General features: G+C 44.9%; 6 protein-coding genes across 8 annotated transcripts; 5 read left to right on the top strand and 1 right to left on the bottom strand.

Annotated features, from left to right (window-relative positions):
• Window positions 1–13,104: 13,104 nt before the first annotated feature.
• On the top strand, window positions 13,105–16,307 carry NXT1 (nuclear transport factor 2 like export factor 1). Its single transcript, XM_079783804.1, has 2 exons — window positions 13,105–13,397; window positions 15,569–16,307. Exon 2 carries the CDS (start codon window positions 15,629–15,631, stop codon window positions 16,049–16,051), a length of 423 nt encoding a protein of 140 aa, XP_079639930.1. The 5' UTR covers window positions 13,105–13,397; window positions 15,569–15,628; the 3' UTR covers window positions 16,052–16,307.
• A 13,085-nt stretch (window positions 16,308–29,392) lies between these two features.
• Window positions 29,393–42,427, top strand: GZF1 (GDNF inducible zinc finger protein 1; the record flags this gene model as incomplete). Its single annotated transcript, XM_079784698.1, has 7 exons — window positions 29,393–29,720; window positions 29,949–30,048; window positions 32,401–33,786; window positions 35,184–35,278; window positions 36,674–36,841; window positions 38,297–38,454; window positions 38,856–42,427. The coding sequence occupies 7 exons, from the start codon at window positions 29,393–29,395 to the stop codon at window positions 39,210–39,212; spliced, it is 2,592 nt and encodes an 863-aa protein (XP_079640824.1). The 3' UTR covers window positions 39,213–42,427.
• A 2,951-nt stretch (window positions 42,428–45,378) lies between these two features.
• Window positions 45,379–85,888, bottom strand: NAPB (NSF attachment protein beta). 3 transcript variants are annotated; one of them, XM_079784028.1, is made up of 11 exons: window positions 85,740–85,888; window positions 72,852–72,931; window positions 69,110–69,226; window positions 66,567–66,613; window positions 66,345–66,422; window positions 58,334–58,389; window positions 58,076–58,160; window positions 49,872–49,976; window positions 49,143–49,211; window positions 48,725–48,775; window positions 45,379–47,187 (listed from the first exon to the last, which is right to left on the bottom strand). In XM_079784028.1, the coding sequence occupies exons 1-11, from the start codon at window positions 85,835–85,837 to the stop codon at window positions 47,077–47,079; spliced, it is 897 nt and encodes a 298-aa protein (XP_079640154.1). In that variant the 5' UTR covers window positions 85,838–85,888; the 3' UTR covers window positions 45,379–47,076. The 3 variants fall into 3 exon arrangements, with proteins under 3 accessions (XP_079640154.1, XP_079640153.1, XP_079640152.1); XM_079784027.1 differs by lacking the exon at window positions 66,567–66,613 and having other exon boundaries at window positions 85,740–85,775; XM_079784026.1 differs by lacking the exons at window positions 45,379–47,187; window positions 48,725–48,775; window positions 66,567–66,613 and having other exon boundaries at window positions 48,819–49,211; window positions 85,740–85,787.
• Window positions 85,889–91,194: 5,306 nt separating this feature from the next.
• CSTL1 (cystatin like 1) lies at window positions 91,195–100,014 on the top strand (the record flags this gene model as incomplete). The annotated part of the gene is made up of 3 exons (XM_079784678.1): window positions 91,195–91,413; window positions 99,125–99,238; window positions 99,928–100,014. 3 exons carry the CDS (start codon window positions 91,195–91,197, stop codon window positions 100,012–100,014), a joined length of 420 nt encoding a protein of 139 aa, XP_079640804.1.
• Window positions 100,015–116,136: 16,122 nt separating this feature from the next.
• LOC307107395 (putative cystatin-15) lies at window positions 116,137–120,554 on the top strand (the record flags this gene model as incomplete). The annotated part of the gene is made up of 3 exons (XM_079784677.1): window positions 116,137–116,331; window positions 119,359–119,469; window positions 120,474–120,554. The coding sequence occupies 3 exons, from the start codon at window positions 116,137–116,139 to the stop codon at window positions 120,552–120,554; spliced, it is 387 nt and encodes a 128-aa protein (XP_079640803.1).
• A 13,393-nt stretch (window positions 120,555–133,947) lies between these two features.
• On the top strand, window positions 133,948–142,839 carry LOC307107394 (cystatin-8-like; the record flags this gene model as incomplete). Its single annotated transcript, XM_079784676.1, has 3 exons — window positions 133,948–134,178; window positions 138,836–138,949; window positions 142,756–142,839. The coding sequence occupies 3 exons, from the start codon at window positions 133,948–133,950 to the stop codon at window positions 142,837–142,839; spliced, it is 429 nt and encodes a 142-aa protein (XP_079640802.1).
• Window positions 142,840–144,179: the final 1,340 nt, after the last annotated feature.

The raw sequence follows: 144,179 nt of genomic DNA, 5'->3' as shown, positions 1-144,179 counted from the left end.
TTTTATTATATAGGATGAGTGGCATCCCCTTAACCCTAAATATGCAGGGCTACTGTGTGTAGTCAGATTCATGCATAGTAGCAGAACCCCGAGTTCTAGGGGAGGAGGGGGTCAATAAAAAAATCAGACCTTCACGGGATTAGAAAGGATTGGACCCTGGGGATGAGGTGTCAGAAAGCAGTGTGAGGGCTCTCCCTTCCTCCCTGGAGCAGGCCCTTGCCTTTCATTCCCCTGCCCCTGAACCTTCCCCTCCCCCAGGCACCTTACCATTAGCTTCCTCACTCCCAAGCTCCAAGGGCCATTCCTTTACCTCCATAACTTGTTTCCTAAGCTCATTTCTTCTAGGAATTACTTTTTCTACCTCTGTGATTTACCTAATAAATGTTCTCTTACAAAAAAAAAAAAAGCAGTGTGAGAAGACCAGCAGAAACACCCACCTGCCCCTTCACTTGTCCGTGGCTGAGGGAGGCCATGGGGAGGCTGTAGGGAGGTCACAGGGTTCTAGACCGGTCATATGGGTGAATATGTGGGGGCACATGAAGGGGACCAGGGAGGGAGATGTGGTCTCAGTAGATCTCCCCTGGGTGGCACTTCGCCCACACCTGGATGGCTGTTGGTCAGCAGGTGGGCATCAGGAAGATGCACTGATACAAAGCAGAGGAGGCCAGACCAGGCTGGGGCAGTGGACCCCTCTGCACCTGTCCTTCACCACCTCCCATGATAACCACCTTGGAGAGGACACATTGCCTCGCTTCCACCTTGAGGATCCCAGGCACGTTCCTCCTTTAGGGCTGACCTGGAACTGTGCAGTGAAGGGTCTGGGAAGCAGCTTCAGCTTTGCCAGGTTGACACACACCATCTAGGCCAGCAGAGACGTGAGATGCCTTTCAATTGGAGTCCTACTCCCACAAAGCTAGATGCTGTGCCAAGGTGCATGATATGTGCTGAATCGTGTCCCCTCAAAATCCTGACCCCAAGAATCTTGGAATGGGGCCTTATTTGGAGACAGGGTTTCTAAGAGTCATTAAGTTAACATGAGGGCATTAGGATAGGCCTTATTCCAATCTGACTGATGTTCTAAGAAGAGGAAATTAGGGGCAGTTGGTGGTGTCACTAAATAGTGACATAGGAGGCCCCAGCCTCTGCACTCCCTCCACAAAGATAAACAATTAGACAGTTATCCATGAACACAAACAGCTCTGAGAGAGCTCCAGAGTCCACTTAACAAACTTCAGCCCAGCCGGTGTGGCTCAGTGGTTGAACATCGACCTAGGAACCAAGATGTCCCCTGTTCAATTCCCAATCAGGGCACATCCCTGGGTTGTAAGTTTGATCTCCAGTAAGGGACGTGTAGGAGGCAGCCAATTGATGTTTCTCTCTCATCGATGTTTCCATCTCTCTATCCCTCTCCCTTCCTCTCTCTTTAAAAAAAAAAATCAATAAAAACATATTTTTTAAAGAAAGAAACTTCAGCAACACATCAGAACAGAGAACATGAGAATAACCACACAAGAAGAAAAGGACAGCAGCTACATTTTGCCTGCATTATCCCATCCCCAGGCTAGCATGCCCAGCACTGATAGGGCACTCCCAACTAGAAAGAGCCTCTCCTCAGGAAAGGAAGAGGGGCCAGTGTCCCATATCAGCTTCACCTTACCCAGACCAGCAAAGATGAAGTGCATAGAAAAACCTTGGGGGGAGGAGGGGGGGAGGGTGTAGAGGGCTGCCTGGAAAGGCACATGGGCATTTCTTTTAATTATCGTCTGCTGAACTCAGGGCAATAGGCAGAGCCACGCCCTGGGAACACATTTCCCCAAGATGGCAGACAGTGTAATCAGCTTGGCCTTCATATCAGCCCAGGTGTCAGCAGGGGCGGGTCTAGATATGTAAATCCAGTCAACCTCCAGGAATGCTAGGGCCTACTTAAGAATGCAAATAAGCTCCTTTGATCCTATAAAAATAAATGCGATGTGTGAGTCGTCGTCCTGCCTCTCCATCAGAGAGAATGGCATCCCACCCAGCTCCCACTTTTAAATCTATCTCTGCGTCTTGCTTGCTTTCTTTCTATTATTTCTCAATCCCTGGCCGCCTCCACTTAGAACCGGTTCGTTCATCTCTCTTTCCGTGCTGGACACGGAAAAGGGTGATCCCTGCCATGTCTGGCCCCCGCCACATCAGGCCCCCACAGGAGGGGATACATGCATCAGCCCACAGTGGGAGCAATTGTGATTCACAGTGATCTGCTCTGCAAACAAACCCAGCAGATTTTACCACGGAAGATACTAGCAGCGGGCACACCCTTTGCAGATTTCACCGGCTTTTGCCTCACAGGTTGTCAAGTTTGCTGACACCATCCACCTGAGTCCCCTATCGCTCTACTCTCCCACCCTGCCAGAGCCCAGGAACCATGCCAGCAGCCAGCCCACACGCTGTGTGGTTCTGTCGTGATCAACACTTACATAATAATGTAAACTCTGCTGATTGGTTTTCAACATTTAGGTTCAGACTAGGCAAAGGATAAGAGAAGGTAAATGTAGTCAGACTTGACTGTGAAAATACTTCGATATTCCTGACTATATTAGTTAGAATTTGGATTTGATAGCACCTAACAAATAAACTCAAAAATGGCAAAATAGAATTATATTTCTCAGTCACGTAAAAGCCATCTGTGTAAACAATCCAGAGCTCTTGTGGCAGCTTCATGAAATCACTATGGAGCCAAGTCCTTCTACCGGCACTTCACCATCCCTAGGATATAGCCCACATCTGCCTGATCCCAAAGGGCAGCCAAAGCACCAACCATCACATCTGCATTTCCAGCCATAGAATGGAGAAAGGGGGGAAGATGGCCCAGCTTCCTAAAGGAAGTCCCAACTCTGCAAATTACATCTTATCAACCAGAAAAGTCATATGTCACAGCTGGATGTGAGAGAAAAGAGGAAGCATGGTCTTCAGACTGGGTGGTCATGTGTGACATTATACGTACAGACTACTGTAGACTGTGTCCAAAGGCAGGACTTAGGAAGAGAGTTGAAAGAACTTGCTATTCTCATCCAAGACAACAGAAAGAGATGATATTCTCTATCATTGATAGAATGGAAAGCAGAGGAGTAAGTACTTATTTAAAGTTATAAAGGTAACCATTGGAACTAAACACAATGAAATTGACTAAGAATCTATTTTGTAAGTGAGCTTTCTTGTAACGGAGTCATTGGGGACTATCTAAAGTTGATGAATCAAGCAATTGAATAACAAGTTTAGTATTCAAAATTATAGATGTAACAGTCAAACAAAAAATATAAACAGTAGCATGGATTAGCAGGGGGATGGGAGGGCAGGACAAGAGGCAGTAGCTTTTCTTTATAAATTCTTTAATAGTATTTGTTAAGTATACCATGGACCAGAACTTGGACTTACTGTAACATTATAAAATTTTTTAAATTTATTTTTAGAAAGAGAAAGGGAGAAGAAAGGAGAGAGAAACATCCATGTGTGAGCACGAAGCATCTATCAGCTGCCTTCTCCATGCCACCTACTGGGGATCGAGCCTGTGACCCAGGCATGTGCCTCAACCGGGAATCAAACCAATAGCCTTTGGGTGCATGGGATGATGTCCAATCTACTGAGCCACACCGGCCAGGGATAATGTACAATCTACTGAGCCACACCGGCCAGGGCTGAACTTAACATTTTAAGTTAAAGGCAGCCCCTGCTTTCTCTTAGGGTGGAGGACAGAAGAGTTACTGGAAAGTAGGCAGAATCCCCTGAACATTCACTGACATCCCCCTTCTTCACTCCTAAAAGCCCGGCCCTCCAAAGATTACAAAGAATGAGGCTAGGAGGCTGGGGACCCCATTGTCATGCTGAGCTGCTCCTTCTACCCACTCATCGGTTTGTCACTTTTCCCCATTCTATACTATTCATCCATTGCCTTGAAACCACTCCTGGGCCAAAGTTCAAAATGCCAAACATTTTACGAAAACACTAACAAAAGCAACATTTTGAGATAGCAGCTCAGAGATTCCAAATAGCACCCGAAGTGTAAGTCCCACTGCTTTGGGAAGGCAGAGAACATTTACTTTCCGAAGCTTCTAAGACTTCCTCCCAGTGAAATAAAACACAAAAAAAAAGCCCCTCAGCACACCCACCTGTCAAGACACAAGAGATATTCTTAGACTTTGCAACATTTTCAAATGTTTGATCTAGAAACGGAACACTTTCCTTTCACGATGGGAAAAGCCCAACCAGCTGCAGGAAACAGCTCTTTCCAAAGCCTAGCCCACACTCATGTGGCAGTTGCTTCGAATAGCAACTCAGAAGCTAAGAGCAGGAGAAGTCCGGACAACTTCCAACAGGAGAAAACTACGCTCGGTGGTTAGTTCTGAACTAGTCATCAGAGAAGTGGAAAGGAATGTTTGGTTTAATACTTTAAAATCACGAGAGACGTAAGAGGTCCAGATTCCAGGTGTAGATTTGGAGGCATTTTATTATTGTTGTTAATGCTCCAGAGAAGGGCAGTTTTGCACCTTATTTTCAATGAAAAGAGAAGACATAAGTGGGTTACACGATATCCATTGGTGATAAATTAGGGAGGAGGGACAAAGCAAAGCAGGGAATCCTCTGGGATTGGATAAAACGAAAAATGATAGACACATACAACTTTTACATAGGTGGGTGCAGGGTAGTTAAAAGTCAACAATTAACTCAATAACAATAACAATGAGGGGATTTGTGGTCTCTGCTCTGGCATGGTTGTTGTGCCCAGATGGGTCCAGAAAAAGGGAAGTTACCTTGACATTCCAAAAGTATGTTATCCTAGATGCAAAAAAATGATAGGCTCAATTAAGGTAAAAATTGACCTTTGTCTGGAAAGATTCTAGCCTAGGCCATGACCACCTGCCATAAACTGCTTTCAGTGAAAAGGTTTCAATTTCAGGCCATCCTTTGTGGTTACTTTAGGTCCCTGAGTTTGTAAGGCCACCACACAGGCCTCCCCTGAGCTTGTAAGGTTTAGTATGTGGCTCCTTTGCATCCACACAGGAAATTCCTTTTCTTGTGACATCACAAGAACTCCACTTCCACTGTAACAGATGGGGACACAGAGGGCACCCCACCAATAACAAAATGACCCCCTTCGTGCCCTCAACCCTCAGGAATTGGTGTGTGAATGTTCCGGCTCCCCCATCCCCTTTCCAGCCCTCCAGGTGGACCCTGAGGTGCTGCTGCTCTGTGCTGAGTTCTGCAGCATCCTTGGGCTCCGGTAGCCCACAGTGGAGCTGGCTGAGTAATCTGATAATATTCTATTCCAACACCATTTCAGTTGGTTGGCTTTTGCCCCACACCAAGCAATTTCCAGACACCAGCTGGGTTTCCCACAATTCCACTCAAATCTGGCACTATCTACCTGGAGAAAGCATCAGTCAGATCCCAGAAGTTAAAATATCTGTCCCACGAGACTGTCTCCACTTCAAATGACAATCACAAGTCCTGTGCTTCTGACTGACTGGCTATAAATTAGGTTCTCATGATCCTCTCCTTGCATTTGATTCATCTGCTATGACAGTTTAGAACTCACAGAAACATTTTACTTATTAGATTAATGGTGAAGACTTGTCAACATAAGAAATGTTCAAACCTATGGAGAACTTGTATGAGTTTATTTGAGCCTGTTAATGTAAGAAACATTCAAACGTATAGAGGATTTTTGTAAGTTTATTTGATCCAGACTGTCGACAATTGCTGGGAAGCAAAATCTCAACAGATTGAGATAATGCTCCAGAGAATGACAGTTTTGCACTTCATTTTATACATTGCAATCAAAAGAGGAGACAAATGTGGGTTACATGAAATCCATTAATGGTAGATTTGGGAGGTGGGAGAAAGCAAAGCAGGAAAAACTCTGGGATTGGAAAAAAAGTAAAATGGTAGACTCAAACATCTTTTATATACGGGGGTGCAGGGTAGTTATTAACTCAATAACAATGAGGGGATCTGTGGTCTCCGCAGAGCAGTGCCTGTGCTTCAAGAGGTCTGGAAAAAGGAAAATTACTTCAATATTCCAAGGATATGTTATCCTAGATGCAAAAAGACAATAGATAAGCTCAGTTAAGGTAAAGATTGACTTTTGTCTGAGAATCTGGGAAGATTCTAGCCTAGGACATGACTACTCACCATAAACTGTCCTTAGTTAAAAACTTTTAATTTCAGATGAGCCTATGTGGTTACTTTAGGTCTCTGAGTTTGTAAGGCCGCCACACAGGCCTCCCCTGAGCTTGTCAGGTTTAGTATGTGGCCCCTCTGCATCCACACACTCAAGAGCAGCCTGAAGGAAGAGACACATAGGGCAAGCGCACCACTCTCCTCGAACCTCCGTGTGTTCACCAACCTAGAAGCCCTCCAAATCCTGTCTTGTTGGTTTTATGGAGGCTTCATAACTTAGGCATGATTGGTTAAATCATTGGTCATTGGTATTGAACTCAACCTCCAGCTCCCCACCCCTCCTGGGAGGTACAGGGGCAGAACTCAAAGTTCCAGCTCTTTCATCACTTGGTTGAGCCTCCTGGCAGCTACCCCTGTCTTTAGGTGCTTCTCAAAGCCACCTCATTAACATAACAGAAGATACCATGATCCCTCTCAGCCCTTAGGAAATTCCTAGTGTTTTAGCAGTTCTATGCTAGGAAGAGGATAAAGACCAAATCAGTATTTCTTATGATAAATTACAGTAGACATCCACTCTCCTTATCTCAATTCCCCACTCCTAGACCTGTGCTCCTGCACTTACCAAAATCAACAATTTGCATTGAATCCCTGCTCTAGATGCCCTTATTGGAGAATCCCAAATAAGTCTACCACACACGGGGTACTTCATACACGTTAATTCATGGAACCTGCTTAGGTTCCTTTTGTAGCAAGTAGCAAAGAAATAGGATGGTCCTCTGAAATTTAAAGGTCAGCGAGACATTGATTGGCACAGACATATACAATGTCATCTTTAAGAGGAAAGGAAACTCACACCTGCCTGGCTATGTCAATGAAGGGATTAAGATCTTAGCAGAGTGCAGAAACGCACAAAAAAGGGAGTGGTGAAATTCACAGGAGCAAAAATGAGTGGTATTGGTGGAGGGCATTGTGCTCACAGCACTCAGTATGTGCCCTAGTGCCACTTTCTTTTCTGGAACATAGATCTTCAGGCCTGTCAGCTCCATGCCATTTACTTCTGGAATCATGCACCCACCATCTCTCCTTGTTCTGCTCTGTGACCTGGAGCCACCTCCCTGGGCTGCTGTGGCTCTCACCTCATCTGCTGACACAGGGAGAATATGCTTGTCTTGCAAAGGGGGTGTTCTAGTCCCCTGGGAGCTGGCTCTGACTGTAGATAAACAAATTGACCCACCACCACCACTACCCCATACACACACAAACACATCAGAAGCACAGTCTTGTAATTCATTTTCAGAAATCAGTAGGGAGTCAGCCTCAGGAATGTACTGAGTTCTTTGAGGTGGTGTCATCTTCTAAGGCCTTGGGAGTGGGAGGCTGTCTTCAGGGATCCTTTCGTAGCAAGTAGCAAACCCAGTTCATAGAGTTCATACGGTTCAAAGGGGGGTATTATTGGCTGGAGGCTCTCTCCTGGAACCTCAAGGGGACTCCAAGGCTGATAATGGAAACAATTCTAGCTGGCTTGCTGCATAACAGACCACCGTGAACCTTAGGGGCTTAACAGGGCAACCGTCACTTGCTTCACCGACCAATCTGCACTTTGGGTAGGGTTTGGCAGGGGAGGTTCATTTCTGCTCTATGCCCCAGCAGTCCAAGCAGCCCAAGCCAGAACTGCAGCATCCACTTTTCCAAGGCAGCCCATTCCCACAACTCTGGCTTCCAGGAGAGCTCAGCTGGTTCTCCACACGGGCCTATCCATGTAGCCTGGGCTGTGCACAGCATGTAGCATGACTGGGTCCCAAGGACATGAGTACAGAGAGAGCCCAGCAGAGGCTGTGTCTCAGAAGTTACACAGCATTGTTTCTTCTGAACTCTGTCTGTAAAGGGCCTCACATGGTCCCATAAGCCTTCCTGAGCCATTGGAGGGGGCTTTACACCATCTCCTGATGAGCAAGGTTCTGGATAAGCATACGGGACTGCAATATTTTTGTGGCCATTTTTGGAAAATATAACCCACCACACTAAGAAATGAGAAACCAATAGGAATAAGGCAGCCACTCTCCATAGCTCACAAGTGTGTGTGCGTGTGTGTGCGTGTGTGTGCGTGTGTGTGTGTGTGTGTGTGTGTGTGTGTGTGTGTTTTACTCTAGCTCTTCCTCTCCTTCCCTCTCTCTCTCTAGTCACAAGGCTTTTCTCCTCTACTTCATTAGCTCCTCTCTGTGCTCACAGCCACACCTCACCTCCTAAGATTAGGGCCTCAGTTCCTCCTGCCTTCCCAGAATCGCCCCAAAAGGCAGGTCCTCAAGTGACCTCCCAGAAATGTAGTCCCAGCTCACTCTGATCCAGCTGTAGCTCATAATCCTTTTATCAGGAAGATAAAAACAACACACATTTAGTTTTGTTGGTGATGCATTAGAGGTACAACTGCCCAATCATCGCTATGGATTGCCTGGTTCCAACCTCTCCTGGCAAACAAATATTAGATCCTGTACCAGAAAACTATGTTGAAAATGAGGAAAAGCTCAGTCCTATGTTTACAGACTTAAAGATCCAAAAGTCGTCTATCTTCAGAGCTGCCAGAGGCTCAGTGTGACCAGATGTGGCCTTCTTCCTTGGATGGACTCCACACAGCAAATGGGACCACTTGCTCCACTGCTGAAGCCAGGCTCATCTTCCAGAAGGTGATCATGTGACTTGGTGACAAATCCTAGCAATTTGTCAGTACACTTGTCCCAAGTTTAAAAGCCAGTTGTTGGAGGAATTGTTGGCAAATAAGGAAGTTGCTATCAATGCAAAATGTCAAAGCATATTAACATTTTCTAAATGCTTACTTTGTGCTCGGTCCTGTGCTAAAACTTAGCACATGTTGTTTGATTAGCTCCTCACGTCAACCCAAGAAGATGGCTATTATTACTGTCCCCACTCTACAATGAGGCAGCCGAGCTTTCAGGAGGTTAACTCACTTGCCACAATCACTCCGCTAGTACACTAAGTCATAGTAGTTAACTTACAAAAGTACCTTTATATTTATGCCCAATCCTACATAATAAAATGGTAATATGTAAATTACCATCACTCCGCTACGCCCACGATTGGGCCAGCAGGAGGCGCAGGGGGCGGGACTCAGGGTAGCTGGGGTAGCTGATTGGGCCAGCAGGACGCTGAGCTCGCGGCGCCACTGGCGCCGCGAGCTCAGCATCTGTGCCATGGCTGCCCCGGAGGCTTTCGGAAGGCCTGGGGCACCGGCGGACAGCCGGCCAGGTCCCCCGCGATCAAAGGCCAAAGTGGGGGACCTGGCCGGCTGTCTGCTCCGGCGCAAGGCCTTTCGAAAGCCTCCGCAGCGCCGGAGGCTTTCGGAAGGCCTGGGGCACCGGAGGACAGCCAGCCCGCTGGTGCACCAGGTGCATGATTAAATCATGCACTGGGCCTCTAGTTTTAAATAGTACTTTAACGAGTAATTAACTGGCTATTAAAACGAAGAGGCCCAAACTTCAGGGCTGATTTCTTTCCCGATATAGTCATCAAAAGTTTGATTTCTCCTTATCTCTCCTGTCTGCCTCATCCTAAGGGGCTCCCCCCTCAGGAGATAAGATGGCTGCAGTAGCACCATCCACATATCACATGTCCAGAAGGAGAAACGGGAAAAGATCTTTCCCAAAATCTCCTATGAAATCCTTCTCCAGACTCAATGGTCCAAACTAGGCCCCCCACTACTTCACACCTCAGGACAGAGCCTTAGAGCCAGGAGTGTCTCTAACCTCCCCAAATCAAGGACTAAAGGGGAGGTAAATGGCCGGCTTGCTTCTAAGAGTAGGGAAGTGACAGTTAGAAGGAAATCATCACCATTAGAATGTTGTGGAGCAATGATTTGAACCCAGACCTGTCTGTCTATTCACACAGTATTTATTGAGTCCTTGCTATGGGTCAGGCACAATTTTAGATGATGGAGGCACAAACCAGTCCTCTCACCCTCCTGCTATTGGCTCTGCTGGCTCTCAGGGCTAAAGCCTTGTTTTCACGAGACCTTCAAGCTGGACAAATGTCCTCCTAACCAGCTTTTCTAGGTTTGAAGCAGCTGTGTGGCTCCAGGCTGACCATTTAATTTGTCTCTCAGCTCCTCATCTGTAAAACTGGGAGTAATGACACCTCCACCAAAGTTATAAGAATGAATCCATGGACTCTGAGAAGAAATATACCTATCAGGACGGGCTCCTCCTGGCTACTTGGACTCAAATTCATAACCAGAACCTGGCAGCCATTGCTGACCCAGGCCTCTCATGCACAATGCATCTTTGGGAGGCACAACAGGTCAGGCTGCCAAGACTTCTTGCCATTGGAGCCAACCCTTGTAAAGAAGTTTCTGGAATCATATTTCTACTGAGATATGCCCTGTTCATTTGGAACTGTGTGCTACATCCTCCTTTGCATCTTTACCAACCAATCAAAGAAAGCATCTCCATAACGACCAAGTGGATGCATGATTCTAACCAATTAGGACAATGCTAAGTGGACCAATTAAAATGTGTAAATTTGGACTCAGCATTTGCATAGAAATAGACCAATCAGGGCACCAGGGCAGGGACTTTATAAAGCGGGCCTCCCCTTTGGGGAGCCAGTGGGAGAGCACACCCTCTGTTTTCACCCAAGCTGTGTTTCTCTGGTTCAAAAACAGTCTCTCCTTTTAACCACCCCAGATTGTCGACTCCTGTTGGCATTGGATTGGTGGCAGGGACCATTTGTTAACAAAATAAAAATGGCTTTGGTGGGAAACATGAGGAAACTTAAAGCAGTAGACATCCAACCTAGTGGACGTGTAGTACCAGTAAGTCAACTCATTTTCATCCCATTGATGCTATGATTTGGATTTCTGTACATTACATCCTAATTTTATTGTCTCAGGCTTTATAAAGACATTTTAATGTGAATACTGCTCCATAGATGCTAGTTCACCCTCTCTACTCAGTCTACAACTTAACTTTTTATAATCCAAACTAGAGGCCTGATGCATGAAGATTCGCGCAAGAATAGGCCTTCCTTCCCCTGACTGCCGGCACTGGCTTCCCTCCAGCACCCGGGACCCGGGCCTTTGCTCCGGCCAAAGCCACCTTCTGCCTTCGCTCCAGCTGGAGTCACCTTCCACCTTCTCTCTGGCCCTGCCATCCTTCTGTAGCTCCCTTCACCCCCCAACCCCCCTCATAGCAGGCATCCTGCCCTGGTCACTCCACACCTGCATGTGTACACTGCCCAGAGGTCCAGAGTGGCCAGGGTGGGGTGGAATGCCTGTGTCATCACCATGGCGACAACACAAGCATCCAGGCCCAGCCGCTGCCATCTTTGTTGCATCAATTTGCATATTCCCTTTTTATTGGCTGTGGGCACCGACATTTTGTTGCAGAGTGATGGTCAATTTGCATATTTCATCTTTATTAGCTAGTATTTTTCACCTCCTGTATTAAGTAGGTGGGGGAGGGGGGATACCTACATTAGAGCCCACCAGTTTCTATATTTGTCCTGAAATCTGAGCAAGGATTCTCTTAGGAATTCAAGCAAAGGTACACGATAGTGTAGGTAGCTAACAAGGTATGAGCTGAATATATGCACATTCTAAAGATAGGGCAAGTCAGTAAACCTCACACTCCCAGAGGGCCCCACAGATTTATTTGCAAGGAATTATTCAGTCCCTCAGAGCAGTGGATGGACCTGAGAATCTTCTGTCTGAAGAAACCAAATTTTTAAATTTATGCTATAAACTCTAAATTTCCCAAAGCCCATGCTAACTGGTTCCATTCTTTAAAACACACACACACACACACACACACACACACACACACACACACATATGTTTTTATTGATTTATTTTGTAGAGCAATAGGGAGAGGAGTAAATAGAAACATCAATGAGAGAGAAACATCAATCGGCTGCCTCTTGTATGCCCCCTACTGGGGATTCAGCCTGCAACCCAGGCATGTGTCCTGACGGGAAATTGAACTGGGACCTCTTGGTTCATGGGTCCACACTCAACCATTGAGCCACACCGGCGGGGCTAACTGGTTACATTCTACTGAGCCTGTTGTTTTAAACAAAAATTCAGTTAAAAAAAAAATCAGCTTAGGTTCCAGATTAGCTGAAATGCAGCTAGTTTCAAGGCTGGAGAACAGAAAGAATCAAAATATCAACCAAGCTCCAGACAGAGCTGGAGCCAGGCGGTTTTCCTGGCCCCTCAATTCACAGGACACAAGAAGGTAAGTTTCCCTATTTGGCATCCTTTTGTCCCTTCAAGCCTGACCCACACCCTCAACTCTTGCCTCACTTTTAATTCCCCGCTTAACATAAATTGGTTTTCGTCTATGTATTCTTTAGGACCAGCTCAGGTACTTGATCAGGTGGAGCTCAGCAGAGGTTCTGCGGGCTTCACTCACAATCTCGGCGGGGTTTTCCTGGCGCCCTCGCGGTGCTGCCTGACTCCCCCTCTCCCGGCCCACCCCCGCCCCCCACATACTCTCTCTGATTGAAAGCCTTCAGTTGGGTCACTGTCACTGCATCCAACAGCGAAGCTTCATCAGCCTTAACTGGAATCACCCCAGTTGCTGGCAAATGGGGACCTGGGGAGGGAGTCGCAGCACGCCCCGCACACCTTGCCCATCCTCTTACTAAAGGACCTCCTCTTGCCGGAGAGCCCACCCACTCCCGCGTCCCAGGACGGAACCTGGAGATTTTATCCAATCAGAGGTCCCACTAGCCCCTTGGGCGGGAGTCTATGATCCGGTTGGACCAATGAGAACTTCGGCGTAGATTGGCCGCCGTCTTCGGGGAAAGCGCCTCTCCCGGAAGTCGCCCTCTCTTTTGCGCCACACGTAGGCGGAGCTAGCCTGCGAGCTCGCCGTGCCACTGGCTGGCACAACTGCCTTTCACGGCAGGTGGGCGGGCGCTGCCGGGGCGCTCCTGTAGGCTCGCCGCACCGCGGGCCGCGCGGGGGCCGGTTCAGGTCTCCGGCTCCGAGGTCCTGGCGCCCGGGCGGGGCCTCTCGGGAGCAAGAGGAGGGGCGGAGGGCGGCTCTTCCCGCCTCCTCCTTGGCGAGCAGCGGAGGGGCGCGGAGCCTCCGCAGGCCCGCCCCGCGACCTCCGGGGGCCGGTTCTCCGAGGAGCTGTGGTCTGCGCGGGGGGCGCCCGAGCAGGGCCGCCGCCGCCCTCGTTACCCGGGCTGACCGAGGTCGCCGACCCCGGCCTTCGCCGGCGCAGGTAGGTGATCCCCGGGCGGGCAGTCGGAGGGACTCACGAGACCTCTCCCACGTGGGTCCCCCACGCCCTCCCCCCATTGTCAGGGTTAAGCCGGGTTTTGTCGCTGCCGGGGTGGCAGCGTTGCGGTTCTCGATCAGGCTTCGGCCTGTGCGAAAAGCTGGGCAGTAAATTCGCTTGACGATGAAGTGTTCGTGCACTGGAGCAGGTTTGGGTCCAGGAAGAGCGTGCTTTACTGGTTTGGTTGAAAGCCACTCGCCACCAGAAACGAGGCCTGTTTCATCTCAGGTCCAGCCTCAAAGACCGAGAGGGCGGGGACCTTAGGAAGCGGCGAGCTTCAGACCTCTCCGGTCCTACTTCTTTTCAGTCTCATTTCCCCCGATTCGATGGAGACGGGCCTTCAGCTGCAGTGGTCGTTTTGTTGAGCATTGGGGCGGGCACGTTGTTACCTGTGTTTGGAAAGACCACTTGCGGAACCCCAAAGGAGCTGGGAGCTGGGGTGGGGAGAAGAGGGGGGTATCAGATCCCTGAGATGGTAGAGGGACTGAGGTGTGTCCAGGGGATGAATGTGGACCCTGCGAGGTTCAGAATTCCAGCAAGACAGAAACTTGGGCGCCTGAAAGGAATTTTCAAACTAGCATCCGGGAATTGTGCTCTTATAGGATTGATTTCAAAATGCAAGAACTTTAAAAAAAAAAAAAAAAGCAAGTAAAAGGTCAGCATAATCTTGACAACATTTTTAAGGGCTACACACGTTCTTATACATGATAAATTAGGAGTGTGCTTACTTTCAAGACCTTGACTAAACCTGTTTCATTTTTCTTATTAAGTATAATGGTTGTTTAGTGTTACTCATACCCTCTCACCCATTTGCGGCGACCATTAAATGAGGTAATGCGTGCAAAGCATTTAGCAAATACCAGCTGAGAGTGTTGTGGAGGCTTGACGTTAGGTTCCTGGCGGGAGTGGAAAGACCAAGGTCTGCATCCGGCCGCGGAACTGCTCATTCCTAGGACCATGCTACCTCCCAGCTCCTTCCAGTTCTTTACAGGAGGCAGCGGCCTCCACTTCTCTCAGCCCTGACTTCTTCCAGGTCCTCTGTGCAATCTTTTATGTATTACACAGAGGACCTGGAATTTTATGTATTTCATGCATTTCATTTAAAAAGTTAAGGTCTGAGAAATTTTTAAAAAAGGTTTAATATTTAATTTTGTAAATGTAAGCATAGCCACTATTTCAGTAATGTTGGATTCTATTTTAGTGTTGGATTCTTTTTTTAATCATGCAAAAAAGAACAGGGAACTATAACAGTTGTACCATACCCTGAAAAAAACAAACACACACAAATAATACTATTTCTTTATGCTTTTGGACTTTTTTTTTTTTTTTGGATGAATGAAATGTAGCATCTCAGCTACAATTGAAATTATTTTTGCCACTCTCATACCCCTCACCACCCCCCATAGAATTTCTTTGATTCTATCTTGTCTTGCCATTGTGGCTTATAGGACTTACCTGGTGGTGGGTATTTGTGCTCACAGATGCTAGGTGTTCTCCATTCTCATTCCCAGCCAGCTGCCAGGTTTGCGTTTTATAGCTTATCTTGAGAATTATGGCCATCATTTTGGCTCTGTCCTTGTGGCATTTGTTCTCTTACCCTCTTAAGAAACTTGACTTTTTTTTTTAAACCCTTTTCGTCTCTGGAGTGAACTCAAGAAGACTGTCTGACACCAACTGATGAGCATATGCCATCTGATTGGCCTCTATTGGGCCACTGTTCCCTTCAACAAGGTCCACTGTCTTTACCCAGGATAAATTTTCCTCACTTTCCACACTTCCAGGAAAAACTGGCCTTCCATAGTCATTATACTGTTTTATAAAATGAGATTTTTTAAATTCATAATAATGGCTACTATTTTCTGAGAGGTAGGTATCAGGCTTTTCTAACTAAGCACTTTCTCACATTACAACTATGCCTCAGGTGGTAATATTTCCATTTTAAGATAAGCGAACAGGTTTATTAAGATTAAGTGTCAGCAGCCATTTGAGACTAGCGTCATCTCTCTATAGTATGTAATTGTTTTCCCACCAATAGAAAAGGAGGATTGTTCTTTGTCAGGATAGAGCGAAGTTTGGCATTCACCTGGATTCTCTTCAACCTTCCTGCCCCACAGCCCCGGCTCCCTCAGGTGCAGGAAGCACCTGGGTGGAGGCCTCCTTCAGGAGAGCCAGAGATGGCATCAGTAGACTTCAAGACCTACGTGGATCAAGCCTGCAGGGCCGCGGAGGAGTTTGTCAACGTCTACTACACCACCATGGATAAGCGGAGGCGTCTGCTGTCCCGCCTCTACATGGGCACAGCCACCCTGGTGTGGAATGGAAACGCCGTTTCAGGACAAGAGTCCTTGAGTGAGTTTTTTGAAATGTTGCCTTCCAGTGAGTTCCAAATCAATGTGGTTGACTGCCAGCCTGTCCATGATGAAGCCACCCCAAGCCAGACCACAGTCCTCGTTGTGATCTGTGGAACAGTGAAGTTTGAAGGCAACAAACAACGGGACTTCAACCAGAACTTCCTTCTGACTGCCCAGGCCTCACCTAGCAACACAGTGTGGAAGATAGCAAGTGATTGCTTCCGGTTCCAGGACTGGGCCAGCTAGTAGAGCAGGCGTCAGCCCCAGCTCTGCAGGGAAACACAGATCTCAGAATGTGGGGACACAGTTCCTTTCTCTTGTGGGCTACACTGCCCAGGTGAACTCTGCATTTGCTCGAGTCCAAGGAGCCCCTTTACGAGTATACTTATTTGTCATAGTTGCCTTTTCGTAGTACAGTTTTCTATTTTTCTACTTGTCCAGTAGAGACCCTGGTTCTGGAAATCCTGACAAATAAATAATATTACATGTTGTTTCTTTTCTCTTGCCTAATGTGTTTGACAGGTTTTTAGAAGGTAGGTTAAAGGCAGCAAGCTTACTAGAAGGCACCTGCAGAGGTGTGAGGCACAGGTGTGCACACAGGTGTACTGGAGCTGGGCTTCACAGCCATCTCCACACTGGAATTCCTTGCGACACTTTGAAATTACCTTTGCTCAGGCTACACATCCCAGACTAACCGTGTCCTAATGTCTGAGGTAGTGCTGGGCATTGGCATTTTGCAAAAGCACCTTGGTGTCTCAGCGTGTAGTTTACTCTAGAAAACATCATACTAATGAAGGTAGTAGCTGGGTCCTACCTTAGAACCTTAGCTGAGAGTTAAATGAATGAGTACAGGTGAAATACTAAAGAACTACTAATTGCTTGTAAATGAAGCAACTATATTAACTACTCTTATAAACAGAAGATAACTGCTTTTATGAGGAAGAAGTACTGAGGTTGGGGTGGGGGAGACATTAGAATTAGAAGCTAGTTTTATTGGCCCTGGAGACCAACTCTTAATTGCATTTCTCCAATGTAAACAAATAAATAGAAACAGAAAGTTCCATCATCCTTGAACCAATAGAGATCTCGTGGCCAAGTGGCTTCCCCAGTTAAATTTTCTTTGATAAGTGTGCTAGTTTGAGGGTAGAGTAGGTAGGATTTCCCTTTGAGAAGGAAAATACGGATGTGTATGGTGGCACAGATGACAGTTTCCTCCTAATACCCTTCCCCTTCTCTAGTTACTGAAGCCCAATGTTGAGCAAAACAAGGAACCCACCTAAAAGAGGACTTCCCACTCGATTTATAGCTAGGTTTGACATGACCAAGCCCCAGCTAATGTAGAAGTAGGAGGGTTGGGCTTGTAGGGGAATATTGCTTCAAAAGACTTTCTTCCTGTGCCCTGCTGCCTGGAAGGCAGCTTTGATGGCTGGACCTCTGGCTCTGGCTCAGGAGGACAACTTGGCTATACTCTAGAGCAGGGGTGGGGAACCTTTTTTCTGCCAAGGGCCATTTGGATATAACATCACTCTTGGGCCATACAAAATTATCAACTTGAAAATTAGCCTGCTATATTTGATCAAACATTTAATTAACCCTAATGCCTTGGCAGGACCAAACAATGATTTTGCAGGCTGGGCTGTCCCCACCCCTGCTCTAGAGGTAGGTTTATGTTGAGCTGGAAGGAGCATGGGTCCCTGGTGACCATGTGAGACCACCAAAATGGCCTCAGTTTGCCTACCCCCAGACTTAGAAGTAAATCCTATCTTTAAGCCATGATTGCTTCAGGGCCTGTGTCAGGTACTGTACAAAACCTATTCCCAGGCGAGAGAAAAGGGTTGGAACAGGCACTCCAGAGACCTAGAGCAATGCTTCTCTGGACCATCGCCTGGGCATGTGCTAAGGATTGGGGTTCTCGGGCCCCACCACTGACCAAACAAGCTGTCCTGGTGCTCAGTGAGGCTGGAGGACCACTGAATGTTTGGAATATCCACTCTTTTCTCTCGCTGGGAGACTGATCTGTCACAGAAGTGTGAAGGTTAAAAAATGGGCATTACGGGGACACGAACTGGGGTCAAATTTCATCTGCTGCTCAGCATCTGCAAGCTTCAGTTTCCTTATCTGCACAGTGGGGTAGTATTTTACATGGCATAAATGTGCGCAGTGTTCTTAGGACAGAGCCTGCTACATGGATCACGGTTACAAAGGTGAGCAGGATGGTGGGGACCTATGGAACTTGGAACTGACCACATTTAGATGCTTCCTGATTTCTGGCATTTCCTGAATATCTACTCTGAGTTTCAATGGTCCACTAGCACCCCCTCAGCTTTGCTCACTGTCCATTTCACCTCCCAGCCCCCATTTCACTTCCAGAGGTTCCAAGCACTCTGCCCTTCACCACCTCCCCTCCCCAGGCCAGCTCCTGCCCCTCCCACCTCTGTTCAGTTAGGGCCTCACCACTTCTCCCTCAGACCACCCAAGACTTCCCTCTGCTCACTGCCCACCTTTCTGCTCTACCACTGTGGCCTTCATAGAATTAAAACCAATTTGAAACAAACCTGCTTTGTCACAGCCTCCCAGCTGCAGTGTTGCCCCAGAGCTGACCTGCCTCAGGGACATGGAAGTAGCCATCATCAGGAGAGAATGAAACAGAAAGCGAGCCCCTCCCTCCCCTTCTCCACGCAGAAAGGTTTGTGGATTTGGGCCAGAATAAAATCCCACACAGGGATTAACATCACTCCTCAGCACAATTAATTTTTAAATAATCCTTAGTATTAAAATAAAATGTATAAAAAATTGCAAAAATAAGTAGTGACTACTTCATCTAGATTTGCCTTACAATTAATTTTCTATACCAGATTTAGAAATTTGTGTCCATTTTCATCCGTTTTCACAGGCCGAAAATATAAATGGATCCACAGCTTTTGTTTCAAGGTCCCTTTGCTGGGATGAAGGGAATGGATCGGGAAGGATGAGAAAACATTAAAATTCAGACTTTCATCCCCAACTTTGTGAAAACCTTTGCCTGAATGTCTTGTAATCTCAGGAATGATGGAGGTGGGGGCCGAGGTGGGCCACGGAACTGGGTTCCTTTCCCATCCTGCCTGCCCTGCTCCAGCTCAGGGTCCCCTCCCTGGCTCCCACCAGCTTCCTCCAACCCCCACCTGGTGGGGCGGGGCTTCTGTCCAGGCAAGGCTGAGAGGCCAAAGGCCCTGGTAGGTCCAGCCTGGGGCAGAGCGCTGAGTGGATGGGAGACACGAAGGCTTCCTCCAGGTGGGCATTCCTGCCTAAACTCAGAGCAGATATTCAGGAAATGCCAGAAATCAGGAAGCATCTACATGGTCAGTGCCAAGCTCAGCAGGTACATACCATCTGAGGCTGTAAGGTGCTCTATCTGGGTGTGCCCAGGAGGAGTGGGCCCCGCGCACAAGTCCATCCAGGCTTCAGGGCGTCAAGGGCGGGGCCAGGGCTGAGCCTACCAAGGAACCCTGCCTGCCTTCTGCACACGGGGCCAGGCGGGGAGCAGGGATCCTTGGGCTTGGGGTCTGACCCAGACTCTGAGGCTGGCAGGAGTGGGGCTGGTTGCCTGGCCTTCTCGCCCTCCCCACACCTGTTTCCTTTGCCAGGAGCTCATCCCCAAGGTGTCCCCCCAGGCCGATCCTGCAACCCCTGGAGTTTTTGCCTCAAACTCACCTCCTCAGAGCGGCTCCCAGAGCTCACCTGCTTCTAGGTTCTTCCCAGGGTGTAAATCCCACCCAACTGTGGGGTAGGGGTGGGGAGGCAAGAGGGGCCGGAGAGGTGTTCTTGGGGATTCTGAGGTGTCCCAGAGGCCTGCATATATAAATCAGGGTTTTGGTCTTTAACTTGTTCCCATCATTCCTGAGATTAAGGACAACCAGGCAAAGTATTAATTATTTACGCTCACAATTAAGGGTAAACAATGTTTTCAGCAGCATAGCAGTATTTTAAAACATCTTTTGTCTTTGGTCAGGTAAAATACAGGTTACAGCAGAATAAAGGTTTGTGAATTTGGCTGATATGATGATGTCCATGCATTGTGCTAGTATTTGAAAATATACATGTCTATAAAGCAAGATTTGTATGCTAGTAGTTTATTGTCTGAAATGGGGGATCAACATGTAAATATAGAGTAAAGAGAATAGCATAGTTTCTGCAGGGTTCTGAGTGAGTTAACTATGAACCCAATAACGCTGGGTAACAAATATTCCCCCAAACCTCAGCAGAATATAGCAGAAGCTTTTATTTCGTTTAGGTGACATTTGAAATTGTAGGTTGACTGAATGCTCTTCTAGCCTGGGCTGAGTGGGTTCATTTAAAAAGCCTGGCCTTTTAAGGCCGAGGCTTGGAACTGGCACACTGTCACTTTGGTACATTCCATTGACCCAATCAAGTCACATGGCCGAGGTCAAGGTTAATGGATATGAAAATAGATGCCTTTTCTAATAGGAGAAGCTGAAACTCATGGGAAAGAGGGTGGACACGTGGGTGAAGAATGGTGACCATCAGTCATCAATACAATCTATCCAACTCTTAGAGCATCAAGTAAAAAATGGGATGGGCTTTCTTTAGGAATCTGACCTTGCAACTGACACCAGAGAATCAGGACCAGTGAATCCTAAACTCTCCAAAATCACGTGAAGATGAACTTATTCTTAGATTAGGAAGAAGAGCCTGGTAGAAGCTGCTTTTAGAGCACATAGCCCTGGTGTCTTTGGGGACGACCAGAGATTAGATGCTGCTTTGGTTGACCTATTTTCAACCGCATTTTACAGATGAGGAAATGATTTGTGTTTTAAAAAAGGAAAAGGGTGAGATTCTGTTAGGGGCAGAAATAGAATATTGGGGACCAGCTATAATTATAAGAAATATTGCCGAAACCGGTTTGGCTCAGTGGATAGAGCGTCGGTCTGCGGACTGAAAGGTCCCAGGTTCGATTCCGGTCAAGGGAATGTACATTGGTTGTGGGCACGTTCCCAGTGGGGGATGTGCACGAGGCAGCTGGTCGATGTTTCTAGCTTTCTATCCCTCTCCCTTCCTCTCTATAAAAAATCAATAAAATATATTTAAAAAAAAAGAAATATTAATCATGCTCTGTTAACCATGATTATTTTGTTTTGAGTAAAGAAAGCACTTTCTAACCTGGCTGGGAGTTGCACGCAGGGCCTGGGAGCTCACCTGGAAATTCAGCCCATCTTTCATATCCAAGAACTGCCTATAAGATTAACAACCTCGTTGCAGAAATCAGAGACACCAGCCCTTTGCAAACCCCCAGCCCGCATTGCCTGTAAACTGCCCATTTTGCATACCCATTCTTATCCCTTTTGCCTACTTCCCCATGTAATCTTTGTCCTTCTACCCCAATATCAGCAGCTGGCTTATGAGGGAGGGAGGTGGAGAGCAGATTTTTGTGGGTGACCTGCTGTTCTCCCATACTGCAGGCATTATTGGAATAAACGCTCATATATGATTCAACCCTGTCTCTGCTTAATTGGCTGAAGTAGTGACAGGCAGCCCAGACCCATTGATTGTCTGGTTTCACTATCAGATGGGCTTGCTCTTTCCGAAAAAAAAAAAAAAAATTGGCAAAACTTAATGATAGCTGTCCTTAGGGATTGGATTCTGGGTTTTAATGTGGGGACAAGGCATTTGGTGCAACAAAGAGCTGATTAGTGTGCAAAATGTAAGGAGGTGCTGCTCTCAGGACCACACAGGTACAAGGTCAGCACCTGAACATACCTGAAAGTGAGCCCTTCCTTTCACTGTGTGCCTCAGTGCCCAACTCCCCTCACCTACTCTCAGCCCAGTTTAGAAAACCAGTGGAAACGATCTTGTGACCAACTTTTCTACTGCCATTTCCACGTGGTGGTTAGGTGTGGGGTGGGGGGTAGAAGTGGTAGTGGAGGTAAACTTGTGAAGAAAGAGATGTTCATGCCATCCTGAAGGATGCCAGTGAATGGGGGGAAATATCTGTTACATAAGACCAAGATAATTTTAACATTTAATGAGTTTCTATAAATCAGTAAGGCTTAGCAAAACGGAAACCTTGGAAAAGGACTAATGCATGCAGATCACAAAAATACAGATGGTCTATTAATACTGAACAAGGTGCTTAGTCAGCCTAATTTTTTAAATGCACATTATAAAGGAGGACTATAGTGGATGTTGTGGCAATTTTGAAATCCTACTTTGTAACTTATTTTCAGGGAATTGAACCCCTGCTTACCTTTGAGTAGACCTCCTACTGGGTCTCAGGAAGAGGAATCCTATTGTCCTTGCAAGAATGGCAGGTTCAGGGACCTGGGCCCAGCAAACAGGATGGAAGAGCAGAAGGGAAAAGGAAGCTTTGGTCCACTATGTGACTAAACCAACCCCAAAGCCCATGTACTCCACCTCCAGGTCTCCTGGGAGTCAGTACATCCCTTTTAACAGGTAAGACAGTTTGATGGGCCTTTCTGCAACTTGCAAAGTTGTCCAACAGATATGAATCACCACTTTTCATTTATCATAGTGATAATGGACCACAACATTTTGCTGTACTCCCTGTTGGCCAGGGTCCAGGAAAAGGAGCATTCCTGCTCTGTTTTTTGGGGGGTTGATTGGTGCAAGTTCTTCAGAGGGAAAGTGGCATTTAAAACTCATCTCCCTTATTCCTGAAGTTCCATTCCTATATGTATTTTGCAAGTGCAATTGCCCATATGCAAGATAATTCATCATGGCAGACTTTCTAATAATAGTAAAAGCACCTAGGAGTCCACCAATAAGCGATTAAACAGGTTACACTGTTTCCACAGATGGATTATTGTGTAGCCTTGAAAACAAGAGGCAGACCTGTCCATGATATGCATATGAAACAACTAGATGCCCGGTGCACAAAATTCGTGCATGGGTAGGATCCCTAGGCCTGGGGGGTGATCAGAGCCAATCAGAGCCTTTCAGCTGCCAGCTGGGGCCTTCCTTCGCTCCGCGCCACCTCCTGGTGGTCAGCGCATGTCACAGCAATCGGTCGAACTCCCGAGGGGACACTTTGCATATTAGCCTTTTATATATATAGATCTTTGAGATTCATTGATAGTCAGAAAGGCAAAGTTCAAACTCTTTTTAGAATATTAACAATAGTTGTTACAGGCAGTAAGAATATCTCAAGAACTGTTTACAGATGAGGAAATGGATTTGTGTTTTAAAGAAGAAGAGGGGTGAGATTCCATATAGTATAGGCTTACTATGTAGGCACGGATTTTCTGGAGAAATTGGCAAAAACTTAATGATGGCTGTCCTTAGGGATTGGATTTAGGGTTTTAGTATGGGAACAAGGCATTTGCTGCTATATATCCTCTTAGACCAGCAATTTTTAACCAGTGATTTTTTAAAACATGCAACACCTGACTACTTAGTCAGGGGCACTGACCTCTTTTTCCCTTAAATTGTAAAATAATAAAATGACAACAGCCAACACAACAATAGCCCTCCTGGTGTGAATTCCCTGTCTTGAACCATAAATATATAGGTAACATAGTAGAGCTGCATCTCCTATTGGTCACATATATAACAGAGTTGCATCTTATTGGTCACATCGTATAATAAGGTGGCATCTGATTGGTTAATTCTTGGTACCAGATATCCTTATATACACGTATAGGCACCTAATTTTTTAGGTTTATTTGAAAAATTGATTTGAGAGGGAGAGAGAGAGAAGCATCAATTTGTTGTTCTGTGGATTTATGCATTCATTGGTTGATTCTTGTTGTGCCCTGACAGGGATGTAACCTGCAACACTGTTGTATTAGGATGAAGCTCTAACCAACTGAGCTACCCTGACAGGGATGTAACCTGCAACATTGTTGTATCAGGATGAAGCTCTAACCAACTGAGCTACCTGGCCAGCACTAGGCACCTGATTTTTAAAAAAGTCACTTTGGAGTACAAAGGTAATTACTATTATTGTTGTTATTGATAAATCAATAAAATTATACCTATTTTTTGTTAGATCACCAAAAATACATATGTGTGCCACTGAATTTTATGTGTGCCATGAGATGAAAAAAGTTGAAAATCTCTGTCTTAGACTTCATTTTTTTATATAGCGTGCACATCTTGCTTTTTAATGTATTTATGAATTAGAAGTGTTGTCGCCAGAAGTAAAGGGCAGAAGTTATTGGGAAATGCGGGAAGTGGTCTCACTTCTCCCCACAGAATAGCCCAACCTGAGATTGACCTGAGCAATGAAGTCTCCAAAGAAGTTTCATTGAAATATGCTGGGGGTGGGGTCTCTCAAAAATACAGTAAACCCTCGATTTTTCGGACCTCAGTTTAACAAACCATGGGCTTAATGGACAAAATTTCCAGTCCGTATGTCATATGTGAAAAGTAACACCCTGTTAATTTTAAAATGCTTTTAAGCAAGATTTGCTTATTGTTAAATTAACAGGTTATTGTTTTGTTATTAATTCATTGTTACTTTTAACAAATTTAGCAAATAGGCCATAGGTTGGAAAAAACACTATAGTAATTTCTCTGACATAAATATTACATATCTATAACTATAGTCTACATATTTAAATCCAAGAGTTACCACTCCTAAACAATGTTTGGTGAATGATTAGCACGTGATCATACTGCATTTCGAGTAGTAATTGGTTCTGTTGTTGAGTGGCGTGACTTTCTGCCGCAGTCTTAACAAGTGCTGGCCGATTTTTCAGAAGTGCGCTAAGGCCATGCCCCAGCCGTGTGTATTTGTTTACTCCCAGTGATTAGTGAATGCACGCATTTACTAGACCTAGTCAGTGTAAGTTTAAAATTAAGTATAAATTTAAAATTATGTATGTACAGTAAAGCACATCGTTGTAACCCTAACCTTAAAATATGGACAAATGAAAAAGTTAATTTAATGCTAAATCAAAAATTGTAAGCCATACAAACATTGAAGTCGCAAGTGTCTGTGTCTCATATATGTGATCAATATGGCATAAAAAAGCAAACTGTACCAGACATTAAAAAAAACAAAGATAATATAAAAACATTGCATTAATATGTTATGTAGGTGCAAACACTAATTCCAGAAATCATGAATTGGCACGTGAAACTTCAGTCAAAGAAGCACTGTTGAAATGGTACATCGTTCTTGTGGGGTTCCTATTCGGACAGTTGAGTTGAAATCCGCAGCAATTAAATTAGCAAATCATATGAACACATTCAAAGAAGTGATGGATGGCTTTGGCTCTTTCTCAAAGGCACGGAATTATGAACAAAGGAATTTGTTCATAGTGCTCCAACAGAAGATACCGAACCATTTAGGCCAAAATTAATAGAATGTATAAATAACAAAATGCTATTACAATCTCAGATTTACAGTGTGACAAACTGGTTTGTTCTGGCATTCTGTGCCTGAAAACACACAAGTTTCCAAACATGAAAAATCGACATCTGGAAGAAAAATCAGCAAGGACAGGATCTAGGCACTGCTTTGCGCCAATACAGATGGATTGCATAAACTGACACCTGCCTGGCCAATGTGGCTCAGTGGTTGAGCATTGACCTATGAACCAGGAGGTCAGGGTTCGATTCCCAGTCAGGGCACATGCCCGGTTGCAGGCTCAATCTCCAGTAGGGGGCATACAGGAGACAGCCAATCAGTGATTCTCTTTCATCATTGATATTTCTATCTCTCCTGTTCCCTTCCTCTCTGAAATCAATAAAAATATATTTAAAAATAAAAATAAATAAACTGACACCTGTAATTGTTGGCAAATCTTGTAAACCTAGAATTTTAAAAAAGGTGATGAATCATCTGCCCATTTTGTATTATAACTCTTAAAAACTCATGGTTCAACTCAGATGTTACCAAGTCTGTTTTTTTAAAGAATTTATTTGTACCTGGAGTCAGGGAATTTCAAGGCAAAGAGCGTGGAATATCAACAGAAGATGCAAAATGTTTATTGCTTTTAGACAACGCTCCTGCTCATCCGTCGGAAAATATTTCATGTTCAGAAGATGCCAAATTTAGATGTATGTTTTTGCCAAAAAATACAGCACTTATCCAGCCCATGGATCAGGGGATAATTCTGGCAACCAAACAAATACACCGCAAAAAGTTTTTAGAGGAAGTAATGGCTGTATTGCAGGAGGAAGATCATGAAGAAGATACAAGAGGACAGTGTAACTTACAAAACTTAAAGAGTTACAGTTTAAAATCGGCAATTTTAAATTTTGTTGCAGCATGGAAAGGAGTGAAAGTGCAAACACTGGAAAATGGTTGGAAGAATTTGCTTGACGATGAAGATGCAGACTTGGATTTAGAAGGGCTAGAGGTGACTGACACTGTAGGACAATACAGAATATTGGTGGAGAAGTAGTTGAGGAAGATGTACAGTGGTTAGAAGATGAAGGTGACCCTGGGTATCACATCGTGACAAAGTGAAATAGATGAGGTGATGACCTTGGAAGATGAGGATGGGAGTGAAGATAATGATGAAAAATAAATAACACACCCAAAAATAACATTATCAGAGATTGCACCTCAACATTCTAATAACATTTATTAACAATTCATCAGATAACAAAATTCAGCTTTGTTATACCCATTTTCATAATTTTTGGGAGTTAATTATAAAAAAACACCAGACTTCAAAAGTTCAAACAAAACTTGATAGTTTTTTCAAAGCAAGATTGCCTAAAGCAAGTGCCTCAATATTGAACAATTCATGGCACAGTAGGAGTGTCTGGATATATCATCATCTGGAGACGATTAATAAAAAATTTTTTGTGTTTTTATAAAATTTTGTTTTGTTTTTAACGAAATAGTTTATTTGTTTAGTCAAATACTAGAGGCCCGATGCACGGATTCGTGCACATTAAAAGGAATTAATTAGAAGGTGGCTGGCGGGGCGGGACTGGGCGAGAGGAGCTGTACATGCCCTGGAGCCAACCTCTCCCAGTCCCTCCCTGGCCAGCTGCACCTGGGGCGGCGCCAGGGCTTGAAAGGCACCTGTGGAGTGAGCGGGGGTCCCTCCAGCAGGTGGGGTCCCTTGGCCTGGCCTGCGGGGATGGGGCCAAAACTGGCAGTCTGCCATCCCCTGGGGGGGGGGGGGGGTCCCAGAGTGCAAGAGGGAACTCTGCAAAGTTGCTGTCACTCGGCAGCTCCTGCGTTGAGCATCTGCCCCCTGGTGGTCATTGCACATCATAGCTACCGGTCAGACTGTCAAATGGTCCGACAGTCACTTAGGCTTATATATATACTAGAGGCCCAGCGTGCACGTGGGGGGTTAGGGTCCCTAGGCCTAGCCCGGCCTCTGTCGCATGGCCTCTGCTGCCCTGCAACACTACGTGAAGCTCCCCACCCTGGGATGCTCTTCAATGCTTGCAGCCCCTCGACTGCTTCATGAGGCTCCCCCTGCCCCTCGACTGCTCCGTGAAGCTTGCTGCCGCCTTGTGAAGCTCGCTGCCGCCTTGTGAAGCTCGCTGCTGGATGCTCCGTGAAATTCACCTGCCCAGCGACTGCTTCTCAAAACTCACTGCGCCTGGGTGACTGCTCCGTTAAGCTCACAGCACCCCATGAAGCAGCCCGCCACCGCCGCTCAACAGTCCCCAGTCCTGCCCCACCACCAGCCCCCTCTCATGGTGAGCGGCTCTGGGGCTGGAGGAGAGGGGAGACAGAGAGGTGCTCCATGCACTTCATGGTGACGGGTCGCCTGTTCGGTCGTGACACCACCTAGCGCGCGCTCTCTCTCTCAATACATATATATATTGCTTATTACAGTCTCAAAATTATGGTGAGTACATAAGCACTAACACACATAGAACACTTTTCTGTGAAATTAAACTTTTCGTATATACTTAATTTAATTGCACAAACATGTCTACATAAGTAAAAACAGATAAACCAATTTGTCATTTTTATAACATATGCATTTGGAAAATTTACTTTATTATATAATGGACTTTGGCTTTAACGGATACCTCCTTGCCCAAATTAGTCAGTTATATAGAGATTTTACTGTATATACATTCTAAATATTTAAAAATGACAAGTAACCTTGTGTGAAATAACTTAGTTCTACTAATTTGCCCAAATTAAACGCACGTGCAGAAGTTCAAATAAGGTCTTGATTAATCTCAAACTTCCCTAAATATGCTTAATTTGATCTACTGCAATATAACCTAATTTGTAGCACTATAGAGCCTTGGAATCCACGTATTAAGAAAACCGCCCACTAGGGGGAGACATCATTCCTCTACTAGAGCCCACTCTGTGCCCGGGCTGCAGGTAGCCTGGCCTTGGTCCCCGGCGGCTGCTCTCCCCTCCCGGGGTCTCGGAGGTTACCCACCCGGACACCAGCCCGCAGCAATGGCCTTCTGGACTCACAGCGCCCTGCTGATTGCTCCCAGCGCCTCTGCGGGCCTGAGGGCAGGGGAGAGGGGTGGACCAGAACACCAGACCCCTGGGAGGCCGAAGCTTCCGCCCACGTACGCTGGCTTAGCAGTACATCAAATATCCGGGATGGAGGCTTATTTCATCACCCCTGCAGCCCACCCTCTTCCCTCGGGCTTGAGCTGCCCATCTAGGCCCTGCTCCGCCGCAGCGCTCTGGCCAGCCCTTGAAGGGCGTGGCCCGACCCGCCCCTCCGACCCTCCAACCCGGGCAGCTCAGGAGGCGTGGTGTGGTGGGGCGGGTCGTGCCGGGCGGGGCTGGCGCAGGTAGGATGGGCCTTGGAGTGCGCAAATTTCCTGTGCGCTCACCCTCAGGGCAGTTCAGAATTTGTTATAGTTATTTCCAGTCTAGTTTATTGATGTTTTTAACTTAGATCATTCCCTATGTAAAAGAATGTAGCCTTCTTGACCTGGTCAGGAGGGTCAGTTGGTTGGAGCCTCGTTCAATACACGGAAAGGTGGTGGGTTCGATCCCAGGTCAGGGTGAGTATGGGAGGCAACTGATGGCTGTTTCATATCAATGTTTCTCTCTCCCTTCTCCCCCTCTCTAATCAACAAACATATCCTCAGATGAGATACAAATAAAATAATGTAGCCTTCTTTACTCATTATATGGTAAGCATTTCCCCGTCATTAAAATTTTTCCAGCTTTACTTAAGTATAGCTGACAAATAAAATAGTATTTTTAAAAATGTGCAACATACTTGGTATGCATTTACATTGTGAAATAATTACAAGTTCCACTGAACGTTTTTAAACGTTATTTTAATGACTACATAATAAATCAGTGCATGGCTGTATCATACATTAGTCAGTGGTTTCCTGGTGGGTGAACAGGTTGTTCCCATAGTACACGAAGACACCAGAGCAAAGCTTTATTTAGCAGTTGCTAGGAGCAGGACCTAAGGTCAGAATTAACTCGAAGTTTGATTCCAGCCGAGTTTTGCAAAACGGGGTTTTTATTATAATTGCAAACAAATGGGTGGAAGCAACAAGGTTTGGAGCTGAAGGATTCAAAGATTACTAGGGCATAGATTGTTTTCCACTGAGAAGCTGATGGGTCTTTGGGGGAAGTTCCATAATGACCAATCAAGCCAGGTGCTTGGCTGGGGGCTCCCGGAACAATCACGCAATCCAAGTAAAAGGATGTCCGCAACCAAGCAGGCGCCCGCCCAAGCGAGGAGGCGCTTTGTTCGCTGTCCGCCGGCCCGCCGACTCCCGCAGGGCGCCTGCCCCTTCCCAGTACCTTGTTGGAGGAGCGTGGCCCTCATTGCTGATCCCTCTCTAAGACAGGCATGGGCCACGAACGTCACGCACGCTGCTGGCACCGCGGGCTGGCAGCTGGGACAGACCCAAATAGAACAACGCGCCCCCGCCTCTCACGTGACCTTCTGGGCTGCCAGCACCGCCTTCCCCGAGTCAGCCGCTTTGCCGCCGTTGCTGCCTTTTGCGCAGGCGCAGACCTTGGCCTCCGGCTAGTGACGCAATGTCGCCTGGCTCGCAGGATGCGGGACCCCAGTATACGTCGGACTACGTAACTGGCTGAACGGCCTTCGCAGGCGTACGTGCGTGCGTAAGTCCTGCCGCAGCCCCGCGAGGGGGCGGGACAGGGAGGGGAAGGGGCGGGACAGGGAGGGGAAGGGGCGGGACCGGAGTCGGCCAATCGGCGACGCCCGAGCCGGTATCGTGCCCCGCCCAGTAGGCGGGCCTGCCCCGCGGGCCTGGAACAGCGGACGCGCGGCGGTGGCGGTGGCGGTGGCGGCGGCGGTGGCGGCGGCGGCGGCGGCGGCGGCGGCTGGGAGGTGAGTACTCGGCCCACCGGCCTGCCCAGTCTCCTTCCAGCCGCTGTCTCTCGGTTGTCCGCGCGGGCCCATCCCGGAGGAGCGGCGGGCCGCAGGGTTGCAGGAGCCAGGGGCAGGCGCGGCCAGGCGGCAGGAACAGGCCCGATCGCGCGGGCCGTGGGTGCGTGCGGCGTTGCAGGCACCCGGGTCCGCCCGCCGCTGGGGCCGTGTGTCCTTGGGAATTGTGAGGGCTGGAGGGGCCGAGGGGCAGCCGTGCGCCGGCAGCGAGCTCGCTGCGGAGGGCCCGGGGCGGGCGCTGCGGGGTGCGGTGCCCACTCAGGCTCGGCCAGGCTGGAAAGCCGCGGGCTCCCTACTGTGGAAGGGCGGACCTCAGAGAGCGGCCGAAGTAGGGCGATGCCCTGCGGCAGAGGTGCTGCCAGGGTGCCAGCCAATTACAGTGGGAGATGCCGCTGCCCCCCAAGCAGAAATATTTGTGTTGCGTGATCACTGCTTCCCATTCCCTGCTCGGGCAAAATGGGAAATCGTGCTCAGAAACCACTTTGACTTCGAAGTCACCATCAGGCCGCCCTGTAAGTGCGCACATCTGCTCAAGGGTCCGGTCCACACAAGTTTGGGGAAGTGGAGGGCTACTGGTGAGTATGGGCAGGAGGCCACGAGAGCCACCCTCTGCCATTTCTCCCAGCCTTGGGGCAGACAGTCCATGTGTTAGTGTTCCGCCCCCCACACACCCCTCGTACAGCCTTGACAGGTTTGATCAGTATTCTCAGTTTCCTGTGGAGTCTCCTTCCGGTGACTGCTCAGGTCCTGTAGATGTCCTTTTTACAGTTAAATCTCAGGCAGCCGTTTTTCATGGTGGTGGGGGGGGGCTGATGGAGTAGAAGGGAGCCAGTCGTAGCCTCAGGTATCATTGATGGGACTGGAGAAGTGGGAGAGGTGAGACTGGTTTTCAGGGAAGATGAAGAAAGTTCTGCTGTAGACATGAGGGGCCTGAGGGGGCATCTAAGATCTGGCTGAAGAAAGTTAGAAGGAAGGCGGGCACTTTGGATGGGTGGGTGGAGATTTAGGAACCAAAGTGAACTTGGAAGAGGAGGGAGATTCAAGAGTAGAAGGTTGGGGGTGAACCCTAAGGAGAAAACACATATTCAGGGAGTCTTAGGTGAGAGGAGGACCAGCCAAGCAGAAAAAAACGACCCAAGATGGTGTGGGGTACCAAGGAAAGCAAGGAGAGGAGACCTCGGGATGGGGTGGGGGTGAACTCTACAATGCCCACGCTGTGGACAGATACAGGGAGCGAAAGCAGCTTTTTGCATTTGACAAGGCTGAGGTGAGGGGTGTGCTGAGCAGATTCAGTGTCCAGAGTCTCACCAGGCTCAGGCTGAACCCTTTGCACTCGCTTTTTTCTCGATTCCTTTATTCTACTCGGGATTTAATTTTTTAAATACCCCAGATTTTACAAAGCGCAGCAGTAGAATAAAAAACTGGAGTTTCTTTTCATACAAACTTATTTATTTGGATTTTTTTATATTTCAAATTATTGATACATTCAAAGAGTAATTTTAATCTCGACATCCGAGTGCAAAAGGTTAGTCCCAGCCCAACCACTTCCCGTTACCTTGTTAGTTCCTTCCTCATCTGTGAAATAGGGATAGCCTGGTGCATGGGAAGCAGATAACTAGCTAACAAGTCTCCGGTGTGGCTGTAAACATTTGACATGTTTGTACTCACCGAAGCCTCGAAACAGCCTGCCAGCCTTCTACAAAGGAGCAAAACTAAGGTTCAGAGAAGTTACTTGTTCAATAAAAGCTATGGAACTTGCATTACTTCAGTAGAATAATGGTAATTCAAATAGTCTGGGTGTTGGAAATGGTCATGGATTGTGGACTGCATTTCCATGAAGTTTTCCCCATGAAAGTAGTTATTTTTTTATTATTCGGTTGTTTACAAAGGCAGACATGATTCTCTTCTCAGGTTTGTTCCCAGATAGTGAGGGCATGTGTTTTGTTTGGTTTGGTTTCCTGATCAAAGAACTGGACATCGTTGTTGCCATAAATTGTTACAGTTTCGGGTCTATGTCTATACGCAAATTAGAAAATGAACTAGAAAATTTACTGCTTTAATGTATTTTATTAATCATAGTTTTAATCATTCATGTTTATCCTTGGGGAATAGCAATATGCTATTTTTTTCATGCAAATATCTTATGAAGGTACACCAGGACTTCGGAGAAAAGTTAGGTTTAGGTTGTGAATAAGTTTATGTCATCTAAAGAACGGAAATAATCCTCATTAATTTTTAATCCTTTTACCTCAGTAATTGCTTATGCATGAAATAATTCTTGTTTTTGTTTTCAAGGATGTTTTTGGAAAGAAAAAACATGGAAAGTGGTGCAGTTCTGCTGGAATCCAAATCCTCACCGGCTAACCTTCTGCATGAAATGCATCAACTACGCCTTCTGGGTCACCTGTGTGACGTGACCGTGAGCGTGGAGTACCAGGGTGTCCGCGAAGAATTCATGGCCCATAAGGCGGTGCTGGCAGCCACCAGCAAATTTTTTAAGGAAATGTTCCTTAATGAGAAGACTATGGATGGTACTAGGACTAATGTCTACTTACATGAAGTGCAAGTTGTTGACTTTGCTTCATTTCTTGAGTTTGTCTACACCGCAAAGGTACAGGTGGAAGAAGATCGGGTGCAGCGCATGCTGGAAATGGCTGAAAAGCTAAAATGTTTGGACTTATCAGAAACTTGCTTTCAATTAAAGAAACAGATGCTAGAGTCGGTACTTTTGGAGTTGCAGAATTTCTCTGAGTCTCAGGAGGTGGAAGGGAGCAGTGGCTCCCACGGCAGTGCTACTTCTGACGCTGGGGCAAGTGTGGCTGTGGACAGTCCTTTCACCAATGGCCTTGTGGACTCCTTAGCGCCTCCAGTGCAGAGAATCAGCAACGGTACGTTGCCAGATCTGTCCCCAAGGAAGTCCAAAGAAAAAGCAGACAAGAAGAAAGATGGAGTTAAGCCTTCCTACCCCAAAGTCAGAAGAGCTAGTGGACGGCTGGCTGGCAGAAAGGTGTTTGTGGAAATTCCTAAAAAGAAATACACAAGAAGACTCCGAGAGCAGCAGAAAAGTGCTGAGGATGATGCGGGGGACTACAGGTGTACCCAACACCCCGGCCCAGACACTGTGGGGACAGAGGATGAGCCAGTGACAAAAAGTGAGGATTTCAGTGCTGGAGTGGAGGTCGGGGAGGCGCTGCAGAAGGCAGGGCAGGTGGGGGAGGAAGAGGAAGAAGGGGAGGAGGGGGAGGAGGAGAAGAGGAAGAGCAACTTTAAGTGTACCATCTGCGAAAAGTCCTTTCTGTATGAGAAGAGCTTCCTGAAGCACATCAGGCACCATCACGGTGTGGCCACGGAGGTGATTCACCGCTGTGACACCTGTGGCCAGACCTTCGCCAATCGCTGCAACCTGAAGAGCCACCAGCGCCACGTGCACAGCAGTGAGCGCCACTTCCCGTGTGAGCTCTGCGGGAAGAAATTCAAGAGGAAGAAGGACGTCAAGCGGCACGTGGTGCAGGTTCACGAGGGGGGTGGCGAGCGGCACCAGTGCCAGCAGTGCGGCAAGGGCCTGAGCTCCAAGACGGCCCTGCGGCTCCACGAGCGGACCCACACCGGCCACAAGCCCTACGGCTGCACCGAGTGTGAGGCCAAGTTCTCCCAGCCCTCGGCACTGAAGACCCACATGAGGTACGTGTATCTGGCTCCAGCTGCCTGGTGTGGGGAAGAACAGAACCCTCTCAAAATGTTTTTTCCAGAACGTGGCTTAATTTTCTTGAAATGCGTGTCAGAAATTGAGGTAGTTCTAGGATTTGGAGCAGTGTGGCTACATTTCATTTCATAACTTGTTCCCTCTAAAAGTTTGGGGGCTGTTCTGAGATATCATTGAATTCTTTCTGGGTTGAGATGTTATGAGGTGGTCTTGTTCTACACTACAGAAATCCCGTAGTGTTCCTATAGGCCTTGGGCTGATGAGACCTCCCAGCTCCTCCTGTCTGTGGTCACAGTGCAGAAGACTGGACACAGAACCGGGGTGGCCGACGGCTGCTGAACATGCCAGGTCCTGCAGATCTTGGCTGGCATGTACTGTAGGCCAGGACTCTCCCACACCCAGAGGAGCTGCTGGTGCGCACACTTCCCACCACACCTGAGGCTAAGAACCTGTATTTTTCTTTTCCTGACTTGATTTAGAATTTGGGCTTGTGACCATCTGGGTCCCACAGTCTCAGTAATGACCTCAGTGAGATGACATTTTTAGGGCTTTAGGACGCTTCTCTGATCATGTTTGATCTCCGGGCTTGGAAACTGCCATTGGTTAAACTCCAGAATTAGGATGGACAGTGTTTTCTGCTTAACTTTTGTACTGTAGGTGAGTGATACTGTTTTTAAATAAATTTCCTTATGGTGCTCAGTATTTATGCTTCCAATCCAGATAAGCAGTTTTCTACCCTATTCTAGATCTGCCCTCAAACTTGGGCTAGTCTTTGGGGCAGTCGCATGGTGTTCATCTTTTTACTGTATATAACAAGTTTAAAAACTTGGCTTATTAGGAAGTGCTCAGTAAATCGTGGTTGATAGCTACTTCATACCAGTTGTGAAATTAAAATGAATATGCATTTTTGGAAACAGGTTTCTTGAGCATTTTGAGAACAGTTCTTTCTAGACCGGTTATGTTACACATACTAGGCAATGCTAGTTCATTTTTTGGCTATGTGGTTCTTCATAGCAATAGTTCCTCGGGTGTTTGTAGTTGATTATTTTGAATAAGGAAACTTTTAGAGATATCACACAATGCTCTTTAGTGTTTTTAAAAATATGTCAAGGCACGGTCTCTAAATGGGCTGTACTACATAAACCCTAAGACAGGTGTGGGTGGACATTCAGTGTCTTACTGGGAAACGCATCTTAGTTAGTTGGCCTTGTGTGGACGTAGATTTGAGGATGAAGATTATGGGTCTCTTCACCTTTCACTCCAATCATTCTCATTAGGTCTTGAACAAACTATCTTTCAGGTTAGAGTGGAAATTGTATTGCAAAGTGAGGTTTGAGATACATCCTAAGTTACCATCTGAATGTTGTACTTTCAGAATTCATACAGGGGAAAAACCTTTTGTCTGTGATGAATGTGAGGCAAGATTCACTCAGAACCACATGCTGATTTATCATAAAAGGTGTCACACAGGTAAATACTCCTGCTGTTGTGATTGAATGTCTTTCCTAGCTGTAGAAGGAAACTGCAGTTTATTAATTTAGAAGTTGGCATCTACCAAACTAGTGCAGGTTAAAGCCATGATCTAGCTTTCCCATTTAAAAAGTGAGCAAAAATGAATAAATAAAATATGCTTTGGTGATGGCCTTTTGCATACTTGGCAGTACGAACTGGCATGTGAGTCTTAGGTATCAAAAAGGTATGAAATAGTTTCTACTGCCTTAGCTCAACATTCCATTTTCAGGAATCTGTCCTAAAGAGATTGTTCAGAATATGGGAAAAGCTCTATTTTCCTTCTTCTTGCTATTTCTAATAAAAAAGCATTAGAAACAACCTGATTGTCCAATCACAGTAGTTTAGTAAATTGAAAAATCTACCCTCCCCTGGCTCACCCACTGGCCATTTGGGCTGAGGGCTCTGAATATTATGAAAAACACCTGTACTTGGATATTGACTTGAAAAGTACACAGTGAATCCCAACTAGATTGAACTCCTTCCTGTACAGAAGACTAGAAAATAGCTATATGATGTATTAAGGTGGTGGAATTATCTTACTTCCAGTTTCTAAAAATTTTGTGATAGGATTTTATTATGTGAGGGACAAAATTTAAGTTGGCTTTATTCTGATTCAGCATAGTAACCCTGAGATTCAGAAAACTCTACCGTTTATGACACAGAGTATACAGAATCTGCTCTATACCGTAGTTATCATGCTCAGTTCCTTATTTGCTTGTATTTTTAAATTTTTACTTCCAAACTCTGTCATATGATCCTTAAGTTCAAATGCAAGTGAGACAGACATGAGTCATTTAATGATATGAATGACTAGATTGTAAAATGTAAGCAGTAGAATTGGTGTTGAATGGATGCATAGGAGAGTAGAGATGAAGTCAGGTTACATTGAAGGATTTAGAATCAATCATTTGATGAACATATTAATATATTCAGATTTTATTAAACCCAGTATTTTTGATGTTTGTGAAATCAGGGATACACCTAATCAGATGAGTCTGATTTGTAGAATTAAAGGATTCAAACTACACAATAAACAAGGGACTTTTATTCTGTAAAAGATCAATAGCAGTGCTTCTTTGAGAAAAAAAAAAAATCCAACAATTTCTCTAAACAAGTTGTACAAATTTCCAAAATGTGAGCTGGCTGGCCTACCTCTTATTTCTTCTTTGGGATTTCCAAGTATATTTTACACCAACTTTCAGCAGATAGTAAGCATCTTACATGGTTAGACATTTTATGACAGCAGACTGCCTGCGCTTTTGGAATTCATATGGATTTTAGAGATTGGACCCACTCTTCCTGTGTGTTTCTGTGTCTGTTATTTCTAACTTTTTGTTTCATCTTTTCATGTAGGTGAAAGACCTTTTATGTGTGAAACATGTGGCAAGAGTTTTGCTTCTAAGGAGTATTTAAAACATCACAATAGAATCCATACTGGATCCAAACCTTTTAAATGTGAAGTTTGTTTCAGGACTTTTGCCCAGCGGAATTCACTTTACCAGCATATTAAAGTCCACACAGGTATGGCTGGAATGTCACCAGAGAAGGGAGTTCAGTGTGCCAAGAAAAAATATCCCAAAGGTTTTTGACTTACTGGAGAACTTGGAATTTAGCTTTAGGACAAACTGTGTGTCATAATAGCATTTTTAAATTTTTAGTTTCTGGCTCTGAGGAACTGAAAAGGTATGGATATGTGAACATTTTGCCACTTTCAGATTAAAATCAGGGATAATCTATACATATCAGTGTATATATACACATGCATACAAATTCAGTTGTGGGACTTGGGAATTTTATATTCCACTAGAAGCCCGATGCACGAAATTTATGCAAGAGTAGGCCTTCCTTCCCCTGGCTGCCAGCACCAGCTTTCCTCCGGCCGCTGGCAGGCACCCGGACCCGGGCTTCCCTCACAGCCTGGCTTTTATCTGGAAGGTCGTCAGGTCTAATTAGCATATTACACTTTTATTATTATAGACTAGAGGCCCAGTGCACGAAATTCGTGTACGGGGTGTGTGTGCGTGTCCGTGTGTCCCTCAGCCCAGCCTTCACCCTCTCCAATCTGGGACCTCTCTCACAATCCAGGACTGCTGGCTCCCAACCACTTGCCTGCCTGCCTGATTGCCCCTAATTGCTTCTGCCTGCCAGCCTGATCACCCCCTAACCACTTCCCTGCCAGCCTGATCGACGCCTAACTGCTCCCCTGCCGGCCTGATTGCCCCTACCTGCCCTCCTCTGCTGGCCTAGTCACCCCTAACTGCCCTCCCCTGCTGGCCTAGTCGCCCCTAACTGCCCTCCCCTGCTGGCCTAGTCACCCCTAACTGCCCTCCCCTGCTGGCCTAGTCGCCCCTAACTGCCCTCCCCTGCTGGCCCGGTCACCCCTAACTTCCCTCCCTTGCCAGCCCGGTCGTCCCTAACTGCCCTCCCCTGAAGGCCTGATCACCCCCAACTGCCCTCTCCTGCTGGCCATCTTGTGTGTTGGAGTGACGGGCAATTTTCATATTACCTCTTTATTATATAGGATTACTATGGAAATAGGTAAAATTTCTATAGATGTAATATGAGCTACAAGTATGGATTTTGGCTCTTTTTTAGTGTACAGGCAATAACTCTTGGTATTACAAGTATTCCTCCCTTTCAAAAGTTCACATTAGGCCACTTTGTTTTCACAAGAGACCTACATTAATTCCTGTATTCACTAATTGGAAAAAGTGTGACATGAACTTTCAGAATGTGGGGGATACTCTTCATTTTATACCATTGTGGCTTACAAAAGGTTTCATGGGAACACTACTTTGGATCATGGAAACCTGTGTAGAGGTGGTTTGAACCTGTCAGTTGACCCTCCACTGATCATCCTTATGGTGGAATACTGACACTTCCCAGTGGTATACAAACAGCATTATTCCACATTTTATTCAAAATTATATACACCAGGATAAGAGATCAACCAGTTTTCCTCTCTTCCTGTCTCAGGGGAACGTCCCTATTGTTGTGACCAGTGTGGTAAGCAGTTCACCCAGCTCAATGCTCTCCAGCGTCACCATCGGATCCACACGGGAGAGAAGCCGTTCATGTGTAACGCATGTGGAAGGACATTTACTGACAAGTCCACTCTCCGGAGGCACACCTCAGTAAGCAACAGTATGGCTTAAGAATGACAAATTGCTGGTCCCTAGGTATGCAAAACCCTAGACAGTAAGAAATGCCTGGTATTCCATAAGCTGGTTATAGAAGACAAACAACAGGTATTTTCTTCCTGAAGTTTTGTCTGCAGTGAGCACATTCATAGTGTGAATGAAGTAAAGAACCAAATCTTGAGGTCCAGGAAGGCACAATCCATGATAAACACTTTCCAACAGTGACAGCAGTGGTAGAAAGATACTTGGCAATTAGTAAAAGGCATTGCGGCAGTAGAAACTTAAATTGAAGAGAGACTATTGTTTTAAAAGATGTATTTAATAAGTAACTAGAATTGGAAGATTTACAGATATCTGTTCAGACACATTTGGTGACTTTTGTGTTTGATTTGTAGGTTCATGACAAGAATACGCCATGGAAGTCCTTCCTTGTTATTGTAGATGGCTCACCCAAGAATGATGAAGGGCATAAGACTGAACAGCCTGATGAAGAATATGCATCATCCAAACTTTCAGATAAATTGCTGTCTTTTGCTGAAAATAACCATTTTCACAACCTGGCCACAGTCCCAGGCAGCGTATCTACTGTGCATGAGAATAGTTCTGCCAACACAGCCTGCAAGTCGGACAATTCTGTGGTGTCCCAGGACGCTCTGCTGGCCACCACCATCAGTGAGCTTAGTGAGCTGACACCACAGACAGACTTGATGCCCACACAACTTCACTCACTGACCAGTATGGAATATGCTTGAAGTGACCTGCTAAGCAGGCCCCATCCTGCATCTCGTGTGATAGTGTGTGCAAGGTAATGCATCAGGAGCCAAGAAAAAGAACCGTCTGTAGGCAAAGAAGTGGGCATTCAAGAACGGCTTCTGATTTTCCACAATTTCTGATAACTTGCACGCTTTTAACAAAGCATTTTTGAAGCTTTTCCTTAAAAATCCTGATCTGCACGACCTCAGCTACACTTTATCAACACATAAGGCAATTAACATAACCTCACTTAATTCTGGTGTAGGCTGATATATGCGTTAATCATTCTAATGCTTGATTGTCTTGATGTTTATGAAGCTTAACTATTTACCTAATAGAGTACACAGCACTGATCCAGCTCATGAACTTGCCTTCAATGGTCTCCCTAGTCTCTCAGCCTGCCTTATACTTCCAGGTGGGTGTATTTCTCTGATACTTTTAAGATAGTTTTCTACCAAGGTGAAATAAAACTGGGGCCATGTATTTTTAATTGTTTCTTTCCTGCCGAATTGAAGCAAATCAGATTTGCTCTAAGCACCCTTGAATGAAACTGAAGAAATGAATTACTGCATTCACCCCTTCCCCACACTAAATAAAGGAATGGCAAATTGAACACCTACAAAATAGTTTAGTATAGCCCCTACTCACAGCATATGTGTGGCTAGGAAATTTGTCATAAAATAGCTTTTGAAATGAAATGAGGCTGTTCATTTTCCTTCCTAAAAATCTGATAAGGTAAAAGTTGTCCTACCAAAGATTTTAGTAGTAAACTAGTATTTTCTTTTTCTTTTTGCAAAGAGGTACGAAAAATTAAGCAAGAGGCTTTAGAACACTTGAAACTTACGTAGTTATTTTACTGACGAGTAGCAATGAGGTGATTGTGGCTAACCTTAGAGCACAGAGTGTTAGTATTTCTGCCTGTTTTTTCTGATTTATTTTTCGTGATTTTCAGAAAATCAGAACTTTCTCATGGCCAAATCAAGAGCTAGAAACAGGCATGTAAAGGTCACACATTTGCTTCCTTGGGAGTATGCGAGAATAGAGCAGAAGGGACCAAAAGCCTTGGCACACATCCTTGGTTATGCCTTAAAAGTAGATTGTGAAGAACCAATACTTGTCTTAAATGCGCCTTTGGTGTCTCATGCTGGACTTTACAATGAAGAGATCATTCTGCTGTATTTGCGAAGCTTAATTCTTGGTTCCAGTGGCTTTTGTATGTAGTCGTGACTCATATGTAACCCTAAACATATTAATTTAACCACAACCTTAAAGTCTTTTGTTTACCAGTTTTTCTACATTTTAATTTATTGACTTGCTGTGAAACACTTTAATTTTTGAGAAAAGTTCTGAGAGAAAGAACTTATTCATAAGTTCCAGGATGAAGACATAGCTGCACCATGCCAGAAACTAATGAGAGAAGACTTTCTTCCTATGTGCTTCTTTTCTAGTTTGTGACATGTTAGATACTAAAGCCACTATACGGTGTTTTAGGTGCTGACATGTTTCACACCTGCTCTTAAAGACAGCAGTACTTAACTACTTCAAATACAGTTATGACAACATATCCTAGTTGTGTTTACAGAACAACAGTAACAAAAAACAGTGACTGTCACACAACCCTTTTATTCTTGGTAAGAGAATGAATTGGCCAACTGATGTACTGTTTCATGGAGTAAAGTCATTTTAATGAGAAGGAATTTAAATAATAGATTATTTTGCTACCTACTAGAAGAATTTTTGTCTTGAATTCGTTTCTTTAGAAATTATACAAAAAAATCGTTTACTGTTAATAAACGTTTGCTTTGTAAAACAGTTTTGCAAGTCTTAAGTTTTTCCTCCTATTATTAAAATGTAGGCTCTGTAAATAGTAGAAACAAGTATAATTTCCTTAATTTCATGGATACTGAAGTTTAAAATCAAGGTTATAGTCTTAGGTGTAATCTCTTCAGTTATAACCATGTGGACTGCACATTAATGCTCTAGGAATAAAAGGGCTGGTGGTAAGTAACACTACCCTCTGCTTATGTAGAAGTACCCTGTGCAGCTGGCGCTGTGGAGTGTAAATGGACTGGTTTCTTCAATGTCATGTTTAAGTTTGCATCATAGAGACTTCAATATATCTACTTCTTTGTCTGCTTCCCAGGAGGGTAAAGCTGCCTCTAAGAACAGAACTCTGAAAACTGGAAGACTCATCATTGAGGGATCTGTGGGATATCTGCCCCTATTTCTCTTAATCCAAGTACAGCCTCCCGGAGTGAAAGCAAGCTACTGCCTCACCATGTGAGTCCTAATGCCATGGTCAGGAAAGTGCCCTTGGTGCTGTCTCTGCTTCTCCTAGAGCAGCAGGCAGGCAATTACGAGGTGATTTAGTGCCTTCCAACCATGTTGTGGGAAATAGTCTCTGCCTGAACTCCAAAGACCTCTACAGCCTTTGGTTTTACCCAAACTTCTGTGTTACAATTTGGAAAAAAATGGGTCGTGGTGGGAGAAGACCTTTATTAAAGGTAACTTTAAGAGAAATGTGGTTTTGCTATCGACGATAATCCAAACCAACAAATTTGAGTATGAATTATAATTTAATCCTAACCTGTTAAATTTTATACCTTGTCACCCAGGGGCATTTTTTGAGACAAAATGAGTGATTATCCCTTTAATTAAACTTGACAGTGTGAAACTTGAAGTAACCATATTATTTCAGTGGCGGGAGGACACTTGTGTGAAGGACCATTTGTTCACATGTACTAGTGTCTAGATGGGGGCAGTATGAGCAAGCTTCAAAGACAGGTCAGAGGACCAAACGGCATGTCACCTAGCCAAGCCCCAGAAACCACCCACTTACCTTTGCCAGTTTTACAGGGACTCTTACCAAGGCTGGCAAAACCAGGTTTTTAAGCCATCATCGTGGCTTCTTTCTGTTAGGAAATAATGTTTGTGAGATAAACTAACCTTGAATGATCAACAACTTCTCAGGATTCCTAGGTTGGGATGGCCTGTTAATACCATTCTTTTTTCAAAATTTAGTTTGAATTATCTTTAAGTCTCTTTGATGGGATGAGCTGATGATCCACAGTACCCCACATGGCACCCTCTTCCTCCATAGAACTTGGGGCCTGAGTGGCCAGGGGGTTCAACCTTCCCCAGGGGCATGTGCTGACCCTGTACAGATATCTGCAAAGGTAAGTAAATGCCCACACTGCCAACAGAGTTGAGTGGCTTCATGGTTCCTTCATCCCTCCCCGCCCGCCCCCCCCCCCCCCCGCCCCCCTCCCCCGCCCCCTGCCAGCAGTTTTCTGTGAACCAATCCTTAACTTGGCAAGTGACTGTAGCCCAACATTCCTTAAGGGGGCAGCTGAAAGGGATGAGAACGGGAGGCTTACAGTCACTGCAAACTTTGCAGATTGTATGAACAGACTAAAACCAGGGCTTCTTTTGTAAATCCTCAGCTTCCAAAACCACTACAGTGCCCTGAATTTAGAGATTTTAACATAGTCAAACTTATATTTCAATGGATATATAAAGAGCCTAGAGAATATTAATGTTCACTGTCTTCAACTTAATAGGAACAAGTTCAAGAAAAGGAAGCTACTTGTGATTTGTGTAGATTTAGGTAGGAAAGACCTGTCAAAAATATTACTCATAATTTCCACTTTATTTACTGTACAAGTTCACATAAAACATACATACACTTTTCTGCTACGGTAGATTTATGGTTAGTTTCCATAATACAATCCTCCACCGGAGAATACCAGTGACCGACTCAGAACTTCCCAGGCAGGACCCTGCACGCACGCCACTAGTGGTGGGTCACGGGCAGCATGCTGTGCTGCCAAACCCTCCAAAGGAAGCCACAGAGGTTTGCATTTGAATATTTTAAATGCACAGCATCAGAGGAAACAATAAATGCACACACTGTGGTTATAGTGACATCGCACACAGTCACAACTGCAAAAATACTGTTTTCAAATCATTAATTAAAAAAGGAACTCGCACAAGCTATAAAAACGTTGCCACCGCTGATTTTGGCTATAAACTAACCCCAGATTTGCTAAAATACGAGAACTATAACATAACAGTCATTACATTTTGTTCATAAATAACATTCTCTAGATCCTGAGAACATACCTTGGGCCTCTGTGTCACAGCACTACCCTACATTCAACAATGGAACATTTCAAGGAAGGAAGTTTGGATACTGTTGATGGGGTTTTCTCCCTCTCCTTTTCCTTTCACCTACTAGTAAGTCTGTTCTAGTCATCACAGTTATTTTTACTCTTTCATGTGAAATATTGAAAAATTCTTAACTCAGGCACTGATACCATTGTTTATTTCAAAAGAGCAAGTCTCTGACATCACAAAATGTTACCAATATTATTTTCTAAAAACCATACCTCTTTTTCAGGTGGGTATGGTTTTTAAAAAATAAAGCTAAATGGAACTGCCTTAAAACAAAGCATTTAGTTTTTACTTTTAAGTGGTCAGACCAGAAGGCTCTTTTAAAGAGTAGAAACACACTTTCTAAACTAGTGATGGAAGAAGCATGTTGATTGGCTGGGATTTACATGCTCTCCAGATGGGCAGACCTATGGCCAGAGGACACGGGCTGCAAAAGCACTCCCCACGCCTCACTTTCACAAAGTGCATCTGGAAAAAAGCTTGTTACAAAAGCACAGTTGGATGGTTGTGGAATATATTAGATAAAGCAACAAAACCCCTATAATATTTTCTATAATATTTTCATAAGAGAGTCCAACAGGAAATCAAGTACCAAACAAGCTACGTTCCAAATCTATACTGTGATAGCCAGCTTTCTTTTAAGAATCCCTGACTTTCGAAGGAAAAAATAAATCCTTATCAGATTCCGGGGCCCATCGCCAGAGTGCCCGTGTCTTCTGGTCCATTCCCTCTGCCTTCAGAGGATAGTACGACACCTTTCTCTCCATCAGCCCACCTTGCACACATCACTCTCAAGTACAGCCAGGAATCCTCACAGCCACCTGAGAAACAGCCTCCACAGCTGGGCCTCAGCTGCCCTTTTCTTTTTCTGCTACTTTCTCCTTCACCCCAGATTAACCCGTTCATCATCCCCAAACCTTCTTCCTCACTGAGCTCTTTGTCTGGGCACACTCTACTTCTATCCAACAAAGCCTATTAATTCCAGTTGTGGGCCACCCCAAAATGAAAACATTTAAATACTAGTTACTATCTAACATAACATGGGAAATTTCATTACCTGACATTAATGAGAGCAGCACAAGTTAGAAAAAAACACAGGCTATATATGGCAACAAATGCACATCAAACGTAAATCATTTAAGCCTAAAAATAGGCACAGAGGAGCTCTGGCCAGTTTCACCCAGTGGTTAGAGCGCACCAAAGAGTCACGGGTTCGATTCCTGGTCTAGAGCACATACCTGGATAGCAGGTTTGATCCCGGGCTCTGGTTGGATCACGTGTAGGAAGCAACCAATTGATGTGTCTTTCTCACATTGATGTTTCTCTCCTCCCACCCCTCCCATTCACTCTCTCTAAAAAAAAAAATCAATGGAAAAAAATATCCTTGGGTGAGGATTAACAAGAAAAAAATATGTACAGAGGAGATTCAAAAAACAAGACCACGTCTAACATACAATGTCAGCATGTAACATAATGGGTAGGGGTCAAGTTCATAAATTAACCCTTTGCACTCGCTTGCTTTTTTCTCGATTCCTGCTACCGATGCTAACCATGTCGAGTCACACTCGACATCTGAGTGCAAAAGGTTAATAGAGCACTTATCATGTAACACAAAAGGATAGAATTCAAAGTTCAAATACAAAAGCTAAAACAATCCCATCAGCTAAGAAGAAAATACAGTCTCCTGAGAAGCTAGTTGGAGGCATATAGTAAACCTCTGTACAATATATATACCCTACCTAACCCATCATGGTCAATAAATGAATAAAGTTACTGAAACCCTTTCTCAAGCTTTGACTTCTAATCTCTGGGCCCTAATGAGGATGTGCATGACTGTGGCATCAAGGCAGGCATCTCAATATGGGAAAGAATATGACCATGAAAGTAAAGAGAAGGGGTGTGCCAGTTACAACACCTTTACCCTATCTAATAAAAGAGCAATATGCAAATTAACCATCACTCCACTACACCACAAGCCACGCCCACCAGCCAATCAGGTGAGTATGCAAATTAACCCAACCAAGATGGCTGCAGCCACAGAGTGAGCAGGAGGCTTGGATTTCCCTGGTAATGGAGGAAGCCAAGCTTTCCGCACACCCTGGCCAGCCTAGGCCTCCACTCAAGGCTACAAAGTTTCAATTATAGAAGATAAATAAATCCCAGATACCAGGGCCTCCACTTGGGTTGCCAGGGGGTGTGGCCGCCTGCACACCACCACAGGCCCCTTGCCCAGGCTGCCCCACGCCCCAACGGAACCCCCATCCTGATCCAGGACACCCTTCAGGGCAAACCAGCGGGCCCCCACCCATGCACCAGGCCTCTATCCTATCTAATAAAAGAGTAATTGCAAATGACCATCACTCCAACACACAAGATGGCTGCCCCCATGTGCTCAAAAATGGCTTCCCCCATGTGGACACAAGATGGCCGCCACAAGATGGCCAGCAGGGGAGGGCAGTTGCGAGGGACCAGGCCTGAAAGGGAGGGCAGTTGGGGGCGATCAAGCCTGCAGGGGAGGGCAGTTAGGGGTGACCAGGCCAGCAGAGGAGGGAAGTTGGGGGCAACCAGGCCTGCAGGGAAGGGCAGTTAGGGGTGACCAGGCCTGCAGGGGAGGGCAGTTAGGGGTGACCAGGCCTGCAGGGGAGCAGTTAGGCATCAATCAGGCTGGCAGCAGAGTGGTTAGGGGGTGATCAGGCTGGCAGTCAGAAGCGGTTAGGGGCAATCAGGAAGGCAGGCAGGCGAGCAGTTGGGAGCCAGCAGTCCTGGATTGTGAGAGGGATGTCCGACTGCCCGTTTAGGCCCGTTCAACGGGCAGTCGGACATCTCTCTCGGGGCCCCATAATGCAGAGGGTGCAGGCTAGGCTAAGGAACACCCCCGCCCTGTGCACGAATTTCGTGTACCGGGCCTCTAGTGTGAATATAAAGAAAAGGATTTCCCCGCCAACTAAAAGTGGAAACCAGGTCTAGGAAAAGGAAAATTTCCATTTCTCACAGATCTTATATATTTGTGTGTGTGTTTGTGTGTGTGTGTGTGTGTGTGTGTGTGTGTGTGTGTGTGTGTAAATACAAAGCAGTCAAACCCACCTTGACATTCATCCACACACATAAGCAAGTGTAAGAGATGCAGGCAGACCTGGGTTCTGAATTTTCACATGCATGTTAGCATAGGGAACAATATCAAAAGCAGAAACTGGTCATTAGTATCATCAAAAATCACAAGATAACAACAACAAACTTATAATAAAGAAAGTCATCAACTGATTCCTAACAACCACCCTAAACTAAATACATACATTTAGAGAATACATCCAGATGCAAATTTACAGAGAGTATGCAAAGCATCGATTAGAGCAAATTGGGTTAGATACTCAAGTCCAAGAAAAAGGACAGAATATGTGGCAAAATTAAACATGACTCTGCAAATATCAAACAAGAATAAAATTCTGAAGTAGTACTCAGAAAACTCTGGGGACTCTGGCAAGCATGAAAAAGCCACTCACACCCACAATATGCACAGAAGATTCTTTTATCCATTTGCTTAACAGTGATATAAACACGGCAAACACACACGCATCGTTTAGTTCATGTGCAACAAAACTAAGCCATTAAATGGGCATCCCATAAAGATCACTTGGCCCTAAGAGGAACTAAAAAGGAGTTAGCTGCATGCCACAAAGACATATAAATGTTTCACTTTAGGTCTCCGTCTCCTTCTCCATCCCCTTGGATGGACTTTTTGATACGAAGCAACATGGTAGTAAGCCACTGATCCAAGCGAGATATTGAGTCAAATTCCTTCACCTAGTTTAAGGTTAGAGGAACAGGAATTAGTCTATGGAAATGCAATTGAAATAAAGCAGCTGTTTAAATTTAAATAGTGATAATCAACCAACTTTCTTCATTTAAAATTATTCATTCCAGTTCATAACAGTCATTAAAAATTGTTTATTTTTTCATTATTCTCTGCCTATTTTGATGGAGTTATTAACAAGTTTCTGTGCCTTTTATATTGGTCTGTATATAACATGTGATGACAAAAATCCCTAACAGCCTTTATAATTGGGAAAAAAAAGCACAATTAATATGACAAAGGAAATTAGACCGTTGTATAAGACTTAGAAGGGAACATGGAAAATTAACAGTGCTCCAATACTCACTGAACAAGAAAAAAGGTATTTGTAGAGACAAGATGTATGGAAGCAAGTTTCCTTTAACTCATTGCAACACATTAATAAAGAATAAGACGTCAATAGGATGTAAATGGTTTTGCAGCAAAAGCCATGATAAATATATTAATAGCAGATACTGAGAAACTTGTTTGACTCTAAACATAAGATGGCAAAAGATGGGAAAACAGAAGATAAATATAAAGAAAAAATCTTCCATTTATGTTATGCCAGGAATATAGGAAACTCTGACTGCTTTGTTTTTATATTTTAAATTGTACTGAACTGATTTTACTTTACACTTATTTATGGAGCATATTATTTTCAAAAGAAAACATTCAAACAGCAAATTATAACAGTATATGATTTTTTTTTTCTTGAATTTGCCTTATAGTTAAATTTACCATGGCTAATGAAACAATATAATTGTATAGGTTTGCGGGATATAAAAAAACATGACCATTGGAAAATACAATTAGGTATACTGGAATAATCCTACCTAATAATAGACAAATATGCAAATTGACCGTACCTTTGCTACACCCAAGCCATGCCCACCAGCCAAGCCACACCCACCAGCCAATCAGGGCGAGTATGCAAATTATCCCACCAAGATGGCGGTTAATTTGCATATCAAGACAGCGTAGAAAGAAGCCAAGAGCTGCAGAAGGGAGCAAAGCTGCGGAGAAGCAAGCAAGCGGGGTGGAGGAGAAGGGAGGAGTGCAGGCAGGGCCGGGGGAGAAGGAAGGAGAGCAGGCAGGGCTGGTGGAGAAGGAAGGAGCGCAGGTGGGTTGGCAGAGAAGGCGGGGCTGGCGGAGAAGGAAGGAGCGCAGGCAGGGTGGGGGGAGAAGGAAGGAGAGCAGGCGGGGCTGGGGGAGAAGGAAGGAGAGCAGGCGGGGCTGGTGGAGAAGGAAGGAGCGCAGGCGGGGCTGGGGGAGAAGGAAGGAGAGCAGGCGGGGCAGAGGAGAAGGAAGGAGAGCAGGCGGGCTAGTGGAGAAGGGAGGAAAGCAGGAGGGGCGGGATAGAGTGCAGCAGGAAGCCCTATTGCAGGAATCTTCCTGCAACGGGAACGCTAGTGTTCAAATAAATGTTCACATTACAAAATGAAAAGAAGAAAAAGTTTCTGTAATAAACCTTCGAAGTATGTATTATATTTCAAAGACATAACTTACTGCTTCAGTGTAAGCTTCACTGTTCTGTTCTTCATGAGCTTCTAGAAGTTTCTAGTAACATAAATATGGAAAAATGAGTTTGGTAGGCTAAGAAAGTTCCATCTGTGAATAGAGATACTTTAAACACAGAAGTAGCCTTAGTATCACATTAATTGATGTTGCAAATACTTTATAAAATTGGAGAAATATTCAAGTACAAATAAAGAATTACCCCAAGCCCTGGGTCCAGTGTTTGTGCTAACATATCTGAATTGCCTGCAGAACACAACGCTGTGTCCCTGACTCTCAGTGGCATTTGAAACCTAATATGCAAAAGTAGGAAAGGCTCTTCCGCAGACTGCGCAGATTTATCCTTCACTTCACACCCAGTTCCACCTGACAGCAAAGGCTTTTTCTTCAAAGTCCTAATATTACTTACTTTCAATAATTTACATTCTCTTGAATCAGTAAATGCTGGAAACATTTCCTCATATTTCTCAAGAGCAAGCTGAGAGAGAAAAAACACTGGTTAATGTCTGACTCACTAAACCAGGAAACAAAGCTTTGAACATTCTTTTTAAAAATGTTTTTATTTTTTAAATATATTTTTATTGATTTCAGAGAGGAAGGGAGAGAGAGAGCTAGAAACATCAATAATGACAGAGAATCATTGATTGGCTGCCTCCTGCACGCCCCCTACTGGGGATAGAGCCTGCAAACCCAGGCACGTGCCCTTGACCAGAATTAAATCTAGGACCCTTTGGTCCGCAGGCCGACGCTCTATCCACTGAGCCAAACCACCTAGGGCTGAACATTCTATTAGCTTCAATAAGATTCATCTATATCCTATTTAACTGTATAAGTATGTGTTAAATTCATCAAAATCACAGGAATCCTATCTATTTTGATTTTCAATTTCAGTTAAGAATCTATTTCTAAACCAATTTTCCAGAATTAGGTTGCTGTAGAGATGTTGTAAACCAAATCTAATTCTTAAAACACATAAACAGGTGTCTTATATATATATATTTAAGGTACCCAGTTTAGTCTTGCAACTAACGAATATCACCCAAACCAAGTGATATCAAGAACAACAAGAGTACCGGAGTAAGGCCCGCTCTCATGGGTCGTGTGCATCAGAACACGAGTACTGAAGGACTGACCATACCTTGGCATTCAACTCATCGACTATGAAGTGGCAGAGGGCTGCTTTAAAGAAGTAATCCTTTGCACTGTACTTCAACAGAGGATTATCCATGGTGTTTGCCCCAACCTAGGCACAGAAAGCAGTTAGATGTAGAAGGTTTGGTTTTTTTGCTTTTTAAAAAAATTGAATTTATTGGGGTAACATTGGTTAATAAAACCATACAGGTTTCAAGTGAACAGCTCAATAAAACATCATCTGCATAGCGCATGATGCGCTCACCACCCGAAGTCAAGTCTCTTTCCGCCCAGTTTATCCCCCTTTGTCTACTTTCTCCTCCCCACACCCCCCTTTCTATCTGGCTATCACTACATTGTTGTCCATGTCTATGTGTCATACATAATATATTATTTTTTTAAAAGTCAGGTTTCTTACATTAGGCAAACTATCATCTATTGCCTTTAGAAATAATTCTGTATCTTATGTTAGTTTAGCTATGAAATACATTCTTTTAATCCAATATTATAACTAGAAAATTTTACTAGAAGAAATAACATTTAACACATAAAATGCTAACCACTTAAAAATGAACTCAGAAGACTGTGACCTGTAGGAAGATGGAACAGACATCCTTTCCTCTATTCTTCCTAAGTATGACTAAAGCCCCCGTCATTTTATATGAAACAAATGTAAAACTGAAAGGCGAAGAGAAAACTGAAGACTGATAGGGACCTTGAGACACAATGGAAAACATGACAATGAATCCCCTGGGTTTTCTTTTTCTTTCATATATTCCTGACTTTTTACAGAAAAAGCTGGCATTAAAGTCATTGGATACAGAAAAAAAAAAAAAAAAAAGACTAGACAAAAGTTTCCTGTCTCTAGCCAAAGGACTAGGGAAGAGGCAGGTTAGCATACTAAGACAGAAAATATCTAGACAATAACTGCTCTATTCTAGCCAAATACCACAAGAAAACTGTGGCCTTAACCTCACTCACATCATCAAAGGCCAAAGAGGAAATCAAGATGTCCATCCTTTCGAGACTGCAAAGAGGAGCCCAACATTCCTGCCAAGGTGACTTGAGAGAAGGCCAAGAAGGGAGCAGCCTTCATCCCCGCCAGCTAGTAATGAGCCCACCCTCTCCCCTGCAGCTGAGGCAGTGCAGCCCACACAGGCAGCCTGGATTCCATCTGCCCAGCAGAACCTGGTATTCTCATCTCCCAGCAGGCATGGTTTCAGAAGAGGCCTAGTGGAGGGTTACGACTTTCACCATCACCTGGCAATAACAAAGACAACCCCACCATAGAGGTGGTGGACAGCAAGCAGGAGCTGGAATGAAACGAGGGCCTACCCCCAGATGTCAATGGAGGCCAGTGGGAACCCTCCACCTGGCAGTAATGAGGCAACACACCCTTCCCCAGCCAGAGCAATGCCACAGAAAGCCAGCTGACAGAGAAGGTTTAAGTAATAGGGTTAGGGTTAGGGTAAAAATGCTCAGTTTTCAATGGAAACTTACTCGCCATACAAAAAAAGAGAAAGATCTTAAGCTGAATGAAAAAAGATAACCAACAGATGACAGCTCTTAGATGGCAGAAATGTTAGTATTATATAACAAAGGTTTTGAAAGAGCCCTCATAAAAATGCTTCAAAATAGTAACACAAAAACACTTGAAAGTAAAACAAAACAAAACAAAAAACAGAAAGCAAAATCAACATCAACAAAAAAGAAATTCACAACAAAAAATCCCAGAAGACATAAAGAAGAACCAAAAGGAAATCTCGGAACCGAAAAACACAAAACCACATAAAAAGTAGATTGGCTCAACAGCAGAATAAATGGGAGAGATGAAAGAATCAACAAACTGATGAAAGAACATTAGAAATTAGTCTCAACAACAGAGAGAAGACAAACGGAAAAACAAAAAACAAACAACAAAAAACAATGAACAAACCATCAGGGACCTACGTGACCATGAAATGAGGTCTAACGTTAGGATCCTCTGAGACCTGGAAGGGGAGGAGAAAAAGAGAGCAGCTAAAAATATATTATAAGAAATAATGGCTAAAATTTCCCCAAATTTGGCAAGAAGCAAGAGCCTACAGATTCAAGAAGTTTAGTAAAACCCAAACAGGATAAAAACAAAGCTATCTATGCCACACCACATTAACTTCTGAAAACTAAAAGTTAAAGAAAAAAAATTGAAAGCAGCCTGAGAAAAATAACCTCTTATTTACAGAGGAAATCAATGTGAATAACAGCCAACTTTTTACCAGAAACCACAGTGGCCATAAGTGGCACTTTTTCAAGTACCAAAACAAAACAAAACATCAACCCAGAACTGTATACCCAAGGAAAATATGCTTCAGGAAGGAAAAGAAAATCAAACATTCCCAGATAAAGGAAAACAAAAATGTATGTTGCCAACAGACTTACCCTAAAAGAATGGTAAAAGGATATTCTTTAAGCAGAAAGGAAACAATAAAAGACTGAATCTCAAAACATCAGGAAGGAAGCAAGAACACAGCAAACAAAATGTGGTGAATACAATGAGCTTTTCTTCTCTTGAGTTGTCTAAATTATGTTTGATGGTTGAAGCAAAACAGTGGTTATAAAAGTATGTAAAGAAAACATTTAAGACAGTTATATATTGAACAGAGAGTAAAAAGAAAGGTAAAATTTCTATATTTCACTGGAAGTAACAAAATGAAGTCCCCATTAGACTATGATAAGTTATACAAATGTAACTGCTAGATGTAATCACTAAAAAAGCCATACTCAATAACACTACAGATAAGTCACCCACTGGAAGGCAGGAAAATAGAAAACAGAGAAATGTAAAATAACATAAATAGAAAACAAATATAAAATGGTAAACGTAAGCCCTAATATAACAATAATTATAATAAATGTTGTCTAAATATGCTAATTAGCAAAGTGAATTAAAAAGCATGACCTAACAATAAACTGTCCGTAAGAAACTCACTTCAATTATAATGATACAAGAGGCCTGGTGCACGAAATTCATGCATGGGAAGGCGGGGGGGGGGGTGTCCCTCAGCCCAGCCTGCACCCTCTCCAATCTGGGACATCCCTCTCACAATTCAGGACTGCTGGCTCCTAACTGCTCACCTGCCTGCCTTCCTGATTGCCCCTAACCACTCTGCCTGCCAGCCTGATAGTCCCCTAACCACTCCCCTGCGGGCCTGATTGATGCCTAACTGCTCCCCTGCCGGCATGATTGTCCCCAACTGCCCTCCCCTGCCGGCCCCATCGCCTCCAACTGCCCTCCCCTGCCAGCCCAATCACCCCCAACTGCCTTCCCCTGTTGGGCTGAGGGAACTCCGGCTGGATGAGGCGGGGCTGAGGGGACTGGATGCCACCATCTTGTGGCTGTGGGTGCTGCCATCTTGTGAGGGCTTGGCAGTCAATTAGCATATCCCCTCTTTATTGGCTTGGATGCCACCATCTTGTGAGGGGATGATGGTCATTAGCATATTCCCTCTTTATTAAATAGGATAGGCAGGTCAAAAGAAAAAGGATGCAAAAAGACATATATAAACATTAATCAAAAGAAAGCAGGAAAGGCTGTATTAATATCAAACAAAGTAGACTCCAGAGCAAAGACAATTATACTATACAGGAAGGGGCAAAAGTAGATATACAGTTGTTCGTATGGAAAATAATACAATAATTAATAAAGAGTATTACAAGAATAAATTCTGTGTTTTGCATACTCACAACTATAAACCTACTTTTGCCTCACTCTGTATAATGATAAAAGTGTCAACCCACCAAGAAGACAGCAATCCTAAACATGTATGCAGCAAGCAACAGAGCAGACCGACAGAAATGAAAGGAGAGATACAGAAACCCACAATAATAGTTGCAGACTTCAACACTCCAAGCTCATCAATGGATAGCTCTAGAAAGGAAAATTAGCAAGTATATAGAACTCAACACCATCAACCAAGGAAATCTAATTAACATTCATAGAACATGCCACCCAGGAACAGCAGAACTACAGAACATATGCCAAGAAAGACCATATTCTGGGCTATAAAACCAACCCTGACAAAGTTATAAAAATTGAAACCAGAGAGTGTTTTCCAACAACAGTGAAATCAAACTAGAATTCAACAACAAAAAGATAACAGAAAAATCTCCAAACACTTAAACTTCCCAACTTATTCTATGAGGCCAGTATTACTTTGCTACCAAAACCAGACAAACACATCACAAGAAAAAAAAAAAAATTAAAGATCAGTATCCCTTATGAATACAAATGCAAAATCCTCAACAAAATATTAGCAAAATAATTTTGGCAACTTACAAAAAGGATTACATGACTATACAGTTAAGGATTAATTTGTCTAAAGTGAGGTCTGGCTTTTGTCCATGACTCCTGGGTGGTAATTTCTAAACCCTTGGAATGTCCTGCCTGATAAAGAGTCAACCACATCTACATGACTGAGCCCCAGTAAAATCTTCAGACACTACATTCAGTGAGCTTCCGTTCTTGTCAATACTCTACGCATATTTTCACATATTGTTAAGTGAAGTAAGTGCTGTCTATACAACTCTACAGGGGGAGGACAACAGAAAGTTACAGACTTGGAACTCTGGACCCTACCGTATGGCATGCACCTCTTACTTTAGCTGAGTTTAATGTGTATCCTTTTTATAATAAAACATAACTGTGAGTATAACACCTTTCATTGAGTTCTATGAATCCTAGAGAATTATTAAACCTGAAGATGTTCTTGGAGTCCCCTAAACGTTGCAATGACCAAGTAAGATTTGTCCCAGGAATATAAGGTTGGTTCAGAATATAAAAATCAATGAAATATACTATCTTAGTGGACTTAAAGGACAAAAAACACCTGATCCTTTCAATAGATGCAGAAAAAGCACTTGACAAAAGCCAATACCCTTTGATGATAAAAACAGTTAAAGTAGGAAGAAAAGAGAACTTCCTCAAACTAATAAAGGACATCTATTAAGAAACCCACAGCTATCAATATACTTAATGGTGAAAAGCCGAAAGCTTTCTTCGTAAGATGGGAACAAGGTGAGGATGTCTGCCCTTGCTACTTCTATTTAACATTGTACTGGAACTTCTAACCAGGACAAATGACAAGAAAACGAAATAAAGGGCATTCAGATTGGAGAAGTTATGAAACTATCGCTATTGCAGATGACATGATTTTGTATATAAAAAAATCCACAAAACAAAAATTAGAGCTAATAAGTTCAGCAAGGTTGCAGTACATAAAACTAACATTTAATAATCTGAAAAGGAAATTAAGAAAATAATTCCATTTATAATAGTGTCAAAAAGAATAAAATACTTAGGAGTATGTTTAACCAAAGAAGTGCAAGACTTGCACACTGAAAACTATAAAACACTGAACAAAATTAAAGATCTAAATAAATGGAAAGGCACCTTGTGTTCACAGACTATAAGACTTGATGACAACATTTTCCAAATTGGTCTATAGATTCAATGCAATCCCCATCAAAATTCTAGTTGACTTCTTAGCAGAGATTGACAAGCTGATCCTAAAACTCATATGGAAATGCAAGAACTCCAAACAGTCAAAGCAATTTTTACAGAAGAAGTTGGCCCTGCCTGGTGTGGCTCAGTGCTTAGAGGGTTGTCCTGCACACCGAAGAAAGGTTGCGGGTTCGATTTCCAGTCAAGGGCACATACCTGGGTTGCAGGTTCTTTCCCTGCCCTGGCTGGGTGCACATGCAGAGGGCAACTAATCAATGTATCTTTCACATCAATATTTCTCTCTCTCTTCCCCTTTCCCTCCCTTCTACTATCTCTAAAAAAATCAATGGAAAAATAATCCTTGGGTAAGGATAAACAAACAAACAAAGTTCCTTGGCAGACTCTCACATTTCCAGACTTCAAAATTTACTTCAAAGCTACAGTAATCTAACAGTGTGATATTGGCATAAAGACAGACATAAAATCAATGGATTAGAACAGAGAGCCCAGAAATAAACCTTTGTATATTGGTCAATTTTCAACAAGGTACCAAGACCATTCAATGGCAAAAGGATGGTGTATTAAACAAGTAGTGGTAGGAACACTGAAAATCTACAGGTAAAAAAGAATGCAGTTGAATCCTTAACTAAGACCATATACAAAACATTAACTTAAAATAGATTGAAGAACTAAAACTATAAAACTCTTAGAATAAAACATAGGGGGAAAGCTTCATGACCTTGGGTTTGGCAATTTCTTGGATATGACATGAAAAACACAGGCAAAAAAAATTTGACTCAAGAAAAATTTAAAACTTAGTGTATCAAAGGACACTAACAACTGAGTAAAAGGGCAACCCACAGAATAGGAGAAAAATATTTGTAATCACTTATCTAATAAGGGATTAATATCCAGAATATATAAAGAACATCTAAAACTCAATACCAAGAAACAAGTAACCTGTTTCAAAAATGGACAAAGGAACTGAATAGACATTTCTCCAAGGAAGATATATGAATGACCAATAAGCACACAAAAAGATACTCAACATCACTAATCATTAGGGAAATGAAAATCAAAGAAACATTGAGGGACTGCTTCACACTCATTAGGATGGTTCTCAAACAAGCAAACAGAAAACAACAAGGATTGGTGAGGATGTGAAAAACTGGAACCACTGTACATTGCTGATAGGATGGTGAAATAGTGTGGCAACTGTAGAAAACAATTTGGCAGTTCCTCAAAAAGTTGACACATGTTCCAACAATCACAATATTAGGTATATAGCCAAAAGAACTGCAAACATACCTTCAACAAAAACTTGAACACAAATGTTCATAGCAACATTATTCATAACTAGAGGCCCAGTGCACGAAATTTGTACACGGGGGGAGGGGGTATCCCTCAGCCCAGCCTGCACTCGCTCCAATCTGGGACCCCTCGAGGAATGTCTGACTGCCCGTTTAGGCCCGATCCCACCGCTGCTGGCTCCCAACCGCTCGCCCGCCCGCTTGATTGCCCCTAACTGCTTCTGCCTGCCAGCCTGATCACCCCCTAACCACTACCCTGCCAGCCTGATCAACCCCTAACTTCCCTCCCCTGCCAGACTGGTTGCCCCCAACTGCCCTCCCCTGCCATCCTGGTCGTCCCTAACTGCCCTCCCCTGCAGGTCTGGTTGTCCCTAATTGTCCTCCCCTGCAGGCCTGGTCACCCCCAACTGTCTTTCCCTGTAGGCCTGGTCACCCCTATCTGCTCTCCCCTGCAGGCCTGGTCCCCCCCGCTGCAACTGCCCTCCCCTGCAGGCCTGGTTGCCCCCAATTTCCCTCCCCTGCAGGCCTGGTCCCCCCCCCAACTGCCCTCTCCTGCAGGCCTGGTTGCCCCCAATTTCCCTCTCCTGCAGGCCTGGTCCTCCCCCCCCAAATGCCCTCCCCTGCAGGTCTGGTTCCCCCACAACTGTCCTCCCCTGCAGGCCTGTTCCCCCCCAATTGCCCTCCCCTATAGGCCTGGTCCTCCCACCTGTCCTCCCCTGCAGGCCTGGTCACCCTCAACTGCCCTCCTCTGTCAGCCCAGTAACCCCTAACTGCCCTCCCCTACAGGCCTGGTTGCCCCCAACTGCCCTCCCCTGCCAGCCATCTTGTAGTGGCCATCTTGTGTCCACATGGGGGTGGCCATCTTTGACCACATGGGGGCAGCCATTTTGTGTGTTGGAGTGATGGTCAATTTGCATATTACTCTTTTATTAACTAGGATAGCCCCTAAATGAAAATAACCCAAATATCCATCAGTTGACAAATGGATAAACTGGAATATTACTCAGTTTTGAAAAGGAATGAAGTATTAATACATGTTATAACATAAGTGAACCTTGAAAATAAATTTTACTAAGTGAAAGAAGCCCGTCACAAAAGGCCACATACTGAATGATTCCATACATATTAAAGGCCTACAATCAGCAAATCCACTTAATCAGACAATAGATAGTATTTCCAGCGACTGGAGGAGAGAATGGGGCTTCTTTTAGGGATGATAAAAATGTTTTTGAATTAGGAAATGGTGATGATTACACATCCTTTGTGAATATACTAAACACCACAGACATGGTACTCCTTAAAAGAATGAATTATATAATGTGTGAATTAGATCTTAATAAAAAGGAAAATTAAGTTTAAAAGTAAAAAAAAAAGATTCAGAGTAAATTCTGCTGGAAGTTGAACAGACAGCAGTAACCTCACCTGCTCATAGATCTCGATGGCTTTCTGGTATTGCTCAAGCTGGGCAGCATATGCTGCCACCTTTAGCAGACACTTGTTAGCTGAACTGAAATCAAGAACCAGAGCAAAGTAAGCAACAAACAGAGAAATAAAAAGACACCCAGTATACTTTCATTTGGTACAGTACAATACACTTCGCTAACAGAGTACAGCAAAGATTTATCTTTTATCACACTTAACAAAAATCCATTTAATTATATTAAGAAAAGTAATACTTGCCTGTTGGATTCTTCTCCTTTATAATAATCAGCCGATTGTTCATAATGTGCAATAGCCTGAAAACACACACATATCTTATTCAAACTACTTATTTAAAGAGTTGCATTTAAAAAACTACACTTATATGGGTATTTTTTCTTATAAATAAACCTATCCCAACAGTAAACCTTTCACAACTTGGCCTACTTTATTCAGGGAACACAAAAATGCATGCACCTCTGGAAGCCTGGCAGCAGACTGCTCGCTGCCCATCAAAATCTCTTATCCCCCTCCTCCATGGCAAATACCCAGCTACACCACTTCCCCAGCCTGCACTGCAGTTAGAGCAGCCATGAGACCTATTCCTTCCATGGAATATAAACAAACATGCTGTAAACTACTCCCAGGCTTGGTCCATACATCTGACTCTGCATCCTTCTCCAGGCCTTTTCCCTTCTCATGAGCCACCATGGCAATAGCCAAGTCTAGCGTGACAATGGAAGCCACGAGCTAAAGGTGACAGAACTTTTGTCAGCCTGGTTCCTAACTAAATACAAAAGGCAGAATGGACCTCAAACCCCATGCCCCACCACTGCCAAACCCAGAACAGCTATGCTGGATTGTTATTTCTGAGATATGTGAAGCCTATTAAATTTAGATTTAAGGTTTGCTAAAGCAGCACACATTATCCTCACTAATAACCTAAGTGTCATCTAGATTAAAGGTCATGTTTTCACTCTAAAATGTGTGGTGCTGAATTAACAGTCAAGTGGAAAAGAAAGAGTGCAGGCCGGAAAGCTAGAAGCTCTGGTCCTGTGGGGCATAGATTCAGTGAAGTCAAGCACATGACAACTCAGAAGGCAAAATACTGCAAGCTCTCTCTTCCTCTTGAGAACACCTGTGCCTTTCCCTACTCTCTCTCTTCTCTAAAGCAGACTTCTGCCTTCCCGCCTCTCCTTCTTCCTGGCACATTTTCTTTGTCTTTCTTATTCCTGAGCTCCAGGGGCCCTTCTTTTTGCCTCTGTAACTTGTTTCCTGAGCCCACGCAGTCCAGCTGGCTCACTTCTTCCAGGGCTCGCTTGTTCTACCTCTGTGACTAAATAAACTTTGCTTGTATTTGAAACACACACACACACACACACACACACACACACACACACAAACCACACATGCCTATTGGAGCTGGAAACTATGGAAATAAGGTCTATGGAAAGGGCCAGATGATAGTATGTGCTATTTTTAGCCAGGTTCTATAAGGAAAAAGAACTGAAGGAATTAGCTGGTTCATGAAAGGAAACAAAGTCCAGAAATAGGATAAAACTGGAAAGGTCAATACAATAAGGGCAAGAGGTAAGTATGAACAATGTTTTAAATTATGGGTCAGAAACACTTTCCTGTGACAGGCCAGATAATAACAGGCTTTATGAACTATACAATCTGTTTTCACTTTATATCTCTCCTCAGGTAGCACAAAGCAACCACAGATGATGCATAAATGAAGGACTGTGGCTATATGCAAATACATTTTATTCATGGACAATACAATTTCAGTTTCATTTAATTTTTGTGTTATGAATGCTTTTCCCCTCAATGATTAAAGAGTCAGAAAACCATTCTTAGCTTCCAGACATACATAAACAGCTGGTGGATTTGTAGATCCCTGCCTTAAATTTCAAGGTTTTTCCAGTAAACCTGGAAGAAACCTGTGAGAAAATCAGATTACAGGTGCTGCCCTACAGTTCAATGGCTCCGAGGCAGCTCTACTGAGTTACGAGAGGCTCAGGGACAGAAAAAACACACACAAATAAAATATAACAGGCTAGGGAACTGTGTTAGGAAACACTTTGGTGTGGTTATGGGCACAGGGAACTGTCTGGGAGCAAACAGACCTGGCCCATAAAGCGTATGGTCCCCTTTCCTGCAGGTGGTAATGGTTATAACCAGGAATGCAGAGCCACAGGCTGAAGGGGGCAGAGCCAACATTAGCCTTGTCTGGACTGCAGTTTTTGACAAAACTGAACAGTTTTTTCTTTTTTTCCATTACCATACCCTCCTACACCCTCTTCCACCTCCACTCCCCGCCCCCCGGTAATCACCATACTGTTGTCTGTGTCCATGAGTTCTTTCTTTTTTTCCCTTTTTTGCTCAATCCCTTCCACCACCCTCCCTCCACCCCCAAAGCTGTATGCTTACTCTCTACCTATGAGTTTGCACAGTTATATGAAAAATAGACACTTCTGTGTGTGAATGATTATGTTTTTGGGTCTATTTATTTCAGCCACTTAGCCTACCCAAACTAATATGCTCCCCTCCACCAAATTTTCTCAGCATTATTTAAACTAGAGTCCCGATGCATGAAATTCATGCATGGGGACTTTAGGCCTGGCTGCGATCAGAGCCAATCTGTAGGGCGACTGGCAGGGCGATCTGGGGGTCCCTGCTGGCACCCGCCTTGGCCATCCTGGCGCCGCCTGCTCGCCCCTGCCCCTGCCGCTGGTCGCCTCCCTCTGCAGGAGTTGACCAACGGGGTGATCGGTGATCGAGGGGTGGCACTGGCCCATTCGCTGGCCGGCCCTGCCCCTCGCTGCCGCAGGTTGCTTCCCTCTGCAGGGCGACCAGGGGCCCCTGCTAGCACCCGCCTTGGCTGGCCTAGGGCCTGTGGGCAGCTCCTGCATTGAGCGTCTGCTCCTCGGTGGTCAGTGTGCATCATAGCGACCAGTCACCAGTCGTTCCGCTGTACAGTTGATTTGCATATTAGGCTTTTATTATATAGGATAGGAGAAAAACTGGGAACAATTTAAGTGGGTAAGTATAATGAGCTACCTTGCTATGATTAAAAGTAATGGATAGAACATTCACTATGGGAAGTTCTTTATGAAATCTTAAAGCCATAGAAGGATAGGTACACTATAGTCCTCTCTTTACAAGTACATATATAGACACATCCAGAAAAGGACTGGTAGAATATATTCCTTTGGAGCACATGTCAGAGCTGTTACATACACACATGCACACACGTGGGATTATATGATGAATGTCCATCTTTTCCCACTAAAATATAAGCTCTGTGAAGGCAGCTTTCATGATGGTTTCCTCACCATTATGTCCCTAAGCCTAGCACAATGCCTATCATACGGTAGGTGCTCAGTAAACAGATACTAAGGGAATAAATGCAAACTGCATTTCAAATGAAGGTCCACTATTAAACCAATATCTTGATTAGTTTGGAATGCCCAGGAAAGTTTTTCAATGAATTTATGATTAATCAGAAATAATTTTATTTGAATTGTCCTCATTCTCTCAAGTATTCAGCACTAGTTTGCACTGTAATAAACAGGATAACATAAGAAACGTGACCAAATCTTTTTGTAAAGAGTATCAGTTATATAACCGCTTCCTAAGGAGGAAATGTAGCTAGTTTCTTCCCAGTTCTTACAGCACCCCAACACTCAATGAACAGAGTTGGGTTGAACTGTTTTGGAGGTTAAAAAGACAAAAGAGGCCCAATGTCAACAATTTGGTTTAGCCTAATACTTATTAAATAACGATACTGGCTCATCAAAATGTTATAACTGTGAACTTCAGCTAGGTTTATTATAATAAAAGAAAAAATTTAAATTTAGTTTTTAATAATGCTAATTAAGCCAATAATAAAAAATTATGGTTTTCCCAAGTTTTGACAGAGACTAAAGTTGAAAGGAAAGCTTATCCACTGGCTTAGAGAAGTTTCCGAGTAAACAGGCCGGCCACAGGTTATCTTTGACGTTCCACCTAGTTTGGAGTTTTAACAGGTAGTGAAACTTATAAAGCATACGCAGAACCTTTCACACTAGAAATCAGCCCACTGTAAGTTCTAGTCCCAAAGACAATAATATAAGAAGTAGAACACAGCAACCAATAACAACAGCACACATAAGAGTAAATCCAGAAACCACCCAGCTGATTATCCTGAGTTAAGTAGCATGCCACAGGGATCACAAGACTCCTTGGGAGAGTTGGGTAAGTGGCACAGTGCCACAGAATACATGGGTCCTGAAATGAAACACAAGGCTTTCTAGGACTGCACCATCGTCATTAAGGCAAATGCAATTTCCAGGGTGCAAGCGTAAGGGTCCACTTTGTAGGTAAAACAGCTTTAAATATGGGATCAATTCTTTTAGAACACATACCCCCAGAGAGGACCTAACGGGAACCTGACACACTACACGTAACAGTAACAAACAGTACTAAATCATGTCCTCTAGGGACCTAAGACAGAAATGAGTCATAATTCCTCTGGACCATTTAAAAAGGACCTATTTATTATTTGGTTCCATGTTTTATTTCGTGAAGTCAAAGTAGTAATGTGAGTTTATGAAACTTCACTGTTCACTAGCTAAAATCTGTGAATGAATCAGACGACATATTAAAAGGAAAGAAATTCATTTGTTAGAAATCAGATATAAAGTAGTTGTGTATTTGGTGTCACTGATTTTTTCAAACATAAACTTCACACACCAACCAAAATCTGATGGATCCACCAGAGACGTGAAGGCAATGTTTCTAAACATAGGAGGCCAAACATCAGAGAACACAATGAGCTAACCCTGTGTGTACTGAGTAATACTCTTAAATGGCTTTTTTAAAAAGAACACAACAATGAAAAAAGATGTCACCTACTGGCCAGCTTGCAGAATGGCAGGAACACTGTGAGTAGTGAGTAATGGAGGTTTCAGAAGCTGTGTGGCAAATCATCTAATTTTTTTATAAAGAAAGAAAACAGGAGTGCACCATACGTCATTTTACCCACCCTCAATGTTAAGGAAACCCCTGTGGTGAAGTGGTTGCCCGAGCCCAGGCCCTGGCAGCAGAGATGGCACAGAGCACTTCAGGCTTCTGCCTCCAGAGGGCTCTTCTGACCACTGTGGACAGGAGCTGATGCAGTGGCTTTAGCTGGCAAGATGATACACGAGTGCTCATCTCCCCAAGACCGAGGCCACCTCGAAAAGGACAGTGAGAAGTGCTGAGACTTGGGAGTTCTGAGGACAGTGCCCACAGAAATTGCTCACAGGTTGGATGTGGAGAAAGAGAAAAGGCAAGTATGCCTGTGGTCTGGAGGGGGAACAGCAGGTGAAAAGGAAGGCCAGGTCAGAACTCAGTCTTACACATGTTTGCCTTGAGTTTACAGTCGAGAGGTTGGCAGACATGGGGACATAGGAATCTAAAGCTCGGATAGAGGTCTAGGTTGCAGACAGATTTGCAAGTCCTGGGATACAGGCGATACTTAAAGTTGTGATGCTGAGTGAGTACAGATAGAAAAACCGAGGGAGCAAGATGGAGAGAAGACAACGACCCAACTCTGGGGTCACACTATAGGGTGAGAAGAAGAAAAGGAACCAGCTGAGGAGTCAGAAGAGAGCGCTCAGTGAGGTGGCCAGAGAACCAGGTGGGAGACGTGGTCCAGAAGCCAAGAAAGAAGTAAAACAAAGGAGAGGAAGAGTGACAACTGTCCAATGCCAGGCAGGCACGGGGAGTGTCACACCACCGAGATAGGAGGCAACTGGAGTCTTTCAGCTGCTTAGTGTTCATTAGTCTGAGAGTGATGCTCTCCACTACATTTCTCTTTCTGATTCACACCTGTTCCATCCGCAGCACTCAGGAGGACAGTTTTACATAAACATTTGTCTCCAGGCTGAGTTGAGGCAGCCTCTGAAGTGTGGCCAATGTGTTTTCCTCTCACCACGGTACACTCCAGCCCTGCAGGAGATGCCCTAACAGAAGACAGCAGGAGAGAGGAGAGTGCTGGGCCAGCTTTGCGTAAGCTCCACTCGTTCCAGCCTGAGTGAGCATAGGCAGTGTAACCATTGAGTCCTAGTTTTTCCATAGCCATAAAGCTGAAATGTGGTAAAATTCATGGCATGCTACCAAGGACAACGTTTGGAAAACAGTATTTGTTCAATAAGTGTTTCCTTCTTCCTCTTTTCTTCTGCTACTAGCGGCATACCTTGCTTTATTGCATTTGCTGATACTGCATTTTCATCAACATCAAAAAATCATCCAACCAGCAAATAGACTAGGACTCGCCAAATGCTCAGATAATAGTTTTTTAGCAATAAAACCTTTTTATTAATTAACTAGAGGCCCGGTGCACGAAATTCGTGCACGGAGGGGGTTGTCCCTCAGCCCAGCCTGTACCCTCTCCAATCTGGGACCGATCGAGGGATGTCCGACTGCCCGTTTAGGCCCGATCCCGGTGGGCAGTCGGATCCTTAAACGGGCAGTTGGACATCCCTCTCACAATCCAGGACTGCTGGCTCCCAACTGCTCGCCTGCCTGCCTTCCTGATTGCCCCTAACCGCTTCTGCCTGCCAGCCTAATCACCCCCTAACCACTCTGCTGCCAGCCTGTTTGCCCCCAACATCCCTCCTCTGTCGGCCTGGTTACCCCTAACTGCCCTCTCCTGCAGGGTTGATCACCTCCAACTGCCCTCCCCTGCAGGCCTGGTCCTTCTCAACAGCCCTCCTTTGCAGGCCGGGTGCCTCCCAACTGCCCTCTCCTGCTGGCCATCTTGTGGTGGCCATCTTGTGTCTACATGGGGGCAGGATGTTTGACCACATGGGGGCAGCTATATTGTGTGTTGCAGTGATGATCAATCTGCAGATTACTCTTTTATTAGCTAGGATAGAGGCCTGGTACAGGGGTGGGGGCCAGCTGGTTTGCCCTGAAGGGCGTCCCGGATCAGGTTGGGGTTCCCTTGGGGTGTGGGGTGGCCTGAGCGAGGGGCCTGTGGTGGTTTGCAGGCGGGCCACGCCCCCTGGCAACGCAAGCGGAGGCCCTGGTATCTGGAATTTATTTTCCTTCTACAATTGAAACTTTGTAGCCTGGAGCAGAGCCAAGCCTGGGGCTCCCTCTGAGGCCCGAAGCCATTTGTGTTGGGGTTATAATTGAAACTTTGTTGCCTTAAGTGGGTGGGCCCGGCCAGGGTGTGCGGAAAGCTTTGCTTCCCCTGTTGCCGGCGGCAACCCTGGCCTGCTCTCTCAAGCTCCATTCTGCCGCCATTTGTTTGAATTTGTTTACCTTCTATAATTGAAACTTTGTAGCTTGAGTGGAGGCTTAGGCCTGGCAAGGGCAGGCGGAAAGCTTGGCTTCCTCTGTTACCTAGGAAACCTTGCTCTCTGTGGCTGTAGCCATCTTGGTTTGGGTTAATTTGCATACTCGCTCTGATTGGATGGTGGGCATGGCTTGTGGGTGTGTCAGAGGTATGGTCAATTTGCATATTTGTCTATTATTAGATAGGATGTATGTACACTGTTTTAATAGACACAATGCTACTGCACACTGAACAGGCTACAGTAAATCCTCACTTAATGTTGTCGATAGGTTCTACCACCTAAAGTGAAATGACATAACATAACCAATTTTACCATATGGCGATTAATATACACAAGAGTCACTAGTAAGTTCCTACAGAATCTCATCATTATAATGGAACAACGCTGAACAAATGATGCTATACTAGGATATGCTATATAGTGTACACATAACTTTCATATGCACTTGGAAACTCACATATGTGTCTCACTTTATTGTGCTTTTCACTTCATAGTGGTGGTTTGAAACCAAACCCATAATATCTCCAAGGTATGCCTGTATAAACCACCACTTAAAAAGCCAGGCTTGAGGGAAGCAGACATGTGGCCAAGTTGGTGTTCACCTACCTTCTTCCCCAGGTTTCAGGGACTGAAGATAAAGATGAGTAAATGCCCACAGTACTTAAGCTTCCTTCCCAGGGCTACAGAAGCCTCAGCAAAAGAGATGAAGATTCTAACATGAATCCCATAAGCAGACACAGCAAGTAAATCTTAACTAGCTCTCATCTCAGATACTTACTCCCGGAAAACAGTTTCTCTACTCCTTAGCCACCAAGCCCCTAAAACTTCCCTCTGTAGCCATGCCATGACTGGTCACTCTACTCCATTCAACTCTGCTGGAAGAGGCAAGAGTCAACTACCTGCTTAATACCAAGGTTATGAGAATCTGACCCATTGCTTACCTTCTCGATGTCTACAAGTTCAGTCTCATAAATCTCAGCAATAGTGATGTGGTGTTTGGCTGCGATTGTAAACCTTCCCTGGGGGAAAACAAAAAACAGAGTTACAGTCCTGTTTTACCTATTTTAATGCCATCAGTTTAGGAACAAGATAAAAAAAAAATACAACTCTAAGCCATTTCAAGGAGTCCACCCCACAGTTACTCAAGCAAGGTAATGTCTTACCATGTCTGTGTAAATGTCGATGGCTGCATTTAAGCAGTTGATAGCCTCTGAAGCGTAGGCATTTAAGAAAAACAATGAAAAATCCATTCAGTCAAAGAGGGTTCAAGTGAGCCTATTCTCCTAGCTGCTACTAGAACATTAAGGAGGTCCCGTTTGGGGCAGAGGGTGGGCATATTAGTTAATGAGAAACAAACATGAATCACACACAAGTCCAGGCCCCCTCAGCATGCTCTGTCTGCAGCAGCTGCAGTACAACTGGAGCTAGAGTGGTATTGGCTCGGTTACTCTTAATCTACGAGTGAGGACTCCATCCAGGGGAGAGGTTGCATTACAAAGCGAACAAATGGGACTGTCATCAACACCGATCATTTACACCTGCTAAAACGCAAATGTTTTTTGGAAGAAAGTTCTCTATAAGAAAGATGACTTCAATAGACTACTCTTCATGCAGCCAAAATCAAAAGCACTTTGAAGTCCCTGTTCAGACAATTCTTAAGTAAAGTCAACATTTTGTACAATGTTAGAGATACTAACGTTTGGTGTACTAACATACACACAAAAGGAATAAAAAAATCTAGTAAGTGACAGTGTTAATAAAGTATATTATTTTTCCAAAAGTTAGGCTGTGTTCAGAACCAACACACCATCACAAAATGGTGGTGTTTATAATTCTGGCACATGTCTGACAGCTCCAGATTTATTGCTTCTAGAAAAGAGGTGGCAGAGCAAAAAGGCCTAACTAAAAAATCAGAAAGTAGATGAACAAAAGTTAAAAGCAATTTCCTCCTAAACTATGTAAGAAATGTGAGTTCATTGTCATTCCTTTAAAACTACAGAAAAATATAAAGAGAAAAATAAGCTACCTATAATCCCACTCAAACCCACTCTTACATTTCCAGTATTTTCTAGATGCATTTCTATGTGCACAGACTTTATTATGAATTTGAGATCTCAATTCTCATGTGGTTCTTCAGTTACCATGTAAACATTGACCAGGTCACTAAAGGTTCTCTAAAATCAAGGATTGTAGTAACTGCATCATGTTCTACAATACTGCTATATTATAACTTTACCATTTCTTTTTTCTATTTTTAGTATATATATTTTTATTGATTTCAGAGAAGAAGAGAGAGGGAAAGAGAGATGGAAACATCAAGATGAGAGAGAATCACTGATTAGCTGCCTCTTGCATGCCCCCTACTAGGTATCGAGCCCACAACCCGGGCATGTGCCCTTGACCAAAATCGAACCCGGGACCCTTTAGTCCACTGGCTAGGGCTACCATTCTTATCTTATTGCTCATTAGGCTGTGTTCAGTTTTTCACTTTTGGAAATAAACCATGGTCAATCTCTACACAAAAGCCCTTGAAAATATCTTATTTCCGTATGATATAATCATAAAAGTTGGTATTTCTATGTTAAAATGGACTGCTAACAGAAAAAAGAGAAACCCCACAGCTACCAGTGCATGTGTGAGAGGGAAGGAATTAATGCTTTTAATGATTAAATGTGCACTCCTCTAACTAAAAGAAATATAACATTTGCAAAATTTTACCACTTTAAATATCCAACTTCGTTCTTTCCTTAAAACAAATACTTTGAAAAACACTTTAAACAGTCAGATGAATACTGTGTAAGTAAGTTGATTTTAACCAGCAGATACTGCCCTGACAGGGTAGTTCTGTTGGTTAGTGTTGTCCCGATATGCTAAGGTTGCAGGTTCAATCCCCGATCAGGGCACATATAAGAATCAACCAATGAATATATAAATAAGTGGAAGAGCAAATTGATGTTTTTCTCTCTCTCTCAAAAAACAAACAAAAAAAACACACCAATATCGAATATTCTAATTTCCCATTAACTGGATCTTAAAACGTGCTAAGTATTTAAGAGTGAGGAAACACGGGCGTTTCCTCTAATAAACAATATTCATATTCATAAAATTAGGACATAATAAGTCTTAGATAAAATTAAAGCTAATTTCTAAAAAGTTCTCCAAAATGCAACATAAATGAAGTTTAAAAAAATGCTGTTAAGCAACTAAACCACCAGGTAAAATTTAACATATCTTCTCTTCATTACAGCTGCAAATGATTAAACAACAATTCTTAAAAGTTACCAAAATCTCTATTATTCCAAAGTACAAAAGTTTATTTTTATCAGTGCTCTAAAGGTCCAGCAGTATAACCTGTGAAAAAGGTCACCAACTTTAGCCCTACCATCCTAGAGCAGCGATTTTCAACCTTTTTTATCTCATAGCACACACGAACTAATTAGTAAAATTCTGTGGCACACCAAAAAATATAGTATATTTTTTGCTGATCTGACCAAAAAAAAGGTATAATATTGATTCATTCACACCGGATAGCTATTGCTGTGTTGGCTATTGCCATTTTTAAAATTTGACAATCTAAGGGAAAAGAGCTCAGTGCCCGTAACTAAATAGTCAGGTATTGCATGGTTTAATAAAAATGATTGTGGCTCACTAGTATGCCACGGCACACAGGTTGAAAATCGCTGTCCTAGACAGAGGTGTGTCTTACCGTGAGGGTCTGCCTTTTTGTAAGCATTCCCAGCATCCACGAAGCTGGTGGCAGAATCATGTTTGCTCTGAAGCTGCATATGAAGTTTGGCTGCCTGACAAAATGCATTTCCTGCAGCTGAGGAAGATAAATTAGTACAATTAAACAGAGAGGAACAAGTATCCCTACATAATAGCCCATGTCCTAAGTGCTAGAAAGTTCCATGCCACTGAAAGAAGTATTCCAGTCAGAAGCACATGGAAATGCAATCAATGCCTCTTAGGTATATATAAAAATGGCCAGAATCAAGTCAAATAGTGATAGAAGCTTCTCTCAGCCACAGAAGACCTCCCAAGTGGGCCCTAGGCTATCAGCTTCCATTCAATAGCAACAGCTTAGTACCAGGCCACTCAATTTTATCCTACAGCGCATACTGAACACTGACTGGCAGACTGAAGCTACTAATGTTCAAAGAAAGGTAAAACACTGGGTCATCTTTCTATCTTACAGTGTCCCCTGGACTTAGATGTAATTGTTGAAGAAATTGCTAATGAAGGCTTCGTGGACAAAGGAAGTTTCTCAAAGAGTGATAATTAGGCCTTCAATTGTGGAATCCAAAGTTTTTTTCTTAAGTTCTGGAATAGGAAAGTTAGTACTAACAGGAATGGAGAGGAAAGGATTTATTCCACCAGGAAAAGCACAATTAAGAATATCACAAAACCTTTTGGTATTAAAAACAAAAACAAAAACACAATTCAAAACCATACATAAAATAGTATCAAATGCCTAAGTACCCACTGCTGGTATTTCTGGGCAAGATTGAAAGCGTGCCCAGGAAGTTTTGAAAATATTTAACCACCAGCATGGAAGAGAGAACCCCTGCCCACCAGGCTTTAATGCTTTCTTGATGAATCATGAGGGGTTCCCAGAGGAGGGGCCAATGCCACTGCAAGGTAGTGGGTAGGCCCCTGAAACTTGGGCAGCAGCTAACTTCTAAGTGACAGTTCAGGAACGTATCAGCTAAGTGGAAGCTTTGATGGGCTCTGCCTCAGAAGAGTGTAGTAATAACGTGGATCTCCCAAGTAAAGTGCTTAGACTGGCTCCAGTTACATGTGTTGGTCATTACCATTATTACATGCAAATCTACCCTACAACCAATACCAGTGGTTTGGTATGTTTAAATGTCATCACTTCCTTTATAACCTACATCTTTCCTCTTCTACCAGTAACTTCATTTTTTGCAGTTTGTCTATGCTGACTGTCCCAGAGCCAATGATAGTCCATCTTCCCTCACTGAGTATAATACCACAACTCCAGGCACTCTAGGGCTGGCTCCATTTCCCCAGGTAATATTAAGTGTTTTGATTTTATCACTTCATGCTCCAAAACTAATTGCTGGCTTTTATCATTTAGCTCTTCCAAAACTAATTGCTGGCTTACTTTTTCACTGAGCACTCATTCTAATCACTGCTAACAAATGCCAGCCCAATTTCCCCAAACGTAAAAGTGTATTTAAAGGAGCAGATATTAAACTAAAGTCATACAACTTCTCAAGCTAAATTTCTTCACCTATAAAACTGGTCTAACACTTGCCAGGATGATCTCTCAAAAGCTCAGTATCAATCAAATTAGCTTAATCTTTATAACTTTTAAAACTAGAGATACTGTGGTGTTATGATAACCACCACTGCTACACAGAAATAATTTCACAGAATCTAATATTTAGCTATTTACTACGTGAGTATCCTGAGCCTCTACATGTTGCAGGCACCAGTCCAGGTCCTGCAGGTATAGCAGAGATGAAACACCCTGGACTTCTATGGTTTACATTCTAGTGAGGAGACAGCACATAATAAAAACACATACACAATATAAATTAGTAAACATTTTTCAATTAATTTTGCTAGATAGTGGATTGCTGTCTTTAAAAGGGTTGACCAGGGAAGACCTCACTGAGAAGACAATATTTGAAGGAGATAAGGAGAATCAGCTACACTCTATTTTGAGGAAAGAGTGCCAGAAAGAGCTTTGAGGAGGGAGCCGGATGGAGGAGGGAGCCGGATGAATGAGGGGAGTGGGTAGGAGATGAGGTACGAGACAGGAAAAGTCAGGGATCAGAGATCAGGTAAGTCCTAGAAGGCCACTGTTAAGGACTTTAGCTCTTATTTGAAATGACAAGCTGACACGTTTGAATGGAATTACTTTGGTTCATAAAAACAGACTAGAAAACAATGCAGAAGCTGAGATATCACAGTAGGCAAGAGATGATGGGGGAGGATAAATACAAAGCCTCTTTAGGTATATTAATGTTAATAGCCTCTCTGAAATGGAATTTCCTTAGGTTAGAACATCTGACCACCAGATAAAACAAGTGGTCTTTTTAGATAAGATCCCTCTTCTCCTACTATTACAGACTCTGAACAAAACAAAAGATGTGAATGCCAAGATAATATTCTTTTCTCCTCCATTTTTTTTTTTGCAGTACTTTATAATTCAGGCATTAAGTATTTTGAAAACATATAACATGACCCTTTTAATCTAAAACTAAACGTACAAAAAATTTTTAAAACCAGAAAAAGACCTTTCAGATTCATCTAGTTCAACAGCATTTTCTTCATTGAAATGATTTTTAAAAGCAAATGGGTAAATCAACCTTAAACTTACACAAAGTTCTGTGTCAATTACTTATAATAATCTATAATAGTAAAAGTGTAATATGCTAATTAGACCAGACAGCTGGACGACCTTCGGGACAAAGCCAGGGCTGTGAGGGTCGAGGCAAGCCGCCGTGGCTGCGAGGGCCGAGCCCCTTGCACAAATTCGTGCATCAGGCCTCTAGTATCTTAATAAAGCTGAGGTTAGAAGGAATAGGAAATGGGGAAATGAACTTGTAGAGAGCAAAGACCTCACTGTAGGCCAGGGTGCAGAGACCATGTCCTTGTTCTGGTTGAAGGCCATCTTCATTTCACTAAAGAAGTACCCTACCAGGACAAGCCCCTTTTTCTAGGGATAGGGATAACTTTGTTTCTCAAGTCAGTGTTAGAAAGAAACATCCCCTCTCAGACCAATGAAAATAATAATTCGGTTGATTTTGTTATGTGTAATTTCACTGGGTAGAAAGCATGACTTTAAAATATGACAATAAGTCTGTTGGGGTATATATAAGTAACGCTCCCACTGTCACATTTCTCAGTGGAACCACAATCAATTATCACAGAGTTGTTCTCAGAGCAAGAAATAGAAGTTCTCTACTAATGTTTAGGTAAAGAAAAGTAGGCATTTTTATTTATCTGATTTGTTTTCATTGAGTTTTACTACAACTTTCAATCTTTATGGCAATAGATTTGAGTACATTAGTAAGAAGCAAAAATTACAGTTTGATCCTCAGTCAGGGCGCATTTGGGAGGCAACCAATCTATGTATCTTTCATATTGATGTTTCTCTGTCTCTCCCTTCCTCCCTATCTAAAGTAAAAAAAAAAGAAAAGAAAAAGAAAAAAATTACTAATACTGGAGGAAGAGGTTTATAGAAACTAAAACAGACCCAGTCCTTATGTTTAAATTTTATGTCAGGATTTCAACTTCATTCACTAAATCAAGGTCCTTTAATCCCAGTTCATGGTGGCCATACCAGTGATTCAGCACTGACATCTGGCTTGAGGCCAACGGTCTTATTCTCTAAGGGGACAGCAGTCATTTCCTCCTTCAAAATGATTTTAAAAGTATCTGCCTCAAAACCAAGCAAACAAAAACTGTATACATACCACTCCAATTTTTAGCCATCTTGAACATATTTGCAGCTCTGGTATACATTTCACAAGCCTCTTCTATTCTTGTGTTTCCTCTGAGAAAAATTAAAAAAAAAAAAGATTAAGTTTTTCTATAATAACTATCCACATCCCTAATCCTCAAATAATAATTATTTAATGAGCACATACTATGTGCCAGACAAGCAGTATAGAATCCTAACAGCTGCTTAAAGGGGATACTCTTATTCCTATTTTCCAGATGAGGAAACTAAGGCAAACAAAATAAAGTAGCTAGCCCAGTGGTCGGCAAACTGCGGCGCCGCTCTGTTGACTAATGAGTTTGCCGACCACTGGGATAGGGGCTTAATCACAAGGAACAACAACAGCCCGTAATTATTGGAATCGAGAGTCTAGGTCAGTGGTCGGCAAACTCATTAGTCAACAGAGCGGCAAACCGCAGGTGGCTCGCGAGCCGCAGTTTGCCAACCACTGAGCTAGCCCAAGGTCACATAGCATGGATGCCACAGAACTGAGACTCAAATACTGATCTGGCTGACCCTGGATCTTCACCCTTAACCAGAGTCCTCTCCATGCGCGCAAACTAAAGTTTATATCAATCTGAGAAAACAGAAGTACCTTTTTCAGAGGAGATTAATATTGGAAGGATAAAGACATCTTTACCAAGTTAATTTCCAATATTTTGGCACTATGTTTATTTAGACTTAAAAATAAAAACAAAAGCTGAAGCAAGAGCATATAAGAAAGAGTCACACTGCTCTGTGGTTAATATTATCTGTCAGCTGTGGCAGGGAACAAGCCCTTCCCAGTGTGGAAGGGGCCTTAGGGTCCTGCCACTCACCGTGTGGAAACGCGTTTTCTAACATCATTAGAGGAGGGAACTCCACTGCTGCTTTCAGAACATTCTGTTCTAGAAAGTTCTTCACCAGGCAGCTGATTACACTGAGGAACAATTTTAGCTGCTTAGAAATTTCTTCTCACATAAAGACCAAAATAATACTCTATAACTTCCACCAATTTTCAAAATCAACCAAAATCAACCTTGTTTTCACTAAGCGCAGGCCCCTCAATTAAAGACGTTTCTCTATCTTATCTATCTATATTATCTATATTATAAACACAGAATAACCAGAGGAAAACCATGACACAGCAGACTGTAACTGTGCAGTACACATGATGAGTAACTGAAAGTGAAGTATGGACATAAACACGAATAGCTCTAGCCAGTTTGGCTTAGCGGATAGAGTGTCAGCCTGCAGACTGAAGGGTCCCAGGCTCAATTCCAGTCAAGGGCACCTGCCGAGGTTGTGGGCTCGATCCTCAGTAGGGGGCATGCAGGAGGCAGCCAATCAATGATTCTCTCTCATCATTGATATTTCTAGCTCTTTTTCCCTCTCCCTTCCTCTCTGAAATCAATAAAAATATATTTTTAAAAAAGACTAAGAGACAAGAAAGGTCAGGGCTGACAAAAGTGAGTATGATATGAACATGAATGAGGGCATCTGCATATGCCAGGAACTCCAACAGGCTTCAAACTCCACCTTACAGGCATGCAGTTCATGCAGTTTGGCTGGTAGGCCTAGGCATGAATTATATCTTAGACAACAGTAACTAACCATCTGACTCTAGGCTAGTTCTTTAATTCTTAGAGCCTCTATTTTTGCATATGTAAACTGAGGATAATATTATCTATACCTCTGGGTTATTATGAGGATCAAAAGAAATAATCCATAATAATTGCCATTGCAGGACTTGACCCAGAGTATATACTCAATTAGTACAGTTATTATAATTGGATTTATGTACTGAAGGCATAAAATCCTTCAGGGATGTTTGTACATCATCTATACTAATAAAAGGGTAATATGCTAATTAGACAGGACATCTTCCAAATATCCTTCCAGACGTCCTTCGGTACAAAGCCACAGTGGTGGGGGCTGAGGCAGAGGCGGGCGGTTAGGGGCGATCAGGCAGGCAGGCAGAGTGGTTAGGGGCAATCAGGCAGGCAGGCAGAGAAGTTAGGGGCAATCAGGCATGCTGGCAGAGTGGTTAGGGGTGATCAGGCAGGCAGGCGAGCGGTTGGGGTGATCAGGGAGGCAGTCAGAGTGGTTAGGGGCAATGAGGCAGGCAGATAAGTGGTTAGAGGTGATGAGGCAGGCAGGCAGAGGCAGTTAGGGGTGATGAGGCAGGCAGGCAGAAGTGGTTAGGGGCAATCAGGCAGGCAAGCGAGCGATTAGGGGCAATCAGGCAATCAGGCAGGCAGGCAGAGTGGTTAGGTGCGATCAGACAGACAGGCAGAGTGGTTAGGGGTGATCAGGAAGGCAGGCAAGCAGTTAGGGGTGATCAGGCAGGCAGGTGAGCAGTTAAGGGCCATTAGGCAGGCAAGCAAGTGGTTAGGGGTGATCAGGCAGGCAGGCAGAGTGGTTAGGGGCGATCAGACAGACCGGCAGAATGGTTAGGGGTGATCAGACAGGCAGGCGAGTGGTTAGGGGCAATCAGGCAGGCTGGCAGAGTGGTTAGGGGTGATCAGGCAGGCAGGTGAGCAGTTAGGGGTGATCAGGCAGACAGGTGAGTGGTTAGGGGCGATCAGACAGACAGGCAGAGCGGTTAGAGGTGATCAGAAAAGCAGGCGAGCAGTTAAGGGCAATCAGGCAAGCAGTTAGGGGTGATCAGGCAGGCAGGCGAGTGGTTAGGGGCAATCAGGCAGGCTGGCAGAGTGGATAGGGGCGATTAGGCAGGAAGGCGAGTGGTTAGGAGCCAATGGTCCCAGATTGCGAGAGGGATGTCCAATTGCCAGTTTAGTCCTGCGGGATCAAGCCTAAACCAGCAGTCGGACATCCCCCAAGGGGTCCCGGATTGCACAAGGGTGCAGGCTGGGCTGAGAGACCCTCCACACCCCATGCACAAATTTCATGTACTGAGCCTCTAGTTATTCATAATAGTAAAAAAGTGGAAACAACCAAAATGTCCATCAACTGATAAATGAATAAAATGTGGTATACACATACATACATATTATTAGACAATAAAAAGGAATTAAGTCCTGATACATGATATAATGTGGATGAACCTTGAAAGCATTATATGTTAAGTGAAAGAAGCCAGTCACAAAAGAGCTCATATTATAAATTCCACTTATACTAGAGGCCTGGTGCACAAATTTGTGCACGGGTGGGGTCCAGCTGGGGGGAGGGTCCAAGGGAGGTTGGACGGCCAGCTTGGCCCCGGATCGGGACAGTTGGCCAGCCGCAGCGCACATCATAGCGGCCAGTTCTGGTAGATTGGCTTTTATATAGAGAGATGAAAGGTATAGAACAGCAAATCCATAACGACAGAAAACAGATTACTGGCTGCCTAGAGTGGGAGTGCTGAAAAAAAAATGGCAGTTTCCTTTTGGATTATGAATATGTTCTAAAACTGATTGCTGCAATGGTTACACAGCTCCATGAATATGCTAAAAATGACTCGATTTCTACACTTTTAATGTACTTATACACACATGTAAAAAACAAAAAACATTTGGGGGCTATGTCTTGCAGCGAATGACAGGATGGCAACAAGCCATACCAAAAGTGAAAGTGAAGAATAAGCAAAGCGTTTTCTCACTCACACCTCATGCTCCTTTTCCTCCACTTCAAATCTACACATATGTATTTTTAAAAACCAATTAGCTAATTTCCACAATGAAAAATTCCCAACATGAGTTTTCAATATTGACCATAGCTCTTTGGATCTAACAAAGGCTTGCTATTTTCTTGTGTCTTGTTTTTCTAAAGTATACCAGGAATCTTTAACTATAATTATAACACAATCATTCTTTTTTTTTTTAATATATTTTATTGATTTTTCCACAGAGAGGAAGGGAGAGGGATAGAGAGCTAGAAATATCAATGAGAGAGAAACATTGACCAGCTGCTTCCTGCACACCTCCCACAGGGGATGTGCCCGCAACCAATGTACATGCCCTTGACCGGAATCGAACCTGGGACCTTTCAGTCCGCAGACCGACACTCTATCCACTGAGCCAAACCGGTTTCGGCACAATCATTCTTATTAAAGGTTTCCAAATAGAATGTTTAATTAAAATATACTTCATCCTATTATTTTCAGAGATAGAACGCCTACACTATGCCAGGTTTTATGCTGGATATTTCCACGTTATGTCATTTCACTATTGCAACAATCATGAAAGACACTATATCCATTTTAAAAAAGAGAAAACTGTATCTGGAGGTCATGGCTTACCCAATTTCATTCAGCCAAGGTCAGTGGTGAAACTGAACACCTGATTTCAAGTTTAGTGATCATTATAAAAACATTAAGTGCACCCTGCTAGACTCAAGACCCTCACCTCTCTTAAAACATAAGTATTTGGCCTGGGCCAGCGTGGCTCAGTGGTTGAGGGTGTCGACCTATAACCAGGAGGTCATGGTTGGATTCCCAGTCAGGGCACATGCCTGCGCTGTGGGCTCAGTCCCCACTGGGGGACGTGCAAGAGGCAGCTGATGGATGATTCTCTCTCATCATTGATGTTTCTTCTCTCTCTCCCTCCCCCTTCCTCTCTAAAATCAATAAATATACATTAAAAAAAAAAAAAAACAAGAAAAAAACACACATAGTATTTTTATTTTCAAAGTACTAGAGAAAGTCACTTATCATAAAGATAACTTAAGTTTAAAATTTAACAAAATAAAAGGACTTTTGAAGTTATTTCAAATGCCTATTTTTTTACATATAAAAGTTAATTTTTATAAGTTTTTAGGACAAATATTCAGAGTTCACAATCCAATAATGCAACTGATTATTATCCAGAGACCACATAGTGAGGTAGAAGAGTCTAGAAAACAGAAACAAGTTTCTGTGAGGGAATCTACATTATAAAGTGGATATAATGTATATAATGATACTGAATTGACGTTAAGAAAGCTAAATTGGGCCAAATTGGCTACTTTTTGGTATTATGGTATCTTAGCCTTGAAGAAGAAAACACTTTACCACCACGAAGAAAACAGTGACCAGCCTGAGCAAGAACCATCAGCACTATCCCCACCACCAAGCAGCCAGCGGACTTTCCCCTCCCTCCAGTTCCTGGGGCAAGGCTGACCTCCCTCCTCCTTTTGACCATGCTTATTCAGGAATCATTCACGGAGATCAGTGTGTGCCAGCAAACACAGGAAATCACGTTCCTGCCCCTTAATGCTAAGGAAAGAACATTAAACTTCAGGTTAGAAAACAGTGTCCAACCCCCACCCACGTTACGCTGAGGAAGCTTGGTCACAGCCGTATGTTCCACCGACATCAGCGAGAAGGGGAGCTGTGTCTTGAGTCCGTGAAGGCAGCCTGTGAGGCCCTGCCTCCTCACTCTGCCATCCTGTTCGCTCCCATTTAGAGGACTGGCAGGGAATCCGCTCGGGAAAATTACAGGCCCGTTATTTCAGAGAGCTCAGATGATATCTACATGCAGATAAGTCATTTGTGTGTTTGTTTTTTACTTTTTTTATTTTTATTGATTTCAGAGAGGAAGGAGAGGGAGAGAGATAGAAACAACAATGATAAGAGAGAATCATTGATTGGCTGCCTCTTGCATGTCCCCTACTGGGGATCGAGCCTGCAACCCCAGGCACGTGCCCTTGACCAGGAATCCAACCCTGGATCTTTCAGTCTGCAGGCCAATGCTCTATGCACTGAGCCAAACCAGCTAGGGCAAGTCATTTGTGTTTTAAAAACCAACTGATCATCAAATAATCTGAAGTCTTGTTTTTGCCTTGTGAAACTAAATAAAGAAAACCTCATTTAAAATGGAGCTGGAAAGCCCTGAAAGAGGAATATCTTCCCCCCACGCACTGGGGAGCCGGGTCCGGGCCTGTGGGATGGTGGAGCAGGTAAGGGGACGGCACCAGGCCAAGGCTGGGTGCCAGGCAGGGCTGCGGGGCTGTGAGGCTGGGGGTGTGAGCTGGGGCTGTGAGGCTGAGGGCGCGAGCCAGGGCCCGATCTCTGCAGGCCACCCCGAGGGACCCCACTCGTGCATGGTTTGTGCACTGGGCCTCTAGTTAGAAATAAAAAAATTAGAAATAAAATATTTAAAAACAGAATCCATTAGCCCTTTAAGAGAAATACATTATAACCTAGAGGGTTTATTCAAGGACTACAAGGACAGTTCATTATGAGGAAATCCATGAAGTAACGTATTAATAACAAAGGAGAAAAATCATGTTTACCTCCACAGATATTGAAAAGGCCTTAAAAATGTAACTTCATTCAATACCTAATGAAATCATCCATTAAGACAGGAATTTTCCGAAACCAGTTTGGCTCAGTGGATAGAGCGTCAGCCTGCAGACTGAAAGGTCTCAGGTTCGATTCCGGTCAGGGGCATGTACCTTGGCTGCGGGCACAACCCCAGTAGGGGGTGTGCAGGAGGCAGCTGATCGATGTTTCTCTCTCATCAATGTTTCTAACTCTCTATCTCTCTCCTTTCCTCTCTGTAAAAAAATCAATAAAATATATTTTAAAAAGACAGGAATTGACAGGTACTTCGTTACCATGAAAAAATATATACTTCACCCAAGAAAAGTAGTGATATATTAGATTTTAATTAAATACCATTCTTACAATAAGCTCCATTTAAATACAGAAATAGCTAACATTCAGAAATTCTCTTACTAAGTTTCCTTACTGTGAACTCTGTCAGTCACTGAAAAAAAATTTTTTTCTTCCTTTTTTGATTTTTTACAGAGAGGAAGAGAGAGGGATAGAGAGTTAGAAACATCCATGAGAGAGAAACATGGATCAGCTGCCTCTTGCACACCCACTACTGGGGATGTGCCCGCAACCAAGGTATATGCCCTTGACCGGAATCGAACCTGGGACTCTTGAGTCCGCAGGCCGACGCTCTATCCACTGAGCCAAACCGGTTTCGGCTCACTGAAAAAATTCTGAAGGTATAAAAGCTTTACTGATTTTATAATCTAATTAAATAATCACAAATTAAAAGCATAAAAATAGATTATAAAGTCTTCTATAACTAGGATAATCCTATATCTTGGTTGTACGAACACCCTTGATTTATATCTATTTTCTTGATACCTCAAAAATATCCCAGTTTGGCCAAGGTTGTGGTTTCAATACTTGATCAGGGCACATGCAAAAAGCAACAAATGAATGCATAAGTAAATGGAACAACAAATCTTTATCTGTCTGTCTCACTTCCTTTCTCTCTCTAAAATCAATCAATCAATCAATCAATCCTAGTTTGGACAATACGTTCATGGCCACTCTATAACCCACAGAAATAGGGAAATATATTCATATATATATATATATATTTTAATCCTTACCAGAGCCTATTTTCCATTGATTTTTAGAGAAAGTGGAAGAGAGAGGGAAAGACAGAGAGAAATATCAATGTGAGAAAAACACATCGACTGGTTGCTTCTTGCACGTGCCTGACCAGGTCCTGGGCCGGGGAGGAGCCTGCAACCAAGGTATGTGTCCTTGACCTGAATCCAACCTGGGACCCTTTGGTTCGCAGGCCGAAGCTCTATCCACTCAGCCAAGCTGACTAGGGCGGGAAATATTTTTTAAAAAATTTTAAAGTAGAATTATAGCTTTTCATGTTATTTACATATAAAAAGTAGTATTTAGAAACTGAGAATTAATTTAGTAAAATCAGAAGTAAAGGAGAAAATGCAAGGCCATGTAAGCTATGCTAAATTCATCATTTTTAGAACAACTGATAGATACTGTCTAAAATTAATAAATCAGCCCAACTGGTGTGGCTTTGAAGTTGAGCATCGGAATATGAATCAGGAGGTCATAGTTCATTCAATTCCTGGTCAGGGCACATGCTCAGGCTGCTGGCTTGATCCCCAAGAGGGGGCGTGCAGGAAGCAGCCGATCAATGATTCTCTCTAATCATTGATGTTTCTCTCTCTCCCTCCCTCTCCCTCCCTCTCTGAAATCGGTAAGAAATATATTTAAAAAATAAAAGAATAAAAATAAAAAGTCACTTCTAGGGAGTAATGTTTAGGAGAGAGAAGATTCAGGGAAAATGTTACTTTTCAATTGAAATCTTTCTGTATTCCTTGCAATTTTCTACCATATATAGCTACTATCCTACCTAATAAAAGGGAAGTATGCAAATAACCATCACTCCGCTACACCCACGATTGGGCTGGTGGCAGGCTGGGGGCGGGACTTGGGGTGGCCAATTGGGCTGAAAGGATGAGTGGGGGGCGGGGACTCATGAGGCCCCAACGGCCGGCACTGTGGGAGGACCGATGGAGCCGGCGGAAGGCGCCGGTGGCGGAACTCGGGGTGGCCGATTGCGTGGCTGCCAGCACCAGTTTTCCGCCAGCAGCAGTTTTCCTCTGGCCACCCACCGATCGGAGCACCTCCCGATTGGAGTTCCTCTCGGGGTGGCTGATCGTGCTGGCTGGAGGCGCTCCGATCAGCGGGTGGCCAGAGGAAAACTGCTGCTGGCGGAAAACTGGTGCCGGCAGCCAGGTGAAGGAAGGTCTATTGCACGAAACTTCGTGCAACGGGCTTCTAGTATTTATAATAAACAGATATTTAAGTAAAACATAGAAGTGACATGAACTCCCTTTCATGTTGTTGCTTTTGCTCTTGAAAACCAGACAAAAGAGTAAGAAATAAATAAAAATAAAAATCAGCATTTGTATTAGAAGTCACACATCCTCTCCACCAATATTCACTAAGTGCCTACTGCATACCATGTGCTGAGTGACTGTATAGAACAAGAGCATATCGGACTTTTTGGACACCTTTGACCATCTAAAATGGAGTCACTGTCGGCCATGACAGTTATGCCAAGTGCTATGTCAAGACTAAGGTAAGGGGCTGCAACAGGAATGCCCTTAGGAGGGGACTGGAATGACCAAAGTCACAATGTGTCTAGACACTTGGACAAGGGCTCCATCTAGACACCAATATGAGTGGGACCTCCATCCCTTATCCTATATAATAAAACCCTAATATGCAAATCGACCAAACGATGGAACAATCAGTCGCTATGATGCGCACTGACCACCAGGTGGCAGACACTCAACCCAGGAGCTGCCCTCTGGTGGTCAGTGTGTTCTCACAGGGGGAGCACCACTCAGCCAGAAGTCTGAGTTCAGTGGCGGTGGCAGGAGCCTCTCCCACCTCTGCGGCAGCGCTAAGGAGCAGTGAGCTGAGCAGTAAGGAGCAGCGAGCAGGCAGGGGATAAGGAGGGATTCCGGACTGTGAGAGAGATCCTGGACTGCGAGAGGGCGCAGGCCGGGCTCAGGGACCCCCTCTTACACCCTCCCCCGCAGTGCACGAATTTTATGCACCAGGCCCCTCCAATGGGCTATAAAAACTCAGAGCTCTGACCACCCAGTCCTCAAGCTTGGTACCATGGGTCATGCTCGGAGCCCTGCCAGACTTCCACTCCACTGGCCATGTGCCACCGCTGTAGCCACCTGGCTTGAGAATGACACCCGCCTCTCCACCTGTGATACTGCCAGTGACTGAGACTTGGTGCCAGATGCTTGCTCCGCTCACTTCTGTTGCATAAGCTCCCACTCTTTGTCTCTGTTATGTGTGTGATTCTATTGGCTTTTTGGGGAGGTCTCCCCTAATTAACCAGTGATTCCTTTTAGGGATGCTCCCTTGTTCACCACAATGAGGTATGCCACAGTAATAAAATAAGACAGACTCCCTAGGGGCTTACATTCTAGAGCCACACACAACCACTGGGTTATCCCTACTTTTTATAAATAAGTATGCACCTCACAGGGCTCACAAGAATCTATAATAATAAAAGCATAATGTGCTAATTAGACTGGACAGATGAACGACCTTCCGGATGTCCTTTCGGGCAAAGCCGGGGCTGCGAGGGCTGAGCCTCTTGCACAAATTTCGTGCATCGGGCCTCTAGTGAGAGAATAAATGGTGAACACTGCAAAAATGCAAACAGAAAAAGGCCAATCTGATGTGCACTGTGCAGTCTATCCCCAATCTGGTCTCCTAGTAACAAGATGGAGAAAATAATGAGAGGCCTTAGCCATTCAAAACTATCTTACTGTCAAACCCAGGCCATACTAAGCAGTTCATTTAGAGATCATTGTAAGCCAGGGTGGGGAACCTTTTTTCTGCCAAGGGCCACTTGGATATTTATAACATCATTTTCGGGCCACACAAAAGTATCAACTTAAAAATTAGCCTGCTATATTTGGTCAAACATTTAATTAACTCACCCATAATGCCCTGGTAGGGCCAGACGAAGTGATTTCGCAGGCCTTATATGGCCCGAGGGCCAGACGTTCCCTACCCCTGTTCTAAGCAGTTCACTAAGATTCTAAATTGGAATTTAAAAATCAAGTACCAAATTCAATAGCTCACCTCTGGAAACACATAAAATGAAAACTCTACTCTTTTGCTGACAGTTTTGCTATACTACGGTAACCCATTCAGAAAGAGTTTTAATTTAATTCCACAACTACAAAACACAGCACTGCTGAACTGGCAGTCAAGAAGAAACACAAAACACCACTCACTAACTGGTTTCTTGTGATGGTTGTGTCTCCTTGGCATCTCTTTTTCTATGGGAGGGATGTGGGAAAGGAACACTGGCATTTCTAAAACAAGCATGGGACTTGCGCCTTGCACACAAAGTAATACATGACTGATTTTTTCTTGGGAATATACAATGCATATTTTCATTTCATTTTACTGAAAGCCACTAAAAGGAAGAGCTATAGAATAGTTTTGAGGACACAGTATGGCCACAAATATGGGTGGTGGATAAACAATGAGTGAAGAAGATGAACTCCTAATAGGTTTTAATGTGTAGTTAAGACTGAGTACATGATGTAAAATATCTGCAAAATGCTGAGCACATTTTAATGGCTGCCACATCCTCAAAACAGCATCACCTGTCCCCTTTAAAGCACCAGCTGGGCCCTAGCCAGGTTTTAGTGGTTAGAGCGTGGCCAGTGGACTCAAGGGTCTTTGGTTAGATTCAGTCAAAGGCACATATCTTGGTTGCAGGCTGGATCCCCAGTTCCTGTCGGGCTGCATGCAGGAAGCAACTGATCATCTCTATTTCCTCTCTCTCTCTCTCTCTCTCTCTCTCTCTCTCTCTCTCTCTCTCTCTCCTCTCTCTCTCTCTCTCTCTCTCTCTCTCTCTCTCTCTCCCCCCCCCTCGCTGCCCCCTCCCTTCCACTCTCTAAAAATCAATGGAAAAAATATTAACAAAAAAACTGGTGATTACCAGCCAAGGAAAAACAGATGTTTCTTACAAAACAAAAAAGCCTTAAAAAAAAAAAAAAAAGGCTTTTCAAAATCCTTTTAGGATTAATGACAATATTTGGCCTAGTTTCACAAAAACAATAACGCAACACCTCTTTAAAAAAAAGGCAATGTGTTCCCCTGAAACAAGCATCAAGTGCTGTCATGCTTTTTTTCTCCTGCCAATTACAAATCCTCTTCCAGGGAAGGACATCCTGGCTTGAAATATGCTGTGACATTAAAACATCTCCTGACATGAGACACTAGGTCATAAATTTTATCTAAATAAATTTTAAACGTTTTCTGCATCAGAGAAAGGCGCTACTGTTTGGTGTTAGCATCAAGTATTGGGCAGTGTTCCTTATGCATCTGTGGTAACTTTTAAAGGGGAACAAACTTAGAATTCATTATATTTCACACTACAATGAGGAATTTTGAACCCAGCTGGGATACATGCCCTCGGAAAGGTTCTTGAGGACAGGAAGCCGTATCTTTCTGTATCTTTGCACCCCACACTGCTGTGCATTGCGTGGAACCTGCATTTAAGCAGTTCCTGGGGATGTGTCAACAACGGCCAAGTACTATAACCTGAAGAACGAAGCTGGTAAAACAAGCAGATTCCAAACTGAATTTGTACAGAAATAAAACCGCGTCTAATAATGCAATTGCTGAGTATGGGCCACTTGCCCTTCTCAAGAATAAAAAATATGCTCCCGGTGTCAGCAGAGGATCTTCACTTGCAAACGGGGAAAAAACAACAACAAAACCCGCGATATTTCTGCCTCTCTAATTCTAAACAGCTGAATCATTCACATATTCACCTGCCCGCAATTCTTCCAAGAACTGTCAATGCAGGCTTTGCTTTCTGGAAAGTCCGAATTTATTAAGACCTTCCCTAGAAGAGCATGGAAGAATTGCAGGAAATGAAAGTGATTCCCAAAAAGACGCTCACTTAAACAGGAGCTGCGTTATCCTTAATCCAACAGGAGGCCCTGACAATTACATCAACCTCTGGTGAAGGAAAAATACCATGCCCAGAAAACATTCGTCCATCCAACGAGTATTGATCAAATGTCTACTTGGCGCAATGAAAAGGGGCACACGGACGCTGGGATAGGGGTGCTGGGGGCCGTCTGCTCCACCGCGGGGCGCATCGCCCGGCCAGACGCTCCCCAGATGCGCGAGCCGGGGGTCCAAGGTGCAGCCCCTCGGACTCCCCGGGGACCCCTCGCACCGACGCCACACAGGTCTCCCTAGCTACCCGGGCTCAGCAGGGGCGAAATGAACTAATCGGTCCAGCCACTGCGGTTAGGGCCAACGCACACCCCGGCTGCCGCGGACCCGTAAGGCCGTGGGATCCTCGCACCAACGCGAAGGTAGCCCCGTGCCCGAGGGGACATAGTGGGGCATAGGAGTGGGTTCTGTGGGCCCTAGAGAATCTCCGGAGGCTGCGCTGGGGCTGGAGGCCCCTGGGGCTAAGGGTTTTAGAGACCGCGTTGTGCAGAGGTGTGGGGGCCCTAGAGGCTCCCAGAGGGACGCGTTGGGAGGCAGTCGACCGGGGATGGGCCTGGGATGGAGACCCCCTCAGGACGCGCACGGCCAGACGCTCACCCAAACAGCCCTCGGAGGAAGGAGTGGGAGGCCTTAAGTCGCTTTTCGGCATCCGCCATCAGCTGGACTGCCTCGCGCTCCTTCCCTGCGTTGTCCATACTTCCTAACGCCGCCGCCACAGCCTCCTCTGCCGGCTGGGTGCGCCTACCACGCCTTCGCTCTCTTCTGGCAAGGCGGCGAGCGCAGGCGTGGTGAGCGCAGGCGTGGTGCGCACAGCCTGCCGGAATTTGTAGTCCGGGACCCACCCTGGAGGCGGGAGCGCAGGCGCGGCGCGTAGGTTGTTTCTGCTGGGGTCAAGGACAGTTCCCAGCAGGGTGCAGAACCGGCCAGGGTGGGGTCGGATCTCCCTGACCGCTGGCACTGGCGGTGGGGTCCTAGGCCAAGGTGAACTTTAATCCTTTAAGTATGCAGGAAATGGAAAATGACCCCTGGCTTCCAGAAAGATCACCTTAAACACTCAGCATTATTTTGGTTCAGGAATTCCTGCTCAGCACAACTGACACGTGGCCAGGGGGTGGATGAGATACCTGGATCACAGAATGGAATGCTCAACCTACAGTCTAGTTTTGCAAAAGGAAATCCAGAGCAGCCACACACAAAAATAACTTCATTAATTGTGCGATGCCCATTTACCCACTCACCCACCCAGTAACAGCTGGCAGAAAGCCATTTTTACCTCCAGAGCAAGACATTTAAGAATGTATCATTTCTCCCAATATAAATTCAGAGTTATTTTTCAGTCTCCCCATATTGCAACCTTCTAGTGGTCCTTTCTTGCTTGATTGTAATTGAGTTGCATATATGCAATATATACATAATCCACTGTTTTTATTGACCGAATTCTTTTCAATGGATGTGAGCCATTGAGCTCTCTTTATCCTTTACATAATGTTTTCCATTGGCGGTGGATCTCCTGGGACACACTTTCTGACTTCCAGGAAAAATTCTAATCTCCTAGGAGAAGTATCCATAGATAGATGCCATTGTCTGCCAAAGATTTCCAGGACTGTCCCAGAGGGAGTTATTGTTATTTTTTTAATACAAAGCCTAGTCTAGATCATTTACATTTGGCAATGCTAAAGCAGAGGTGGTTAGGCAAATATAAAGATCACTGCCAAATGAGAGCTTGTGGCAATTTCAAACTATTAATCAGTACCCTGTGGTTACTGCCACACAAAATATATCTAAGACAATGCAGTTTGCTTTTAGAGAGCAAGGCAATAAGGCCCAAAGTCCTAGAAAGATAACTAAAGCAAACGTCACAGAGTTTATGCATTGCAATGCTATCTGTAGGGAGCTCTCCATGTACCTACCTGTTGCTGGGGGGAGAGGGAGAGTGAGCTTCTTGTGATATCATGAGAAAGGGAATTTTCTGAGACTCGCATGGGAGGGTGACATATTGTAGAAAGCTTTATTTCTGTGGAATTAAATCCCTGAGTTTTCCAGGTTCCATTTCCCTTGGTCCCACCAAGGAAGAAGTCCAGCTTTGCCTTTAGCAGGGCTGGGATTAAAGCCATTGCCCAGAGTTTCCGTTCCATGTTGGGGCAAGTCTAATCCGGCAGGCTAGCTTAGTGTGTGTTCACGGCTGCAGCCCATCGTCCATTGCATGTGGGGTCTGCATGGCCATCTGCCATGGGGCCTCTGGGGCCACACGGCTATGGAGGAACATGGGCAAATGTAAGAGAGTCAGAAGAGCCAAGCGAGTGAGAATTCCTTTGTCTTGGGATTATATATCCCCAAAATTTCACAGGCTTGCAGTGGCCCCAGTCCTTCTAGCAAACGATTTCTGTTCCCAAGTTTGACTGACAGGCACCTTCCCTACGTCACCCTGACTTTACTGCACATGTGTCCATCTCCTCTTTGGGGAATGGGCCAGTGATTCCCTGGGGAGTCTAAAGTTTCAGCTTCCTGGTGAAGATGTCCAGATGGCTGTGCTTATAATGTCTGGCCTCCCCTTTTGCTCCTTTCCTATCTATAATAATAATCTATAATAATAAAAGCGTAATATGCAAATAGACCTAACAGCTGAACAGCAGAACAACTGTCCGGATGATCACATTATGACACGCACTGGCGTCAGGCCAGCCAAGGCGGGTTCAATGAGATTGGGGAGAGGGGGGGGGGCTGCCATCGCCCAACGATCGCCTGCAGAGGGAGGCTCAGGCCACCAGCCAGCGGGGTGATCAATTGAGGGCTCCACGATTGCCCCAAAGAGAGAGGCCCAGGCCACCCTCTCTGGGACAATTGATCAGGGGGCTCTGAGGAACCGAGGAACCGATGAACCAGGGGTGTGTGACGGCAGATGTGGGCAGCGCAAGGCCAAGGCGGGTGTGGGTGGGGGGTGGGGCCGTGAGGGCCCTGGCAGCTGGGGCTGTGAAGGCCTACCCTTGCACGAATTTCGTGCATCAGGCCTCTAGTTATTAATAACTAGCTTATTACAACCGTATCAGCTGGACTCCAAAAGTAGAAGGAAATCTCAGTTCTTCAAGTAGAGTTTATTTACTATTACTACATGAATTATTCTAACTTGTGTACTTTGGGGGCAGGAAATTGGAGGTGGCAGTAAATGCAGGGGTAAAGAGGAAAACTGAAAAGAACAACAACAACAAAAAAACACCACATAAGCACTTGAAAAACAGAGCAGTTTATGAGTGAGGCAGCATAGTAAGAAGCTAGGAAAATTCTTTGATACGTGGAATAGGGAAACTAAGAGAGTTAAATGGCCATCAGTTTACACCCAGCTAGTAAGTCACAAAATCCTACCTTCCATAATCAAGGACACAAGAGTAAACGGTTTACACTTCACCAGAGGGTAAATAGCTTAAATCATCCTACTCAAAGAGATAGGTATTGGAAGTCCAATTACGACCATTTGCCAACCACATACAAGGACAGATGAAATTATGGGAATGAATCTCATTTTGGTGTATCAGCATAGAATTGATGAATATTGTATGAGATCTTCCCCTGAGACCTCCCCTAAACTCCCAGTCTTTAAAACCTTCAAGACAAAGGACCCAGCAAAGCTCTCCCTCCCAGGAGCATGCCCATACCATTCTTTACCCTCTTCTTCCCCGTCAGGCATGCATCTACTAAGGGACCCCAGGAGACTTGCAACCGGATGAGCAATGGGCAGTGACAGCTCACCCCTGGCTAACCCCTTGAACTTGTTTCCAACGTCCCTTTTCTTTGACTTTCCAATGAGCTGACAGAAGCCTCTCCGTGGCTCACTTCTTTCCTGTAACATTTCTAGAGACCGGAAGCAACCCCGCCTCTCTCTCCTGTTGCTTCTATCCTAGGCTCTTCCTGTTTCACTGTCCCTAGCTTTAATCAAAGTACTGTCTGCATCACCTGTACTTATGCTGTGAAATCTCTCCTGCATGAAGTCTAGAACCCACACACTACAGGCCGGCCAGAGGTATGCCTGTTCTGGATGATCCCTGCCCAATGACATGGGGATTTAATGGAGCAGGGCCACCTCAAAAGCTCTGAAGTGCAGCTTCAGAATGGTGATTAAAACAGTTCGCAAACTTGGCTCAATGTGGAAACTCTAAAGAATGTCCAAGAAATTCTTGGATTCCTAAGTCACTAGCTTTTTGTATCAGGATCTCCTAGAGTTGGGGTCCAGGGAGTGTACATTGTAAGAACTCTCCACAACTATGCTAAAACGTACAATTCTAGATCCTCCCTAGTCAGCTGGAAAGGAGGTGGAATGGACTACCTTCTCTAAATTAGAACTTGTGATGTAAGGGTTTCAGGGATATATATTAGAATTTCTTCTGTTTCTGGGTATTTCTCTCTCTCTCTCTCTCTCCCTCTCTCTCTCTCAGTAAACCTACAGGAACTCCCACTGTCCCCAAGTCCACACCCAGAGGCTAGGCGAGCAGACGTGACAGGGCAGAGAGACAAACCTGATAGAGTGAGGACTGAGAAAAGGGACAGATGAGGAATCTGAAGGAGTTTGAGAAAACAGCAGAAGCAGGAAAGACACTCTGACCTCCCCATACCCTTCTCCTTTGAAAGGAAGAGACAAATGTCCCCTGTGTAAAGTGCCCTCCAGGTACTAGAAGGAAGGAACACATCTTTGTCACTAGAGGTGGGGAATTTAGCGTCATGAAGGCTTTATAAACAAACCTTGAGACTTCTTTACCACTTACTACCCCTGCTCAAACTCCTTTGTCTTGTCAATTCTTTACAAATCTGTTTCTTTGTCTACAGGCATACAAGCTTTCTGCTCTGATCACTTCTTTGGATTGCCATTCTCTTGTCAGGTCTCCCACATAAACGTAAAAATTCAATTAAATGTGTGTTTTTCTCTGGTGAGTCTGTCTTATACCAGTTTAATTCTTAGGCCAACCCTGAGACCCAAAGAGGGTCCAGGAGAAATTCCTCCCTTTTATAAGCAACACCCAAACGTTAGAAATCAGCTTCCTTTTTTGAAAAATATTATTTTTAATTTTTCAATTACAGATGACATATATTAGATCCAGGTGTACAACATAGTTATTTTACATTTATGTCACTTATGAAGTAATCACCTCAATGAGTCTAGTACTCATCTGATACTATACATAGTTACTCCAGGATTACTGACTATATTCCCCATGCTGTACTTACAGCCCTGTGACTGTTTTATAACCAGCAATTTATACAATGTAATCCCTCCCCTTTTTTCACTCACCCACCATGGCCCCTCCCACTTGGCAACCATCACAACTGCATGATTACATTCTGAATGAGCTAAGTTCACAATGTATTCCTCCCTCACAAGGAGGTGGGGCTTACCTCACAAAGCTCTGCTGGGGTCATACTAAGATAGCCCAAGCCAGTGCCAGGGCCTGCAGGCACAGTGAGATCCAGCAGGCAGAAATCGGTGGTGAGTAGCTGGCAGGTGAGTACAGAGAACCTCTAGAGAAGCATAGGAAATAGTTGATGGCTGGGTGAGATAGTTGGAACCCAAAGTAGGTAACTGGAATGTCCCTGACCCTGATCTATGCTCCTGATTTCTTATATCCCAGTTCAAATATCATGTTCTCCATAAGCCTTTCCCTATTTCCATGAATGGTGTTCCTCTGTCCAATACACCTGGTCTTATTGCATAGCACTGTAGAGGTCTGTTTTGGGTTTTTCTTCTGTTGTAGGTGCAAAGGCAGGGAGAAGGTCTTACCCATCTTGGCAGGTGTTTAGAAATTACGCCTGTCTGAAACACCAAAGAACCGAATGGGGTGGAAAATGACCTGACCTGAGAGTAGGTTGGACAGCCACGCAGAGAGATTTCTCTGCCTGGTCCTTCCGTCCAATTGTGGGCAGGGTGTTGAAAGAAAGAGGTCCAGGTCTCAGTCTCTGTTTAAATGCAGGCAGCTGTCTCCGGGAAAGTCTGCGTTGGCAAGGGCTGTGGATGAGCAGTGAACGAGCCTGAAGGCGCAGTGGATAGCAGGTTTCTGAAGCTGCAGACATGGGAGCTGAATGCTGGAGAAACCTTCTATTGTTGTTGGCCGCTCTGGTCCTGACGGCCAAATTGGGTCACTTTCAAAGGTGGGGAGGCTTCCAGGAGAAATCCACAAGCAAGAAAAACATGAATTCAACACTCAAATTCTTCATTGAAAACTACAACAATGTGAGCAATGACACCTACTTATTTCGAGTAGACAAGCTACTTCAAAGTTATATGCAGGTTTGTATCTTGGTTTCTCTGAATATGGGTAGTACTCCCATTCTTGCCCATTTTTTTTACATTGAATTTATTGGGGTGACACTGGTAAACAATATGATACAGATTTCAGGTGCACAATTCTACAACACATCATCTGTACACTGTATTGTGTGTTCACCACCCCAAGTTAAGTCTCTGTCCATCACCATTTATTCCCCGCATACCCTCCATCACCTCCTCTCTTCCCCTCCCCTTAGCAATCACCACATTGTTGTCCATAAGTTTTCCATCATTACTTTTTCTAAATATCTTTTTGATTTCTTGCTCTCTCTCCTCCTCCTGGCACCCTTATGATGCCAATTCTGGTCCTTCTTTGTCTTTTGTTATAGGTTTTTTCTTCTTCTATTTTGCTGAATCCTTTCACCCCCACCGGAGCACCACCACCCCTCCCTGAGCTGTCTGCCTACTCTCTATCTATGAGTCTGTCTCTATTTTGCTTGGTAGTTTAGTTTGTTCATTAAATTCCACATATGAGTGAAATCATATGTTACTTGTTTTTCTCTGACTGGCTTATTTCACTTAGCATAATATCCTCTAGATCTATCCCTGTTGTTGCAGATGGCAAGATTTAATTCTTTTTTTATGGCTGAATCATATTCCATTGTATAGAATGTTATCTTTACCCATTCATCTATTTTTTCTTAATATATTTTTATTGATTTCAGAGAGGAAGGGAGAGGGAGAGAGATAGAAACATCAATGATGAGAGAGAATCATTGATTGGGGGCCTCCTGCATGCCCCCCACTGGGAATCAAGCCCACAACCTGGGCATGTGCCCTGACCAGGAATAGAACCATGACCTCCTGGATCATAGTTTTATGCTCAACTATGCTGGCTGGGCTATCCATTCATGTATTGATGGACACTTAAGTTGCTTTTATATCTTGGCTACTGTAAATAATGCTGCAATAAACATATGAATGTATACATCCTTTTGATTTAGTGTTTTGGGTTCCTTTGAATAAATACACAGAAATAGAGATGTTAGGTCTTTCTTTCTCTTTTGTTATAGCCTTTGTTTTCAAGTCTATTTGGTTTGGTATAAGTATTGCTACCCTGCATTTTTTGTTTTGTGTTGTTTCCATTTTCATGAAATATCTTTTTCCATCCCTTTACCTTCAGTCTGTATGTGTCTTATTTATTTTATTTATTATTTATGATTGAATTTTTTTTAGAGAGAAAAAGGGGGGAGAGAGAGAGAGAGAGAGAGAGAGAGAGAGAGAGAGAGAGAGACATTGATGTGAGAGAGGCCTCCTATATATGCCCTGACTGAGGATTGAACCTGCAACTTGGATATGTACCCTGAACAGGAATTGAACCCACCACCTTTATGTGTACAGATGATGCTCCAACCAACTGAGCCACACTGACCAGGGCTATGTGTGTCTTTTGATTTGAAATGAGCCCCTTACAAACATACAGCATAGAAAAGGGTCTTGTTTTATAATCTATTCAATCACTGTATGTCTTTTGATTGGTGCACTTAATCCATTTGCATTTAAAGTAATTGTTGATAGATACATATTTAATGCCATTTTATTATTCATATTTTTAATCTTTTTTTCTTTTTCTCCTTAAAGAAGACCCTATAAAATTTCTTGAATACTGGTTTTGGTGGTAATAAACTCCTTTAGCTTTGTCTTGTCTGGGAAGCTCTTTATCTGTCCTTCAATTCCAAATGATAGCTTTGCTAGGTAGAGTAATCTTGGTTGTAGGTCCTTGTTTTTCCTCACTTAGAATATTTTATGTCAATCCCTTCTGGCTACAAAGTTTCTTTTGAGAAAGCAACTGACAAACTTATGGGAGATCCCTTATAGGTAACTAACTGCTTTTCTCTTGCTGTCTTTAAGATTCTCTCTTTGTCTTTAACCTTTGGCATTTTATTATGATGTGTCTTGGTGTGGGCTTTTTTAGGTTCATCTTGTTTGAACTCTGTGCTTCCTGGACTTAGTCTATGTCTATTTCCTTCACCAAGTTAGGGAAGTTTTCCATCATTATTTTTTCTAAATAGCTTTTTGATTTCTTGCTCTCTCTTCTCCTTCTGGCATCCCTATGATGCAAATGTTGGTATGGTTGAAGTTGTCCCAGGAGCTTCTTATACTATCCTAATTTCTTGGGTTCTTTTTTATTTTTGCTGTTCTGATTGGGTGTTTTCTGCTTCCTTATATTCCAAATTACTGATTTAATACTCTGCTTCATCTACTTTACTGTTGATTCCCTTTAATTTATTCTTCATTTTGTTTAGTGTATTCTTCATTTCTGCTTGTTCTTTTTTTTATGATTTCTCTGTCCTTTTTATGCTGTTGAAGTTCTCACTGAGTTTCCTGAGCATCCTTATAAGCACTGTTTTGAACTGTGTATCTGGTAACTTTCTTGCCTCCACGTCATTTAGTTCTTTTTCTAAAGATTTCTTCTATTCTTTCACTTGAGACCTGTTTCTTTATCTCCTCATATTGGCTGCTTCCCTGTGTTTATTTCTATGTATTGTATAGAGCTGCTATGTCTCCTAGACTTGGTAGAATGGCCTAATGTAGTAAATGTCCTGCAGGGTCCAGGGGCACAGCCTCCCCACACCCATGTTGGGTGCTTTAGGTGTGGCCCTTGTGTGGGCTGTAGGCACTGTCCTGTTGTAGTTGAGCCTTGATTGCTGTTGGCACATCACTGGGAGGGATTGGCTGCAAAGACTGGTGAACTACAATGGGGGAGCTGCTTGCAGGGGCTGATGCCATAGAGCAGGACTTTCTCCAGTGGGGCTGCACCCTTAGTGTGTCACTCATGAAGGTTGTTGCGTTGTAATCTGGCATGTTATGAAGCTGTCCACCATGTGCACTGGCTCTGGGACCTCCTGGAAGGTACAAGGTCAGCTACCACCTGTGCCCTGCCTGGGCCCACCCAGCATGAGCTACAGAGCGATCTGCAGATGGTTGCTACTTTTCCTGGACTAGGAGGTGCCCAGAAAAAGCCAAACTGTGAACCAAGTCTGGCTGCCACTAGTGCTAGCCTTGGTGCCACTTAGCATTATATACAAGGTATGCAGAAGCCAGACACTGCTTGTTTGAGAGATTTAAGGAAAATCTGAAGCATGAGCCAAAAGAGGTCGTTTGTATGGAAAAACCACTGGAAACTGCCTGAATGGACCCCAAGGTTGGATGGGACAGTGTCTCAGGGAATTACTAGGGCAGGGTGAACAGTGTTAGCCAGGTTGGTGGAGACTTAGATATAGCACCTGGCTGCCAGCTCTTTGGGCAGAAGGCTCAGCAAAGGAACAATATCTGCCAGCACTTCTGTCTGGGAGAAAGCTGCTCCTCTAGCTTTTGTAGTAAAGATATCCCTCCTGATTTTTAACCGGCACATGTGGGTATGGAACCAGTTCATTTCATGTCTCCACCCTTCCTACCAGTCTCAACGTGGCTTCTTCTTTATATCCTTAGTTACAGGACTTCTGTGAAGCTAAATTTCAGGCATTCTGAATAATGGTTGTTCTATAATTTAGTTGTAATTTTTGATGTGATTGTGGGAGGTTCCCAGTACCGCATTTACCTGCACCACCATCTTGTCCAGACTGTTTTGTCTAACAGTCTCATTTGGCAAAATATAAGTGTTCTCTGTAGGTTCCCCTCAACAATAGTATTTCAATGTCCAGGGCTGTAAAATCTTAAGTCTGGACTTTCTAGCTGTGTTCTATAGAAAATGAATTATACAGAGGGTTTTGTTTTTGTTTATTTTTTGTTGTTTTAGCAGGAGGAGACCCAGGGGAGTGAGGCCTAGGCTTCAGTCAGATAATCTCTTCTCTATTTGTTTTTTGTGTAAAATTTTCTGATATCAATTGAAGGATGATAGAAGATGAAAAAAGTTGTTTTAAAATCACTTTTGTTTGTCTAACCTCTCCTCAAGGTCAGATAGTAATGTTAAAAACAAAAATTTTAACTTTCATGACTGAAAGTTTAAAAGTGCTAGCCAAAAAGAAGATTGATCTTGAGGCATAAAGTCCAAACCACCAGCAGATGGTTTGAAGGAAAAGACACATATAATCCATTGACTTGGACTCTGCAAGCATTTTTATACATCAAGTGGGAGAAGGGGAAAGAAAAATTTACATTAGCTATAGGCAAAATGGTGGGAGAAAGCGGGGCCAGCTCTGAAGTAGGTGCAGAGTTTGCAAAAAGAAAGGTCTATTCCTGTTGATGGGCTGTGGGCAGCATTCTGGAAAGCCCACATGTGAACAATACGTGGAGCCTCCTGGAGTTTGATGGTTCCTGGCTAAAAAACTCTGTAGAAATAGCCAACTGGAAATTAATTCGAAATTCCAACAGACAGAAGGAATGAGAGCAGTCTTTTGTTAGCTGACCTTCAACCATTAACAGATGGACAGTTCTGTCTCTTTTCTCTCACTCTCTGACCTCTGTAATTTAATTTAGAACATCTCAGAATTTTCTCCTTATCAGTAAAATATGTAAATCAGGTCAAAGGCAATACTACATCTTAGTTCAATTATGTAGTATTGAACTAATAAGAAAAATTAATAGACTAGAACAGTGATTTTCAACCTTTTTCATACCATGGCACACATAAAGTAATTAGTAACATCATGTGGCACATCAAAAAATATATTTTTTGCCTATATGACCAAAAATAGGTATGATTTTGATTCATTCACATCATATGGCTATTGTTGTGTTGCCTGCTGTCATTTTTTTATTTGATAATCTAATGGAAAAGAAATTAGTGCCCCTGACTAAATAGTCAGGTATTGCATTTTTTTTTTTTTTTACGACACACCAGTGTGCCTCTTGCGACACATGGATTGAAAATCGCTGGACTGATTAGAGAGGAGCAGTGGGAACTGGAGAAAACAGCCAGGGCAGGGGGCAGAGAGGGATGGGCAGTGTTAATGAGACACAACTGGGCCTCATAGGCATCAGCTTGTTCTTTCTCAGTAGCTCACCCTTGACACAAAATTGTGGCTTATTAAAGCCTAGGACATTGAGGTGACTTGGCCACAAGGTGGCAGCCCTTGACCAAATTTCTTGTGGAAGTTGGCTTGTTCGCCTCCGGTCTTCCCAAGGATAAATCTGACCACCTCAGGAGGCCTGTCTTATGGAGTCAATCCATTGCCATTAACAGTTACCTCTGACAGAGTTGTTTGCGAGTAAACGTGTGATGTCATTCAAATGGATGAATTGACAGAGTGAATATACCTATTGGTAGCCGGGTGATCTGGGGCAAGGATCCCTGGGCATCCCCACACCTGTTACGGCATGGCTGTGTTTGTTCTAACACCTCACAGAGGGATACAGGAGGTGGGCACCTTCTGGGTTTGACATCCAGATCCTCCTAATCCTGGGATTTTGGTCAAGTGCCATCCATACTTGCAGCCTCAGTTTACTCACTTGCAAAGTAAGCAGAAAAGAGTGAAGCAGCATTTATGAAAATATTTGTATTGTTATGATTATTCCTATTATTATTTAACAGTCAAGTCTTATAATAAGAAAGCACTACATTCATTGGGATGTCAGTTAAATTTATGGCCAATGTTTTAGTTTCTTCATGCATGCAGAATGTGCTGAACGTCAGTGCGACAGCGCTTGGCACACGCCCTGAAAGCTGCCAAGTCTTGGACGAAACTGTCCCTTCATAAAGAAGTCAGGAGCCCCGCATCCTGAGGTTCTTCCCTTAGCTGTGGGGACCAGGGTGCTGGTACTGCCCTCAGGCCTCCTCCCCCAGCCACACTGCACTCCTTGAGGCCTTTCCTCTGGGGCGGGCGGTGTGAGCACTCTCTCCCTCTATCACCACGCCAGGGAGTACAGCCTTCTGATGTGGTTGGCCACAGAATTTGGACAAGGAAGCGGGACCTCCTAGGAGCTTCTCCCCTCCCCAGGCAGAACTCCCTAGTGACTAGTCCACACAGAAATTGGGAAATTCAGCCGTTTCCAACACAACCCATGTATTAGTGTCACCTCTGCATGTGGGGCTTACCTGCCACCAAAGGCTCTCCCAGTCTTTTGCCCTTGTGTCTTCGGATCTTGCACTTGAACATCAGTACTACAAGAAGACAAATCACAACAACAGGAAGTGGCTCTTGTGTGCATTCTCCATGGTTTATATATTCACCATTTCTGTACATCATCAGAGGAAATGGGCACTATTATTCACATTTTCTAGATGAGAAAACTGAGACTCGGGTAGGTGGAGGGACTCTACTCGCTCAGATAAAGTTGGCAGGGGATAAAGCCAGAACTTGAGTTCAATTCTTCTGTCTTCTGTTCTGACACTCTCCCAACTCCATTGCTGCTTCAGAGTAATGTTCCCAACACTTGTTAAAACATTTAATAATTTGTAATTATGTAGTTACTTTGAAATGTATTTTGTGCATTCAGTGAAATGCATGCTTCTCTTAACCCATGTAACAGCTCCTAGAATAAGCATAATTATTATCTATACTCTGGCGGCGAGGAAACTAAGGCTGCTAGGCTCCAGGTCACAGCATTACTGTATGGAGAACACATGCTCCAAACCAGTTAGATTCCCAAGCTTATGGTTTTTTTAATTAAAAATGTTAATGTTGACATTGTTGCAGGTATCACCCTTTTTCCCTCCTTGCCTTTGCCCACCTTCACCCATAGGCACCCCGCCTCCCTTGGCCTTCACCAAACTATTGTTTGCAGCAGCCAGTCTGATCCACATGTCCATGTTTCCAGTTCTATTTTGTATATCAGACTATTGTGTTCATTAGATTCCACATCTTAGTGAGATCATATGGTATTTATCTTTCTTTGACGTATTTAGCTTAGCATAATACTCTCCAGGTCCATCCATACTATTGCAAAAGGTAAGAGTTTCTTCTTTTTTCTTTTACAGCCATGTAGGATTCCATTGTGTAAATATACCATAGCTTTTTTATTCACTCATCTGCTGATGGGCACTTGGGCCATTTCCAGATCTTGGCTGTTGTAAATAATGCTGCTGATATTGCTCGGCCTCTCAGCCAAGCACCTGCTCCAGGGGGGTCCCACTTTCCGTGACTCCCCTTCTCTTACCAGTCTCTATGTTGTTTCTTCAGTGCTCCTTAGATATATGTCCAATCAGCTGCACTTCTCTTGGCTTTTCAAATTGATTGCGAAGTACTTGAACTGTAATTCCAGTCCTTGGCTGCGAGCAAGGGTGCGTAACCCAAGTTACACTGCAGCCCGCTTGAATCCTCCACGCTCATGTTTTGAGCTGTTGCTGACCGCCTCCCATCAGGTTGGCTGGGAAGGAGAGAAGGGAAGGAGGACATGGCTGGAGGGGCTGGGAGAGCAGAGGGATAAGGTGTGCCTGGCTCTACGCATTCCGAGGACCATGTGTGCAGACCCGGGGGTGCTCTGGCACTGCCGGCCAGCCAAGCTCAATGTGTTGCCTACCTTGTCTGAGGATGCAGGGGGGAGAGGTGCGAGCCACCTGTGCCTGTCGCAGTGAGTGCAGTGCAGAGCCAGGGAACGGGTGGTGCACATGCTGGGCACTGCCACTGTGCATCCTCAGGCTGGAGGGAGAGGAGGGGGCCGTGCTTGGGTGGGTGAGCCAGGCACAGGGATGTGGCTCCTGGGGCTTCCCTCTCCATTCTAGCCTTCCTTGGAGAGAGCCAGCAACTGGATGCTTTGACTCAAAACTAACAGTGCTATTGCTTTTCTGCAGCTGACAACAGGAGTGGAGTATCTGGCCACCGTAAAGATTAGCCGGACCAAGTGCAAAAAGAACAGCACAAAGAGTCATTCATGCCCCCGACAGAGCGAGAAGAAGTTGAAGAAGGTGTGTGGTGGCAGTCATCTGAAAAGAGACTCCTAATCAAAGGGAGAGAAGTCAAAACTTTAAACGTTCACACAAATTGGACATTGACAGCTTTTACAGCTGTGTGGATTGGGGCATAGCCAGGGTACACCCTAGGGCTGCTGAAACCACCAGAGGTGCTGGGGGTAGGAGGGGGGCTCTCTAACTGCACAGTCCCCCCACCCTGGGCATGGCACAGGCCTGGACCCTGGCCGCCAGGTCTCCTGGCCCACTCCCAGCCTTCAGTGGAGGCAGCATTTTTCTTTCCGTGGGGACCTTGTTCTGTCATGGCTTGCACAATCCCTGAGGATTGTTTTAATTGCCTCCTTGTCTTCAAGAATTTGCTCACTCTTTTCCTGGTTCCTCTTGGTGGCGCCACCTACTGGCAAATATGAGTCTCCCTGTGCCTGAGTGCATGTGCCTGGGGACTGGGGTCTGAGGAGGGCTTTCCAGTTGTGCCTGCTCCAGCTGCCAAGTAGCTGGGCAGAGGCAGCCCCAGGTGACATTCCTGTTCTGGGCCTTGAACCCCTTCTGCCCCCTCCTGATGACTGAACAGATTCTCCCCACCGACATGGCCAGTGTGCAGCCTCAGTGATGGTTCTAAACTCCCACTGAGGGTCTCGGGGCAGGAGATTTCCCTGAAGGCTGATTGTGTCTTTCTCCTTCCACAGAGTTTCATTTGCGATTTTTTGATATACACTGTGCCCTGGATCAACTATTACGAGCTTTGGAACAACTCCTGTCAGGAGGCCTACTAGTAAATGGGTTTGTGCAAAGATCCTCGATGAAACCTTAGATGGCTGTGCTGTGCATTTTTTTGTGTGTGTGCATTTTCTATTACAGACTTCTGGAAGGACCTCATCCCCCTCAACAGGGTCTCACTACATACACACCCACACATGTACACACATATGCACTAACTCTCACACACTCACAGCACACACACACACATACACACACTCTCACATAAACCCAAACACACATTCACACACTCTCACTCACATTCACACTCACTCATGTACATAAACAGTGGTCTTTAAGAGGGCTGGTTCAATCTGTGCAGGAGGTTGTTACATATTTGGAGGAATCTCATAACTTTTTCTACATCAGCCCGTATCTCTGAGGCACATCTTGACCTCTGACCCGAGCTTGAGGGAGTTCTGTTTCTTCTCAATGCACATACAACTCCGTGACTGACACGTGTCTTTTTGAGTGTGTCCAAGAACCCTAGACCAACACCACCCCCCTCCCCAGTATCAGATTCACTGGAAGGATTCCCAGGACTCAGCATAGAGTCATACTCATGGCTGGGGTTCATTATAGTGAAAGGACACAGAGCAACATTTGCAAAGGGAGGAGTAGAGTGGAGAGAATAGGCTGGTGGCTTTGTTTAAAATCTCGAATCACGCTGTTGGGTGATGCTTATTCTCCACTGCTAATTGCCATCCATGGAAGAGGAGCCCCTTACATAGCATTCCTGCTTTTGCTGTCCTCATCACTTCTCTCCAGGAGAACTTAATCGAATTGGCCTATTTGGGAAGAAAAAACTGGGCATTGTAGTCCAGGTCCTACTCTTTCCCACCGGGGGCACGCATTTTCCTTGTCAACTCCAGTAGAGGAATCTCTCTGTGAAGAGACCTGCTCTGGTCCAATGTTGCTGATGCTGGGTGTATACGTTTAATTCTAGAATTTGGTATTAGAAAGTGCACTTGCCTATAAAAATAAGGCACATCTCCCAACTTAGTCCTTATCAGCGACAAAGGCCTTTTAGCTTTTGTAGTTACTTATATTATTTCTCTGTGTTTTGCATTTTAGACAAGAAAAGAGATACTCTTTATTGGACCCCTCAGAGATGCCATCATAGGTCATACTTGCCAACATCTATTGTCTTAGAGCTTCTTTCCTCTTCTTTCTTCTTTCCCCTTTCTCCGTTTTGTTTTAATTTAAAGAAGCCTCCTGGATGTGAGGATAGTGTTGAAGTTCTGCTATCATGCAGGTTATGTAGGCTATCAGGCCAGAAATTATTCAAGTCATTTCATTTGGACCCACAACTGCCCTGCCCAGAAGACCTTCAGATTATATTATTATGAACTGAAGAATGTGGGGGGGAGGGAAATGGAGTTTTACACATTAAGAACCTTAAGAGAACAGGTGGACAAACATTTATTTTCTTTACAGGGAATTACTGCTTATTGCAGGATACTTCCACATATAGTGACCACAGGTGTGTGCTCCAGGACACCTAGCCATTGGTGCAATTTTTGTGCAGAATTTTGTACTTTTCAAACCAGGGAACAACAAACACTGAGTAAAAGCACTCAATTTGCTAAAAAACAAAAAACAAAAAAACAATATTTTAAAAAGATAACATGCAAGGTGGAACGTTTAAAGGGGAAAGAAGAGGATATAATACTTGTGGATGGTTTATTCTTTATTGTGACTTTAATCACTTGATAGTATTAGAGTTGAGATCATTCCAGAAAATGTCCTTCTATTTGTAGTTAAACTTAGAGACTAGGAATAAAGTGTCCACCCTGCATATATTCACTGATTGTTTTCCCTCTTCATTTTTATTCGTGTTGTTTACTTCACGCTTTTTCTTACTTGACCTGTACTGGCTTCATCCATCCATCCATCCATCCATCCATCCATCCATCCATCCATCCATCCTTTCTTCCATCTCCTTCCATCCTTGTTTCCATCAATCTAGCCTTCCTTTCTTTCGCTTTTTTTTTTATCCAGTCCCTCCATCTTTTCTTTCTTCCTCCCATCCTTTATTTATCCATCCATATATTTACTCCCTCTCTCTCTCCCTTGCCCCTATTCTCTCTCAAGATGTTCTTTTATTTTTTAACTTCCTTCTCCCTCCATAATGAAAAATCAATAAATAACTGTTGCATATTATCATTTTTTAGTGTCAGTTTGTTTTCCTGCTCTTCATTAGAAAGTCCAGGCTGGGGGATGTGGTGGTGGTGGGAGGCTTAACTATGCATTTACATTTTTCCTAAAATAAAAATCAGAATACTAATTCCACCAATTAAATTTGTCATATTAATAAGACCCTCCAATTTTACTTTACTTCTATCTTCAATTACTTTGTTAATGGATTTCATGATCTTCTCCAGGGAAGAACTAAAAAAAGTCTATTTTGCTAGATGTTGAAGAATTATTTGTGACGAAAGCGCAGAGGGAGCTCTTGATCACACGTTTCTACATTGAGAACACCCCAGGCCATTATAACTAGGGTCACCATATAATTGATGAACCAGGACATGTTGTAAGCAAATGGGGATGCCATTAGTGATGTCACTAAGAAACTAGGTGCAAATCAGGACTATTCCAGGCATAGGATCATCCTCATTCTAACTCATTTGGGTAAAGAGAAGTGATTTGCAGGGCCTTGGGCTTTGAGACCTTCAAGGCCCTATGAAAGTGGGCCCATCCTGACTGCACACTGCAGCTATGAATGTCTGGCCAGCCACCCTCGGATGTGACAACACTGGGTGGGAATGAAGCGTGGGCGGGTGGGGGCTTCATCAATCCATCATTGGCATCATTTGGGTTTTCCAATGGGTGGCTTTGCCCACAGAATGGTTTCTAGTGAGTTATCCTCAAATGACAAAGGAGGCATGGGAGTCAGATGGTTAGGGGAGAGAGGCGTGGGGGGAACTAAGCCACTGTTGGGGTTGGTGGCTCCTCAGCAGATCACACATATACAGGTTTGACCTCCCTTACCCCAACCCACTCCTACCACCTGTTAAACTACCTATGAACTCATTCTCTTATCTCTTCTCCCATTTTTGTCTCCAACACGGCTGGACGAAAGGGACAGAAGCCAGTAGCCCAATGGTTTTGTGTTAACATCAGGCTGATATTCAGAAATTCATCAGGGCACACCATTGAGGTCCCACTGGCTGCTGAAATAGCTAACTACTTCCTTCGGCCACAGAGTGTTCCCTGGAGCTCAGCCACTTAGCTTCCTCCTCTCAACCCTTTCGACCTCCCCATTATTTTTCCAGCAATGAAGGAGCCGGACCTGCCAGGCAGGATCTGGGCCACTCTCACCTTCACTGCTCTGTTTTGAGAAAGCAGGTGTTGGTTACCCTGCTTCCTTTTTAAGCAAGCTCAAATATATCCCCGATAATTCCACCCCACATCATCCTAAAATCACAGGCAAACCCCATTAAAAATGAGTTCACCCTGAGTTAAGGTGCGTTCACCCAGTACCTTGTAAAGCACCCCTTCCTGAAAGCTGCAGTTGTTGGCCTCCAGCCTTTGACAGGTGGTTCGCCGCATCTCAAAGTTCACGTGGTACTCCATGTGGTCGGTAACCTGTGGGAAGCAAGTGGCAAGGAGACAAAAGGATTTCTTCTTCTCCATAGCTTCTGGGGGCGGGACCTCTTTCCCATGGTGCCAAAGGGCAAGGACTCCATCCTGGATAAAGAAGTGGACGCCTCTCTCCCCTAACCATCTGACTCCCATGCCTCCTTTTGTCATTTGAGGATAACTCACTAGAAACCATTCTGTGGGCAAAGCCACCCCTTGGAAAACCCAAATGGTGCCAATTATACCTGTACAGGGTCTGCAAACTTTGTCTACAAAGGACCAGAGAGCAAACATTAAGCCTTTGGGGGCATGTGGCCTCAACTCTGCAATTACAGCACAGAAGCAGCCCACAGGACATGGCACACATGGTGTGGCTGGGAAACCAATGAAACGAATTATAGAGGCAGCAGCAGGCAGACTTGGCCCTTGGGCCACAGTGTACTGACTCCGATACTGGGCACCACTTAAGCAACTTAACTTTATCAGTGAACTTATGTTTCTCTTCAAATGCCCACTTCACATTACATGAGGCTGAATTTCACATGAATGGACTTGCCCCAGAGTGTCAGCAGTCCCCTGGCGTAGGGGCCCGGGGAAGAGAGGGGAGAGGAGCCCACTGACCAGCTTCTTGACCTTCAGGACACGCACAATCCGGAAGTTGTACTTGTCATCACTTTCCTGGTTGAACTCACTGGTCACGTACTCCAAGGTGGTTACCACGTAGGCTCCTGATGCAGGCACTTCTTGGACACTCATGAAGGTCTTCTTTACTTGGTAGGTGAAGGCCACCAGGGCCACCAGAATGGCCAGGAGAAGCTGTGGGGCCTGCCTAGGTCTAGCCATTGCCCCGCAGCTCAGGGAGCCTAGGAAGAGCTCCCTCCACGTCCTGGTTCCCAGGGACCCTGACTGGCCTGGCGGATTTAAGCCCATCCATGGTGGACGCCCACAGCTCTCCTACCCGTCTCTTCATCCACAGCTGAACCTAATGAGCAGGGGAGATTGTGCAATGGCTGGCAAGCTCACTCTCACTTCCTCTTACCCTTTTGCATCTGTTCATGTCTTTTACTCATACACCCCTGCAAACACCCATCTCCTCTTTTTCAGGTTGCTTTCTCAGCAACACCCCCCTTTCCTCCTGCTGCCCCAGCATTATCTGGGTGGAAGCCAGGCCAGGGGCCTCTGTTCAATGAGCTCGCTTCAGCTAGGGATGTGGGAGGTCCGGAGGGACAGGAAGCACTTGAGACACAGGGGATGCTGATGCCAGGGCAGTGGGGCATGAACAGGTGAGCTGAGTGAACACCACCACATCCTCCCTGTCCTCTTGACCTTCCCTCTGATTTTTCTTGTCATCCCTCCCCACTTTATCTGGCCAACCAGGATACAAGCTTTCCCTCAAGCCCAATCCTTGGCCTCTTCTTCTGTGTCAATAATTCTTAACTTTGGGAGGCCTGGGCCCCTTGGAGAAGCTAATGTCCCCAGAAAGCTGAGGATGTGCCCTGTATGGGAAACATGCTCCACTTGCAGATGTAGTCATGCTGTGGCTTTATTTTCACTCTCTGCTGTCCTTTTGGATGGACACAGTCATGCTGTTTGTCCCCTGGGACCTTTTAAGACACTCTCAGACAGTGCAGATGGCCTCAGCCCAGCAATGGAGATACTCCATGTGGTCAGTAACCGCTCCAGATTGTCAGAGCTTTGAACCTCCTAGAGGTCTGCATGTGGGAAGGAGTAATTGCTTCCCCCTTCCCCATATACTCTGGCTACTCTCCCGCCACCATCTCACAGCCCTGGGTTTGAGGACCTTCCTAGTGCTGTACTAGCGAAGGAAAAGGGGACTGGAAAGTTTCTACTGGCTTCAGCTTCAGTGCTCCCCAAACTTGGAGTTTTAAAGCTCACTCTTCTGCTGATGCCTTCCTGGCTCTCCCCTAACCTCCACTGCTAGTTAGTTAACCCCCCTCTCAGCTCTCTCGGCAGCTGTGTTAGTTTTTTCTGACTGCCCTATCAAGTTACCAAGGACAGTGTCTTAAAACAACACACATTTATTATCTCACAGTTTTGGAGCTCAGAAGTCCTAAAATCAAGGTGTTGGTAGGGTTGCATTCCTCCTGGAGACTCTAGGGAAGGACCCCATTATCTTGTCTTTTTTTTTTTTTTTTAAACACTTGTCACAAACCATAACAAGTTACATTTAATCTTTTATTCTCCTGTTTCAAAAAGCTGCTTAGGATTTTGCAGTCTACCAGAGTCATCCTTTTCTTTTTTTTTCCTTTTTTCCATCACCATTTATACCCCCTATACCCTCTTCCACCCCCTCTCCTGCCCCCTGCAAAAACAACACACTGTTTTCATTCTCTGATTTTGCTTTCCTGCCTTCTTATGGGTTATTTGAACATTTTTAGGACATTTTATTTCAATTTATCTATTGTGATTTTACCTATATCTTTTGTATAGTTTTTCCTTGGTTGCTCTAGGAATTGTAATACACATTTCCAACCTTTAAAGGACAACTTAGGATCATTATTTCATTACTGTAGGTGGAATGTAGAAATCTTACCATAATAGATATCCCCTTATCCTCCCCCCATATATGTTAGAATCATTTTACCTATTAAGTTATATACACCGAAAACTCCATAAAATGTATGATTTTTGCTTTCAACCCTCAAATATACTTTAAAAAGTCAAGAGGGGGAATAATTGTATATTATGTTATCCAAATATTTACATTTACGTTGTTCTCTTGTATTTCCGATGTTCCAGGTTAACTTTTGATATTGTTTTTGTCTGTCGAAGAGTTTGCTTTAACCCTTCTTTTATAGCTGGTCTGCTGGCAATGAACTATCTTAGCTTTTCTTCATATGATAACATCTTTATATCACAGTCTATTTACAATTTCACTGAATATGGAATTCTGGTTTGGCAGTTCTTATCCTTCTGTAATACCATGGTTCTTTGTCAGAAGCAACACAATATTTTCCTGTTGCTGAATATGGAGAGATGGGTCACAACACTGCACTAGGATACACCTATCTCTTCCATTTTTGTCTCCCAGGGCTGGGACAATACCCTGTCCTGGTGGGCTCATCTCCCCACTTTGCTCACCATGAGCCCAGCAGATTGCTGTGCCCCAGTTCTGCTTTTAAAAACTTATTTTTAAAAATAAGTTTTACTTTAAAAGGGTCTTAAATGTACAGAAATATAGTTACAATGCAAAGAACTTTTCTCCTGAAACATTTGAAAGAAAGTTGACAACATGATGCCTCATTACCCCAAAAATGTCAGTGAGAAATTCCTACAAGCAAGCACACTCTCCTCCCTGACCACAATGCTACCCATGGGATCCAGGGCATAAATGTGGAGGCACCCATCCCTCCTGCTCTATCCTCAGACCTGGTAAAGTGTCAATGATGAGCCTGCCTCCCCCAGGCTCAGCCAATGATAGATCATCAAGAGTGTGTTGCTCCAAGGATGCTCTGTGGGTTGGGGCAGAGAGAGAGCTTTCCAGAATAAGGAGCCTTTTCTCCTCCCAACCGCCCCTATAACAGAAGGATGCACAGTCCTGGGTTACATTTGTTCTCCCACCTGGAACAGTTCTTTAGTCTTTCCTTGACTTATATAAATTTGACACTTTTGAAGGGTCTTTATATTATAGAATTCTCATTAATTTGTATTTGTCTAATGTGTACACTAACATGGCATCCTTGTCAGTGCAGAAACCTAGCCATAGGTCTGTCCTGGTCTGTGCCCATTGTCAGTCTCCGTGAATGCACCTCCCACATCTGCTCAAAGCCTCAGCCCAGGCTCCACTCCCCTGGGAAAGGACGCTCTGGTCTCTCAGTGGGTGCCTTGCCAGCTGTCTTGGTCCCTGCCAACATCTGAAATAGTAGCAATCAGACCAGCCGAGAGCTAAGGAATAGGAATGTCCCTGTAGCAAGCATGTTCATGCACTGGTTTATCATCCCAGGGTCAAGGTCAGAGGCGTGGGATGAGATAGGAGAGCAGAGGCCTAGGGGCTGCTGTCTGGGTTCCTTGGGCACTTGAACAATGTTAGCCAGATCTCTGTCTTTTCCAGCACCCACATTTTCTTCTAGAAACGTTTCCTCAAACACCCACAAAAGTGCTTTGCCAGATGCTGGAAAAAAATTCTTATCATTTCTCAAATGGTGAAATAACGACACTGAAGCTGGATTCTGGTTCTGATCTAGGGCTAAATGATTGAGGAAAAGGCTTCCCTTTGCACCATTTAAAAAATTTTTGCTACCTAGATGTACTTTTCAGAGCTCTCAAGAGAATAAAACATGCTGCTAACAGCCAGTAACTCTGCTGTGTTCTACTTAGTTTTGATGGCTCCTTGGGAATGAATGATCTCAAATGTGGTACAGAAACTGGACATGTATCCGGGCAGGCCTTAGATGTTCTGAGACATGTGACACAGCTTTGAGAGTGGCCAATAGTGCTCTTGAACAACACTAATGCTTTAGAAAGAGCCAGCAACCCTCAGGCTAACTGGGGGACTGACTGGAGGAGGCATAGCAGGTGGAAGTCGGGTTGTGTTTGGGGAAGGGGAGCTCTTCCTGCTGACAGGGGGACACCAGAGGGCAAAGACAACGGGCATTATGGGAGCAACCTGCCCTTTAGAACCACAGGCTTCTTTCTTTTACGACGCTAAATTTCCAGAGTCCCTGATTTTTTTTATCATGGTGAAACATACATAACATAATATTTAGCACATGAATCATTTTAAGTGAACAGTTCAGTGGCATTAAGTACATTGATATTATTGTGCAAGCCTCACCACTATCCATCTCCAAACTGAAACTCTGCACCCATTAGAAAATAATACCTTAATCATTCTTCCCCCAATCCCTGGCTATCACCATTTTACTTTTCTTTCCTTTCCCCCCACTTGTTAACCCACTGCTTTGATTCCTGTCCTGGGAGTTTATGTGTATATTGTTCTCTTTGTCTCAAATGACCTGACCTGCTGGTGGTAAAATCTTCCACAAAATCTTATTTATTTATGTATTTATTTATTTTAATATATTTTTATTGATTTCAGAGAGGAAGGGAGGGGGAGAGAGAGATAGAAACATCGATGATGAGAGAGAATCATTGATTGGCTGCCTCCTGCACACGCCCTACTAGGGATCGAGCCCGCAATCCGGGTATGTGCCCTGACTGGAAATCGAACCATGACTTCCAGGTTCATAGGTCAATGCTCAACCACTGAGCCACGCTGGCTGGGCTTTTTTGAAAAAAGAGATCACAATGTTTTCTGCACAAGATTTTTGCCTTATAGCACAAAAGCTAGCACAAGGTCTGTCACGTAGTAGGTGCTTAATTTAAAAATCTGCAAATATTATTTAATTTTGTGCATGGTATATTTTTAACAATATATAAGATGTTTAACAAAATTTCTCCCTATAATTCGCACATACACATGAACTTAAAAAATAATTATTGATGTTAGTTTTTATTTTTCACCCATCCCCTTACTCTCTCCCCTTTGGCAACCATGAGATTGTTCTCTATCTCTATGGATCTGTTTCTGTTTTGCTTATTCGTTTGTTTTGTTTTTGAAGATCCCACATATAGATGAAATCATACAGTATTTTTTTTTTTTGGTCTGACTTATTTCACATAGCATAATACCTTATGGCAAATTTTTATTCTTTTGGGGGCTGAATTATACTCCATTGTATTTATTTACCATTTCTTTTTTTTTTTTTTATGTGTACTTGTTGCTTCTTTATCTTGGCTGTTATAAATAATGCTGCAAACGTAGGGTACATGTACCTTTTCAAATAGTGTTTTTGTTTTCTTCAGGGAAATACCCAGAAGTGGTATTACAGGGTTGCATGGCAGCTCTATTTTTAATTTTTTTTTGAGAAAACACCATAGTGTTTCTCATAGTGGCTGAACCAATTTGCAATCCAATCAATAATGCACAAGGGTTCCTTTTTCTCCACGTCTTTGTCAACACTTGCTTTTCATTGATTTTTTTTTGTTTATGATAGCAATTCTGACAGGTATGAGGTGGTACCTTAGTGTGTTTTAATTTGCATTTCCCTGATGATTAGTGATGTTGGCCATCTGTATGCCCTCTGTGGAGAAAAGTCTATTTAGGTCTTCTGGCCATTTTTTAAATTGGATTGTTTGGTTTTTATTTGGTGTTAAATTGTATAACTTCCTTATATATTTTGGATAATAACCATTTTGGATGTATCATTGGTGAATATCTTGTACCATTCAGTAGATTGTCTTTTTGTTTTGTTTATGGTTTCCTTTAGTGTGTAAAAGTTTTAAAGTTTGATGTAGTCTCATTTATTTTGCTTTTGTTACCCTTGCCTGAGGAGACATTACTAAAAAGATATTGCCAAGACCAATATCAAAGAGTTTATTGCCCACGTTTTCATCTAGATCTTTTATGGTTTCAGGTTTCCAGTTAAGTCTTTAATTAATTTTGAGTTTATTTTGTTTATGGTATAAATGGTTCAGTTTCATTTTTTTGGCATTTATTTATCCAGTTTTCCCAACACCAAGATTGAAGAGACTGTCTTTACCTCATTATATATCCCTGGCTCCTTTGTTATAGATTGACTATATAAATGAGGATTTATTTATGGGCTATTCTATTCTATTCTATTCTGTTCTATTCTATTCTATTCTATTCATCTATATATCTGTGTTTGGTTTTTTTTAATGGTTGTACCAATGCTGATTATTGTAGCTTTGTAAGTACAGTTTGAAAGCAGGAAGCATGATACCTCCCACTTTACACCACCATTCTAGTTTCTGTGTGTGGATTTGGCTATTCTAGATACTTCATATAAGTGGAATTATATAGTATTTGTTCTCTTGTGACTAGCTTATTTCACTTACCATGATATCCTCAAGAGTCTTTTTAAAAGCTGAATAGTATTCTATTGTATGCATATACGATATTTTGTTTATCCACTTATCTATCAATGGACATGGTTTGCTTCTGTCTTTTGGTTGCTGTGACTAATGCTACTGTGATGTGGGTATGCACATATCTGCTCAGTCCTGAGCCCAATCCCAAGGCAGTAACTACTGGGGTCCAGCAGAACCTCCAGGGCCTTGACTTAAGCAGCTCTCTGCTTTGTCCATAAGCCACAAGTGTGTCTAGTCATATGGCCCTACCCCTGGGGACTGACCTCCACAGGGAAGAGGAGAAATACCTCTGTTGACCCTTATAGGGGCAGTGCTCAACCCTGGACTAGAGGACAAAAAAAGATGAAAGAACCCTTTAAGACAAAGCCAGGTTGCAAAACTTGATGTTGTTTCAAATGAAACAAAAACTTCATTCTTTTCATATAAACTTCCTGAACGTCAAGGATTGCAGGAGAACTTCCCAAGAAATAAGGCCACTTCTGCTCAGGCCACAGGGCTCATAGGTGTTAATCAGTTTTGAGCAAGAATTGCAAGGCAAACAAAAGTTTTTTTGTTTGTTTTGTTTTGTTTTGTTTTGTTTTGTTTTGTTTTGTTTTTAGAAATTGCAATTTGAGAGACAGATTTAGGCAGAAATCCAACTGAGTTCCCAGGGAGAAAGAAAGGGATAGAGTTTATAAAGACATAAAAAGGGTCACTTCCAAAGTTATTACACAAGTTGCTTTGAAAGAGCTGTGATTGATGCTGGCAGGCAGACGACAGTATGCTATCCATGGTTAATTGCTAGGTGAAAAACTTTTAATAGAGAGCTCAGTGATGCAGAGCCAGTTCCAGGAACTGTATCAGGATGTAGCCTTTTGGTTTAGCCCAATTTAAACATTCAGTTTCAGACGGAGGAAGTGTGTTAGCTCAGCTTGTTGGAGATCTCTGGCTCCATTTTAGTTTGCTCTCTTGACAATACCAACTCCATTTTATAGCTTTTCTTTCATACATGACACAGGTCTTCTCCAGAGGGGCCATGTCCAAGCCTGAGAAGAGAGAAAGGGTGGCTAAGGGAAACTCTTTTTATATGTAGATACACACCAAGAGCACTGCAAGGGTCACTGCTTTACAAGAATATCTTTACCAATAAAATAAAATAAAAATAAGAGAATACCTTTACCAGGACTGCAGTTGACCTTCGAAGGCATCAGCTCAGCTCTGCATGTGCCTACCTACTGCTTGATGTATAAATTATTTTACCTGAGGCCCAGCTGGCATGGCTCAGTGGACCTGTGAACCAGGAGGTCACAGTTTGATTCCCGGTCAGGGCACATGTGAACCAGGAGGTCACAGTTTGATTCCCGGTCAGGGCACATGTGAACCAGGAGGTCACAGTTTGATTCCCGGTCAGGGCACTTGCCCGGGTTGTGGGCTCGATGCCCAGTGTGAGACATGCAGGAGGCAGCCGATCAATGATTCTCTCATCATTGATGTTTCTATCTCTCTCCCCCTCTCCCTTCCTCTCTGAAATCAAGAAAAATATATTACCCTTCCTGGGGACCCAGACTGCTCTCCATGCTGAGGACTTGGATGACAGGCAGTAATCACTGCCCTGGGGAGAAATGAGTGGTGATGGACACTCACATGGTGTGGAACTGTCTCATTCCTATTCTGCCTATCTTGGAATAAGACCTGTAAGGGAGAGAAGGGAAAGTTGGAGGGCAAGTGGGGGTGTGAATGGAGGAGTGAGAGGTGGTGATTTTCAATGTCTCTGAAGAAAAAGCATTTTCTTTGTCTCAATTTGGGGAACAAAAACTGGAGTTCAGCAACTGCCAAAGGAGAAGGGCTATGGACAGTGAGGTTTAGAGATTGGCCGCACAATTTGTAAAAAAATATGATGAAGTTATTGAAAACTGCCCCTTGCAAGAAGTCCCAGGAGCGGAGAAGATTTGAGAATAAAAGCAGCCCCAAAGCCTCAGGAATCTTCTGAGAATGAAAAATAATATCAAGAAAGGTTTATTGCAAAGAAAACTTACAGTCTTGCTATATGTTTCCTTTACTCCTCACCCAGAATATTTCATTCCTGATACTTTTGGTCACCAAATAGGTTGAGGTGTTCCCACAACAAGCAATTCTGTAACATCAGCTAGATATCTTACAATGTAATGTAATTCTAATTCTATCTGGAGATAGTGTCAGATTCCACAGGTTAAGAGCTCAGCCGCATAAGACTACTTCCTCCTCACTTCAGATGCAATTCACAATAGTAGGTCCCCAGGTTACCCACAACTTCTGTTTGATTTGGCTAAAAATCCAAGGTTCCCACAACCACCTCTAATTTGCTAGAGCAGCTCACAGAACTCAAGAAACACTTAACTTATGTTTAACAGTTTATTAAAGGACATGGTGAAGGATACAAATGAACAGCCAGCTGAAGAGATACACAGGGTGAGGTCTGGGGAGGTCAGAGAGCAGGAGTCCTGTCCACATGCAGTCAGGGGGCATCCCCTCTCAGTACATGAATGTGTCCACCCACCGCAAAGTTCCCAAATCCTATATTTTTGGGCTTTTATGGAGGCTTCATCATGTAGGCATGATTGATGATTAACTCAATTTCCAGCCTCTTTCCCCTCTTTGGAAGATAGGGGGTTGGTGGGGCTAAAAATTCTAACCTACTAATCATGATTTGTTCTTTTTGTCACCCAGTCCTCATCCAAGAGCCCATCCAGAGTCACCTTAATAGAACAAAAAATGCTCTTAGTGTTCTTATCACTTCGAAATTTATAAGTAACACTGGTGGTCTTGATCTGGCATCTAGAATGGTTCTGGAAACCTGTAGAAGGGCTATGCATAAATTAATAAAGAGTCCAGAGACAAAACATAATTTTGAAAAGCATTTGGGGGGGTGGGCAGAGGAGCCTGGCTAAAGAAACCAAGTTCTCCTTGTCTCAGGACCCCTTGCTTTTTATTGACACAATTTGTCCTAAGGCAAGGTAGAGATATACACATCAAAGGGTAGGGTTAAGTACAGAGTCCATTCTCAGATTGGGGAATTGCCTTCGGCTGTTCAGATGTTTGGCCAATAGGAGGCAATAACATGTAGATTAAGATGCCCTGAGCTGTCTGGCAGCAGTCAATTAATGCATCCTTTTCAGATTTGGGGAAATGCCTTTAGCCATTCCCAACAGGCAATAACATATGTGACTCAGCCCTTGTTGAGTCCCCAAGTTCCATCAACCTTTCAATGAAACTCTTGCAATTATGACATGGTGGAATTGGCTTCTGGCAACAAGAAATTCAAGAGCTCTGTGCCAAGAATCAGGGGGGGTGGATATATATATATATATATATATATATATATATATATATATATATATTAGTATATGTTTTCTATTATCTCACAGAAGAACTATACTATGGAGTAAGCTTAAGAAAGTCTTCAGGAACACTCCAGGGGTAAAATGAGGGTCCTGACCCCTCTCCCAACAGGACCCAGAGACACTTCTGGGGTAGATGAGGATCTTAGTCTCTCTCCCACCAGGTTCCATAGCTCCCACCTTGGAGGGGGAAGGCAGAGAGCTGCTCCCAGTAGAGCAGTGAGCTGAATCCTGTGTTCCCAGCCTGATGGCTGAATAGAGACACTTGTGTCTATTTAACCATCAGGCTGGTAACACAAGATTCAGCTCACTGCTCTACTTCCTACCTTCCTCCTTGGATGGAGCTCTCTCCCTGGGTCCTAGTCTCGAAGTTTCCTGAGACCTCATGTTCAGGAAGATGCTGTTCTCCCTGTGGTCCTCCCTCTGTCTTTGCTCCTGTTCTTCCGGAACTTAGACCATCTAGTTAGTCTGGTCATCCCACCTCTCCCTCTAGCTTCCTGGGCTGCAAGGACAATCCTCATCAGTCAAGCCCTTGTTCAGATGAGATGACATCTGATCCATGGAACTCGGACCTTGGGGATGGGCCTCACTTAGGGTGACACTGTCAGTGGGGCTGGTCTTCCCCTTCTACCCCAGTCTTGGGGAAAGCCTCCCCTTGGGGTGGGTTTGCAGCTTCTGCTGAGTGGGTGCATGTCCACCTGGACCATCTCCTGGGCATTGTGCTGGCTCCCTAGAACTCATGGGGAAGGGGGCACTCATCATGGGCACTGGGAGACCCTCAGAGCCAGGTGCTGGCCCCAGCAGGCATCCTCCTAGGACTCTCTGGGCTCAGGTGGACAGACTCAGGTAACCACTGCCTATCATCCTGTTTGAACCTTGAGCATTCTAAGTTCTATTCAGGCCACTTTTTCTTTTTTCTTTTCTTTTGTAGTTTTAAATGCATCTTGAACTCCTATCAAGTTCTTCATGGTATATGCCTTCATGTGCTACATGTGCTACATGGTTTTGTAATTTTTCAAAATTACAAAAATGTAATTTTGTCCTGCAATTACATTTTTCAGGTGAACTGCACTTTTATTGTGGATGCCTGACTATGGATTTCCCAGTTCACCCTCCTGGACAGCACCTGCATGCAGACATAGGCGTGGAAGGAGCACCTGCTTCTCATGGAAGAAGATTCTTTTCCTCTAGAGAGTGACAGTTGGTCTGTCTGTGAAGCACAGGGGAATTAAAGGCATCTCGGAGCACTTTCTGGGTCCCTGTCAGTTTTGCATTCTCGTGTTGTTTATTTTCCAGAGAAAGCCCTGCTAGTGACATGTGGTAGAGAATTTATCACTATTGTTCTTACCTTGGCTGCAGGTGCAGCGTGTTGAGTAAATCCAACTTCCCAGTTCGTGTGTGGCTTGTCCTTACTGCTTCTTGTAGAGCCCCACTGGTTTGTTTGTATATCCATCCATCCATCTATCCATCCATCCATCCATCCATCCACCCATCCATCCTGTTGTCCATGTGTCCACTTATTTACCCATCCATCTATTTGTTTATTCATTTATTCTCCAATCTCTCCATGCCCCTCTTCCATTTTACTCATAGGAATGCAGACAGTTTTCCCAGGGAGCGGCCTCTTGTGTCCCCTCTCCTTCCATATCGGTGACCATGATCACAGGGGGTGGCCCTTTGGGGGTGTACACCCATCCCAGTATAATAGAACTCCCTCTCTGCACTGCCAAGCATGGGCAGGCCTCACAGCGAGTAGGTCAGCAGGTGTCAGAGGTAGTGTAGAAGATTGTGCACTGACCTCTCCCTGACCCTTCTGATGTTCCCTGAGATTGTAGGCTGCAGCCAAGGTCAGAGGTTGACCTGGCTTTTATATCAAGTCCTCAGGACTTAGGGTCCATCGGTATTCCTAAGAGCTCCTGTGACTGTCATCCCCACGCTGTGCTGCTGTGAGGGCAAGCTAGCGGGGCTTAAGACCCCTCCCCAGACCCTATCAGGCCTGGTCTGGGACAGGAGGAGGCAGCCCTGGAAATGTGCAGGGAGCAGGTCATGTGGCATGAATGTCCTTGGGTTCAAGGCTTATGTGACAAAGGCTTGGAAAATGTTCTGCCTTCTGTTTGGTGATGACAAGGAAGGGAGTGGAGAGGAGGAGCTGGACAAGGTGCATGTCAGCGCATGGATTCTGGGGGCAGGGCTGTGTGGGATGGGGCGCTATGGAGGCAGCTCCAAAGCAGCTGCCACTCAACACTTGCGTGCTGCTGGCCTCCAGGGCTGGCACCAGGCAGCATGCTCCTGAAGGTGCCTCTGCTTCTGGGGCTCATTGCACTGGGGTCTCCTGTCTGCAGTTCCAAGTTTGTGGACGTTAGTAAGAACACACAATTATTTGCCATAGGTGTGGAGTTTGCCATGTTTCAGTTCAACCAAGCCCAGGTGGATGAGTATGCTTACAAGCTGCTGTGGGTGGGGAGAAGCCAGCGCAAGGTAAGCTTCAACGCCACCACCCCCACCCCCCGCCCCCCAAACAGGCCTGGGAGGGGTGAATCTTTGGTCTGCAAATGAGGAAAGGAAGATTTTTTTGTTTTCGGTAAATATTTTTTAAAATGCAAGGTATCATTACAAGTGCTTCAAGTTTCTGTTTTGGTTTCTTAACGAGTGAAGCCCCTGAAAATCAGGGTAGAGAAGGAAAGGAGATAGCAGAAAGGAGAGCACTCAGCTGCCATGTGGAGGAGAGAAAAGCACCTCTCCAGTGAGGTAGCTGAGAGAAGCAGGGGCCTCAGAGTCTGACAGGTGAGGAGAACGGCAAAGAGAAGCGGAGGCTGGAGACAAAAGCCCCAGCAGGAAAGGTGGCACAGAGGGGCCTGACTGCAGCCGCGGCCAGGCTCCGGGGAGCCTCGCTGTGCTGATCTGAAGGCAGGTGCTGCGAGTTTCCTGCTTGCATTGAAGCCGGCAGGCCTTGACCTGGCAGCCACTGTGGGTCCAGGCCTGGTGGGAGGTGGCAGAGAAGACAGACAGAGACATGTTCTCATGGGACTGTTAGGCTGGTGATGAGAGGCAGTCAGGCCTCAGGTTCGTGAGTGAAACAGTGGAAGGTTGGGACAAGAATGTCAGTGCAGGGCCCCAGGGCCCTGGGAGGCAAGGTATGTGGGGGCGGTCAGAGAGGGCCTCTCTTTGAGGGGCACTCCCGGAAGGACCAAGTCACATGGTGGAGGTTTGGGGACAAGAAGGGCAGGCAGCCACCAAGGGGCCCCTGGACCAGGACAAGCCACAGGAGTCCTGGAAACGGCCAAATAGTCTGGACCTGTGTCACAGAGAAGGAGTGTTCAGGGGGAGGGGAGGCTGGGGCATGCTCAGAGTCACAGGTGAGGGGTTAGGGTTTTATTCTCAGAGTAATGAGGAGCCATGGGGGGAAGTAATTCAGATGCTTTAGCGACATCTCTCTGGATGCTGTGGGCACAGTGGGTTCCGCAGCCCGTGGGCACGGTGAGACCAGGAGGCAGGGATGTTTTCCTGGTCACCAGGAGATAGAAGAGGTGCTGGTGTCTGGGTCTGCTTAAAGGTGGATGTGGGGTGCACTGAGGTGGGGTGTGAGAAAAACGGTGGGGTCAAGGGCAGACCCAAGGTGGAGAAATCTAGGCAGAAATATGACATTTAGTATCCCTGAACCAGCTATGGAAGGTCAAGAAGGCAGTGGGTTAGCCTGGCCAGCATGGCTCAGTGGTTGAGCGTTGACCTATAAACCAGGTGATCATGGTTTGATTCCCCATCAGGGCACGTGCCCAGGTTGCCGGCTTGACCTCTAGGGGTTGTGCAGGAGGCGGCCGATCAACAATTCTCTCTCATCATTGATGTTTCTATCTTTCCATTTCCCTTCCTCTCTGAAATATATATATAACCTCTCTGCCGCCTCCCACCAGGCCTGGACCCACAGTGGGTTATAGAGCTTTAAGGGTAGGAAGAGATTGGGCCTGAAATAAACGTAGGTGTCATTAGCATCTGTTTATGCAAACCTTCCCACTGATGTTTATTCTTACCACTTCCTGCCTACATTGACTTGAATAAAGAGTGTTGTTCTCAAGTCATTCTGTCCATGCCCAGATCTGGTTCCCCGTGAACAGCCCTGAGCCAGGCACCCTGTCACAGGGTCCCACCACTGACCACACTCTGGAAGAGATGCACAGGAGGGTGGACCTCACCTGCATGGGGACACCGGCTCCCCTCAGTCTTCCCCCTTTCCTGATGTCTGCCTCTTTCTTGTGCTGCATCCGGGTAGGCCACTCAGGCCCCTGGGACACCAACACTACTGCCCCTGCACCAGACCCCGAACCCTGTCCTAGCTCAGGGTCTGACGACTATTCAGAGGGCCTGGGCATGCAAGAGTGTCTGTGTATCTGGTGTGTTGTTGGTGTGTGTCCAGGCACGAGTGGGTGTCATGTGTCGCTGCAGGAATTCCTGAGGCCCAAACGAATCAACTTTCTAAGCAATTCCAGGTCAGTCCAGTGAGAGAGGCATGTTCCTGCCTGCGCTGGTTTTTGGCTACATTTCTCTCTGAGTTTGAGTTCTTCCCTAGTTTTCATAGACTATATTTAAAGAAAGGAGATCACAACTTTTTTCTTAATTTTTTATGTTTAAACTTGTTCTTATTAATTTGAGAGAGAGAGAGAGAGAGAGAGAAATTGTGAGAGAGATACATTGATCACTTGCCTCCCATACGTGTCTCTACCGGAAATCGAACCTGCAACCTAGGAAGGTGCCCTGACTGGGAATCAAACCCATGACCTTCCAGTGCACGGGACGATGCTCCAACCAACTGAGCCACACCAACCAGAGGGGGAAATCACAACTTTCAATAACTTCTTGTAGAAGCCTAAAAAATACTCAAGCAGCACCTGATTCATAAATATCACCTCAATGTATGTCTGCAAGATGAGCCCTTTTGTGCAGCCAGCTCCCACAGGAAGAGACAGAATGTTCCCCACCTCCAGGGCCCCCAAAAGGAATAGTGCAGCTCTGATGTCTAGTCAGAGGACAGGCAAGCTCATTATCCTACTCTCCATAGCAACCATCATTCTGTGTGTTCTGGTGTCTGGCTGTGCCCGGGCATAGAACTGAGAGACGGGTCTTGTGTCAGGTGTGGCTGCAGGGTGTGTAGGCTCCTTGCTGTGGAGCTTTCCATCCTGTGCACATGTCCCCCTGTGTTCATGGCACTGTCGATGTGGTTGCCTGGTATCAGCCATCAGGAGTGTAGCAGGGGAGATTCTAGTGCATGCTTTGTGTGCACACATGAACATCTTTTTGTAATAGAAATGGAGACTATCAAGGAGCAAGTAAAATAATAAATAAATTTAAAAATAAGAAAAGTAAGAAAAAGTGCACCGATGTATATCCTTATTTATATGCATGCAGCTGCACATTCATATCTTTCCCCCGCTTTTCTATTTAGTTGTCTGTGTTTTACTCATTAGTTCACAGTAAGTATTTATAGCAATTTCTACACTTTCTTTTTGACAGCTGTTTTCTTGGAATTATTTAATGGACTTGAATATGGGCCGCACGGTTTGCAAGAAACATGATGAAGACATTGACAACTGCCCTTTGCAAGAAGGCCCAGACATGAAAGAGGTTTGAGACTAAAATAACACAAAGCATCATGAACCTTCTGGAAATAAAAAAATAATACCAGAGAGAAGGTTTAAGAAAGTCTTCATGAATACTCCTGGGGTGGATGAGACTTAGCCCCTCTCCCACCAGGACTCAGAGACACCTCTGGAGTAGATGAGGGTCTTAGTCTCTCTCCCACCAGGTTCCATAGCTCCCACCTTGGAGGGGGAAGGCAGAGAGCTGCTCCCTGTAGAGCAGGGAGCTGAACCTTGTGCTCCCAGCCTGACTGGCTGAACAGAGACACTCTGACAACATCCTATCTTCCTCCTGGGATGGAGCCCTCTCCTGGGGTCGCAGCATAGACGTTTCCTGAGACCTCAGGTTCAGGCAGATGTGGTCCTCACTCTTTCTTTATTCCTGTTCTTCCTGAATTAAGACCATCTAGTTAGTCTGGTCATTGCACCTCTCCCTCTAGCCCCTTGGGCTGCAAGGACAATCCTCATCAGTCCAAGCCTTTGTTCATTATGCTATGAGATGACATCTGATCCATGGAACTCGGACCTTGGGGATGGGCCTCACTTAGGGTGACACTGTCAGTGGGGCTGGTCTTCCCCTTCTACCCCAGTCTTGGGGAAAGCCTCCCCTTGGGGTGGGTTTGCAGCTTCTGCTGAGTGGGTGCATGTCCACCTGGACCATCTCCTGGGCATTGTGCTGGCTCCCTAGAACTCATGGGGAAGGGGGCACTCATCATGGGCACTGGGAGACCCTCAGAGCCAGGTGCTGGCCCCAGCAGGCATCCTCCTAGGACTCTCTGGGCTCAGGTGGACAGACTCAGGTAACCACTGCCCATCATCCTGTGTGACCCTTGAGCTTCCTAAGTCCACCTCAAGCCACTGTTTTTTTTGTTTTCTTTTTTGTTTTCTTTTGTAGTTTTAAATGCATCTTGAACTCCTATCAAGTTCTTCATGGTAAGTGCTCTCATGTGCTACATGGTTCTGATTTTGTCCTGCAATTACATTTTTCAGGTGAACTGCACTTTTATTGTGGATGCCCGACCATGGATTTCCCAGTTCACCCTCCTGGACAGCACCTGCATGCAGACATAGGCGGGGAAGGAGTGCCTGCTTCTCACAGCAGAAGATTCTTTACCTCTAGAGAGCGACAGGTTGTCTGTCTGTAAAGGCATCTCAGAGCACTTTTTGAATCCCTGTCAGTTTTGCATTCTCATGTTGTTTATTTTCCAGAGAAAGCTCTGCAGAGAATTTATCACTTTTGTTCTTACCTTGGCTGCAGATGCAGAGTGTTGAGTAAATCCAACGCCCCAGTTCACGTGTGGCTTGTCCTTACTGCTTCTTATAGAGCTCCACTGCTTGCTTGTACATCCATCCATCCATCCATCCATCCATCCATCCATCCATCCATCCATTTTTCCTTTTGTTCATTTATTCATCCATCCATCTATTTGTTTATTCATTTATTCCCCAATCTCTTCATGCTCCTCTTTCATTCCACTGATAGGAATGCAAACAATTCTCCCCCCCCCCCCCCTCCGTCTGGGCTCAGGTCACAGTATAGTGGCCTTTTTACAGTGCGTTATGCCCAGGCATAGGGATGGAAGGTGGGCGACGGAAGCTGATTGAAGGCTCTGTCCTCCATGTACATTCATCAGAGCATCTACACAAAGAGCTGAGTCATCAACAAGAACATCCTCTCATGCTCTCTGAGAAGGCCTATAATGTAGCAGCTCCAGTCACTATATTCCCACATACTCCCTGAAACCTCTATTTCCCCATCTTGGCTTAGTGTGATGTTAATGGCTATCAACACTAATCACTTCCCCTGGGACAGGCACTGTGGCCACTGACACCCACTCTGATGAGCAACTCTCTGTCCCTGGGTCCTGGGGAGGAGCAGCCTGGAGACACAGATGGAAGGCATGGGAGGGTGCAGAGCATGAATGGGGACAGAGACACATTGGCAATGCCTTCTGTCGGAATACTTCAGAACCAAGGGCTGATGGGACGTCCTTCATCCCTCCTGGGTTTCTGGGAACTCTGTTTTAATTGGTCCAGAATCGAAAGGCTGGCTCTTTCCTGGCCATCCCATCCCCATGAACTGGTCATAAGGCTGACGGTATAGGGTTTTCCTGGACAGTTGGAGACAGCACAAAGACAGTGGCCTGGGCCAGCTTGGGAGTTTTTGACCAATCTGTGTATAGAGTTTGTAACATCTGCCCACAGCTCTAAAGGGGCATCTATAAAGTTGCAAGGGCATGTGTGTCGTCAGCAAAGCCAGCCTATTGCCCACTCCTGCCTCTGATAGCACTCGGGTTCCTAGTGGTTGAGACATTGTTCATGGGTCGAAGACAGACTCTGCCTGAATGCTAGTTGGCATTCCTCATGGGTGGCATCACCTTCACCTCTGACTCCCGTTTTACATCAGAAAGGCCTGGTGTCCTGTTCCTTTTCACTGTATTTCAGTTGTTTCCTACCTTGATTTGTATGAAAACCCCATTGGTCTTATTTTACAAATTTCCTAGAGACCAGGCCACACCCCCATCTCTACTATAGAAGAAGTTTTGTGACCTGACATCAGAAATATATAAAGCCTCCAGGTGATTGGCACTTGTGGCCAAGGTCGTGTAATGGTTCTCTAAGGAATTTCAATATTTAGAAATGGTGTAAGTCGCAGTTAGTGTATCTTGTTTGTGGCCTACGTCTTTCCTCTGATTCCCGCTCTCACAGAATTACAGGTCTTTGGTAGGGTTGGTACATTTTGTGCCTGACACCACTGTCCTTGCACCCACATTAGTAGTTTTTGAATGATGCGCCACTCACTAAGGTCTGTTAGAACCAGGAGCAACCTATCCTGTGTCACTGTGTCCTGGAGAGACCTCTCCAGATTCAGTCCAGCCACTATTTGTCCCAAATCAGGAGGGAGTAAAAATACACTTGAAAGTTACAATATGAGCACACAATATGAAAATTGACACATTTTAGAAATTCTTGATTTCCACAAAACCCAGATTGTTTTATGGAATTACCAGATTGTTTTATGGAATACTAGTGGCCCGGTGCATGGATTTGTGCACATTGAAAGGAAATTAATTAGAAGACATATTTTAATATCACTATTTTCCCTTTCTCTATAATACAAGTGTCAACCAAATTCATGATCGACAATGACAGATCAAAACACACGCATGCGATTGGCACCAGCGAGAGCTTTATATATATCCCACATGTGCGAGTCAACATTTATTTTTAAATTGCCAGTGCACGTATAATATGTACTGGCCGGTTGGACGATCGGACATACGTACGGTCGGCCACTTAGCCTTTTATATTTATAGATATTTGCTGAGGACCCCCCCCCCCCCCGAAAATGGGGCTTAACCAAATCCTAGCACTGGGGTCTTTGGGGAAAAATTCAAGGCAGAGGGAAGGAGGTGGAGGAGAAGTAGGAGAACCGTGCTCCCTACACATTGGATGTAGTAAATTCTGAGTGATGAGATTATCTCTGTGACTCTCCACCATCAGCCCCTTTTCCCATTTCTTTTTTTTAAAAAAAATATATTTTATTGATTTTTCACAGAGAGGAAGGGAGAGGGACAGAGAGTCAGAAACATCGATGGGAGAGAAACATCGATCAGCTGCCTCCTGCACACCCCCCACTGGGGATGTGCCCGCAACCAAGGCACATGCCCCCGACCGGAATCGAATCCGGGAACTTTCAGTCCGCAGGCCGACGCTCTATCCACTGAGCCAAACCGGTTTCGGCCCTTTTCCCATTTCTATATCAGGAAACTAGCAACTTGTCTCACGTGGTTTTCTGAATTGAGCTCAAGGCCGACTGAATCCAGCACTCTTATCGCCAATTTCCCTTTGGACTCTTTGGTTTCCAAACATAAAGATTCATTGTTATTAGCACAGAAACAAAGGCTTAGAAACACTTGTAACTAACCACTTCTTATTACCTTTCCGTGATGCCCTCCAAATATTATTTTCAGAACAAAATCACCTACCCCAGAAACCACTGTTGTTTATCTGCTCTCCTGTCCTCTCTTATGAGGTCACATTGTCAGCCTAGGAATACCATCAGTGGATCAAAACCAACAAATCAATGTCTCAAATCATTGCATTTGTCAGGATGAGCCCCTCACCCCATGTCCAACTGCCCCAAACTCAAGGGCCCCACAGCATCTGCCTCTATCCCCAGCACTCCATAGACCCTGTACCATCTCTTTTTCTTCCTCTTCCACTTTCTTCACTGCCTCCCACTTTCAAAATCTGTTACTTTTTAAATGATGACACCTCTTATCTCTGAAATTACTTATATTTTACATAGATCCATTCTATGGCTTACATTCTGTGCATAGCTGTTAGATAAATCTAAAATATTAGCCAAATAACACAAAGGTTCAAATTAGTTCTATATTTTTGAAACACAAATTTTTAGAACACATAAAAAAACTATCAAAGAAAGTACAAGACATGATGGGACAGAACAAAGATAAGTAATAGAAACAAACCTGAAAAGCTATCTAGTCAATTTGGTTACCAGATATGGACTTTAACATACCTAGGATGAATTGGTTCAAGGAATTCAAAGATGAATAATATTGTCAAAGAAGTTGAAGTTATCAGAAAGAATAAAAGGAAAGTCCTAGGACTGAAAAATACAAGAACTGAAATGAATAATGAGACAGGCAGGTTAACCTCAGATTAGAAACAGCTGAAAGGAGAATTAGACAACAGGAGGCAGGACAAGGGAGAGGGTGCAGGATGAAAAGCATGAGAAGGTCAATGTGAGATCTGCCTCATAGTGAAAGGAAGAGACAATGGGGCAGAAGCAATATTTGGAAATGTGAAGCCCGAGTTATACCGAACTGACCAAAGACATCAAACCATTTTTTTAAAGCAGTGTTACAAACCCCATGCAGGATAAGAGAAGAAACCCACAGCTGAGCATGAAAAAGTTAAAAATCAAATTTAAGGAGAAAAGTCTTAAAATCAGCCAGAGGTGTTTATCTTCAAATAAGCAAACATCAGGTTTTCTGCTGCCCTCAGATAGGAACCAAGGAAAGTCAAAAGATATTGTCATGCATCTTCTAAGTGATTCCTTAGCCAGCAAAAATATATCTCAAAAATGCATATGAAACCAAGTAATTTTAAACAAACAATGTGGAATGTAATTATTGCCAGTAGAATTGTTCTAAAATAAATACTAAAGGGAGTTTTCTGGGCAGAAGGAAAAGATGGAAAAATAGTATAGTAGGAAAAAAGAAACAACATTCAAAAGAATAAATATGTAGATAAATCTAGATGATATACAGACTGTAAAAATAATATTTTATTGAAGACTAGAGGCCCGGTGCATGAGATTCATGCACTGATGGGGAGGGGTGGTCCCTCAGCCTAGCCTGCACCCTCTCGCAATCCAGGATCCCTAGGCCGGCAGTCAGACACCCCTCTCACAGTCCGGGGCTCTTGCAGTCCAGGACCCTTCACTCCTTACTGCCTGCCTGCAGTGGAGGCAGGAGAGGCTCCCGCCACTGCCGCTGCACTCACCAGCTGTGAGTCCAGCTTCTGGCTGAGCGGCGCTCCCCCTGTGGGAGCACACTGACCACCAGGGTGCAGCTCCTGCATTGAGCATCTGCCCCTTGGTGGTCAGTGCACGTCATTGCGACCAGTCATTCTGCTGTTTGGTCGATTTGCATATTAGGGTTTTATTATATAGAATTGTAAAATACATATAGAATTAGTATACATGAAATCATGGCACAAAGCTGGGAGAAGAGTAAATGTAGCTAGAATGATGTAAGTGAACTTAATGCTCTAGTTAAAAGATAAATTTAGTTTGTTGTTGGGGAAAAAAAGAAAAGAAAACAAAGCACCCAGCTGGCGTGGCTCAGTGGTTGAGTGTCAATCTATGAACCAGGAGATCACTGTTCGATTCCCCCTCAGAGCACATGCCTGGATTGTGGGCTCATTCCCTAGTAGGGGATGTGCAGGAGGCAGCTGATCATTGATTCTCTGTCCCTCTTCCTTCCTTTCTGAAATCAATAAAATATATGTCAAAAAAAAAAAAAGAAAACAAAGCAAAAAGGAAACACATCATAAATATAAGAAAACATATTTTGGAAAAATAAGGATGGACTAAAGTATACTATGCCAACGCTTATAGTGTAACAGTACTAATCATATCTTATAAAACAGTAATATGCAAATTAACCATCACTCCGCGACAAAAATGGCGGCGCCCATGGCCACAAGATGGCGGCGCCCAGTCCTCTCATCCCTGCCGGAGTCCCCCAGTCCGCCCAGCCTTCGCAATGCAGGTTGTCCAGCTTGGAGGCGCCTGTGCCCCCACACCACGATCACGCCCAGCGGTGTCAGCCTGGGCTGGGGTATCAGCCTGCGAGGGCACGCACCCCAACGGCACGATCCCCCTCCCAGCGGCCATAGCCTAGGCTGAGCCTAAGCCTGCGAGAGAGGCGCGCACCCCCATGGCGCGAAACCCTCCCAGCGGCCTTAGCCTGGGCTGAGTCTAAGCCTGAAAGGGCTTAAATCCCAATTGCACGATCCCCCTCCCAGCGGCCATAGCCTGGGATGGGGTCTCAGTGCGAGGGGCGCGCACCCCCACAGCGCGATCCCCTCCCAGCAGCCATAGCCTGGGCTGAGTCTAAGCCTGCAAGGGGCGTACACCCCCACAGCACGATCGCCCTCCCCGCAGCCATAGCCTGGGCTGGGGTCTCAGCGTGTGAGGGGCGCGCACCCCCACAACGCGATCCCCCTCCCAGCAGCCATAGCCTGGGCTGGGGTCTCAGCGTGTGAGGGGCGCGCACCCCCACAACGCGATCCCCCTCCCAGCAGCCATAGCCTGGGCTGGGGTCTCAGCGTGCGAGGGGCGCGCACCCCCACAGCCCGATCCCCCTCCCAGCAGCCATAGCCTGGGATGGGGTCTCAGCGTGTGAGGGGCGCGCACCCCCACAGCACGATCGCCCTCCCCGCAGCCATAGCCTGGGCTGGGGTCTCAGCGTGTGAGGGGCGCGCACCCCCACAACGCGATCCCCCTCCCAGCAGCCATAGCCTGGGCTGGGGTCTCAGCGTGTGAGGGGCGCGCACCCCCACAACGCGATCCCCCTCCCAGCAGCCATAGCCTGGGCTGGGGTCTCAGCGTGCGTGGGGCGCGCACCCCCACAGCCCGATCCCCCTCCCAGCAGCCATAGCCTGGGATGGGGTCTCAGCGTGTGAGGGGCGCGCACCCCCACAGCACGATCCCCCTCCCAGCAGCCATAGCCTGGGCTGGGGTCTCAGCGTGTGAGGGGCGCGCACCCCCACAACGGGATCCCCCTCCCAGCAGCCATAGCCTGGGCTGGGGTCTCAGCGTGTGAGGGGCGCGCACCCCCACAACGCGATCCCCCTCCCAGCAGCCATAGCCTGGGCTGGGGTCTCAGCGTGTGAGGGGCGCGCACCCCCACAGCACTATCGCCCTCCCCGCAGCCATAGCCTGGGCTGGGGTCTCAGCGTGTGAGGGGCGCGCACCCCCACAACGCGATCCCCCTCCCAGCAGCCATAGCCTGGGCTGGGGTCTCAGCGTGTGAGGGGCGCGCACCCCCACAACGCGATCCCCCTCCCAGCAGCCATAGCCTGGGCTGGGGTCACAGCGTGCGAGGGGCGCGCACCCCCACAGCCCGATCCCCCTCCCAGCAGCCATAGCCTGGGCTGGGGTCTCAGCGTGCGAGGGGCGCGCACCCCCACAACGCGATCCCCCTCCCAGCAGCCATAGCCTGGGCTGGGGTCTCAGCGTGTGAGGGGCGCGCACCCCCACAGCATGATCGCCCTCCTCGCAGCCATAGCCTGGGCTGGGGTCTCAGCGTGTGAGGGGCGCGCACCCCACACAACGCGATCCCCCTCCCAGCAGCCATAGCCTGGGCTGGGGTCTCAGCCTGTGAGGGGCGCGCACCCCCACAACGCGATCCCCCTCCCAGCAGCCATAGCCTGGGCTGGGGTCTCAGCGTGCGAGGGGCGCGCACCCCCACAGCACGATCGCCCTCCCCGCAGCCATAGCCTGGGCTGGGGTCTCAGCGTGTGAGGGGCGCGCACCCCCACAACGCGATCCCCCTCCCAGCAGCCATAGCCTGGGCTGGGGTCTCAGCGTGTGAGGGGCGCGCACCCCCACAACGGGATCCCCCTCCCAGCAGCCATAGCCTGGGCTGGGGTCTCAGCGTGCGAGGGGCGCGCACCCCCACAGCCCGATCCCCCTCCCAGCAGCCATAGCCTGGGCTGGGGTCTCAGCGTGCGAGGGGCGCGCACCCCCACAGCCCGATCCCCCTCCCAGCAGCCATAGCCTGGGCTGGGGTCTCAGCGTGTGAGGGGCGCGCACCCCCACAACGCGATCCCCCTCCCAGCAGCCATAGCCTGGGCTGGGGTCTCAGCCTGTGAAGGGTGCAATCCCCCTCCCAGCAGCCATAGCCTGGGCTGGGGTCTCAGCGTGCGAGGGGCACGCACCCCCACAGCCCGATCCCCCTCCCAGCAGCCATAGCCTGGGCTGGGGTCTCAGCGTGTGAGGGGCGCGCACCCCCACAGCACGATCGCCCTCCCCGCAGCCATAGCCTGGGCTGGGGTCTCAGCGTGTGAGGGGCGCGCACCCCCACAACGCGATCCCCCTCCCAGCAGCCATAGCCTGGGCTGGGGTCTCAGCGTGTGAGGGGCACGCACCCCCACAACGCGATCCCCCTCCCAGCAGCCATAGCCTGGGCTGGGGTCTCAGCGTGCGAGGGGCGCGCACCCCCACAACGCGATCCCCCTCCCAGCAGCCATAGCCTGGGCTGGGGTCTCAGCGTGTGAGGGGCGCGCACCCCCACAACGCGATCCCCCTCCCAGCAGCCATAGCCTGGGCTGGGGTCTCAGCCTGTGAAGGGTGCAATCCCCCTCCCAGCAGCCATAGCCTGGGCTGGGGTCTCAGCCTGTGAAGGGTGCAATCCCCCTCCCAGCAGCCATAGCCTGGGCTGGGGTCTCAGTGGGAGGGGCGCGCACCCCCACAATGCGATCCCCCTCCCCGCAGCCATAGCCTGGGCTGGGGTCTCAGTGGGAGAGGCGCGCACCCTCACAGCGCGATGCCCCTCCCAGCAGCCATAGCCTGGGCTGGGGTCTCAGCGTGCGAGGGGCTCGCACCCCCATGGCCAGATCCCCCTCCCAGCAGCCATAGCCTGGGATGAGTCTAAGCCTGCGAGGGGCGCGCACCCCCACAGTACGATCTCCCTCCCAGCAGCCATAGCCTGGGCTGGGGTCTCAGTGCGAGGGGCACGCACCCCCACAGCGCGATCCCCCTCCCAGCAGCCATAGACTTATCTGGGGTCTCAGAGTTTGAGGGACGTGCACCCCCAAGGCGCGATCCCCCTTTCAGCTGCCTTAGCCTGGGCTGAGCCTAAGCCTAAGCCTGTGATGGGCGTTCACCCCAACAGCCTTAGCATGGGCTGGAGTCTCAGCATGTGAGGGGCGTGCACCCCACCGCCCGATCCCCCTCCTAGCAGCCATAGCCTGGGCTGAGTCTAAACCTGCGAGGGGCACACACCCCCATGGCACGATCCCCCTCCCAGTGGCGGCAGCCTGTGGTCTCAACCACTGAGTCACACCAGCCAGGCAGATATGGAGAAGTCTTAAATGTTACTTTTTTTGTTACATATATTTTATTGATTTTTTACAGAGAGGAAGGGAAAGGGCTATAGAGCTAGAAACATATATGAGAGAGAGACATTGATCAGCTGCCTCCTGCACACTCCCCACTGGGTATGTGCCCCTAACCAAGGTACATGTCCTTGACCAGAATCGATCCTGGGACCCTTGAGTCTGCAGGCCGATGCTCCATCCACTGAGCCAAACCAATTAGGGCTGTCCAATATGTTAAAGAAAAAACCCTATATAATAAAGAGGGAATATGCAGGGGAGGGCATTTGGGGGTGACCGGGTTGTCAGGGGAAGGCAGTTGGGGATGATTGGGCTGGCAGGGGAACAGTTAGGCATCGATCAGGCTTGCAGGGGAGTGGTTATGGGGTGATCAGGTTTGCAGGCAGAAGCGGTTAGGGGCAATTAGGCAGGCAGGCAAGCAGTTGGGAGCCAGCACTTCCAGATTGTGAAAGGGATGTCTGACTGCCTGTTTAGGCCCGATCCCTGTAGGATCGGGCCTAAACAGGCAGTCAGACATTCCCCGAGGGATCCCAGATTGGAGAGGGTGCAGGTTGGGCTGAAGGACACCCCCTCCCCCAGTGCACGAATTTCGTGCACCGGGCCTCTAGTAGCCTATAAAATTAATGGTAAGATAACAAGCACCACTTAAAATCAAGGGGGCTATTATGCTGATGAAAATGTTCACCTGTTTCAAAATACTTAAAGCAAAAACAGAATGAACAGAAAGAAGAAATAATCAAACATACAATCATAGTGAAAGTAGAAAACACAACCTCCAGAAACTGGTAAAACTGACTGGACACAATACATCAGTCAGGGTCTGAAATTCTGATACAGAAGATCTGAATGACACAATATCAAATTGTCCTGAACATCATTGAAACATTGAACATGAGTTCATGGTCTTGTCAGGCGTACATGAAACATTTTCAGAATTGATTCATGGTGTGTCACAAAGTAATTCTCAGCGAAATTCACAGACCTGATACCATGCAGACTATTCTAAAACCTCAGTGAAATTAAGGTAGAAATCAAGAGGAAATCATTAATTGGAGACTCTTCAAGCTGATCTCCCATGCCAAGCTGGGCAGGCAAGGACTCATAACCCTCCCCTCCTGTGCAGGAGGTACTCAACAGATACACTGCTTACAGGGGACCTCCTCATGGGGGAGGGGCACTTGAAGCCACTTTTCTCCTCTATGACTCAGTTCTCAGTACTTTCCCACTCCTAGACCTTACCCCTTGCCATCCCAAGGGTGTCGGAGTTCTCTCTGGCTTGTCTGCTTCCCATTTATTCATTTATTGATTCATTCTCTTTTTCTCTTACACCTATTCTGGTGTTCCCTGTCCATTTCCTGCTTAGATAACCAATCTTATGACTTTTATGGGTATCTTTATGCCGGTATTGAAGAATTGGTAGTATTGTTTTGTGTTCATAATGTTTATATAATTGTGTCGTTATGTACCTTGAATTTACACTTTTTGGTTAATCCTCACTGAGGATATTTTTCCATTGATTTTTTTTTTTTTTAGAGAGAGGGGGAGAGAAAGATAGAGAGAGGGGAAGAAAGAGAGAGAGAGAGAGAGAGAGAGAGAGAGAGAGAGAGAGAGAAACACCAATGTGAGAGAGACATATTGATTGGTTGCCTCCTGCACAAACCCCAATGGGGGCCAGGGATCGATTCCGCAACCTAAATATGTTCCCTTGACCGGGAATCAAACCCATGACCTTTCAATGCATAGGCTGATGCTCTAACCACTGATCCACACCAGCCAAGGCCCTTGAATTTACTTTTTCCTGTTAGCATTGTCTTCTAAAAGATCTGTTCTTGTTTCTCTGTATACATCTAGTCTAGTTTCTAACTTTTGCATAGTATGCCCACCTATTTTACCTACCCTTTCTTTCATCCCTAAACTGCTTCTGATATCTTGCTGCCAAATTTGCTGCAATGAACTTTTACCTTTAAGTCCCTCCTGTACCTAAGAAATTCTTTCAACTGGCACGTGAAGATGGACTTGCGGCATTTCAGAGTTTGCAAGCCCTCAATTTGTCCTCTAGAATAGAGGCACCAGTTCTCATCCCCACCAACTGTGCAGGAGGCCTTCTATGCCCTCATAGCCAGTCTCATCTAGATAATTTATTTATATTTTTATTGATTTCAGAGAGGAAAGGAGAGGGAGAGAGAGATAAAAACATCAATGATGAGAGAGAATCATTGATTGGCTACCTCCTGCACGCCCCACACCCCACAACCCAGGCATGTGCCCTGACCAGGAATTGAACCATGACCTCATGGTTCATAGGTTGAGCCATGCCAGCCAGGCACTTTGAATATTTCTTGCCAGTTCCTTCTGGACTGCAAAGTTTCTGTTAAAAATTAGCTGATAGTTGATGGGCTCTCCCTTGTAGGTAACTAATGCCTTTTTTCTTGCTGCTTTTAAGGTTCTCTCTTTGTTTTTAACCTTTTGCATTTTAATTATGATGTGTCTTGGTGTAGGTCTCTTTGGCTTCATCTTGTTTGGGACTCTCTGTACTTCCTGCACTTGTATGTCTATTTCTTTCATCAGGTTTGGGAAATTTTCCATCATTATTTTCTGGTACCCCCATGATGCAAATGTTGGTACACTTGAAGTTGTCTCAGAGACTCCTTATGCTATCCTTATATTTTTTTTGAATTCTTTTTTCTTTTTGCTGTTCTAATTGGGTGGTCTTTGCTTCCTTATATTCCAAATTGATGATTTGATTCTTGGCTTCTTCTACTCTACTGTTGATTCCCTGTAAATTATTCTTTATTTCAGTTCATGTATCTTTCATTTCTGACTGGTCTTTTTTTTATGCTGTTGAGTTTCTCACTAAGTTCATTGAATATTCTTATAACCATTGTTTTGAACTCTGTATCTGGTAGCTTGTTTCCCTCCATATCACTTAGTTCTTTTTTTGGAGATTTTTCCTATTCATTCATTTGGGACCTATTTCTTTGTCTCCTTATTTTGGCTGCTTCCCTGTGTTTGTTTCTATGCATTAGGTAGAGCTACTGTGTATCTCAGGCTTAGTAGAATAGCCTAATGTTGTAGGTGTCCTGTAGGGTCCAGTATCATAGCCGCTCTGATCACCCAAACTGGGCACTTGAAGTTCACCCCAGGTGTGGGCTGTGTACACCCTCCTCTTGTAGTTGAGCCTTGATAGTTCTTGGCTCATCAATGGGAGAGATTTACCCCCAGGCTGATCAGCTATAACGACTGCCTATGACCAAGTTCATTGAATATTCTTATAACCATTGTTTTGAACTCTGTATCTGGTAGCTTGTTTCCCTCCATATCACTTAGTTCTTTTTTTGGAGATTTTTCCTATTCATTCATTTGGGACCTATTTCTTTGTCTCCTTATTTTGGCTGCTTCCCTGTGTTTGTTTCTATGCATTAGGTAGAGCTACTGTGTATCTCAGGCTTAGTAGAATAGCCTAATGTTGTAGGTGTCCTGTAGGGTCCAGTATCATAGCCGCTCTGATCACCCAAACTGGGCACTTGAAGTTCACCCCAGGTGTGGGCTGTGTACACCCTCCTCTTGTAGTTGAGCCTTGATAGTTCTTGGCTCATCAATGGGAGAGATTTACCCCCAGGCTGATCAGCTATAACGACTGCCTATGACCACTGATCTCCCCACACTGTCCAGGACCAGCTGTGCAGGAACCCACACCAAAAAGCAGGACTTACTTCATCAGAGTTCTGTTGCCTGCTGAGTCTGCCTCTGGAGTGTATTGCTTGTGGAGGTGATTGAGTGGTGGTGCTTAATGTGGTCTAAAGCTTTCCACTGCAAATACTGCTCTGGGGCCTCCTGAGAGGTACAGGCCAAGGTCAGGTGAAGGCACCCTGGGACCAGTGCTCACCTATCTATCTTTCTAATAATTTGCTGGATACCAATTATGGGTTTTCACAGAGAAACAGCATTTCTGAGAGCCCAGAGGGTGCATGAGCCCCACAGGGTGGGCTGTGTTACCTTCTCTCTGGCAGAACAGTGGAGAGAGGTACTATTGGGCCAGAGGGAGTCCAGAGGCCAGGCATTTAGGAAGCTAGGGTCATGGCACATGTGAGCAGGAAACCTTGGAGGGACTCTCACTCTAAGGGCAGAAGCAGGAAGAGTTTTCCTGGACTGAAGGTCAGTGGCAGCAGGCTAGAGGTGCCCTCCCTGAGGCAGGGTCACAAGTGCTAGATTACATCACAAAGTGGGACCTCTCTGCAGGGGCATGGACTCAGCAGGTGAAGAGAAACCAGAGATCAGGAGTAAAGGAGGCCACAGGCCAGGGTACAGCTGCAAGCTGAGAGTGCCGGAGACCCAGGAGAACCACGAGCTGGCACCTGGGGCAGAATCTGACTCCACAAGGAGGAAGGAGCAGCTGGCAGTGGGGTAGGTTGGAAGGCCCACTGAGCGCTAGAGCCAGGAGCCCAGTCACATCTTATAGGCCTGAGACACACAAGCAATAGTGTGTGGTAAGGCTCACAGGGTAGATGGTGGTACCTCTGGGCTAAGTACTCTCCCTGGAACTGCAGACCACACCCAGGATAAGGAGGGCAGATGCCTAGAACAGAGACTCCTCATGGCTTCTCTTGGGTGGGTTTTCTTGGAGGACAGGGGTAGCCCTACAGGGGACCCTAACGGCTCTGTCTTGAATCTAGCTGGGCTGATGTTATTGTGGTAAGATCTTTGAAACTATAGCAGCAGCAGCAGCAGCAGCGGTCACCCCATCTCATCTGCAGTTCCATTCCTGAGAGGACAAAGAGGCTCATCTGTGCCCCTGGATGGAGAGACCATGACAAGACTCTGGGGGTCCTGCCTGTTCCTGCTCACCCTTGTGGTGGCCCTGGTAGCCAGCACAGACCCAGACAAGAATAAGGTCCAGGTGGTAAGGGAATTAAAAGTTATTGATGCCTCTAATTACAACGTGAAGCAGTGTCTGTGGTTTGCCATGCAAGAGTACAACAAAGAGAGTGACGATAAGTACATCTTCCACGTGGTCAAGATAATGCAAGTCCAGCTGCAGGTAAAGGTGTTCTCTCTCAATATGCATATTTGCTTCTGAGGTAAAGACTGAAGCCAGTCTGAAAAATTTGGCATCTGAGAAAAACACTGATATATGAAAATCCTAAATATGTAAGTGCTCAAACATATATACACTTGCACATTACTATAACATCAGTGCGTTTCCTATATATGCTTGGACTGTCATTCTAAGTACTTTACATATATTAACTCATTTAAATCCAAAACTACAAATCGAATGTTCATTATTTGTATTTGCTAAGGTTATTGGGAGACAAATTGAGTACCATGAATATTTTGCAATAATGCTGCCACGGGCCACATTTCAATCTATCCACATAATGTGTAATGTGGAGTTGAAAAGAATCACATGGCACGCTATCTAATGTGGAGGCTAATAAGGTGCATCCTCCTCCATTCTTTAATACTTTTAATCCAACATTTTAATGGAAGTGGAGACTATGATTTTCTGTTTATAGAAATGTATCCATCCTCACAGGACCATGAATTGCCCAAACCTAGGAAGTGTTGCTGACTTGGATGCTAGTGTGTGGGATGCTCCCTGGAGTTTCCAGCATGTGGGCTTGGCTGCATGTCTGATAAAGGGCTGTGTTGGAATTCAGCCTCAATGGTTGGATGGTGGAGTGGCTTATAATTGCACCATGCAACTTATGAGAATGAGTTGAAAATGGCAAGTCATTGTTAGCAGAGCTTATTTCAGTCTTTACACTCTCCAGACTGTCTCTTAGCAGGAGCTGGACCACTTTACATGTTGGTCCTTATGACTCCATCTCTTGGGAATATGAGAGCCTGGAGCACCATATTTGCAGAATGCTATGCTGCTGCAGCAGCATGCTTTACTGATTGGGCACATGCCACAATCCATCAGGAGGCACATTCCTGTGGCATCTATATATATAAAAGGCTAATATGCTAAGTGTCTGACTGTCCAACTGGTCACTATGACACACATTGACCACCAGGGGCAGACACTCAATGCAGGAGCTGCTGTGATGCACACTGGTCATTTACAGAGAAACGGCACCACGGGCCTGGCGCCAACAAAGCAACACTCGGCTTCCCCCAAGTGGGACACAGGCCCCACCACCACCCCGGAGCGACACCCCACCAAATTACAGCAGATGCTGCTGAGACCCCATGGTGCAAAATGCAGCCTACAGCCCAGCCCAGCCTGGAAAAGGTGGCTGTGGCACCGGGTAATGAGGTCACGTAGCAATGCCCAGCTTCCTCTCCCTAGCGACTAGACTCCTTGGAGTTTCTTCAGCCCAGGAACACAACTTGCTTCATAGCCAGGTGGAAACAATTTACACTTTAACCAAATGTCTGTGAAGCATTTTCATGTGTCTCATCTCATTTGATTCTCACAGAAGTCCTGGAGTAAGTAGATAGGAGACTCGGTAGAATCCTATTTTCTTTTCATTAGCCGGAAAATGGAGATTTACAAAGCTTAGAAACTTGACCCGACTGAAAAGAAGTAAAAAATGGTGGACCTTGACAATGAATTCAGGTTTTCTCACTGTGCAGAATATAGTCAAACACTGCTGCAGTTAAATATTTTACCCTTTGTTCTCCCTGCGTGATCTACAATAATAATCTTCATGTTGATATTTACTGTTGTGTTGCTGACAATTACCTGAAAGAGAAGTTGGGGTGCTTCACTGGGCTGGAAAAAGTTTAGTTAAATCAGAAAGCAGGTCTAATTAAGCAAGTTTATATATATGTGTGTTTTGATCTGTCATTGTCAATCCTAAATTTTGTTGACACTTCTATTATAGAGAAAGGACAAATAGTGATGTTAAAATATTTCTTCTAATTAATTTCCTTTTAATGTGTACGAATCCATGCACTGGGACACTAGTTTTGAAATAAAGAAATAGCTCTTAGGTCTTGTAACTTTCCTAGTTTCCCTCACAGTTTTTTTTTTCCCTTTGGTACCCCAGAAACATACACATTTAGAAAGTTTCTCCCAAGTCACTTATATGCTAGCCATTGTAGATGGGGCTGTGAGATGGACAGAAATGATCACAGCCCTTGGGGAACCAGCAGTCCAATTAGAAAGAAAAAATGCTCAACCATGAATGAGGAGCCGCAATGTTTGTTTCAGTGGCATGGAACATAGACCAGGTCTGGCTGTCAGGGGAAGACCTCTTCAGACAGCATTTCTCACCTGAGGAGCTTGTAAATATCCTACTGCACCCCCATCAATTAAATGAGGGTCTTTAGGGGGGACCCTGGCCTCAGTAGGTGTTAAAACCCTCCAGGAGGTGAACCCTATATGCATACAAGGCTGAGTACCACTTTTCTAGGTCAGCCCAAGGTCAGACTAGGAGTGAAATAGGTGAAGTAGGTGGGTGGGAAGTGTTTTAGTTTGGGTTTCCCAGAAGCAGACTCTTGTGCTAAAATTCAAGTGCAGATATTTGGGAGGCCATCCCAGGAAGCACCAGGAAGCCAGAAGGGGGAGTGTGAGGGGTCAGGGAGGCACCCATGTGGGGTAAATTACTGAGCAGGTAACCACCTTGGGCAGCTGGGCTCAGTCTATGTAGGGAATCAGGGAGAGGGCATAGAGCCTGGTTTGAAATGGGGCCGCCCTGTAGGTGAGGAGCTGGGTTACTTACCCGGCATTGTCCAAGAGCTATTCTGGGAGTCCTTGCTCCTGTTGGCAGCAGGAAACCCCAGCATGGAGCCCCAGGACCTAGAAGTGTGCTTAGGAACAGCATGGGACATGGGGCACCACTCATAGCATCTGCCACAGAAGGAAGGCAGGGGAGGTTTACGGTGCATGGGGTGGGTAAGAGCAATTAGGCATAGCAGGTTGCCAGTGGGAAGAAGCAGGGCCCATTTGGCAACTCAGGAGCCAGTGTGACTGGCCAGGAAATAAACAGGGACCACCAGGCCTGTCCTTGCAGGCCATGGGCAAGACTTTGACTTTATTTTAGGAGCATTGGAAAGCAAGCCAGACATGCGGTCTGGAGTTCTCAGGATCCATGTTATTAGATTTGGGTTTTAAAACTGTCATTCTAGGTAACTTACATTTAGAAAGAGGTTATGCAGATTCAATCAAGATGTCCATGTAACCGGATGGCTCCCAGCTTTCCCACACTTCAGGTTCACATTCCCCAGGAATCACACATAGCAACCCTCTGCCTTCCTCTGGCTGGACAAGAAGAGTGGGCAGAAACAAGATGGTGGTTAAGGATTCCAGTCCTCATGCTAGGACACCTTGTTTGAGCCTTGGGTTGGCTGATGATTAGATGGATAGTTAATTAGCTCCTCTGTGCCTCAGTTTCCTTACCTGAAAAAATGGGAGTGATAGTCTTACCCCAGAGGCTTGGCAGGTGGGTTAACTGATATATATATTATTATTATTATTATTATTATTATTATTGATTTCAGAGAGGAAAGGAGAGGGATAGAGAGATAGAACATCAATAATGAGAGAGGATCCTTGATCAGCTGCCTCCTACACACCCTCTACTGGGGATAGACCCTGAAACCTGGGCATGTGCCCTGACCAAATCATGATTGGTTTATAGGTTGAGGCTCAACCACTGAGCACACAGGACAGGCTGACTGAGTTAATTGTGTGCAAAGCCCGGGAGTAGTGCGTGGCAGAGAGTGAGAGTGGTGAGGGTCAGCAGGCATTGTGACTAACAGGAAGTCCTTACTCCTGATCAGGTTCACGGCCACAGTATTTTTGAGGTTCTCTAAATACAAACTTAATTTCCAAACTCAAGGTGTACCTCTGCTGGTCACTTCTTGATGTCTAACCAGCTTCTCCCCAATAGGCCAGAGTCTCCCTTGTTCATTCTTTGGAACACAGCCAAAATTTAATACTAATTTGTCAAGGATCAGAGATGGCAATGAGGAAACGTACTAGAAAAAGTGGAGTCCAGGGAAGCTGGAACCAAGGCACAGATACCCCTTTTTGTGGCTTGCTGTGATGTTTTATAACCTGATGAAAGCAGATTTCAATGAACACCTTCACCTTCACTGCACTCAATCATTAATGAATTCAGTAAATACGGGTGCCTTACTACAAATCTACTGCTACACTCCTTGCTAAACACTCGACAGAGAACAGAAAGACATACTCCCTTGGCATAGCCCCTTAAGGACTGTTTGCTGAGGTGGTGGGAGGGGTCTTGAGTAGAAAAGGGGCAGGAGATTTAACCAGATGACAGAGCCTGAGGGGTGTGTGTGTGGGATAAGAATGGGGGTGGGGATATCCAGTGTGGCTGAAGTGTCTGCCCCTCCATCTGGCCCACATGAATATGTAACACCTTGGGCCCAGAGGAGCTGCTGGTTCTGGTGACTTCAGTTTTCTCCCCCAACTTGTCACTGAGCATGCAGCATGCCTTGGACTTTGGGGCAGAAAATGGAATTAGAAGACCCTTCCAGGAGGCCCCACACTGGAAAGAAGCCTCTTCCCTGAGTATCCAGCTCCACGTAGGGCTACATAACTGGTATCAATGTGCCAAGGAATCCAGGCAGTGGGCATCACTGGAGAAAGACTGGCTAACAGATAGGGAGGCAGGATGAAAGTGAGAGTAATTTTTTAGTGTTCGCTAAAACTTCTTAAAGGTAAAATACAACTTTTTGAATAAAATTGCACAATTGTTATAATTGCTAATTGACAGGTCACAGACCGTTTGGAATACTTTATTGATGTTGAAATTGCCCGCAGCAATTGCAGGAAGCTTTCAAACAGTAATGAAAACTGTGTCACTCAGGAAAACTCCAAACTGGCAAAGGTAAGTGACAAACCAACTGTCTGTGATGGTCTTGGCTACTCTAAGCCCCAGCCAGCAGAACTTGGGGTGTCCAGACTCTCTCTTTGAGGTCTGGATCACTCCCAATATTTAGCCCCAGCAGTGGTCAACTCTGTGGCTTTTAAAGCGGAGAGCGCAGGTCTGCAGAATGTGGTGGACTTCTCTGAGACTTTCCCCACCCCTCATCCTAGGGACAGCATGCTGTCCATGTCACTCTTATTGCAAGGGCTCCATCAATGCTGGCCTATTGGGGCTGGAAAACTTGCCAACGCATATTTACTGCAAGTCTGCTCTCTTGGACCCAGATGAGCAGTCAGCTGAGGCTGCCCCCACAGTTACTCACCCTTGTGAAGACACAAGAGGAAATTTGTTCATTCACTCATCTACTCATCGAAGCTTACTTGCACCAGTGCTATTCTGTGTGTTGGTGATTAAGCAATGACTAGGCCACACAGTGTCCCCATCCCAGACTTACAGTTGATTCTTGCTAGGCTCAGCCATAGTTTCAACAAAGGTCCAATGATTCCCCGAAAAGAGCTGGGTTGGCCCAGGGGCCTTTCGCTTTAAGCCTATATTTTTAATTTCAGAGGTGGGGGGAGCCCTGGATTTATCCAAGTGCTTAGTCTGAGGTTGGTGGAGGCCCCTGAGTTTTGCCTAGGAGGGGTGTCTTTGTCTCTTTCTTTATACCAATGGTTCTCCGCATGAGTGGGCATCAGAATTACCAGAAGGCCTTGATAAACTCACATCCCACCTGCAGAATTTCTGATTCATTGGTCTGGAATGGGATCCAAAAATTTGCATTCTTGACAAGTTCCCAGTTAATGCTGCTTCTGGCCTTGAGTACAAGAGCTTGCAAAGGCCTGATCACCAAGGACACTCCATCATGCCTGGAACTGCCTGTGTGTGCTCCACCTGAGCAAGTTTGATCATTTCCAGTTAACAGTAGATAGCCATCAGGGCACACATTTAAGCTGCGAGCATGTCTTAATGCCATCTGATCTTTTATGTTAGTTTTATTTTTTAATCTTTTAGTAGAATTATGGTCGGTTTAAATATATTTTTTATACTGGACTGGTTGGAGTTCTAGTGAATGTTGATGCTTTTTACCTGTTTGTAGAACATATTAAAAAGGATTAAGAAGAATTTTCCTCAAGGAGCTCACTTATTGTATCTAAGGTTTCCATGGACAATCTCAGTTTTAAGGTATATGTTTTTAAGCACACATTTATCAACATTGAAATCTTTCTTTCTTTCCAAGCCTTTGGAATAATGTGGAAGAATAACAATGCCAAACAATTGTTCTTATTCTCGCACTAATGGAAATGTTTTCAGTATTTATATTCTCTTATTGAATATTACATAAGTGCTACTTTCTGAAGTCTCTCCAATTCTATTTTTATGAAGTGTTATTTAAAAAATTAAGAATATTTTCTTCTATCAATTATTCTTTCAGCATCTACCAAGTATAATGAATTCTTTTTCTTCTTTCAACTATTAGTGTAGTAAACTGAAATAATAGATTCCCTCGTATTGAGTCCTTATTCTTCCATGTCTGGACTATGGTACACTTTTCTTTTTTTGTGTAGTTTTATAACTTTATTTTATTATTAGTTCCCATCCTCCTTGACTGACAATAGGTTTTTTAAAATGGTGACAGGCCCATAGATCACCAATATATATACATTTTCTGGATAACCACACACAGATATAGTATGGGGTATTTCTTATTCCTTTGACTCGGACAGCTTTGCTGAGCCTGGAGTTGATGGGCACATCTGGCATTTCTAGCTCTTTTACTGCAAATTTGCAGCTCTCTCTGAGTGATGGGGTGGGGGAGGGTGTGCACCTCTTGAAAGTCACTCCACAGATGTGCTTGTGAACATTGATGGTGTATTCTAAGTCACCACCACGTTGGCGGCAGACAGCTTCTCCTTCCTGCCTCCTTTCTTTGTTGCAGCCCTTCTGCCAGCCCCAGGTTGGAAAGAAAGAGTGCAACGGATTGTGTCTGCACTCATCTGTTAGAATGCAGTGGGGTTCTATATGCCACTTCTTTATTTAGGACTTTTGCTTTTATATATATTAAGTACTCTCGAACTTCCCTAGTATTAAGAACCTTTGGAAGATGAGGTGAAAACACAGACACACATGCACACACAGACACACACACAGGCCAGTTCCATTGCTTCATCCTAAACCTATAGAGTCAGAATTTCCAGGTATAGACACCCCACATATACTTTATATACTTTATATCACTGGGAAAGGCTCAGAAGCACTGCATTAGAGCTGTAAAACTCAGCAGCTTCTATCTAGCAGTAATTGTTTAACTTGCCAGTATTTTAAAAATCCTGTCTATTGATTTTAGAGAGATAGGAAGGGGGTGGGGGAGAGAATGAGAGACCCACACACCTGGATGTGAGAGAGAAACATGCATCTGCTGCCTCCTGTGCATCCTTGGACTTGAACCTGAACCTTTCTGTGTACAGGATGATGCTCCAACCAACTGAGCCACCCGGCCAGGGCACTGGTATTTTTTAAAAGGATTTTTGTTCTATTTACTAGGACAAACATTTAAGCAGTAAGAATGTCTTAATGCCATTTTTGAAGTTCCTTGGTGATACTGCTGCTGCAGGCCCTGGGACCAGCTGTTTGGCTTATGATTTGGTCTCAGGGTTTTTCTTGTCTGGTATAATAAGAATGGAGGCTTTCCATCCGTTTCTGTGTTCTGAATCCGTTTAAAAACAAAGGGAGCTTTTGGTTGCCAAGGTCTGATATAATTCCCCTGCAAAGCCATCTTGATCTGGCATTGTCTGTGGGCCTGTGGGGCAAGAAGCTCCATTGTCCTCTTCTGTATTTGTCTGATACTCAGCAGAGACCAACTCCTGACTCCATTCTCTCTGACTCCATTTGCCTCAGAGCTCCTGGAAGTACCTCCTTGTTGCAGTCGATTATTTAAGATGCCCTTTGCTGTTTTCCAGGACTTCTATCTGTCTGTATCTATCTGTCTGTATCTATCTATTATCTATCTATCTATCTATCTATCTATCTATCTATCTATCTATCTATCTATCCAGCTATCATCTATCTATCATCTATCTATCTATCATCTATCTATCAATCACCTACTTATCTATCATCTATATAATTATCTATCTATCTACCTATCATCCAATTATCTATCTATATCTATTCATGTATGCTTTCATCTATCTACCCATTCATGCATCCCTAGACCCATTTATCCATCTATCCACCTATTCGGCCCTTTATTTGTCTATTCACCCATCTATCATACACAGAATATTTTATTTTAAAGGTATTTTTTAATCCTGTTTATTGATTTTAATACTAAACAAGAGAGAAGGGCTTTATAAAATAAAAGTCAGGTTAGGCCCTAGAACCTTCTAAATTGCTCTTATTCTGACTTATTTGTTATCAGAACAAAAGGCCTTATTTAATTATTAATACAACATACATTGTCATATCTGACATCGTGTTGCTTTATTTACATTGTAGAATATATTATAGAGAATTAAAAATAAAATGAAGTTTACATCTGATCTCCCACCAAAATATGGTGATTGTCAGTATTTGCTGTCTAACGGTCGGTGTGGAAACAGAGAGCCCTCTGGGGCCATCAGCATTTGCTGATCACTATGAAGGACTGCAGCATCCAGCTAGCAGGTTCCTGGGGGCATTTCTTGATGGATGATAGCCATCTTGCAGCACACGTCTAAGCTGGTACCTGTGGCGCACTACTGATTGTTGGTGGTGATGGTCTTTTCCAGAAACTGACGTGCAGCTTTATAGTTGGAGCGCTCCCCTGGAATGCCGAGTTCACCGTGATGAAGATGCAGTGTGCAGACCTCTAGGGGCTTCTGGAGCGCGCCCCACTGTCTCCAGGCCTTGCTCTGTGAACAGAACTGGTAGAAACATGCTTTCCTCATGCACGCCTCTCTGCTTGCCGTTTTGTTTTCCAGTTTCATAGTATGCGGTAACGAAAGATGGGCATGTCCAATTCCTCCTTTCTGGTCACAGTGGGGCCCCTTGCCTTTCGCCAGCCTGATGGTCCACCACCAGGAATGTGCTTATCACTGGGTACAAAGGATGGAGTGAGGCCTGATTCTGTCCCCTCTGCAAGCCTGAGGAGGAATCGGTTTTGATTGGGTAACAGCCCCTTATAGAGGTAGGAACCCAGTGGGTGCTAACTCAACATGCTCCTTTTGGAAGCCTCTTTTGCCTGGGGCTCCTTCCCTCCCCCCTCCCCCCAGGGTCCTGAGTGAATGGAGTTTTAAACTGTTAGTTGTAAGGTCACTTTTATTTCTGAGCTGACACAGAGTTTGATTCTTGCAACTTCAAATGAGGGCAGGGACAAAACGGACTGCAATGCTCTTGCCCAAAGAGCAGAAGGTTTTGGACCGGATGGTATGGAGGGTTTGAGTCTGGCAGTTCTCTAGCTTTTATCTAGAACAAGGGCGCATCTGCAGCATGCTCCCTCCCATCCATGTGAACAGGAATGTGAATCTGTGGGCCACTCCCAAATTACAGGAGGGCAATGACCTTGTCCCCTACCCCAACAGCCCCCACCTTGGACACTACAGGCAGGCCTCTGAAACTTTCTACCCCAATACGTGCACATGTGTAGGTGATCAGCTTGCTCTGCTTTCAGAAACCTGTCTGCTTCTCCCTGCCAAGAACTTGAGGCCTACACTCGGCCCCTCACTGCACAAGGAAGCTCATTGGAAGCCCTTTCTGCAAGTATTCACTCAGCCTCATCTTGCCGTGGGAAAAGAACAGGACAGTGGGGCTGTGCCCATTGCCAACATGAGGAACTTGATCTGTGGTGAAACTAGCTTCAACTTGCTGAGTGTTACAGCAAATTTTACCCACAAGGGAAGGCCCTGAGCCAGGCTATATATCGGAGAATTGGTTAAAAGTCCTGGGGTTCAACCCCCCACTCTTTCTCCTCATAAAGAAAAACACAAATTACTAATATCAGGAGTGAAACAGAGGATATTACTATAGACACAATCATGAAAAGGATAATAAGGAAATATAGTTGACTCTTGAACAACATGGGGATTATAGGCACTGACCATTTGCACAGTTAAAAATATGCTTATAACTTTTCACTCCCTCCAAACTACTAATAACCTACTGTTGACTGGAAGCCTTACCAATAACATAAAGCTGGATAATATGTTATGTATGT

Source organism: Cnephaeus nilssonii, assembly GCF_951640355.1.
Source record: "Cnephaeus nilssonii genome assembly, chromosome: 11".
Classification (NCBI taxonomy): Eukaryota; Metazoa; Chordata; class Mammalia; order Chiroptera; family Vespertilionidae; genus Cnephaeus; species Cnephaeus nilssonii.
The sequence above is the reverse complement of the archived record's forward strand: the minus strand, read 5'-3'. Positions and strand labels throughout refer to the sequence as shown.

Excerpts from the sequence above, each read along its gene's own strand:
- NXT1 (XM_079783804.1), top strand. The coding sequence starts at position 15,629 with ATGGCATCAGTAGACTTCAAGACCTACGTGGATCAAGCCTGCAGGGCC.
- NAPB (XM_079784028.1), bottom strand. The coding sequence starts at position 85,837 with ATGGACAACGCAGGGAAGGAGCGCGAGGCAGTCCAGCTGATGGCGGAT. Across the intron at positions 69,227-72,851 it reads GATGGCTAAAAATTGGAGTG|CTGCAGGAAATGCATTTTGT; the intron begins GTATGTATACAG and ends TATCTTCCTCAG. Across the intron at positions 58,161-58,333 it reads AAAGGAGAAGAATCCAACAG|TTCAGCTAACAAGTGTCTGC; the intron begins GCAAGTATTACT and ends TCTTGATTTCAG.